We start from the raw sequence: 121,186 nt of genomic DNA, 5'->3' as shown, positions 1-121,186 counted from the left end.
ATAGCAATTTGGTCACAAAATACTGTATCTTCATGAAACAGTAAAATGTGCTAGTAAACAAAATAGTGGAACAGAACACAAGAACTTTTATATACCTTTTGATATATGACCATGTATGGCTTTTCTTATATGGAGTATCTGGATTCATTGCAGGCTAAACATTTCTGAGGGTAAGGTTTTAGTGTACTGTAGATTTGCACAAAAATACCCTGTTGTGCTGTTCATCATAGTACTGCAAGACATCACCACTGACAAAGCTTAGAGAAAACCCTATATGTAAATCTGTAAATGAATAACGCTTCTAAAGCCTAATAGTTATAGAAATGGTCTCTATCCCTTTGCCTGCTAGAATACAAAGTGAACACAAGCATAGGGGACAGACATCCTTCTGTCTGTACAATAAAACTTTGACTGTGTGGCCTTTTAACCTGATACATATGATCAAGTCCAAGATATTCCAAAGTCCAAAAATTTCACTCCATTAAACCGGCTCACACACAGAGAAAACTCTCTTGGAATATTCCGTCTGTATGTCTGTCTCTCTTCATGACATGAGTAAGGCAATAGGTCAAGGGAGAAAACATGGGGTTAAATAGGCGTGGAGCTCATTTAACCATGGTGAACTTCACTTAGAGTCAAGGTTAACATGTTACAGTATCAATCCTGTTCTAACCATGTTAACAATATTTACTGATATGATATATCAGTTATAGAGTTAAATACAAATATAATAGTATAATAGTCAATAGTATAATAGTCAATCATTGAATTAGGCTTTGGGGAGATGGAACTGTTACATACATAACAAAAAGATTTAGGGTTTCAAAGTGACTTTAGCCGTAGTGGCCTATCCACTGACGATAAACCCCATCTCCCTTGGTTACATCAGTTATTCTACGTTGTTCTAAATGTCAAAATGGTTCAGGAAATCGGCTGATGATGAACATACAAACTCAGAATTTGGAAAAGCATACATTGCGCATACAGCCTACTAACTGACTAATCTACTGGGCAATCTAATGCATGTCCCTCCTAGGCCTCCCTTTCAGCGCTGTACGAAGCCCGCCTCAGCTTGACGGTTCATGCACAAATGCTTGTCCACTCGTGTAAAATAGCCTTTCCGCCGAACCATTCAGTAAGAGATATCATATAAGGGTTTTTTTTGTCGAGCATTTGGCAAAATGAAAGCGCATCCTTGGCTAGAACCCAAAGCCGTTGGGCTGGGTTGGTCCCGCTAAGAATGACACATGGTGAATTTACTATTTACAGGTGAACCCAAGAACTGAATGAATTGCTTGCTTAGTAGGAAATACGGGCTTGAGCTGCTGTCGCGTATTGCACTGGGCACAGTCCATACATTGCGTTGCCACTTAATTGCAGCAGCCATCTATGCCAAGCTTATCGAATTCTCTGCTTCACTATTTAAGTAGCAACAAGCAGGAAATTAATTTTTATTTGACAAAGATTCGCAGTTTATGAAAAAAACGTTTATACGGTTAAAATATGTTAACGTTACACTGTTTGCAGTTTTAGGCTGTATATTAATGGGAGGCACGGAGAAATGCCTCTCAATAATTCAAATGGATATACGAATCTGTATAATGAGAACGACTGTCACGCACGCCCATTTAGTTGCAAAAACAGAAACGAATAACAGACACATAAACCTACCTGAAGAGTGCAAATGATTAGGCTGTGTGATATTTAGAAACCGGGGTTGACTCCACCCTACAAAAGGTAGTCAAATTAGGATTCAGAAGGAGGAAAACCCCGCAACTACTCAGGCTGAGCCCAGTCGCCGTGTAAACCAGATTATTGATGACACCGAGGATTCTTCCACCGCGCGCAGAGCCGAGTCTTTCCCCAATTTACGTCGTGCATTTACGCATAGTCCCCTTGATTTTGAAACAGTCGAGATGTGCCCCACGGCTCACCGTCGGTAGACCTGGAGAAAAAACGGATGCCAACTGTGGGAGACCTCACTGTGACGCGGACAATACAGTGCAAGATGGTGCACAGACATCAAGGGACAACCCCTATTCCCCCACCTGGTAATACTGTATTTACGAAAAAAGACCAAGAGCGCGCGTTTCATCGGTCTGCGCTTGAACGCCTGTCTCTGTAGTTTACTAGAAGGCGAAAATGGCATCCGCCGCATTCGCAATTTGCGTTATTGCAGTAGTGCGCTTTGGGGACGTAGAAAGGCTTCCCTGCTTAATTTTACATCACTGTTGACATCACTGGGTCTCCCAGTTGGTCCATCGTGAAGAAGCAGAAGCGGGGAGCTGGCTGGCAATAGGGCCGTCAACCTTATTGTCAGAATCTCAGCTCATTTTCTGAAGACCGTTGTTTATTTATTTAATTTAACGCGCGCCGTGGTCAGTGCTGTGTAGGCTATGTTTAGGTGTGTCCAGTACATCTCTGGATGGCTTCACGATGACTGCAGAAAGGGTTGCCTACTGTTGAGCTCATCCAGCTAATGAAACCTACAAAAGCCTCTGGTGACTAAACTGTTCTTGAAGCGCTTAGCTGCTCTTATATGAGATCATCTCACCTCAGTCTAGAACAAACAGATGACATCATACTTATTTTTAAAACGGTAGAATATTCAATATATTTAGGCCTAAGAAATGATTGTCTCATAGGAAAATGAAATAGCCGACATAGTAAAGGTAAAGGGGGTAATAATAGGCCAACATATTAATAAAACACACCAAACACAATATTTCTTAAATATTCATATTTGTATGTATTTATATATATATATATGTATATTATATACTGATCACTTTTGTCCGTTCATAGATACAAAATATAAGAAATACATGTTCCATTCAGGCTTCTCCCTCACAACAACAATCAGGGTGGGAGGAACGTGGTCCGTAGCACGTCTTTCACGGAAACTCACGGACCGCTCAGTCTCTATACAAAGGATCTTAAATTACGTAAAGCTCTATCAGTTTAACAAACATAAACAAAAAAAGAAAAAACATTGTGAGTTCTTTCGCCGTAAAACGCAAAACATTTTCACACTTGATCCTGAAAGATTCACTCAACGTCTCACCCAGTGGCATTCCACAACACGTCTCAGACAATGTAAAGAATCATACAATCATGCATCAGACACTGTACACATACGATAAAAAGTTGGACTAAGCATCAGATCAGAAGGAAAATGTGCGTTAACACTTGGAAAATAAAGCACAAGACAAATGCAAACATTGTAAACGTCAGAGGCACTATCCCTATACGTATGCTAAATGGAAGAGCCAACATGATTGATCAAATATGTTTCAGTCGATTTGGACAGCGCATTTGAAATTGGTTAAATTACCTTTACATTAACAGAAACGCAATAGGGGTAGAAGAATCAAACAAAACAAACGTAGTGAACTCTACATAAGAACGATGAAATAACTTCCCTTTCTGTAAACATGATTTGCAACAGGACTGAAATCTTACCAAAAAGAAATGTTTTTCATTTTTTTTTTTTTTTTTTTTGAAAAGGCTGTCAGTGACAAACATTCAGCAAGGCAAAGATAAAACAATTCAACACTCCTTGAACCCAGTCATGCTGGTAGAAAACAGCCAAACTGGAAGCTGAACATGGCTTATAATTTCTTAATTTTGATAGTGCTCAGTTTAATTATACTTCAAGGGAGTTAAGACCTCCAAGGCCAACTATAATTAGAACTAGAACCAGGAACTGTAGGGAGATATCTGGGGCTTTCACCCAAGGGCCATTCCATGCTGTGATTCTGATGCCCAACAACAATCTCAGTACAGGAGTAAACCTTCCTGACTTTAAGACATAACATTTCATTCTATTTAGCTATATTACAATCCAATACAATGACATCTTTGAATGGAACAAAAATACAACTAAACAAGCAAACACAAAAGGTTCAAACACTCTTGCGCTCAAATAAAAATAAAACAAGTATCTCAGATGTAAGGGTGACTGAGGCTTAGATTAAGACAGGTGGTCCACACAACAGAGTTTAACACACTCATAAAACACACACTCCGAGGATTACGCCGACTCAGTCCTCTCTTCAGTGATCGCTGGGCTTTAATCAATCAGCCACCATACTCTTGATTTCCATAGGACAGTTTGGTCCGAGTTAAAGGTTGGACTAGACTAATACATTCTGATCAGGGGGAGCAGGTGGCCCTGAAAAAATACTCTTCATAAAACAGTGCGATATGTTTTTACACAATGCATGTGTTTGTAGGTACCATGCACATATCTACCTGCTTTTAGCAACACCCAATATAGGGATGCATTAGGCAACTCTCTCCGTGTGTGTGTGAGTGTTTGTGTGTGAGCTCGTGTTTGCACTGGGGTGTGTGTGTGTGTGTGAGCTCCTGTTTGCACTGGGGTGCCCGCAACAAGGGTTTTGTGGCTGCTGAGCCCCTATACGGCGCGCATACAGCTTCGCCCGGAAGATTACCAAATCAATCCCTGGGATTAGCGTCCCTGAGCAGCCTCCCGGTGAATGGGATCTTCCCGTCGGTAGCGGCCTATAAGCCTCACACAGCAGGAGTGTGTGTGTGTGTGTGTGTGTTTGTGTGTGTGTGGGTAGAGGGCTGCTAGCGCCCAACTAAATTCATTACCCAAAGCCACACCAGCGTCCCCCCTCCCCTCCTCTTCCTCCCTGTGTTACTCTCCATTTTCCTCTCTTTTTCTTTCTCCTTATTTCTCTCTGTCTCTCCTCCCTCTCTTCATTAATGCACTAGCGAGTCCTGGGCCTCCGCTAATGTAGTTAGAGAAATGAGAGAAGAACAGAGAATGATCCTCCAAGCTGTTAAGACATAAGACTGATTCAAATGAGAGTGATGAGCTGGTGGATTCACCTCGAAGATCACTGTGCACTCCAGACAGATGGTTCTGTTTTCTCTTCCCCGTCTGTGTGTGTGTGTGCGTCTGTCTGTGTGTGCGTGTGCGTATGTATGTGCGTGCATGTGCGTGCGTGGGTGCGCGTGTTGAGGGGAAGGTATAATGGAAAAAGTCACTCTCGCTCAGAAATACAAAAGAAACATAATTAACATCAGTTAATGCATACAACATGCACATGGGTTACGGACGACTCAGTGACCCGCTCACATTCAAACATGAACAAGCTGGATCGGGAATCAATCAATGACACAGTCATATGAGCTCCACGTCTCTGCTGTTTCTCTGCTCTTCTCCTTCTCTTCTCAGTGACACAGAGTGGTGTGGGAGAGGACTGGACTGGACTGGACTGCTGGACTGGGGACTTTAGTGTTGAGCACAGGGGTAGAGGATGGAGGGGCTTGGGGGTAGAGGATGGAGGGGCTTGGGGGTAGAGGATGGAGTGGTGGGGGGTAGAGGATGGAGTAAAGCAGCTGGCTGGGGTTCTGGCAGCAGGCAGAGAAAGGTGCAGTTTCAGCAGGGGTTTAGTTTCTGAGCTTCGGCCGGGGCGGGGGGACAGTTGGTTGTGGGGTGGGGGTGTGGGTACGATTGGCAAACAAACCACGCCCGCCACGAGGGTGGCAGAGAGATGGCGCTGTTCACCCTTTTGGTCCGTCCGTCCCACCCAGCCTGGCCAGGAGCTAGCAGCTTTCACGACAGTAGTCAACAACCACCAAATCAGAAACAGTTCAAAAGACCAAACAAAAACAACAACAAAACAAAAACACTAATACTGGAAACAGATTAAAAACAACACAGCAAACAGCCAGTACAATAAGTGACAAACGAGTCACAAACCAACAAACCAACACATCAACGCTGGCAAACAAAAACCCAACTCTCCTCAAAAGAAACCAACGCAACTTGACAAAGCAGGTTGGGAAAGGCCTCCATTCATCTTGCCCTGGCGTTACCCAGCGGCCTTATTTATAAATATATATATTTACATGACAGTGTGTGAGTGTGTGTGTATATGTGTGTATATGTGTGTGTGTGTGTGTGTGTGTGTGTGTGTGTGTGTGTGTGTGTGTATGTATGTGTATGTGTATCTTATTTGTACATAACACTATTTTGTTATTGTAGCTTCCAGCACTCTATTTTCATTGATGCGTTTAGTTCAGTTCTCTGTTCGGGTCCTCCTGAAAGGCCAGTGTTGTATATTTGGTTGGAGTGTTGGGGGGAGGGTGGGGGGGTGCTGGTGCATGCTGGCACATCGCCTCTCTGGTGGTGGTGGGTGGTGGGTGCGTTGGGGGTAGGGGGTCGTGAGGTGGCGGGGTCATTCAGGGTCATCCTGAGACGAGGATGAGATGAGCTGCTCATCCGGCAGCGTAGCTGCTGAGGAAGGAGTAGAACATGGGCAGCTTCATGCGCTGCTGGTCGCGCCGGCACCAGGCAATGACCGTCCCTTCGCTGTTGGCCGTGTACAGGTGATGGCCATCGCATGAGAATGTCAGGCTGCCAGGGGATAAGAGGAAGACGGGCAGGGCCACAGGGAGGGGTACGTTTTAAATCACTTGAGGTTAAAGCATACTTTTCATCATAAACATGATATTCACTGTACAAAATAATACTAAACATTATACACACTAAACATACATACTAAACATACATACATACATACATACTAAACATTATAAACATGGTATGGTATGAGATCACTGAAGTACGGGAAATATACAATATACCAAGAAAATCTTTAATTTTAAACTGCCCTCTAGGCTCAACACTTCTGTGTTTGTTTGAGGAAAATGAAACTTGGGTCTCTGTTGCGTCTCTGCGGAGGATCAGATTACAGGATGTGAGGAATGAAAACAAACATCAATACCTGATGATGGGTTTGTTGGACTTCGGAAAAGTGATTTCTCGTACAGGCTTCAGATCCCACGTGCTCCACAGCCTAGGAATGGTGTTTGTTCGTATGTATGTGTGGATGAGTGTGTGTGTGAGTGTGTGTGTGTGTGGTTGTGTGTGTGTGGTTGTGTGTGAGAGAGTGTGTGGATGAGTGTGTGTGTGTGTGTGTGTGAGAGAGTGAGTGAGAGAAAGAGAGAAGGGGGAGGGGACAGAAGGTGAGAGAAAGACACAAAGAGACATCAGAGAGCGAAAAGAAAATCAAACAAACCACAATAAACACAAGCAAACGTTCATAAAAAAAACATTTGAGAGCATGTGATCCATTTCATATGAGTTTGCAGGATATGTGTGTTATGTCCTGACTGGAGGCACAATCATACCTGACCACGCCATTCTCCAGCCCGCCAGCGATGACGTTAACAGACACGCCCTCCGGCTGGTTGGAGAAGGCCACGGAGCAGATGATCTCTCTGCAGTGCACGTGGCCAATCAGGTCACCGTTCACCGTCCACAAGCGCAGGTCACTGCCACCACCCACTGGAGAGAAAAACAAAAACAAAAATAGTTGATTACAAAATACATAAAACATTGAAGACATGCACTATATGAATCATTGGCCCAACTATGCAAAACACGTCAACATATTTTTATGTGAATTGCATTACTGAAATTAAAGTAATTTTAACTCATTTTGCTAGTGCTAATTAAACTTCAACATTGGTGGACATGTTTTTCAGGTTTCAACAGCCGTTTCATACAAAGGGCTAATTCCAAGTGCTAAACGAGCATTTAATTCATTGGAGTGAAGTTAGAGTTGCTGACTGATGACTGTCTTTATTCCACCAATTCACATAAACCATTGGACAAAAACTGACACGGCACTAGCTCGAAAACATTTTAATGCTTTTGGATACATCTGAGAAAGTAAAATAAAGCCGAAACATACTTTAACAGTCTATGAAGCTCTTGAGAGCTCTTCTAAAGCATTGTGTGTTAAAATCAATACCAGAGAGACTTCAAGCTGTGATTAAAGCAAATGTTTTGATGTTGAGCACAGACTAACAATTTCACTTTTGTTTCTAATTTATAATCAGAACAGAACATATACAGTTATGCATATACAATTTAAAATCAGAACACACACACAGACACACAAACACACACACACACACAGGGAATAACTGCAATATGTAACTAGACATTTTAACACAAGGGACACTTACCGGAGTCACACACAGTGGCTATATCTCCTGTGGTCTCGCTGGCGGAGACCGCATTGACAGGGCTTTTGTGACCAGTGAGGCTTTGAACATAGCACAGTCTGGAGGAGAAGAGAGCACAACACCATGAATAGTTATGTTGGGGTTAACAACATTTAATATTTCATCCCTCCTTCAACAATGGGGGTTTCTAGAAGACAAAGCAGCTCTCTCACAGACCTGTTGAGGTCCCAGAGGATGCAGGTGCCGTCTCGGCTGACGCTGATGAGGATGCTGTAGGGCTTGCAGACGAACAGGCCCGTCACCTCGTCCGTGTGGCCGTACAGGTGCACTTGCGACTCCACCTCGATCTCCGACGGCTGCAGAAACACACACATACAATATATAGTGAGGCCATTGAATAATGCGGAAAGGGGCAGGGATGATGATGGTAATGATGATGATGATGGGAGAGAATAGTCTGAGGAAGCACTGTTGCTTTCACCAAGGCGAAGAGAGAGAGGAAATTCATCAGATGGTTTCCAGGCGCACATGCACACTCACACACATACACAAAAAGACCTTGAACAGGAACCCTACAGTCTCAGGAAGCCTTTGTGTATGAATCAGTGGGGACTGAGCTAGCAAAGGAAAACCAAGAAGAGAGGGAGACATGACAGAGCTAGCGAGAGAGAGGGGGAGAAATGACAGAGAGAGAGAGAGAGAAGGGACAGATGACAGAGAGAGGGAGAAGGGAGGGGGGGTGAGAGAGAATAAGCAAAGCCAATATGAGTTGAGTAAAGCCACTAGACTGGGAGAGGTAGGCTTTAGGTGAAAAAGGACAGAGAGAGACAGAAAGATACACACAGATGTGTGAGGCTCAAGTCATGTGGAGGCCAGTACAGTAGAGGGGACTGAAAGCAGTTTGTTTGTGAGAATATGTGTGTGTGTGTGTGTGTGTGTGTGTGTGTGTGTGTGTGTGTGTTTGCAGTGGTGAGTCTGTTGGGCAGACATAGGGCCACCTGTAGGTTGAGGGAGGGAAATGTGTTTCTAGGGCAACCCGGAGATATGACTAATGAGGCCACTACACACACAACCCAGAGTCCTCCTGCACAGAGAGGGGTAGAGAGAGAGAGAGTGAATGTGTGAAAGAGGAAAGGGGATTGGGAAAGGGGGAGAGAGGGAGAGAATGTGGGAAACAGAGGGAGGGGGATTGGGAAAGGGAGAGAGAGAGATGCATGGAGTCGCTACGCGCTACAGGGAGCCATCGCAGACGTGGGCGTGTGGCTGGGTGGGCAGCGGGGGAGGAGAGGAGAGGAGAGGGGAGAAAGGGAGCCGGGCGTTGCCACGGCAACCTACCGTGGTGGCGGTGAAGCGGTTGCTGTAGGCGGTAATGACTCCACACTTGCTGCCCGTGAACAGCTGGCATCCGTCCGGAACCCAGGCACAGCTGGTCACCTACAGGCAGGCGCAAGGAGTAGGGCGAGAGAAAGGAAGAGAGAGAGAGAGAGAGAGAGAGAGAGAGAGAGAGGAAAGCAAAATAATGAATAACAATAGGAAAAAGTGATTCACAAGTGCTCTGACTATATGGCAATGTAGACTCCGGTTTTCTAAATGGGTATTGGTCTTAAGAATGAAAAAGCTTCTGTGTTGCCAATGGTAACAACAATGAGTAACAGCTCTGAGAGGATAATCCATCAGGTGGAATACAGATTGGACAATATGCACTTACTCCCCACCTGAGGTCCTCTCTTTCAGAAGCAGATGCATCTGACCTCCCCCCACACTACTGGTGTGGGTGGTGTGTGGGTGTTGGTGGTAAGTGTGGCTGGATGTTCATGTGTGTGTGTGTGTGTGTGTGTGTGTGTGTGTGTGTGTGTGTGTGTGTGTGTGTGTTAGTGTGTGTGTCTCACCTGGTGCAGTGGGGAGCACTGGATGAAGTTGATGGGCGGTTCGCTCTGCTTGCTCTTCAGACGCAGCATGTTGTCAGCGTAGCCCCAACTCAAGATGGCCGACCACTGGATGTCTGTGCTGTGCATACTCCTAACGCCTAAAAGGGCGAGGTGAGGTTAGTGTGTGAGGGTGTGAGAGTGTGAGATTGTGAAACAGAGGGTATGTGAGAGAGAGAGTAAGAAAGTGTATGTGTGTGTGTATGTGTATATCTGTGTGTGTGTGTGTATCTGTGTGTGTGTGTGTGTGTGTGTGTGTGAGTGTGTGTGTGTGTGGTCTTCATCTGTAGGCATTTGCTACAGATCAAGAGTGTCTGGCAGTAATGAGGATGTCTGTGTTTATCTCTGCTGTGACGCACCAGCGAGGGGAGGCCTGTCAGCACAGTACAGAAATCAATGTGTCTGTTTGTTCGCTTGAGAGAATGCCTGCACGTATGAGTGTGTGTGTGTGTGTGTGTGTGTGTGTTCATGTTTGAATGTTTATTAGTGTTTGAGAGAACGTGCAGGTGTTTGAGCTTGAAGCGTGTGTCTGCCCCCGAGAAACAATTTACCTGTATGTGTATAACTGCATGCATAGAGTGAAGGTGAGAGTGAAGTGTGAATGCATGTGTACAAATCTGTGTGTATATGTGTGTGTGTGTGTGTGCGTGTGTGTGTGTGTGTGTGTGTAGGTGTATATGTGTAGAACTGCATGCATGGACGGAGCGTGAGAGTGAAATGTGAATGCATGTGCATAACTGTGTGTGTGTGTGTGTGTGTGTGTGTGTGTGTGTGTGTGTGTGTGTGTGTGTGTGTATATGTGTGTCTCACCCTGCTCCTTGCTGTAAATCATCATGAGGCAGAACTTGCGGGAGAGGCCGCAGATAGCGCGGGTGGGCAGGGCGAGCAGGGAGCCGAACCTCTCCCCATGGGGCTGGCTGAAGCACACCACTGGGTCTGGAGCGCTGGGGGAGCCCACGTACTCCCCCCACTTCAGACCTTTCACCCACGGCAACGGACTCTGAGCAAGGAGGGAGAGAGAGAGAGAGAGAGAGCTTATAGCTTATAGTATAGTAAGTATAGCTAACTACAAAAGCATGACCTATGTGTATATGTAGTGTGGGTGTGTGTGTGTGTGTGTGTGTGTGTGTTACGTATTTCTTTCCATAGTTTTTCCAAGCTGCTTCCGAGTTTAATTTGCACAACACTGGTTTGGCCGCAGGTAATCAACGAGTACCATCTAGTCTGTGTAGATGTGTGTGTCAGCTTGTCTGTCAGTCAGTTATAGTCTGTACACATGTGTGTGTGTGAATGTTTCAGTACCGGGTGTGTGATCTCTTTGGGCTGCTCGCGGTTCTCCCTGAAGGCTAGCTGCACCAGGAGGCCCATGGCGGCGGGCAGCTCCCCCTCCAGCAGGAGTTTGGGCGCCGCACGGCCGATGTGCGAGGCGTTGAACAGCTGCCGTGGCGTCTGGCCGTACGTCTTGATCATGGTCTCCAGTGCACGCCGCTGGACCGGGTCCTCCACTGCAGACACGTCCATGCCAAAGTACGTCTGCAGGGGAGAGAGGGAGGGGAGGCGGGCAGAGGAAGCACCAAAGGGGTTAAGTGCAATCTATGCAAAAAACCTTGGTCAATAAGCTGGATCTGGATACTCTCGAAACATCTTTATTATCTATTCTAAGCTCAGGGTCAGGCCTACTACAGTATCAGCAGGAGAGGGCGTGAGGCTCACTGACCGCGGGGTGGAAGACGTTGATGGCGTGCACAGCCGCCTTGCCCTTCTGCTTGAGGCCAAACGTCAGGTCGATCCACTGGCACAGCGTCTGGGACACCTGGTCCGACTCCAGAGCCTGCCGGTGGATCAGGACGAAGAGGCGCGGGTCGTTTCTCGCCCACGGTGGCAGGTTCACGTGATTGACCCGCTCGCTGTTCTGACGCACTCCGAAGTCAAAGCCTGGGAGTGGAGGGAGGGAGGGAGGGAGGGAGAGAGACACAGAGACAGAGAGGGAGGGAAAGAATATGTTAGAATAGCTAGAACAAGTACATTTGTGTTTTTCTGAAGCAGAGGAGTTAATACAAGGAACAGAGAAATATTAGTTGAAATTAATTAAACCAGAAACCACCTGAAGTAGAGAAAAAAAATTGAATCAACATCAACATTAATTAAGAAAAAATGGCATTTTTTCAATATCATGAAATCATGTCCAATATTTCACAAAAAAGTGCTGTGCTATCTGGTAGCCAATACACTCCCAATAAGTGTATTACAAACACATGAAGCTCCATTCTGTTCTGACCTTCCCTGTTGACCAGGAACTCTGGCAGGTAGAAGAACTCAGGGATGAGCTCCTTCACGTCAGTCATGGACTCAAAAGAGGACAGTCTCCACGTGGTGTTCATGGAGTGGAACGTGCGGTCAGGAATATCAAAGCTCTGATCTGTTTGGGCCCAAACACAGAGAAACAAAACCCTTTCATCGACTACACACAGCCTGAACATCAACAGCAGGAGAGGGAGGGAGGGAGAGAGAAATGAAGAGAGAGAGAGAGAGAGAGAGAGAGAGGAAGGGGGGGGGGGGTAGAGAAGGATTGGGAAAAAGAATCAGACTTCAAAGGAGTGGAACACCTTTTTTCATGGCTAATTTCTCGTGTTGAAGGCCTGCCGCTTTGAGATCAGACCAGACACTTCAGTTCACATTAGTGCCCCTGTTTGAAGACCAGGCCCATTCCAACAATACAGGGGTCATTACATATTATTAAATATTTACAACCTCTACCATGCGAATAGCTGCCTGTGAATAAGGACACTCTGAAATGGAACCATTTCCTATTAGTTGCCTGTGTAATTTCCTTTAATTTTATGTTGAACTTAGTGTTGCACTAACCATAGGGCAAACATCACGCACGTCCCACTGTGCTGAACAGCAGACAGTATCTGGGGCAGTAAACTAGTCCAGTGGTTACGCAAGAGTTTGAACTGGCAACAATAAGTATTTTAAGTCATGTGGGCTTTCATGTGCAAAGGTGAAAGCCGGAACCCTTGCACAGAAATAAACAGGGCAGCTGTGCTGGGCAGCCTATAAGTATATTATACAAAAACACGAACAATGGCTGTCAGACCTTACGATATACCTGCTTAAGACACGCCCCCCCCCTCACACACACACACACAATACCCTACCATAACATTTTTAAAAACAAGCAATACTTCGATTTCTTTATTTCTTTTGAACACAGCCTCCGAGGCCCATTGAGACCTGAATAAGTGGCCCAACATAAGGACAACAGGACCACCTAATGGGTGACTTTCAAATGCAGCCGTAGGCAGTGGAAATGCTTTCCCCATATACATCATGCTTAAGGTTCCTCTGGCAAATTGCTGAGCAAATACATCTTCAGTAGACAATATAAGCCACCTTTTACTAGCTACGCAACTACATAGTTTCATTTCGTTCACTTGCAACTTCGTTGTTTTATACATTTCACTTGACTTTCAATAAGACTTTGAAGTGAATTTCTGAGTACATTTTGTGATTCTAGCTGAAATGATTATTCAGATGCAAGCCAAAATCTACACTTGGTTATTAACCCACAGCCTAGTATGTCGGTATATCAGCACAGGTGCACCATTTATTTAATGCTGAAAGCCAGTGAATGCGTCTTATTCATGGTAAATAGGATGGGTGTTGTTACCTTGGTAGGCCAGGAACATCTTGGTGAAAGGGGGCATCCTGACCATGAAGTGGAGAACAGTGCCACTGTTGGAGTAGTGGGAGCCGTAGTGGTAGGGCTGCACTGGCGGCATAGGGTCGTCGTCACGGGCACCCTTCTTATACTCCTCCTCGAGGTACTGCGCACACACACACACACACAGAGACTTTAACATACATAGATACAAGTGTATGTTTGTAGACATATACATACACTCAATAGAAACACACAGGCCATTCTCCCTTCACATCATCTGTTCCCAGTTGCAGCAACATCATACATCACGCAGTTACTACATGATTACACTTCAACAGACAGACACAGACAGACAGACAGACAGACAGACAGACAGACAGACACACAGACACACACAGACAGACACACACACACACACACAAACACGCTACCTTATAGTTATCCACATAGCGATCCTCCTTCTCCTTTGACTGCACGGCTATTGGCTTGTTGAGGTTCCTATCGAACAGAACACACATGATCTCTCAATAATCCTCTGGTCATCCAACGACTTCAGATGTCTGAGGAGACTGTGTATGGTTTGAGGTCATTCAATAAAATAAATCAGGTTACAGGACTGCGTATGTGTGCGTGTGTGTGTGTGTGTGTGTTTGTGTGTGTGTAGGGCTTCATGTTTAGTTAGATGGCCTCTTGGGGCAGCACATCAATAGCCTATGTCTGATGAGATTCGCTCGTCATGTGTCTCATAATTTCAGGTCTCATACTGTTGCCGTGCAGAAAAAAATATAACCACCACTTGGAACCCCTGAGGCCCAAAGAGTCCCCACCCACCCACTTCAATCATGAATAAAAACAAGGCAAATTAAGAACATGAGCACGGAAATTTCCAAAACTGTTTGATGGTCTCTGGCAGACCCACACAAGAAGACAGTTCCTCCTCGGACAGAGTGGGGGTATTGATTATGACATCAGGAAGTGACCACGTGCTCCCCTGTGTCCATGGTCCACTTTGAGAGAGCGCTGCAACACTGGCTCCATTTAAAGCAGATCAACTGACTGACCCTGACATTAACCAGACATGCTTTGAAGAGTTGAAAATGTCAATCCCATCTTTGTTTTGAACTGACTATTTCTGTTCACCTTGCAAGGATCACTCTGAATATTCCATCCGTTAAACCCCAAAAGAACAACTTGAGCTCGAGGTGTATCGTGTCTATGCTAAACAAGTATGTGATCAGGTTAATTGGTTCGGTACCATTCACCCAGGTAACACTACAGTATGCCCTCGTTCCGAGGGTATTGGAAGCCAAGCAAGAGAGTGCTTCCAAGAGTCCATGAGAGCCTCCTTATATACACGTGTGTGTGATTGTGTGTGTGTGTGTGAGAGAGAGCGTGGCGCACCTGTAGATGTTGGGGTCATGCAGGTTGAGGGTCTCATTGGTGTGTGTGTGTGTGTGTGTGTGTGTGTGGGGCGCACCTGTACATGTTGGGGTCATGCAGGTCGAGGGTGTCATTGGTGTGTGTGTGTGTGTGTGTGTGTGTGTGTAAGGGAGCGTGGCGCACCTGTAGATATTGGGGTCATGCAGGTCGAGGGTGTCATTGGTGTGTGTGTGTGTGTGTGTGTGTGTGTAAGGGAGCGTGGCGCACCTGTAGATATTGGGGTCATGCAGGTCGAGGGTCTCATTGGTGTGTGTGTGTGTGTGTGTGTGTAAGGGAGAGTGGCGCACCTGTAGATGTTGGTGTCATGCAGGTCGAGGGTCTCATTGGTGTGTGTGTGTGTGTGTGTGTTTGTGTGTAAGGGAGCGTGGCGCACCTGTAGATGTTGGGGTCATGCAGGTCGAGGGTCTCATTGGTGTAGTCGCGAAGGATGAAGGGGAAGACGGGATACTGCATGAGGTCGTTGAAGGAGCGTCCGGAGTGCTTGTTCAGGTGCGTCAGGTACTCAAAGTTGGTTATCTGGCCCGAGCCCCACAGGTGGGTCAGTGCCGAGATGTTGCCGTACTCCAGCAGGTTGGGCAGGTCCGACGTCAGGATGTTGTGGTACACGTCGTCACGGAACTGAGGTGGGAGGGGTACATTGGTACATGATTTTCACCGTGCCACCATAACAGGTTTGCTTTTCATCTCATCCCATCCGATGAGAAGCAGGAGGATCTTTAGGTGAGTACTGGATAAACATTCAAAATATCTGAACTTTTTAACAAGCTGTATGGAACCAATTCAACTTCAACAGATCTCCTTGATTTAACCCCTTAAACTTCCAGAGGTAGAGGATGGGAGATGGAACACAATACGAAAAAAAACATCTTCTGGCAACTTCAACATTTAAAATTCACTTAAGTCTGCGAGTTATTGCGCATCCTCCAAGCATCTTTCATTAAGGCCAAAACTCTGTCATATTTTAATTTCCTGAAAGAACCATCTGCTTCGAAGGAAAAGGCATAGTATTATTACCTCCTTCTTATCTTGCGTTATTAAAATGGGCTTTGGAAATGGAGTTGAAACTACACTGAGCTTGCATACCCTTACCCACTCTAACCTGAAAGGATGGGATGGAAGGTATCATCAGTGTTTATGGAAGAAGGCTGCACTGGTCTTGCCCTGGTGTTGTCGAATGCCAGCAGTATGATCCTGTCACTGGCATTGGTCACACGTTATTAAGGTGGGGCTTGGAAATGGAGTTGAAACTACACTTAGCTCGCACCCACTTACATGTGTGAGTAAACTGAAGGGAGTGGGTGGTGTGTGTGTGTGTGTGTGTATGTGGGTGTAACTGGTGTATACTGTAGAGGGCTGTGTGGGCCTTGCCTTGGTGTTGTCGAAGGCCAGTAGTAACGTCCTGCCATTGGTGAGAAAGATCTCAGTGGCGTTGTCCCTCAGCTGCCACCAGCGCTTGTGCACCTCCTTCACCTCCTCGTACGTCCAGGAGAACGAGGCTGGCTCCGTCTCGCCATGCGGGGTCTGCCACCGTGCAGTACAGTATGGGTTAATATGCACACACAGACCAACACACAGAGATAGACAAACACACACACACACACTAATGATAATTAAGTGAAAGGGTCAACATGCCCTGGGCTCACACAGACAGATAGAGACACACACATACAAACACACACACACACACACACACACACATACACGTCTCGCCATATAGCGTCTATGTAGCGAACGGGGACAGAGCAGACACCCCACCTGGTCTCAAACCCAGGGTGTAAACATAGTGACATAGTGACTATATTTACAGAGACCAACTGGGAAACAGATAGACAGATACACACACAGATGTCATTATGTATGAAGTACAAATGGGCTTACTTGAATGTCATGGGCCTCAGCTGCGTTATCCTCTACAAAGTACATCCCAGTCTTCCCTGTGGACGTGCACACACACACACACACACACACACACACACACACACACAGAAAGAGAATTAGAGAGCAGACAGGATGTCAAGGGTCCTGTGGGAGTGATGATTATGTAGGTTTGAGGGATTGTGTGTGTGTGTGTGTGTGTGTGTGTGAGAGCGAGAGGGAGAGAAGGAAAGGCATTAAGGAAGAGTTACAGCGTTTAAGGTTGGATGTGGAAATGTATGCATGAGAAGAGTGTGTGTGTGTGTGTGTGTGTGTGAGAGAGAGTGAGAGTACACTCACCCAGTAGAAGCTCTCCTGCCGTCTCTCTGGACGGAGCAACACTGATGCACCGTCTGGTAAACCTGGAGAGTTAAACATTTTCATATCTTTCACAAATCATACCCATACTCCTCAATTTAACACACACACACACGTTATAATAGAGCTTGGTTGTTAACCAAATTATGCAAACTAATTCTATTGTGGTCATTGAATCAGGACAGCCTGCACCTCCCACTCCATTTATCTGCCCTCAGTTCCCTGGCACCACCCAGAGTGAGAGTGAGAGTGAGAGATTGAGAGTGAGAGTGAGAGCGAGAGCAGCATACCTGATGGGCTCACTGGTGGCTTTGTCCTTCACCGTAGAGGAGAATGAGGAGTGGGTCTTATCCTCCGACAGAAACGCCAGCGGCGGCCTCACTGACTCTGAGAGAGAGAGAGAGAGAGAGAGAGAGAGAGGAGAGAGAGGAGAGAGGGAGAGACACAAACACACACACACACACAGGAGAGAGAGAGAGAAAAGGGTTTTAGTGGCAAGCAGAAGCATACATATTCCACAGCAGTCTAAGAGCAAGAGCAAGCAGGGTCAAGGCCATGTGTGAGAGAGCGAGAGAGAGAGAGAGAGAGAGAAAGAGAGTGTGTGAGTGTGAGTGAGAGAGAGAGAAAGAGAGAGAGAGAGGCTGTTGTATGTGTGTGTGTGTGTGTGTGAGTGGGCCTCACCCTCCATTTTCTGGCGGTCTTTGAGCAGGTACTTGTTGGGGATGGTGAGGTAGCAACGCTGCAGCCGCCGCCGCTCACGGTTGGGGCCTTCTGTGGGGTCCAGCTGCCACGAAGTAGGATAGGACACCTGGTCGTACCACACAGCCCTGAAACACACACACACACACACACACACACACACACACACACACACACATATGCACACACACACACACACACACACACACACATGCGCACACACACATATGCATACACGAGTGTTGGTGCATGTATACACGTGCATGTATACACACACACACACACCACACACACACACACACACACACACACACACACACACACACACACACACACACACACACACACACAGAACCATAAATTCACATGTATGCAGCAACACCCCCACACAGTCTTCTCCCATTAAGTCTGTAATAGCCTTGGTACAGCATAGTTCTCCCATTAAGTCTGAAATACCCTTGTTACATGCATGGTTCAAATAGACTCTACTGTGTGTGCCTACACAGTTACAGCTGATGTCATTTATAGACATCATATGGGGTTTGAACGAGGCAATAATCACGTCTGCTGTAATTCTGTAGGCCTGAGCGTGGACTATAAGGAGGGAGAGTGTGTGTGTGTGTGTGTGTGTGTGTGTGTGTGTGTGTGTGTGTGTGTTGGCTTCCACGCACCGGTCGTGTGCGAGCTGCTGCACAAGCTCCTGCCAGTGGCGGCTGGCGCTCAGGTCCGTCTTGTAGAGGCCACGGATGTGCAGAATGACTTTCTTCCTCTCCATGCCCTGCCTAAGGGACACATTCTGCGTGATGTCCGCCGCAATCTTGGAAATGTCCTTGGATTTGCCGTCCAGCCTCTGCATAAGGCTGTGGGTTAGGGAGAAGGACACGCGGTGAATGGAGGGTGGGTAGGTGGGAGTGTGGGGGTTAGAGCAGCGGTGAAGCGAGCAGAGTCGTGTTGCCATGGAGAGCACCGAGCTGGCTGGCAGTCAGTGGGTAAGAATGGGTTTGCATCGAAAAGCTCCGTACTCTTTTTCCTCTGGTTAATTTGTGTGGTGTGATGTGGGAGCCGGCTGGGTTTAGGAGTTTAAGTGTGTCTTTCACTGAAAAGAGGAATGAGAGAAGCTAAACTAAAACTACGCTTCCCCATCAGCCCACTCTCTCTCACCTCTTCTGGGTGCTGGTCATCTTCTTCTCCCAGGCTCCTTTGCTGGTCTTCTCCTCTGATTCGTATTTAAGCTGTTCCTGTGGGTACAGGATGTGGTCATATTAAAGCATCAACTGGCTTCAGCAGTGCAGTAAACAAAAGCTTTTTTTATCCACAGGACTAAGAGGAGTAGATGAGCAACTGAGTTTGTTTGCTTGCTTCAGTACATGTTAACAAACAAATATTGCTGCGCCAAGAATGCCCTCTGGTGTACTCGAGGCATGAGGCAGTGTGTGTTTATGCTTCCACATGTTTGTGCATGTGCAAGGTGTATGTTTATGTTTACAAATGCATAACTGCATAAGGACATAAAAATCAAAACATATCTGTGTGTGTACGTGTCTTCGGTGAGTGCATACCTCCTTTTGCATAAGGACAAAACAAAACAGAACATGTGTGCATGCAGGTTTTGTGTACGTTCACTCTCATCTCTCATCATATCAAGTGTGTGGCTGCATACTTTTCTGGTGAGTGCTTACCTCCTTGATGGCCTTGAGCAAGTCCGGTTTGGGTGGGGCGTTGGGGGGGATGCAGCGATGGCCGCACAGCTTGAGGGAGGTCATGAAGGTGTTGGCGGCAGACTGCTCCTCTTTGCTCAGGCTGTCCTTGTGGTTGCGCAGCAGCTCGTACAGGTACAGGACCAGCTTGGGGCCGTGCTGCCGGGCAACAGAACCAAAGCACAGGCTGAGTACAAGAACAATAGACTGCTTAATCTGACCTTTGAGTAGTGCAATATTGACTACATAAAGGAATTTATCTATTTAATTTCTTTTTGTCTATATCTGTGTGTGCTGACTGATGCTGTGCAATGACAATAAAAACATCCTGATTCGGACACACACACACACACACACACACACACACACACACACACACACACACACACACACACACACACACACACACACACACACACACACAGGCATCCTGATCCTGGCAAACACACAGTCAAACACAGTGGCTGGGGGCAGGAGGTCACTTTTATCGATCTGATCCCCCTCAACTGCGCTGTCATCATCATCATTCTCAAAAGGTTCTTCCGCTGTTATTTTTGACCCTTTTGAACTGCTCTTATGTTTAACCATATCTTTAGCATATTCACCATTCTCACTGGCCAGTGTATTCTCACCTACAGTTACATGAACTGGTAACACAAACCGATCAGCAATCTGATGATTTATGTAACGATGTACTCATTGAATAATCAGCCTATGTGTGTAAAGATCAATCAACTAATAATCTAGTACTAATTATAGACAACACCTATGAAAAATCATCTCCAGAGAGGAACTGCCACATTTAATGCCACGAAATGCAAATTTCATGTCAAATCATAGTTCATTATTTCGTATCCTAACAGTGCAAATCAGCAAACGGCAAGTTAATGAACACCTCATGTTACTAAATAGCGTTGCTTCTTTCGTCACACTTCTCCATATGCATGTGTGCGTGTGTGCGTGTGTGTGTGTACGGGAGACGGCTGTCTGCGGGAAGCTTCTTGATGTGGAGAGGGAGGGAGATGGAGAGATGGACAGAAGCAGAGATGGAGAAAAAGAAAAGGGGAGCAAAAGACTGCTACCATGGAAACGGCAGGAATTCGTGAGAATCATGAAGATGTTCTTTTTTTCTCCTTGTTTATTTGTGTCACGCCAGAAAGATGTCAGCTGTCTACAAAACAGTATTCATGTAAAACAAACTAAAATGTCACTAGTTTGCTCCCTCTCTTTGTTTTCTCTTTTTCTTTCTTTCTTTCTTTCTTTCTTTCTTTCTTTCTTTCTTTCTCGCCCTCTTCTATCCAGTTGTTGTACGTGCACAAATGCCTTGTGATCTCTTTGTTCAAAGCCATTTCCTAGACAAGCACTCAGTTCTGATAACCTTCGCTGTCAATCAAAACAAACAAAGGCACGCAAAAGGCCAACATCCACATTGCTATGGTAACAGTGCAGCAGCAGAGCAATCTCCTATGACTACAAGGAGTGATAATAGCCACAGGCACGTTGTCGAAAAGGCAAACCGATCAGTTCTCTTCTGCAGACACTGGAGAACTCTAGTCCCCTTCCCCATCCTTAGGCCCTCACTAGAAGCAGTGGGAAACTGATCGGCACTCTGTAATACACTGAAGATTGTAGTCCACATCCCCAACTGCAGATCCCCTCCTCTTACCTCCAGAGATGGAGTAGAAAATAGAGACTTCTGTTGTTCACTGATGATGCTACTGAGGATGTTGCAGAGCCCCAGTCCCTGTCCCTATCCCCATCCTTAGGCCCTTACTAGTATTAATGGGAAACTGATCAGTACTCTGTAGCGCACTGCAGATGTTTGTGCAGACTCGTGGTTCCCATCCCCCTCCTTAGGCCTTTGCACTTACCTCCAGGCTAATACTGTTCTACAGGTTGCTGGAAATGGAAAACTGATCAGTACTTAGTCCACATCCCCAACTACAGGTCCCTTCCTCTTACCGAGGGATGAAGAAGAGAATGGAAACCGTAATAGTGTAGTACACTGAAGATGCTGCAGATGTCTGATCTCTCTGATCTGGGAAACTGATTAGTACTGTACTCTGCAGATGCTGCTGATGCTGTGACCCCCTTGTCCGTCTCTCCCCCCCCCCTCCCCCCCCCCCCCACCCCCATCCCTAGGCCTCTTCCCCTTACCTCCAGGCCAGGACTGAGGCTCTCGCGGAGGATCTCAGGGTGGCTGGGCTCGCGGACGAACTCCAGCGCGTCCTTCCTCTGGGCCAGGGGCCGCACGGGGCTGAGCGAGTGCACCAGCATTCGGCCGATCTGCACGCGGAACGTGTCCCGGCACGACCATAGCACACGCCGCCACTGCTGCCGAGGGGCACTGCCACGACCGTGACTGCCCTAAAAAACACACACAAACAAACACACTGACGTTACACACACACACGCTACATTCATAAAGGCACTATAATGTCTAACTACATGCAGTTCACCACTGTGTATTAGATTAACATACCACAGTCCTGTACACATCGACATGCTGAACACACTTGTCATAGATGGAGACATTGGGATGGGTGTGATGCTATTTCTGTCTGTGACTATCATCCCAGACTCAACACCTAACATCATATTAAAAAAATGGCTTTGTCTACAGACACAATACAGAGCCTGGGCTGAAATTTCTCTCAAGCAAAGGTCACCCTATCAGAGTGCAGACACATCCGTAGTCTCACCGCTGCCCCCTCCTGCAGTAACACCAGAGGCTGTAGCTGTTGTAAGGCAGGGTTCACACTGAACATAACAAAGAGGCAGTGGCAAAGCGTAACAGTCTTCAGACAATAGTTACGCTACGATTCAAACTAAAATCTCTCTCTCTGCTAAGTGATGGGTCTCGTCCCTATTAATGACTGCTTGGACTGGTCGGAATGCCTGAAATGTTCCAAGAACACCTAACACAGAATTAACTTAAATTGATGAGCAATTCAAGATCATCTTGAATCAGCGCTCTGTTCGCATGTCACAAGTGTGTGTGTGTGTGTGTGTGTGTGTGTGTGTGCGCATGTGTGGATGTATATGACGGACACACACCAGGCCGATTTTGATGCTCTCCATCATGAGCTTGAGGATGTCCTTCTGGAAGGTCTTCATGTTGGTTGGGGGTGAGGGCGAGGTCGGGGCGGAGCCGTTCTCCTCCGTGGAATGGTCACCAAACAAAGGGGTGGTGGGGAAGTGCTCTGGGGATTCTGGGAAATTCAGGAGCTCAAAGAAGTCCTGGTCGGCATCTGATGAGATATGATGAGTGAGTTATCGACTTCAGCTTTCTGAAGATTAAGAGTGAAGCTATACAAAGTTTGTGAGCAGAGATTTACAAGCAAAGGGGAAGACATAAAACATCATGGTCGAGTCTAATTTATTTCAGTGCGCATCAGATAGAAACATTTCCATTAAATTAAATTAAATCTGTCACTTAAACCATCCGAAAAGCAGCACGGGTCATTTTCAGTAACTGAATTTCAAGTACTTGCTGAATGCATAAAATGGAAATCACTCAAACTCTCCAAGCTAGACAATTAAATCATCTGAAAGATTTTTTGGAAGGATTCAAAAATCTGCTTCGCCTCCTAGTTCATCCACTTTTTTTTAAAAGACACTGCTTCAGGTCCTGCCTGTGCAGTCAGATGATGTTACAGAAGAAGAAGAAGAAGCTATAGAAGTGAAGCTATGAAAATCTCTGGCATTCACATTATGCGAGAGAAGAAGGACTGAATGGCATGTGCAACGGTGAGAGTATTGGTGTGTGTGTGTGTGTGTGTGTGTGTGTGTGTGTGTGTGTGTGTGTGTGTGCTCACCGTGGTAGATGAGCCTGTTGACAGCCAACACCACCAGGCGCTGCAGCCTCTGGACGAACTCGGTCTCGCTGGCCCGGATGGGGTTCTCCTGACTCATGCGCCGCTGGATCATCTGGGTCAGCTCGTCACTGGCCACCGAACGCATCCGCATCAGCAGCGAGTCCGACTGGACCAGAGAGAAACGCCGACGGCCTGATGTACATCACAGACACACACACACACACACACACACACACACACACACACACACACACCAAGACAAACAGAGACACAAATGCAATGCAAATGAGTCCCAGAAAGTGGTTTGAAATTTGAATGGTTCAAATACCAAACACTATAACCAATGCCAAGCAGAGGACAAAGCCCTGTTTGCATTGGTTGCTTCTGGAGAGTCTTCAGTGTAGTTCAAACCAGATGATTAGTCATGCTGTAGACCTGCCTGATCATCCCTGCGTCATCAATGGCAAACTCATGTGTGGTCTCAAAATAGGTTAGGTTCATCATAAAGGTGTTCGCAATGTTAAAGTTCTCTCCATACATATCACGGGTGAGTACAGCCATCCTGGGAACAACACAGTTGTTTGTCCCACCACATGACCTCAGTTGCTATGGGTGAATATGAATTGATGAAAAAGCTGGCACCGGTACGCTGTGAGTGTACTGGGCAAGTTAAAGCCAAACCAAGCCAAACCAAACCAAACCATTTCCACATGCAGCAGCTTGGTGGTTTGTCAGCTCACTGCACTGCAAGCCGGAGAGCAGGCCCACCCTGAGCAGAGGGGGTGGGGGGAGGGAGGGGGGGTTGGGGCTACCTGAATCACTGGGAAAGAAATAGGATGGAGACCCCTTGGGAGATGGACGCGGGGAGTCCAGGGTCAGGTAGCTTAAATGGAGCGGCAGGGGGATCTGCCCGTAGGAGTGCTGACGGGGAATGCGGGGGATTATGGAGTCTTTCAGCCCCATTGAACCTTGGGTAGGCGGGGATGGAGGGAGGGAGGGGTGGTAAGGTACAGAACCATGAAGTGGAGTGATCTAAATTCATGATCAGACTACAGACTAAAAGACTACAAGTAAAGTCAAATGTAAAACACAAAACCATAGAATGAACAGTATTATTATTCCTGTATTCCTGCTCCTAATGATGCTATGTTCAGGGGAGACACAGAACAGGAAGTTAATTAACTGATGGAGGAGCTGATGACGTGACAGACGTCTGACGCTAGTGACCGTTCCAAAAGGTGACCACATGCGGAGGTGTTGCACTCACCAGCGATGCTCTTGCGTTTTGGATAGATGGCATGGTGAGGGGACGTGGGCATTTGCACTGGGCTGCTCAGCTTCTGGTCCTGATTGGCTGTTGTCTTGATGAACTCGATGGCTGATTGGAGGATGCGGAACTGCAGGGCCACTGCCATTTCTGCACACACACAAGGAAAAGCAGCGAGGAACTCCAGGTTATTTATATATTCTTACGAGCGCACAAGCGTCAACAATAAACTTTGGAACCTCGCTGCCGCTATTTTTGGAAAGGTCAGACATGAAAAAGAGATTGTATCTCAAAGAAACTACTTTGTATAAATAAAGAAACAATAAAAGCTAATGCAATAAGTGGAGATGTTGGCAGTCCTCTGCGGTTCAGTAGCTTTAGTCCAAAGCCTTTTTAACCACAGGGGACCTTAGAAGCTCTCTACCCTGTAGCAGAGAGCAGAGGCTAATGCACCAAGTGTGATGGCACTGTGACTGTAATGAGTGCAGAGACTTATGCACCAAGTGTGACTGCACTGTGATGAGTGCAGAGTAACAGTTTCTCGTTTCTGTATGTGTGCTGTGGAGCCCAATGTGAATGCACTGGGTGTAACGTTTGACAGTACACTGTGTTTGAGTGCACTCAGAGTTGGCCTGATGTTTGTGTGTAAGTCTGTGTTTGGTGCAACAGTACATGGTCCCTGAGCTCAGTGTGTGTGTTGGTGCAGGGTGGCGCAGGCTGTGTGTGGGTGACGCACGATTTATATCAAGAGATATTCGTGTACCCTGCATCCTCTAACATGATGGCACACTTTCTCCTACTTTGAACAAATATATAGGTAAAGGTCAGGTATTTAGCAGAGGCTTTTATCCAAATAGACTTACAAACAGGCGCTAACCACTGCACCACCATGACACATGTAGTGCTGTGTAGTAGTTGTAGTGTGTGTGTACCCTGCTCGTCCTATAGTACGACAGCACACTGTTTAACTACTCTGGACAAACATAGCGTATTGGTTGTAGTGTTTGCCATCATACTACAGGGTGAGCAGGGAACACAGACTGTTAAACTACTCTGGACAGATATTGTGTTAGTTGTAGAGGTTGAGTACCCTGTGCGTCCTGTAAGATGAGTGCACTGTGACAGCACTCTGCACAGATATACAGTAGCACAGGTGAAGTGTTGACGTAACCCTGAGTGCACTCTGCACAGATATAGTGTAGTAGTTGTAGTGTGTGTGTGTGTGTGTGTGTGTGTGTGTGTGTTTACTCTGTGCATCCTGTAGGATGACTGCACTCTGACAGCACGCTGCACAGATATAGTGAAGTAGTTGTAGTGTGTGTGTGTGTGTGTGTGTGTGTGTGTGTGTGTGTGTGTGTGTGTGTGTGTGTGTGTGTGTGTGTGTGTGTGTGTGTTACCCTGTGCATCCTGTAGGATGACTGCACTCTGACAGCACGCTGCACATATATAGTGAAGTAGTTGTAGTGTGTGTGTGTGTGTGTGTGTGTGTGTGTGTGTGTTTACCCTGTGCATCCTGTAGGATGACTGCACTCTGACAGCACGCTGCACAGATATAGTGAAGTAGTTGTAGTGTGTGTGTGTGTGTGTGTGTGTGTGTGTGTGTGTGTGTGTGTGTGTGTGTGTGTGTGTGTGTGTGTTACCCTGTGCATCCTGAAGGATGACTGCACTCTGACAGCACGCTGCACAGATATAGTGTAGAAGCACAGGTGAAGTGTTTGCTTACCCTGAGTGCGGTGGACTTTGCTGGTCTGCATGAAGCCCAGCAGAGTGATGAGGTCTTCGATGATGCGGAAGTACTGGGCGCCAGACGAGCTGCAGGAGTGGATGGTCACGGCCACCAGCAGCTGCTGCATGTCACACATCAGCAGCCGGTAGTCACTGGGGGAAATCCTGTATAAAATCACACACACACACACACACACACACACACACACACACACACACACACACACACGCACACACACACATTATTCTCTCTCCCTTATAGCATGTTCAAATCGCTGATGGAAGTGGAACTATTGCTCCTCACCCCCACCACTCCGCATCTACGCACATGGACAGCTGAACTCTACCCACTCACTTTCTTCCTTTTCTTTCCCTACTAATAAGGACTATCTCCGCTATGGGACGCTGCTGTAGTCTCTCCACCTGGTCTACCTGGAGAAACCTTCGGCCAATCGCACCCAGCGCCACTGCAGTGCCGTACACCTACTCTACCCAATACCCTATGCTAGCATTTATATACAATATACATTATTGCCACCACTGAAATGTTTCTCTGTCTTCTCTTTCTTATGTGCCGTGGTTCTGCCTAAAGTTTTTTCCTGCCTAACAGGGAGTTTTTTCTTGCCCCTGTTGCCATTGTGCATGCACTAAGGGGGTTTAGGCTCTGGGTTCTGTTAAGCGCCTAGAGGCAATTGTATTTTTATGGCGCTATACAAATAAAATTGAATTGAATTGAATTATTACACACATACACATAGCGACAAATAGATCACTAACAAGGTAGACATAATATGAATTTGTAATGAATGTTAAAGTTCTGGAAGTTACACAATCACCAACTCGCTGAAATTGTAATGAGTTTCGAAGCATTGACCATTAAATGTTGATGTTATACATTCTTGTAGATAAAGTAGTTGTTGTTCGAAATACAAGTTTTGTTGTTTCATCACAAAATACGTCACTCAGACATTTGAAATCACATCGGCCTAATTTGCCAACCCCTAAACTTTTCTGTCATGCTGAATCACATGGCTCGACAAACAGCGACCCCTCTTTTTTGCCCATTTTGGATTAGTACCGCGTACAAATGTATGTACGAGTCTAAAAGGGCAGTTTCTACATAACACGCCCTTTAGTCTGAACAGTGCCCCTGTCCAATTGGCCGGTTCTTTTTTGTGATGGTTCTCACCCGTTCTCTAGGCCATTCAGTGTGGCCAGTGCATTGAAGAGCACGTAGAGCAGGCCGTGGTCCAGTAAGATGTCTGCCAGCTTGTGGCAGGCGTTGAGCAGCTGGAGCAGCACACACAGGGCGTTGTGCACCAGCGAGTTCTCGTATAGGGAGTTCTCGATCAAACCCAGCACGGGGATGATGCAGCGCTTCCGGAACGCAGAGATCTGCTCCATCTCCTCCAGGTCCAGACTGGGAGACGGGGAGAGGAGGAAATGGGAGAGAAAAGGGAAGAAAAGACAAGCGATAAAGAGACCAAGTTTGAAGTTGGCCTCAAATTTAAACTGAAACTATAATAGAATTGTCAAATCTAAATAACTTGTAAAGAATGCAATGATATTTGGGTTTAATGTGAGATAAATGCTGTATTATTTCAGCTCTGTGAGACATCTCTTTGATTGTCGTTGAATTCAATGATTCACGACCGCGAATTCCATGAGTCATGACTAGTGTGAAGCAGACTAAAGAAGTTGGAGAATATTTCTCCATTCAGTCTGCATGGGCCAGACAGATGAATTTTTAATGCTGCATCTCTCTCTCTCTCTCTATGACACAGGTCACCACTTCTATTATGATGTACAGGCATCCCTCCCTCTCTTATCATATCTCTTCTTATATGCATAACATTTCTGTGCTGTAGGCAGCTAGCACTCAATTAGTCGACTGGCTAGCAATTTCTCATGACTTTCTGTCTCCCTTTGTTTTATACCTCAGGTAAGGCCACGGATGAGACAGAGAGTTACAGTAAAAGCAGCTCCAACAATCTCACTGATCCGCATTGAGTCACCATGAATACAACAATCCAAGTGGAAGCGGTTTTTGTTTAGCGCAAATAGGAAAAACCTACTGGTTTTACAGAGCCTTGTGGTAAAATCATTCCAGGTTCACGCAACTACTGGGCTGAACACTCTTTTGGGGTAAAAGGGTCGCATTCTCTCATTCTTTAAAGTGCTTAAAAGTTGTATGTGGTTTGCCTGGTAAACACTTACTCCTCCTCAAGCCCCACGGGCCGACCGAACAGCATCTCCAAGAAGCACTCCAGCAAACCCTGAGTGCCCTGGTGCAGGTACAGCTGGTTGGCCAGCAGCGAGAAGCCGTGGTTCTTCAGGAACTTCTCCTTCTGCTCCTTAAAGGCTCGGCTGAAGTAGGCGTCCAACAGCTGCACGAGGAATGGGAGTGGAGAGAGTTATGTTGTGGGACAGCAGAGGTAATAAGATATTTACTTCTCTGATCTGCTTGCCAAACACATCGGTTCGAGAAGAGGGCACCTCAAGCAATCAACTAGCCAGAGTCCACTAGCAGTGGCATTCAACTTTCTACAACATCACAAGAAAGGAAACATGAAAGTACATAGATAAGAGAAGAGAAACATAAAGAGCAGAACATATTGAGTAGATCAAAAATACATGATGGAAGAAGAAAAAAAATAACCACAATAGATAAAACAGAAATCCAGCAGTAAGAAATCATTGAGAAGATGAAAGCGGAGGAGGAGAGAGGGAAGGAAGCAGGGTAGGACAAGAATGGCAATGAGAGCAATTATAAGGATAAAGAAAGCAAGAAGAGTGACAACACAGACGAAATGGGTGAGAGAAGGAGGAAAGAACAGAGAAGAGAGAGAGGAGAAGAGAGAGGGAGGAGAGGAGCGGAGAGAGAGAGAGAGGGAGGAGAGGAGAGGAGAGAAGAGGAGGCCACAGAAAAGGGGCCAGGACTCATGGACCCATGTGCAGCAGGTTATAGATTTTCTGACAGATGTCCTGGCAGACATTGTTGAGCTACCTGACGATGAGCATGGAAATAGTTGTCACTGGAAGACTACTTTAACATAAAGATATATATATATTTTGTATGTTTCTATTGTTTTATTATGCTGAGACATTGGATGTATTTACATAACTATACATGAGCCTCAACATAAAAATGAATAAACTTCCTGGTCTGAACTCAGACCACTGTCAGTTCCAGTCAAAATTATTGCAGCATTTCAACAAGAATACTAAAAGAAAGCTGAAATGCCCGTGGCTTTTCAATGTGTTCCCTGTGAATGAAGGCTTTTTCAATTATTCACACACTACTTTGAGAGCCTGGGCTTGGCCTATTTAAGCAAATCTGTTTTTCTATCTTGAGTATACAGACATGATTCAAACAAGTGCACAGGCCCAGAGCAGGTGGCAGCGTAAGATGGAGAGCGTAGAGACTGGCCTTCATGACGCCCTGCTGGATGAGTGGGGATGGATGGTTGACGAGCACGATGAGCGCCTCTGGCTGGATAAGTTTATCCATCACGTCCTCCAGCATGAGGTCAGGCAGAAGCAGCAGCACTCCCCGCAGAAGCTCATAGAGCCCACAGCACACCAGCACCAGGCAGTCCTCCGTGCTGGACCTGGAAAAACACACACACACACACACGTAAAAATATATATACATATACATGCATAAATATAGATAAACCGACAGACAAAGTCAGCAATTATTTTCTTCTAAGAAAACACAACATTTGTTCATAGTTTATTTAGATGAACTGACACCTTCAGACAAGTGCCCACAAATGCTATTTTGCATGTGTCCCTCCCAATGAGTGATTGTCTTTGATTGTCATATTTTATTGCCATTCTAATGGTACATCCTATGGGCTTCATTTCTAAATCTATTTAATTGATTTTAGTATGGAGCAGACTAAAACCCACACCATGTAAAGCATGACTTACGTGGGAGTCTAATGGGAGCATATTCAAACACTTTTGAAAACTACCAACACAGACAAGCTTAACAAATCACAGTGGTGATATTACACTTATTTTTGAAAAAGGAAGAGACTAAGATTGGCTTGTTTTTCGAGCACGCTGAAAGTTAAGCTATTTAAATGGCTGTTTCTCTGCAATGCTTTCCTGTAGCAGCCCATGTTTTAATATTTTGCTGAGCCGAAAATAGACATTTTATGTAAGCTATGAATGAAGGTGCTGATATCCAGAGATAAGTAAACAAACAGTTTGTATGAAAATTGCACAACCAACAGGCTTGCATGATTTAAAACACACAGCTGTGTTTACTTAGAGGTCCATGCTTTACTCTGGGAATAACCCGGACTCTTAGCATACCTATGTCGGCTATCGGACAGTGTCAAACATCGGCCATTCTGTTAAACAATCAAAATGCTAAGTTTAATAATGGATTAACAATCTATAACTTCAGTTTAATAAAGGATTCACATGACAACGTGAACGTTTGCCGTCCGATAATTAACACCGTTACGATAAGGGTTCTGGGGCTGCCATGGGCTTAAACTCCCCTAGTGTCAGTAGCAGAAAGAATGACCCTGAACATCATGGACAATGACAACCACCCACAGCATGACGATCGTAAAGCAGAGGAACATGTTTAGTGGCAGGCTGTGACAGTGCTGCTCGACGTCCTTTGTCGTCAGGGCCATACAGCTCTTTCACATCTCCCAATGATAGCAGTGTGCCAATGTGCTTTGAATCTTTGATATTCAGTTTGCCTGGACTGTCTGAACGATTTGAACCTTCCAGTTTTTACCCTTTTATAATTATGGTTTTGAGACACACACACACACACACACACACACACACACACACAGCTTTGCACCGTCATGTTTCTTTACTTGCACAACCTTCACGTGTTCATTGCCCTTTCTGCTTTTATGTACAGTTCTCAATAGTCGTCATGGTGATTATAATGTCACTGTCGCGTACTGTTTGTTTCCGTGTTTCGTACTAACCTTAGATTCCTTCAGTATTAATAAAGTATCTAGCTAACCTAAGTTAAGCATGACCTGTCCTTGCCCTGGCTTATGTGTATAAATTCTGTCAGACAAACTACTGATGCACAGGCCCTCATAATTATACAAAGTATATGTTATGGTCCTGCTTGACATAGATAGAGTGCTTGGTAATCTTGTATTCACTCTGAGCAAGAAACATAGGGTCCCTGTTTCCTGTTCCATTGTGGGCCTTGGCTATTTTGTGGTTGTATGTGAACAGAGTGATCCACTGCTCCTGTAAGTGGGGTCACATTAGTGCCAATTAGTGGCAGAGAGGATAATAATGACCAGAGCAATGGCCCTCAGACAGGGAGGAGAAGAGAGGAGGGGGTGTGTGAGGGACCACAATGTTTACATAGCAAAGACTATGGACTTTGTAACACACTTCCCTGTCGCTCTTTCCTGTGCTGCTGTGTTCATGCAGACCCACAGGAGACAGGGAGGTGATTGAAAGATAGACGTTTACTTAGTAAAGACTGGACAAACATTTGATAATGGCCGCTGAAAATGAAAAATGACTTCTGCCATTGACTACGGGTTTTGTGCTTCAGATTCACATCTTTCATATCATTCTGCACGTAACCCGTTCACTTATTGTAACGGAAATTCATTGTAATTCAAAGTTAGCAAGCAATATGTTGCTATGCAACACCTAAAACTTTAAACTCTATTTCTGTGAAGAACAATTTTGCTACGAAATCTTAAAACAAGAAAGAAAATCGTTTATCGTTTTGCCAAGTAACCGTATAATAACCAGCGGAATAATGTACACGCCGCTGTGCACCGGGATCTTATTCGTCCTATCAGGATTTTTTTTTCAAGAAATACCGGCGGACTACAAATAATCCCTCACAAATCATACATCTAAAAGCACCATCCCATCGAGTATGGTATGTCCAAGCATGGCCTCAGGCCGGAGGGAGCTATGCTGCTCTCTGTAGGGCTTGGCTCTCAAAGTACCTGTACAGCTCTACACACACATGCTCCAAGCCAAACATCAACTCATGCTGGGAAAAAAGGAAATTTGATTGCTGATTATGGGGAGCTGTTTTTGTATTGAACTCAGGAAGTATTTGTTTGTCTGACTAAAGTGAACAGGTCACAGTGCTTTTCCGGAGGTATTACAAAACCTTCTTGTTTCCCCTCCTTTATCTATCACTTTGTAATGTTCCCACCACCTGAACTGCAAACACTGTAAACACACAGACTGTGTGCACAGGGCAGGCTTACATAGGCAGGCTTACCTAGGCAGGCTGACGGTGAACAAAGCGTAGGTCGCACAGATAAAAGGCCCGATGGAGACAAAAATAAATGCTTGGAAGAGCCAGTGACCAAAGGCCACAATAAAAGATGGCAGAGAATGGGACAGCGGATGAAAGCCACGCTGTGTGCAGATAGCCCAGGCTCTTTTGCTTCTGGGAGACTAATGGCAGATGAGCACTTCAACTAGAAGATAAAGTCTAATTAGAGACGGCGTTCCATGGGGAAGACAGCAAAGAGACGGCAGCAGGAGAAACTTCTACAAAGAGAGGATGCAGGTCTGCCTAAATGGAGACCACTGATGTGGAAATGGACCTCCCTTAAGAAATGAAAAAAATAAATTACATTTTTTTTTTTCACAATCCATTAAGATGTGTAATCCGTGACGAGAATAGGATAAAGCCTCCCTTGATGTAAGGAGACATCAGAGAGGCATAATACAGCTCTTCAAACAAGTGGTTTGGCTGGCAGGTTGAGAAGAGCCCAAAGGACCTTGTCCTTGTTCCCAGGAGGCCAGCCAGGTGTTCTTAAGAGGGGGATTAAGATTGGCCACTCAGATATTCTGGGAGATGATGAGGCCACAAGAGATGTCAAAGGTGCAGATAAGGTGATAAGGAACAGGACCCAGTGATAAGCTAATATGTGCTCTTTCTTCTGTACCATAGAGCTTAAAAGGTGCGATAGGAAGGACTGTGGAAGGATACCATGGGTTGTGGAAGACTTAAACATTTTACAAAACCCCCTTGTGCACACTTTCACAAGTTGTCAAAGAATATAGACATAGTTTACTCAAGTACTTCCTTGCGAGAAATGGTAACTATTGTAGCTTTTCACTGCCAGCAGAGGACAAGTCTAATGTTGAATGTGCCTCTACAGGAAAACAGACAGATTTGATAATTCAACTGTTGAGTTTCAACCAGAGAGACAAATGACATACCGATCATTGCAGGAGTCAGCCTTGCTCTGTGCCCTCTCGTAGCCCGGCGAGTAGGTGTAGCTCTCCCAGTCGTCGGGGAGGGGCGTGCGGTCAGCCACGCTGGGCCAGCGGCCAATCGCCAGCGAGCCGTTCTGGGCCGGGAATGCCAGGCCCAGGCTGGCCAAGTTGCTGGCGCTGCGCTGGAAGGACTGGATGCCCTTGAGACTGTCGGGCCGGCGTGGGGCGTCCTCGCTGGCCCAGTCGAACCGGTCCTCGGACTCGGCGCTCAGGCTCCCGTCTGCAGGGCTGTGCTCCGCGTCGCCCCCTTCCTCCTGGGGGTGTTGCTGCTGTGGCTCGTCCTGCCCGTCTTCCTCCACGTTGATGACTGGGGGGCACATCACAACTGGTTCTGTGGTGGTAGCGCCCGTCCCATCACCACTGTCCACCGAGTCGCAGATGGTCTTGGCCGACTCACAGCTGCTGAGGAGCTGCTCGTCACCGCCACGCTTCAGGGTCTCCGTGCTGCCCAGCACCTGCTGAGAGGCCAGAGAAGCCCTGCCACCACCGCCGTCCTCAGCATCGGGGGCCCCGGTGGGGGTGCTGCCCTGGATGTGGACGGGGCTGCGGTAGGCCATGCGGGGGCTCAGGGTCGGCGATGAGTAGGGGGAGGGACGCAAGCTGGGCGGGCGCAGGGAGGAGGTGTCCTCAACAGCATGCTCTGGGGAGGGAGCTGGAAAGAGAGTAAAGCGTAAACAGAAAAATAAGTACGTTCAGTGACCGGGTAGTAGATTAGAGGAAAGCAGATTACAGGACACATGCTTTGGCTGTTACACTGCTGTTATTGTGTATTTAATGGGCAGCCTTACTGCAGAATGTCACTGATTCAAATAGAGGTATCCTGTTAAGGTACAAACTCTGCGTGGTTACAAACGTTTTTCTGACTGAAAACACAAAGTTGGCCGCTCATATTTATATGATATACATATTTGAAGGGGCAATCTTATTAAATAAAAAAAAAACATTGAATGCCATAAGATGGCTTTAGGGCAGCTTTGAATTATAAGGAAAAGTAACATTGGTTAAAAAAAGGAACCATAAGCAGCTTGAACACACTTAAAATACAAAAAATATTATTCATATATAAAGAACTTTTAATTATATATAATAAAGGTTGAGTGCATGAATACTCTGAGCACCTGTTTCTTTTGACTGAGCCACCCATTCCTATGATTTGCCTGAGCCCACTTATATCCTCGCCTTTCACAATGGCCTATTTTAAAATGCCTGGCATGAGCTGTAATTGGCTTGTGACTGAAAAGGTTGGATGCTTCAAAGCCCTCCGTCAGAAAGTGTGACGGGCGACACACAGGGAACACAATGTGCTTCTCAATCACATGATGCTGCAAATGCTTTTAGCCAGCGATTTGGACCGCCATTGAAGGTCTACCTCCTACACTCCTGCTAAACACAAACGACTGTGATCTCCTTAAAAGACCAGAGCAGACAGCGTGGAGTATCAGCATGGCCCTGTGCTGCTGAGGTGGGATGGACGGAACAGGCTCAGAGAGGTCACATGGTGTGGTGTGGTATGGGTCGTACCTTCGTGGTGTGGACCCTCTGTGAAGACGGTCGGGGAGAGAGAGATCACGGAGCTGCAGGCTGACTTGCCCCCACTGCTGGAGTGCCTGAGGTGCATCATTGACTGCACCTTCTCCTGGTACAGCTTGCCATCTGGACACACACACAGACACACAAACACACAGACACACAGACACACAGACAGACACACACACACACACACACGATTCATTTATTTGGAATGAGCAATACTGACACAACACCACAGCATCCAAATATTAGTAAAGAGCCTATTATGTCTCACACAACAACACAAACACTGTGCAAGTATTTACAGCCAAGTAAATCGATAGATGAATACATAGTCATATCAGGGGTAGAGATGGCAGCGCCTTCTCCATATATGCAGACTGCCTATGATTGCTGACACAGAGCAGTATTTGGCTATTTGCTTGGAGTTCTTCTTATTATGTCCAGCAATTTGCAAACCTCACAGAGTCGATGTATATGTCCAAGGCTACCATAAATTAGTACAACTAGTTTTGTATGATAACCACCTACTGTCAGAGCATGAATTAATGGCTGGTATTTTAAAAAAATTTCAGAGAAACACAGGTCCATATACATATCAAAACAACAACCCACTTCCAGAATCACCATAGTTTTTAAAAGATCATCACATCACATGACACACACACACGCTCAATGACTATGCTTGTTCAATGACTTGTGTCTTCAGGCAAGGCCAATTATTATGCTGTCAGCAGCCAATCAGGCTAGCACAAAAAAGGAAATGCTGATGGATGTCCTTGACAGAGACAAGCCCCATCACAAATCACCCCTGTACGCTAACTGAATGGCAATAACATCATTACAAGCCTGTGTGCTAAGGCACAGCTTCCAAGTTCAAAGGCTCTACGGGATTGGCATCCCCCCGATACCCCAAATGGCACAATTAGGCTCACAGCGACTGATGCCTTTAGTTCAGTGGATAGGGTTAGAGAGGTGATGAAACTAGGGGTGTGCATGCATACTCAAATATCCACATAACTGTTTGAAGCACGGCTATTCGGGAACTAATATCACTATTCGGTTATTGTGCATATAGAATCATGGGAAAATTAGATAGTTTAGCAAACTCACTTCTAAATAATGACACTGTTCACATTTGTGTAGATGGTATGTATAAAATGGAATGAGATGGCACCATATCACAATAACAGGTTTTACTGCTTTCCCAGTACATCTTTATTAAATACATCCACATTTGCTGTAGCTTCCATTTACGGCCAATGTCAAAAAAGCCAACAACACTGACGACATGATGTGGTTAATGTGCACACCCTATGAACATCTTCAGAACCACACCTATGAACATCTTCAGAACCACACCTATGAACAGCTTCAGAACCACACCTATGAACAGCTTCAGAACCACACCTATGAACAGCTTCAGAACCACACCTATGAACAGCTTCAGAACCACACCTATGAACAGCTTCAGAACCACACCTATGAACAGCTTCAGAACCACACCAATGAACAGCTTCAGAACCACACCTATGAACATCTTCAGAACCACACCTATGAACAGCTTCAGAACCACACCTATGAACAGCTTCAGAACCACACCTATGAACAGCTTCAGAACCACACCAATGAACAGCTTCAGAACCACACCTATGAACATCTTCAGAACCACACCTATGAACAGCTTCAGAACCACACCTATGAACAGCTTCAGAACCACACCTATGAACAGCTTCAGAACCACACCTACGAACATCTTCAGAACCACACCTATGAACAGCTTCAGAACCACACCTATGAACAGCTTCAGGGCCTCACCTATGTGCAATGAGAAGAAAAAGCTGGTGGGCGTGTGGCAGACGTAGGTGTTGGTGGCGGGGTGTACGGCCAGGAGGAAGTTGTAGACCAGCTTGAGCAGGTCCAGGTCGGGCGGGGAGCCCAGCACCTCCTGGATGATCTTGACGAAGGAGAGACACACCTCCTGAGGGATTGCGGTCAGGTGGCCGTCCCGTTGCTCCTGTGTGTGTGTGTGAGATAGACAGATAAGAGAAGGGAAGATGTATGCTGTTATGATAAATGACTGGTTGGGAGATGTTATCCAATCAGATTATTTGTCTTTTGGCGATAATGGATTTATATCAGATTGCATTTACATAACCAATTAAAATACATTTAGAGAAAAAAGGGTGAAAAATAACTAAGCACAGACTACCGTGAACTGGTATCATACATAAAACCAGGAAAAACCTGACTTAAAAATACAAAACACTCCTTATGGAACCTGTCACCTATATTTAGTTTGGTCGCTATCCAAAGCACTGTAGGGTTAGTCTGAGGAGGAGCAGGAGAGTGGTGGGTCCTTACTAGAGGTTGCGTTCAAATCTGGCAAACAGAACCTGTTCAGCTCAACAAACTAACCTTACCGTCTCTCACTTGCCTCACATCTAATACCCATGTCTTGGTGTGAGGAGGAGCAGGAGGAAGAGGAGCAGGAGGAAGAGGAGGAGGAGAAGAAGAATAAGGAGGAGGGTGGTGGGTCCTTACCTGCAGGACTTGGCAGGTGAGGAGGAAGCGGTGAACCACCTGCGCCTTGAGCAGCTGCCGGATGTTGAACATCTGGTGTGGGTGGTGCACCCTGATGAGGATCTCCAGCGCAGCCAACAGCGTTTCCCACACACCACACTGTAGCACGAACACACACACACACACACACACACACACACACACACACACACACACACACACACACACACACACACACACACACACACACACACACACACACACACACACACACACACACACACACACACACACACACACACACACACACACACACACACACACACACACACACACACACACACACAAATACACGTTACAGCAAAATGATTGCTGGTGTAAAATCTCACATTGTATTTCAGCCATTTCAGGGAATAATTGTGGGAATCATTTGAATCCCCCTGTGTTTCTGAATCACCAACACGCCAAGCCCAAAATAACTCATGGCATGGATGAGAAATTAGAAAACAAACCTAAGCCTGTGAAATACTCTCAAATGAAAGCATACTGTTCCTTAATGCTTATGCATGCTTGTCATCACTGATAGTTGGTGAGATCTAGTAGTACTTCAGTAGATGTATCTGTGTGGTTGTGTGTTTACCTGAGCTTTAGCCCAGATCTTCCAGTCCAACAGGATTTCCGAGAGGAGTTTGAGGTCCTGGACCACAGCAGTGGACTCCACCTCTAGGTGGAAGTGTCCATCCTCCCCCAGGGTAAGAATGGACTCGCTGCAGCAGCCGTCCAGCAGGGTCTAAGGAGAAGGATTGATCTGTTAACCCTGATGCGGAGTTAGGATACAGTAGCAGCATTGTGCTGCCCCAACTGCATTGATTTACCATTCTGGCCCACTCACAGTAATACATGTGTACAGTTCGACAGACGCAGGCCCTGTGCAAACTGCCTTTGTCAAAAGAGCAACACACAAGACTGTGAAATCCCAACAAATATCACAGGTTGAGAATTTGACTCGTTATCTATTTGGATGCAAAGACTAATGACTCCAATAAAGCAAGCACACACACACACACACACACACACACACACACACACACACACACACACACACACACACACACACACACACACACACACACACACACACACACACACACACACACACACACACACACACACACACACACACACACACGATTGAGTCACACAGACTGGGGCTGTTTTTTGAGGCTACGGTTTAAAACCCTTGTACATTTAACTAATTCTTCCCCTGAAAGGAGGAATAGTCTCACAAGATGCCATGACCTGCTTTGCCCATACTATCATAATGACCTGCTCACCTGCAGATATCCTATTTTTAATTGACCGGAGCACACGTCTTTGTAGAAACAGGAAACACTAATAAACACAGCCCGCGTAACACTTGCACCTGGAGTGGATCTAACAAATCTCTTACTCACAGATGCTACAATAATACCATTTTCTGGCAGGCTTTTCAGCCGAGCACACTGGGAGCTGTCGTTCTGGTGTGATGAAGACCAGATTTGGTTAGCTCAGCATGGGCCCAGAGTATCGGACCTCATTACTGCTCCCTTAGCGTGTGGCTAGCAGCTAGCAGGCTGACTGGCTCAGATCTCTTCTGGGATGCGTGTGATCACATAGCGCACACAGCAAAGCAGGAGACCAGCGGGCTGCACTCCCAGTGTTTTGAGGGCCCATTGATTGCCCAGTGTTAGTGTGTTGTGAGGTAGATCATTCTTCTGATTATCGGGCTTATCTTTAGTGGAACACTCATTCTAATTTAATCTAGCTGTGCATGCCACGACTCCCTTCAATCAGGAAGTTGAAGCGGGTAAAAGCCATTCACCGATATAATAATTCAATAATTCACAGATAATCACGTCTATGAGTGTGCCGTCGTGTGCATTCATAACAGTGTTGGTCTATGTACACACCAGCACAAAGATACTGTAGTGCACCAGTCCACACGGTTCCAGACCAATGCATCGATTTCAGAGTTAAGCAGTGGGAGCTCAATAATAGAAGAGGCCAGAGATAAAATATCAAGTAGACAGTTCATTCGGGGTCTGTCTGCAGTACCCTTAAGGGCCAGTTGGCCACACTGTTCAACACAAATCAATGAACACTGTACACATGAGACACAAGTGCCCAGCAGTAAGAACATCTCTGTTGGCTTAATGTTAAAGAGAGGTTTGCTGATGAGCTGGGCCTGGGCAAGGCTCACCTTGAGGATGTGGTATCCCACAATGCACTTGGACTTGATGAGGACCTGGTGAATCATGGAGTAGCCGTTGTAGCACTCCATCTCGTGTGTGCGGTGGTGGTTGAACTTCACCAGAGACAGGAGCACCTGCAGAGCCAGAGCCTGGGTCCTCTCGCAGTCACTGAGCTCCACAGCCTGAGGGGGAATATGGGAGAGAGAGAGAGAGAAAGAAAGAAAGAGAGGGGGGGGGGGGGGGTAAAGAGAGAGAGAGAGCGAGGAAGAGGGAGTGAGAGAGCGAAGCAAGGGGAAGAGGGAGTGAGAGAGAGAGAGCGAAACAGAGAAACAGAGCCAGATGGTGGGATAGATAAATAAACTACACCAACGAGAAGGAAAGAGTTGCAGGAGAGTCAGCTACATGAGTGCACAGTGGTGTTGGAGGGAAAGCTCTAGGCCGATGGGACACACAATCTGGCCTTAAGCTGGGCCACAACTCATCAACTCATCAGTGTGTTTGGGTAATGAGGCAAGTGTAGTGCATGTCAAAACATGAGAAGAGAATCTATGTCAGACCTGAAATGTTGACTTTATGGTAGCAACGTCTATCGTGATCTAATCTGTATTGAGGCAGCGATCATCACATAAATCATGTTATAATTTGGGCAAACTGTACCATGTCTACCTTAATTTCCTTAAATAATAATTCTGAAAAACATCAATGAACTGAGAGGAGTGAATTAGATGGAAAGGAAGGGGCTGGGATTTAAAAACCAGCCAACGTGCGCTTATTCTGGCACTGGCTGTCCAAATCCTCTCCTAGACCTAGATAATACAGACGGAGATTCGCTCAGCTGGGAATATCATTACAGTCCATCCCCTTTAGAAGTGCCCCTGACCAACACTAATCTTCGAGCTTGAGGAGCTTCCAGGGCACAGAGAAAGCAAAACTGGGATGTGATAACACAGGGCCAGATAAACGGTGTAAAGGTTTTAATATTCCATGAGAAAGAGGATTTATGGCAAATAAAAGGTTCATCTCAGCTGGAAGGGGAAGTGAAGGGGGGTGTGTGAGGAGGATTTGAAACCGTACCCGAGCGAAGAGGAAGACAAAGTTGCCGGTGCCGCCGATCTTGTGCAGGACGCTGTGGAGGTCCTGAGGCTGGCAGGGCTGCATGCAGCGCAGGGCGTGGGGCTCCAGCACAGAGCTCTGCACCTCCTTGGAGCTGAAGGGCCGCTGGGACACCACCGTCTTGGCCTGGCCCTTCATTCGGATCACCGGCTCGTAGATGGTGTACATGCCTGGGGTGCTGGGAACGTACACCACAGCCAGGTTCTCCTGAAAGGTGGGCGTATAGACACACACACACACACACACACACACACACACACACACACACACACACACACACACACACACACACACACACACACACACACACACACACACACACACACACACACACACACACACACACACACACACACACACACACACTTTTGGAAACTGTCCAGCCCCCAAGCTCCTAAGCAGCTTTCCTGAGGCACCATAGCATTTTGTTGTCAAAGGAACAGCAACCCTGTCTCATGACTACAGACAGCAGTAATTTCTCAAACAAGTGACAAACTAGAACTCAGCAGAGAGCCCTGCAAAATAATACAACACTACACAAAAACACAACAGGACAGGGCACATAATTAATGCTTCAGGGCTTGAAGGGATGCAAGCTGCATGCCATGTAATTACAGACCATATAATCAAAACAAGCTGACTCTATGTGTTCCTGTCCTTTGGGTGTCATGACATTTTAGTCTGGATAGTTTGATGATTTATTTCATATCATCTGACTCACAATGAGGTTTGAAGTGTCCATGTCACTGTTTCTCGTTAGCAACTCTCGGACCTGCTCACACTGCAGACCCTCCTGTGTTACATATTTGGAAAATGTCCCACTGGGCTTGCCATACTTGCAGGGCATGATGGAGGTTAGATCAGGCCCACTGGCATACAGATAGAAGGCTTCGTCTGTGTCTATTCGTGAGCCTAGAATACACAAACACAAACACATACACAAACACACATTAACAATGATTTTTTATTTTTTTACAAAGTCAAACTGTGTTATACAGTTGAATATCTGTGACAATCTAGCCTTGTCTGGGAAAATTCGGGAAATGGTTTACAAGCTGGGAGTTTGAGAAAAACCTTGTCAGAGACATTAAACAAATAAAAGCACATGAGATTGATGTTACATGGCTATGGGCCACTAAGGCTGCTCCAAACTGTTGGGCAAAGAGTAACAAGGAATGCAGGGAGGTGCTCAGACATTTAATGCTATTAGTGCATTTCACAGGTTGGGCATGAGCGCAGCGCACCAAAGCCATTCAAGGCAAATTAAGAGCAACAAGGCAGCCATTCTGTCAGCAGCATTCCCCCTGGACTCAGGAACGCAGAGAATCCTGCCACTCACGCATGAGCACACAGCAGCACAGCACAGGAGCAGAGGAAGTACAGACCGTTTGTCTTTATCCGTGTCTGCCTGTCTATCTATCTCCTTGTCTTTGTCTGTCTGTCTGTCTCCGTCTGTCTGTCTGTCCGTGTCTGCCCTGCTAGCCATCTGCCTGCCTAGCTGTCTGTCTGTTTACCTTTGGGTGTGGGTGTGTGTGTGTGTGTGTGTGTGTGTGTGTGTATGGGTCTGCCTGTCTCTCTCACAACCAGCATGCTACACCACCAAAACAAATCTTGAGTAGCACGTCCACGTGAAACACAGCACCGTGTGCAGGCCAGAGACAGCACACACACACTTTGATTTCATTATTCAGAAGCAACATTAATGTTTTAAACGGAGGGTAGGAGACTCAGGTTCTTTAACAGGACCAGAGAAACAATGCCAATGAAACTGCTTGCATAAGTGACCGTGAGGGGGAAATTTGTGTTGTTTGGAGGGACTTATAAAGTATTCATGTCGGCCATACGACCCGTTATGAAAACAGAGCAGATGATTCCACAGTCCGCAGAACTATCAAGCATTGCGTAGACAAGTCAAAAGCTGAAGGGGTCAGTGTACACGTGAGCCTACATGTGAAACTCTAGTCAGTCCCAAATTAGACTACTGATGTAACAAATCTTCAGTACAACCCAGAGCAAAGCATCATGCATCAGGTCTTTGATGTTGATTAAGCCGATCATCTCTGATGTGTGCATGCCACATAAAATCTCTTTTTGCGGATGCCAACATTTGTATTGAGCTCTCTCTCTGCAAAAATGAAAAAAGAGTGCTTTGGAAGCTTCTAATACTAATGGCAAACCTTTAATTGAACATAGCTGTGGTGCTCTGATGTGGGAAACAGATTTTTATGATGACCCTTACAAACCCCCTTCTAGTGTCAGACTTGATCCATGTTCCCCTAAATTGTGTTGGGATGCAGGAGGCGTTGTGAGAGCCAATGAAGAAAGCATGGGAGGTAAGATACAGTGGTCAGGATCATACCGTACCATTGAAAAGTAGCATGGTGCCCATATCCCAGCGTGCCCCTGGCTTGGGCAGCTCCTCCGAAGCGTGCAAGCAGTGTCCCAACATGCAGTAGGTCTTGTTGCTGTCAGACGACAGGCTGGACTTCCTGGGTAGCATGTAGTCCAGCGACAGCTCACACTTCCTGTTTGAGGCACATGGAAAGAGCTTGAAACGTCAACAGCTGCTACTGTAAGAAGATCTGTTTTGTCTTTGTTCTCTAGATTATGGCACTGCCAGTCTGGCCGGGTCATGTGTCAGAACTAAGGAGATGTTTATCTGATCAGGAGGAAACAGGGGCCATCAACAACTGAATGATCATGTCCTGGGTGCTTTCTTACTCCTGTGTATGACAATGTTTGTCTGATAATACAGTTTTCAATAAATAAAAAAAACGATAATTGGACCAATTGAGGCTCAAAATTGGGTTCATAAAACATCATCTCCGGCACTGACGAACCTGAACAACATACTTTCTCAAATCTGAAGCAGTGAACAAAACAAAAACAAAACAAAACAAAACAGTCGCCAGCATTCACTTGTTACTCGGGCGCTACGGCGTGACCTCTCACTCACCACTAACACTCACTTCTGCTTTCCCTCACCACTGAGGACACGCATCACACACACACACACACACACACACACACACACACACACACACACACACACACACACACACACACACACACACACACACACACACACACACACACACACACACACACACACACACACACACACACACACACACACACACACACACACACACACACACACACACACACACACACATTGATCCCCTGCATCACTCAGCACACACATCGATCCCCTGCTCCTCACCTGACTCCACACACCCACATGACCAGACAACCGTGGATGTTCTTCTTCCCCTCGGGCTGCTGCGTGTAGGTGAGGCTGAGGTGCTGCCATTGGCCGGGGCTCAGGAGACCCTCCCCGGACTCCGCCTGGGCCAGCAGGCCCGCCTTCATCTCGTCGTTGGGGTCGACGCAGATCCTGCCAGGGACGGAAGAGAAAGAGGTCCATAATGTGAGGGAGTGGAATTGATTGATATACAGTATATGCCTGACTGGCACAGACACAGGGTTTTTTTTTTACTATCTTGACTTGATGCCTGCACATTACATCAATGAACATCAAGGTGAAGTCAATGAAAGTGACTCCTGCAGTTACTTTGGCCAAGTCAAGGCAGAAAGAGAGTGAAGAAAGTGACAAAGAGCACCCTGAAAAGACTGAAGATGGAGTGCAGGTCAATACCAATAATGGCTGAATGTCAAGCGTGCAGGTCGCACAGCTCCGTCAAAGACACCCGATCTGGACTACATCTGATCATTCTGACCAGTGTTAGCCTCTGCGAAACGGGGACGTAGCGGATGCTGCTGAAGAGTCAGCGGTTCTCACCTGAAGGTGAAGATGCCAGTGGAGAGGTTGGCCCACACCTGCAGCATCAGGGCTTTTGAGCCCATGGAGAGGATGTGGAAGAGGCCGTCGTCTGCCACTTTCTCCCCTGATACAGGGGCAGCCTGCTGGGCCTCAGTTGCTGGCGCAGACTCCTCTGCTGGAGCACAGGTTTGGTGATTTAGATAAAGAGTATTCACATACAGTAAATAGAGGATTAAAAGCCAACATGTAATGAAGGTTAGGTTAGTGTCTTTAATGGAAGCCCATTTAATGCTGTTGCAATGAAGTAGACTGGGTCTGGCAGGATGTGTACCTATCCAGACAGATAAAAATGCATAGCTCAAAAGAGAGAGACATACACACATACATATGTGCTCCATATGGCACATAAAAACTGCCCACTGCCCTAAGACTTAGAGCATGGTACATGGACACTGGTACGACTTGTGATAAGAACAGGACAATATTGTATGCAATCCTATAAAACACAGTGCATGGCTTAAGTCACCTGACTGGTCCTGGAGCAGTGGTTGGTCAGGGCTCTCACCTCTCTCTGCAGGGCCCTCTTCCTCATCCTCTGACTTGAGTGCCTTCAACCAGAGGGCAGCGCTGAAACCGCTCGCCATGTGAGGCCAGCAGTTCTGCCCCAACAGGGGCAGGTGGAGAGGCGCAGTGTGCCAGGGGGAGGCGCGCAAGTGCCCCAGACGGCCGTCCGCCCCCGGGGAAGGCTTGCCCCTCCACAGGCTGCCCACGCCCTTCCCCCCGGCCGCCCCGTTGGGTCGGAGGCCCGGGGAGGCGCCGCCGGCTGGAGGCTGGCCCAGCACTGAGGGGAAGGAGAGGAAGTGCAGCGGCTGCAGGCGCATGTTGGCCTGCACGATCTTCAGCAGGCCCCTCAGCAGCACCTCCTGCCAGGGGAGTAAAAAAAAGAGAATGAAGAGGAGGAGGAGCAAGCTGTGAGGACAAGACAGAAAAACAGGCACAGGACAACGAGACACTTTAAAACTGGAGGCTTGAATCATACTGAGGAACAGGAAGAGTAGAGATCTGATGACTCACCACAGGAGTCCAATGCATGTGTAGTAACAATCCCCACAAAAATAATGTAAAAAAAAAAAAAGAGCCAAAAGGACTCCTTTGTCCGTGTTATACGTGCATGGATTACATACTTGGAGCTGGATTTGATTACTGACATTTTTGTATGATCCCAGTGGCTGCTGCTGTAGTTCCATGCTTCCATGATCTTAACCCTGCTTAAGAGCACGCTTGTTTAATTTAAATGGGATTAGATCACCGATCCCTGGGCATGCACTGCTTTGTACAGAAAGCACATAGCAGCCATCACACTCTGGACTGCACCATGTTTTCACAATTACAGGAGGGCATTCACAACACCAAAACAGGACTCTTTGCAAGTTAGATAAAAACTCTGACAACTGTAACAAGATATCAACTCAGTCACAATATTTAACATAAATTTCCCTGGTCTTTGCCTAGTAGTCAAAAAGGTGATCTGATTGACCGTTACCATCAACACACTTGCCGATATACCGCTATGTGCAGTACTCTGGAAGAGCTGGGTTGATACACCTCTAGTCTATTTGTGAGCTTGAAGATATTTCTGGATATGCTGATGCTCACCACACCTCAGATACCTACTAGACCTCTCATTTAAACTGAACACAAACACCGCAGATACCTACTAGTCCTTTCATTTATACTGAACACAAACACCTCAGATACCTACTAGTCCTCTCACTGAACATAAACACCTCAGATACCTACTAATCCTTTCATTCATACTGGCACACAAACACCGCAGATACCTACTAGTCCTCTCATTTATACTGGCACATAAACACCTCAGATACCTACTAGTCGTCTCACTGAACATAAACACCTCAGATACCTACTAGTCCTTTCATTTATACTGAACACAAACACCTCAGATACCTACTAGTCCTCTCATTTAAACTGAACACAAACACCGCAGATACCTACTAGTCCTCTCATTTAAACTGAACACAAACACCTCAGATACCTACTAGTCCTTTCATTTATACTGAACACAAACACCTCAGATACCTACTAGTCCTCTCATTTAAACTGAACACAAACACCGCAGATACCTACTAGTCCTCTCATTTAAACTGAACACAAACACCTCAGATACCTACTAGTCCTTTCATTTATACTGAACACAAACACCTCAGATACCTACTAGTCCTCTCATTTAAACTGAACACAAACACCGCAGATACCTACTAGTCCTCTCATTTATACTGGCACATAAACACCTCAGATACCTACTAGTCCTTTCACTGAACATAAACACCTCAGATACCTACTAGTCCTCTTATTTATACTGGCACACAAACACTTCTAGACCGTCCTCTAGACAGAAATTCAGACCTCGACAATCATTTCACCTGAGGAAACACTCTCATTATTAAAGAAAATACGGAAAGCAAATGACTTGTATCTCTTTCAAACAGCACACAGGAGGAGGCAATATTAAGGTGCGGTGACTGTGTCACAAATGGCACATCAGAGGATAATAAAATGGACTTATGGCTCCCCAGAGGTCTCCATTAACACCAGGGTGATGAAAACGCAGCGCGATGTGCCATTAGTCACACAGCGGGCGGGGACAGTGAGGCTGCCAGGTGACACCACATGGGGGGGAGGGGTCCTCTCTTGGGACAAGGACAAATGGCGCACCAACACTGCCAGGAGGGGTCAATGAGAGATCAGCAGTCTGCTTGGATATGCCTTGGAGTCACTTGCCCAAATGAACTCACAGACAAGCACAACAACACTGGACTCTATTAAATCCATCCGAGAGGAACACTCCTTTGGCATTTCGCTGTCCAAATGTCAACCGGCAAACTTCTGCCGAATGAAGTGAAGTGACAAGGCCAGTAGATGTACAAAAACCCGGCAAAATAAAAAATAGTTTCCGACAAACAAAACATGCAGGAGATTGCTGGAGGAGAGGAGGCACCAGACCACGGTGCGGATTACCACCAGACACTGGATAAGTGTGTTATTCATATCAGAGTCACGTCAAAGACACTGGAATACAGGAGTATGGGGGTCATTCGGATGGGGGTTCAGTCCACTCTATGCAAGAGGCTGAAGCCAGGATGAGGAATAACAGGGTGAAGTGTGTGTGTCAGCATTTTGAACTCCTTAGCCAATGAGCCAAATGAAACCTCTAATTAGACTCACACACACTCACACACACACACACACACACACACACACACACACACACACACACACACACACACAGAGGAGCCAGGGAGTGAGTGATGGGCTCAGTGGGTGGGTGTGATACAACCTCACTTCTCCCTTTACTTTTGGCTGTGAGATGCTGATGAAATCCTACAGATGGAACCTCTGAGAGGCACAAGAGCCTGTGTCTGAGTTTTAGCACTGGACCCTAATGACAGTGTGCACAATAAAGGCTACAGTGGGGAAGATTTGACAGTACAGGGGGATCGCAGAAATAACAAAAGCAGACAGACAGAAGAATGAGAGAGAGAGAGAGAAAGAGAGAGAGAAAAGTAAATGGAACAAGAGGCAGACATTGCAACGAAAATGAGAGACACAGAGAGACAGAGAGAGAGAGAGATGGAGTGTGCCAGTGTGGTACTCACGGTGGGCGGTGTCTTCTCCAGGAAGAGGCGCACCAGCAGTGCAAGCTCCTCTGCGGTGATCCGCTCACTCACCATGGCAACCAGGAGGTCCACCAGCACAGTTTGGCACTCTGAGGGATGGAGCCAGCCACAAGTCACACAAGTGCAGAGGGGGACACTCACACATACATGGACACTCACACAAACACACATCCACACACACACATCCACAGAGATAATACAACACACACGGACACTCACACAGATAATATAACACACACACACACACACACACACACACACACACACACACACAAAGAGATAATACAACACACACACACACACACACACACAAAGAGATAAAACAACACACACACACACACACACACACACACACACACACACACACACAAAGAGATAATACAACACACACACACACACACACAAAGAGATAATACAACACACACACACACACACACACACACACAAAGAGATAATACAACACACACACACACACACACACACACACACACACACACACACACACACACACACACACACAGATAATGCAACACACACTCACACAGAGATAATACAACACACACACACACACACACACACACACACACACACACACACACACACACACACACACACACACACACACACACACACACACACACATTCACATTCACTCTCACATGATCATCTGCAGCCACACACACATACTGCACCAGCATAGGTCTCCATCAGAGCACCACTGCCTCAGGGTTAAAGGCACTCTGTGGCACGGGACCGAAGCTGGAATCAGCCAGCCGTTAGACTACAGAGAGCAAGAAGACTAGAGCCACACACACACACACAAACACACACACAAACATGCCTGCACGCATGCCAGACAGACGTGAAAAGGAAAGAGAAGAAACAGACCTTTATAGCAGGGGTCCAACTGGCTCAATATGTTCTGGAAGCCTCTGAGAATGGTTTTCACAGCACCCTGTGGAGGTGACGGGACACTTAAACTCACGCGTTCCAAACTCGCACCAATTTGAGCCGTGATCCCAACATGGCACATGCCTGCTACAAGCTTTACAGTGATTCACAGATTTTGATGAGGCCAAGTCCAATTAATGGTCATCACGGATAAGCCCATTTTCCCTTCACCAAATCACTGTTATGTCAGTACTGTTTGTTAGACCATGCTCAGTGCAATCACACGGTCAAAGAATAGCCAAGATGACAACCAGACCAAACTAGGTAAGGTGGCTCAGCTGTCTGTTTTAAAGCTGCAGTATATAACATTACAATGTATATTTGCATCCTGTTTCTTTCTGATTTATTTCCTCCTGACATTCTGCAGTAGGCTTTGATCGTAACACGTCAGCAGCTGAGAGGAGCTCAAAGTGAGGGCTTGGGTCTTTAACATGCAGGTGAGTGTCTCTGGCAGAACAAGAGGGGACTGGAAGAACAGACAGGTTTGTTTGTGTACCATTACTTTACTCCCCACATGCTGTGCGGGATCTAGGAGTGCCTGTTTATGAGTGTGTAGGTGTGCACACATGTATTTCTACATACAACGTCTTTATATAAGCCTATCTATTATATATCTTCCCAAATGTGTGTATAGGAGTGTTGTGACTGTCTGTGCCTAGGTCGATGTACATGCACACATGCATGTAAGTGAGTGCACTGACCTGTTTGTAAAGAAGCATGGCGTTCCGGTGGTTGCTGCGCACGGCTCCCAGAAGGCTTTGCAGCACATGGCCCAGCACGTCGAGGTCCGGCGAGCCGGCAGCCAGCAGCTGCAGCTCCATGGTGCAGATCTCTGGGAAGAGCAGCAAGCCCCGGCCAGGCCCCTCGGCCATTACCACCGGCCCAAACGCACATTCCCCCAATGGGGTCGACTCCACCTTCACCCCTGGAGAAGACAATACCAAACACAAAGGATTAGCCAAGGATGGAGCTATTACAGCTGTGAAACACTATTTATCACTACAATTTATTGGGGATATGTTGGCACCACCCTACTCGTGTTCGATATACTTTAACCGCTGTGAACGTCAACCTTCCAGGAACTCAAAGTGAGAGAGCAGAACGACTGGCAGTGATTTTTGATAGTTTTTTAGTGAGGAAAGGAAGCAAATTGAAGCAGTGTGAATATATGATGAACACACAAAGTAGAAACAGGTGAGTGTACAAATTAGCGTGTACATGCGGCCTCTTTGATGCAACTTGGCTGCAGTGACAATATTAGTTGCTTGGCAACATGCTGAGCACTCCGGTTGGAACTATTTTTTGGGGGCAGAGAATGAGCAATCAAAACCCGCCCCAACACAAACACAAACGACCAACTGTGGAAGCATGTCTTGGGACTGGTCTCTTCAATCACACACACAGACAGCATACAGCAGTGGATTTTACCCTGTGTGTGTGTGTGTGTGTGTGTGTGTGTGTGTGTGTGTGTGTGTGTGTTTGTTTGTGTGTGTGTTTGTGTGTGTGTTTGTGTGTGTGTTTGTGTGTGTGTTTGTGTGTGTGTTTGTGTGTGTGTGTGTTAGCCACCTAATAAGTACAAACCCCTAGCTGATGGGTCTCCTACTCTGCTGGTGGTGCAGAACAGAAGCTCCAGTCCTACTACCTCCCTCACACTGCTGGCCCCTAGGCTAAAGGGCCGTGAGGCCTGCTGAGCTTCAGAGCTCCAGGGCTGGGAGTGGCAGACATGGGAGTCCCCCCACATGATTGATCAGCGACCAAACCCAGCAGGAGTCTTTCTCCCTCTCCATCTCTCCTCCCACCTCTCAGTCTCCCCCACACTCTATGGCCACCTCTCCATCTCCCCCTCTCTATGGCCATCCCTCTTTTTCTTTACACACACACACACACACACACACACACACACACACACACACACACACACACACACACACACACACACACACACACACACACACACACACACACACACACACACACACACACACACACACACACACACACACACACAAATGACCATGGCTGCAACTAGACTGGGCCCTGGAGCTGCTGCCATTTTATTTACTATTGAAAGATTGATTTGCGTGTGTGTGTGTGTATGTATGTGTTTGTGTGTACACACATAAACACATTTGCCTTACATTTGATACATGACACAGGAAAAGGATTCCAATAAATTACCTTTAGGTGATCTTAGTTCAATTCAATCTTAACTCATTATCTATTTATTTATTGATGTAGGGCCATTAACAATTTATTTATTCATTTTCTCAAAGCTTCTCACAAATCCAGAGGCCAGAGCTCCTGAAGCACTGCCATTGCATCCCTATGGGTTATGGCTGGACCTCAGGAGGCCGTATGGTATGCAGATGGCGTACAACTTGTGTTGCTGCTAACTCACTAATGGAGTTCTGTAACATAATCAGATTCGCTGCTTACTGGAAGCCTCATCATATGACATGTTTACGAGGTGGACGAGATCTATTAAATTCCAGTGGCCTGAAATTTAAGTCATGCACAAGAGAGTTACAGTTGCCAGCACAGAGTAGAGTTGTATACTGTATTGATAGAAGTTCACACTGCTGCTCAATAAAACCTGTCTTACGATTTCTTCATCAAGCCTGAGGTCTCGGATCAATGAACAATCCATCAAGTGCATATATACAGTAGTTTGACTTATGGCACACATATGTTACCAACTGGCAGCGAAATCAAACAAGTTCCGTAATTCCAAACACGCGGTGGACAATGAAGAAGACTACCAATCCTGCAGACATTCTATCATCAGTAACCAGAAAATCCGTCCACTTTCACACACTGTATACTCTGGAGAAATCTAGGCCAAAGCATCATGACTACAAGGAACCAAAACAAAATGATCTGTGTGCAGGGCAGAGTATGAGTGTGGTGTGTGTGTTTGTGTGAGTGTGTGCGTGTGAGTGTGTGTTGTGTGCTTGAGCCAGTGTGCAACTGAACTGTCAAAACTTCCAAGTCACAAGATTGTGCTCATAAGGCGGCGGTCTGCAGCAGCCTTACCTCATGGCCAGGGAACAATGCGTGCATTCTGGGAGACTGGAGGGAGGTGGAATGTGGCCCATGTGACCACAGCGAGGGGATCAGAGCTGGAGAACATTCTCATTTTCTCTCTCTCTCGCTCTCTCTCTCTCTCTCTATCTAAATGTTTCATTCCCTCTCTCGCATTCCCTCTTTTTCTCTCTACCTCTCTCTACCTCTCTCTCTACCTCTCTCTCTACCTCTCTCTCTACCTCTCTCTCTACCTCTCTCTCTCTCTACCTCTCTCTCTACCTCTCTCTCTACCTCTCTCTACCTCTCTCTACCTCTCTCTCTACCTCTCTCTCCCTCCCTCTCTCCCTCCCTCTCTCCCTCCCTCTCTCCCTCCCTCTCTCCCTCCCTCTCTCCCTCCCTCTCTCCCTGCTTTGTCTTGCTGGCTTTGCACAGGGAAACAGCCAGTGGTCTCACTGATGTGGTCACTAATGTGATATCACAGTTATGATCTCACCGACATGATCCCACCGACATGATCCCACCGTCATGATCTCACCGACATGGTCTCACCGACATGGTCTCACCGACATGTTCTCACCATCATGATCTCACCGTCATGGTCTCGCCACCAGCTCTATTCAACAGCCCATCATGGGGTGGACAGATGGCACCAATCAATGACAAAACAAGGCCGAAGACTGCAACATGTAGCCAAACACAAGACATTTCAAAAGGTCTGTTTCCTTCAGGAGACGCTGACACTGGTCCTGAGCCTTGACAGATGATTAGAACTCTTATAGCGTATGAGAGGACGGACTTCAGCTTACTAACGTTGATGAGCACCCACTAGTCATAATCAGCTCCAAAAGTCTTAATTAAATCCAGGGAATATGAACAGAATAATATACTTATAAGATAATGTGGCAACTGTCTGACCAAACCGCCAGTGACAAAATCCAGGTTATTTAAGACTTGCATGTTTGTATGTATTCCATTGGAATCACAATGATCACTTAATTTTGCCATATTAACAATCTCCTTTTGTGGCAGATGGTGAAATGTATAGTGTCTAGTTTGGCAGATCTCTCATTTTGCCTGGCTCTTGACCAATAGTAACTCCCATTCTGATTAAGGCAGTCGTTTCCCAAAAAGCTTTGTTCTCAAGTCATGTTTGTCATTTCACGGACGTTCCCTGAAAACGTAACGGAAATGGAAAGGGAGAGAGAGAAAGAGAGATGCATTCAGCCGCCACGCTCTCTACAGCACTCCTGTGCGGCGATATTACAACAGAAGCCTGTGAGTCATCAGTCAGAGCACATTTTCTGTCACCCAGCTTAGCTGTGTGTTCTCTGTGACAAAAAAATAAGACAAACACCACTAATCTAGCCATCAATTCCACCCACCAGCACTTCTTTTATTTGTTTTAATTGTGTCAGTTTTATAGCGTACTATAACTGCATTTGCCAACAGTTTTAACGGGCCTCTTGGTCCCCTACCTACGTCAGTGGATAAACAAAGAGAATAGGCCCTATGAATACAAATCTCACACACACACACACACACACACACACACACACACACACACACACACACACAGAATGCGGTGCACAACAGAATACAGCTATACCTCAGTCTGTTAACCATCTCTGGAGTAACACACACACACCAGTCTGAAACTAAAGCACTAGCCACCATGACTCATCATCAAGCACAGAAAGACAGCCTTTCAGCGAGCTTACAACGCCCCCGGGCATGGAGGACAGGATGTTGAGCCCAGCAGACGGGTCAGCTGAACCTGGAAGGAGTTTAGAGCAGTGTGTGTAACATCAGCGTGACTAACTCCCTGGCCGAAACAAGACATCAGCCATGACTACAACGCCATGACTGCAGTGATTACAACGCCACCCTCCCCTACCCCATGTCTGAAATGCCAAGATGGTGAGCACCTCAGGCACAGAAGACTGATAGACAAATATATCTTTTATTGATCCCAAAGGAAACTTGGGCATCCAGTAAATAGATGACAACTGAGATACCAAAGCTTGTCTGATACTGCAACCCATGACTAGGGACTAAAGCAGGGATTAATCCCTATGCCATTGGAATCACAATGATCACTTAATACTGCCATATTTACTGTCTCCTGTTGTGACAGATGTTGAAATGTATAGTTTTTCTACTGTATGTGTCTAGTTTGGCAGATCTCTCATTTTGCCAGGCTCTGATCCAATAGTTACTCCCATTTTGTTAAGGCAGTCGTTTTCACAAAAGCTTTGTTCTCAAGTCATGTTTGTCATTTCACGGACGTTCCCTGAAAACTTGCTGAGGTGTGACAAAAACGAAAAGAAAAGACATGACAGTTAAACCTCCCAGAAGACCATCTTGTCAATGATGCTGAACCATCCAGGGGCTTATAAATACGCAATAAAATACAATAGAATGTAGCAATACGCACATATATATCCTGGCAGTCTCACTGGCACAGCACTGGGTAAGACTCAGCCTTACGCCTCACTCTTCGTCTGAGTGTGTGTGCGTGCCTGCGTGCGCGTGCGCATGTGCGTGTGTGCCTGTGCGCGCGCGTATGTGTATGCATGTGCGCGTGTGTGTGCGCGCGCTGTGTGTGTGTGTGTGTGTGTGTGTGTGTGTGTGTGTGCATGTGTATGCGTGTGTGTGTGTGTGTGTGTGTGCATAGTTGTGTGTGTGTGTGTGTGTGTGTGTGTGTGTGTGTGTGTGTGCGTGTGCACGTGCGTGCGCAGTGCTGGGGTGTTTCCTCCTACCTTCGTCCTGCTGGGCTGAGTCCTCTGGGTTGCTCTCGCTGTCGGCCTCGTAGCCCTCCTCCTCTCCTGGCAGACACCCTCCACACACCTGTGACTCGTCCGCGTCCTCCGACAGTTCGCCTCCCAGGGCAGGCACCTCCACAGTAGCCTGGACCTTCTGGAGGAGAGTGATGAGAGAAGGGGGGGCAGAAGGAAAGAAAGACAAAAAAGAAGTGAGATTGGAGTCATGGCATCTGAACACTGAAACTCATTTCCCTATAGAGGAGGAAAACACGTAGCACCCAATCACATTTCTCATCTATTTGCCCCTCACTAAAGCCTCTCCGCTAATGTGCAGCACACCCCCATAGAGCTCGCATCACAGACAGAACCAGAGCCATCCAGTGGACACGGATAGGGGGATTACACCTTCTTACCCTGCTCCACTTCACACCAAGCCTAGCAGGAATTTGTATCCAGGGAGTGAAAAGCCTTGTCCAGTCTGAGTTGGTAGCAAATCCATCTTGAGAACGGCAGTGATACGAGTGTTTTCAAAAAGTGGACCATTTGTCAAAAGGCAATGCAAAAGTGATAGCCAGAGCGTAATAGTAACAAAGAAAAGAGATGATGTTTGGTCATAAGATTTCATCAGCTGACCAATGGGACATAAACACACCACCATGTTCCCTAGGAGTTCAATCACTCGTGTTCCCTCCTACCATCCGTCTCCTCCCCCCTCTCACTCCCTCCAACTCTCCTCCCCTTCCTCCCCTTCCTCCCCTTCCTTCCTTCCTTCCTTCCGTACTTCCCTCTCCCTCCACTACCTCTCCTTCCCCTCCTCCACTCCCCTCTATCACTCACTACCACCCTCCCTCCCGACATCCCTTGCTGGCACTCCTTCTCTTTTTTGCTCACGCTCTCCCTCTCTCTCCCCCTCACGCGCTCTTTCTCTCTCGTTCTCACACCGTACACACAGACCGTACACACACACCACAAACACAACACACACACACAACACAGTTTATCCGTTTATCTTTAGCTAGAGTTAATAGATCTCTTGAACTCCAAAGGCCGCAGGTCTGTAACAAATCACAGCGGGCCAGGGAGGCAGGTTTTTTAGGAAGAGAGCCCTGTGAGTCATCCAGACCAGACCATACCAGTCCACACGAACGAGCTCTCTACTCTGCCAGGGACCTCCAGAGTTTGGTCACGCCATTTCACCACGGGCCTAAAATAAGCTCCGACCTCCAGCATCTGCCCTCTCTGTCCCGTCCCTTTGAAGCCAGGATTACCGTAAATGCTACCTTCTTTATTCTGATTTCCCCACTACAAAGAGAGAGGCTCTTTCATCTGGGGTTAGGCCGCAGACCTCGCCATGCCATGTTCCGGTCCTTTCTACCATTGCTCCTTAAGGCGACTCTGAGAGATGACGGTGGGGCTAATGCTTTTCATGCTGGTCACAAACCAGCAAATCGCTTCAAAAATCTACAGTACGGTGAATAATAATTTTCTCTCCTTTTAAGGCCGTAACTTTGGTAACGGCTACAGAGAGCTGACAACCATCCTTAATTTAGCCAAACACCCCCACTGGCAGTGTTATGAAAGTCCTATCTAGATTTCTCCTAAAACCTCACAAAGCAGACCCAGATTAATTGAGAACAGAGCAGCTGTTACATAAATATTCAAAGCCATGGCTATAGAACAAGCTTAAGCAGACTGAGATGTTAATACAAAGTGAGAACAAACACACGTTCTTTTGCTATTTCACAGTCCCTGTTTTTCACGCACGCACGCACGCACGCACGCACGCACGCACGCACGCAGTATTGTACTACCTATCCAACACTTCCACAAGGGTCACAAATCACATGTGCCCCACACCCTTTTATAGCCCCCTTCATCTAATACAATAATTTCGCAGCAAACTTATCCAGAATTGAGAATCACCTTCTCACCTCATAATATGACTGAATTATTTCAAAAGAGGAAACAGGACTCATATCAACAAACAAGGTCTGTAGACACTTTCAGATGTGCTACCCAGTTCACAGGCTATGCGGAAACTGATCTAGAACTAGGTGGTAAAAAGGCCATTTGATACTTCATGTTAAGACAGCTATTACAAGCTGTTAATTTAACACGTTCACATCTGATTTCTGCCGTTCTTGGTAGATGTGCTGTGTTAGTTTGGGAGGAGGTCAGAGAGAGGTTAAACACTCCTTTAATAAGTAAGACATTACAACCTCCAACCTCCAAGACAAGAGAGAGCGAGAAAGGCAGGAAGAGGATGAGAGAGAGAGAGAGAGAGAGAGAGAGAGAGAGAGAATAGAAAATGCTGTGTTAGTTTGATTGTTTTTGTTTAATCACAGACAAACAAACAAATAAATAAACAAATCTGTTTACATTTGTTTTGCTCCACTCAGGACTCACTCTCTCTGGTTTCTCCTCAGAGGTGTCGGGGCTGGAGTGGACCTGGGCCAGAGACACGCGGAGCAGCGCGTCAAACAGCGGCACGGCCAAATCAGAGTTCACCACGCCGGAGCGGGAGAGATGGTCCCGCACCTCACACAGGGTCTTATCTACTGACTGCAGCTGCAGGGGGGGAGAGGGAGGGAGAGAGAGAGAGGGAGAAAGAGAGATAGAGAGAGCACGAGTGAGGGTGGGGAGAGAGGGGAGAGAGAAGGAGAGAGAGAAAGAGAGAGAGAGAGGGAGGGTGAGGAGAGGAGAGAGGAGAGAGGGAGAAGGCAAAAAAAAGAAATCACAACCCAGCCTGACATACCTAATTTATCACGATGAATGAATTCCAGTTGGTAAAAGGTTAGAGATGACAGGCTTGGCTGGTGTTGTGCTGTCTTACCTGCAGAGAGAGGTCGGGCTCAATCTTCTGCAGGGCTGATGTGGCGCTGTGGAGGCAGATGGCCAACAGGGCCTCCAGGAGCCTGATGCTCTGCAGGGGCCACTCATCCTCAAGACTGTGGGCCGAATCCCTAGTCCCGAGCCCCGATGGCTCCTGTGGCACGGTCTCTTCCGTGGACCCTGGGTCGGACTGACCTGGGGTAGGGGTGGAAGCCGGAGTTGGGGATCCAGGGTGGGACGGGCTGGCCTTGCCCTTGGTGTCCCGCTTCTTTTTGGGCTTGCCGTCTTTGGTCTTGCAGGTGAGCCTCTGGATGACCATGGTCATGAGGCGTGAGCACACCTCCAGGCCGCCCAGCCGGAAGAATTGCCTCTGGAAGGCGGGGCTGGCCAGGTACACCCACCGGCAGACAGACCACACGTCGGCGGCCCGGCGCACCTGCTCCTTGGAGGGCAGCGCCACGCTGTCCGGGGACAGGCAAGGCAACCGGTTACCCAGGGGCTCGCTGGCCGTGCTGTCGTAGCCCGAGGTGTCCTCTGAGTCGTTGGCCGAGTCGCGGTCCGAGTCCGCCTCTTTGCTCACGCACAGGAAAGCAACACACAGGAAGAGGTTGATGGCGTTGAGCTGCACTTCGCCTTTCTGCCGCCCGGTTCCCGTCGTACCGCCTCCGCTCCGGCTCTTGCGTCCAGGATACGCCTCTCTTAGCCCCTCGTAGAACTTGCTGAGGCTTTGGGGACCCTCCCCGGTTCCGCTCCCGGTGTTTTGGGATCTCAACTCGTCAACCAGGCCCAGCACGGCGTCTCGCTCCAGGGCCTCGGCCCTCTCCAGCTCCTGCAGGGACGTCTCGACTGGCTGCTCCCAGCCGCACAGGATGAGCGTCTCAAACACCTTGAGGGCCCAGGAGCGTGTGGCATCCAGGTACATCAGCTCCGTCACCTGGTTGAGCCCGTTGCAGCTCAGGAAGAGGTCTCGCACCACCCGGCTGTGAAGGCACACATTTGGACACCAGTTGAAAACCAAGCTGAAAGCAACATCACAGTAATAGGCCGCACCTTGCAAATGTTACGACAAGCCTGGGGAAATGAAATGGGTTTTCCCTGACACAGCCTAGTGCAGATTTGAATATTAAAAGCCTCATCTCTTTTTCTACCACCAACACATCGCCTGAATAAACAAATAAATAAACCATAAACAAATATATGCAAATATAAATCATGGAACTGTATGTGTAAAGGAGAAGGGGGAGTAAATCACAACATGACTATGCAAGCCAGCACCCTCCTCGGTCTGGAGTGTATGAAACAAGATCCCATCCACTACCCCTCTGAAGAAAGGCTGCCCACATCTAATTGCAGCCCAACCATAAATGCACCGATGCCCTTAAATCAAGCACATAAACAATTTTGCAGGCTTTCAAGAGCCAACCAAGTGGCAATATGCTGTTTAAGAGGCATGGAATAAAAAGTGACTGATGCCTCTGGAGAGAACAGAGTGATCCCCCCCCCCCCCCCCCCCCCAATGAGTACATCGTTCCTTTCAGCGCTGTGGGAACGCCATTAGCCAAATAATGAATCCGAACACCGCTGGGATCAGGGATGTGTACACTCAAAATGCAATAACAACACCGCAAGGAGGAATGCTAATAGGATTCCGAAGGCATTGCCGATTTATTTAGCTAACAACACTGAAATAATGGGAGAGCCTTGGGTAAGGTGAAGGCAAAGGTCATGGTGAATCTAAGGTGGGCTTTAAAGGGAGCTACAAATGAATTAGAGAGAAGATCTGAGAGGAAGTGAGATAAATGGGCAAAACATATTTTTGTATGACTTGAACCGTAAGACTGACATACTTGTCATGACAACTGATGTCCAATGATTTGACATTATCTGTAATTGTTACAACAGCTCACCAAATGTCATCACATCTTAAAGGGCAAAAGTTACTAAGCCGTCAGAGCATTATGCAGTCGTGACAATTACAGAATATGGTGAAATAACACTGCTAAATCACTGGACATCTGCCATGGCAAAATTATTATCCGGTCATGTTAGTCTTTGTCAAATCAAGTGTTGCCGAGAGGTTCAGGAGGAACTGCGTTTTGTATGTATATATGTATATACACATTTGGACACCATATATAAAAAAAATAGTACAGGAAAAAAAAGAGACCATTTCTCACCTTGACTTGAGAAGTGCAGGAAGTGTCTGCAGGTAGACCAGCAGGACCTCGATGGGCAGGCAGTGGGTATGGTAAGTGCAGGCCTGGGTACAGGTGGTGGAGACTCCCAGCTGTTGGGAATGGTGTGCCAGTTCCACACCTCGCTGCAGTACGGGGCTGAAAATGTGGGTGTAGAGCTGCCACTGTACCACTGCGTTACCTCTTAACGTGAGCTGGCACAAATGCCCGGCAATCTGCTGGCTCAGCTGCCAGTCTTCACCAAACACCAGGTCCTGGTAGGCCTTCAAGGCATCCCATTTCCACAGCATGTCCTCGGCGGCACCGCTGGGCAAGATGCCCTTGGAGCGGTACGAGAGGTTTGGGGAGGTGGTGGAGGACACGGCCTCTCCGCTCGGGGGGCATCCATGCAGGGTCTCCTCCAGGCTGGGCAGCTGGCTGCTGTCGAGGGTGCAGATGTTGCAGGACGCCAGCTTGGCCTTCTCCGAGGGCTGGCTGCCGCCCAGCTGCTCCAGGACGAGCCGGCTCAGGACGCTCAGCACGTGGGACTGGTAGCTGCGCAGCCCGGGAGCTTGGAAGGCCTGCAGCAGCGGCTCCACTACGGAGCGAGGGTCCATGCAGCAGCAGATGCCCACCGCCTGCACCCCGGCCAGCACCTGCAGGATGGTGGAGCCGGTGGGCGCTAGCCTCTGGAGCAGCCGCAGACACTGGTGGGCGCAGGCCGCCAGACAGCAGCAGCGCTCCGGGTACCGCACCTCGCCCTCTGCCTCCTCTTCGAAGGGGTTGCGTCGGGCGGCCTGCTTGAAGGCAGAGACAGGCAGGCCGGTGAGGTCTCTGTGGTGGTGGAGGAAGTGGGAGTACTCGCAGCGGCGATGCCGACGCCGGGAGCACACCGTCTGATGCAGCTGCTCCGACTTGGCCTTCTTGATTGCGCTGAGGATCTTGAGCATGCTGGCCACCAACCCTCGCAGGCGCTCGGACGCCTCCCCGCCGACTTCCGTGTCCCTCGTCATGCCCAAACTTTCCAGCCGCAGGGCTGTGGCCTCAAAGAGGTCCAGCCCACGGTGTTGCACGAACTCGTGGACCAGCTCCAGGGCCTGGCTGAAGAAGAAGGGGTTGGGTGCCGAGGCCTGGAGGCAGCTTAGTAGCACCTGCAGCACTCCCTCCAACAGCTCGGGCAAGAGCAGCGCCCGGTGACGGTATCGCGAGAAGGAAAAGTCCTCTCGGACCTCCTCCAAGGTCTTCTTGGGACGCGGAGCAAAGGGGTCCGCCTGCCGCTCCAGGCAGTGGCGGATCTTGAGCGTGGCTCGCAGGAGGTCCGTCAGGCTGCGGCGCAGGTTGTCTGGCAGCGCCTCGCTCTGGCCCACGTCCACGAACATCAGATGCAGAATGGTGCGCAGGAGCATTCGCTGGACCAGGGCGATGGGTTCCTCCGTCCAGCCTCCTGCAAGTTCATCAATGCCGCAACCACCACCACCACCACTACTACTACTGCTTCCACCTCCTGGCCCACAGCAGTCCCCAAACTCAGTGAGGATCTCTGTGAGCGTTGGAACCACCACCACAGCCAGACCTGGATTGTGGTTTATGGTCATGTCAAATTTGCACACTTTCTCCAACAAGGACAGCAGGACGTGACAGAGGTCAAAGGGGGAGTTCTCCATGCGATTGAAGATGGAGAGGGCTGTAGGGTCTGTTAGTACGTCATTGTCCAGCCCCTGTGGGCCAAAGAGCCTGGGATGGGGCTGGGAGCACTCTAGCGTGTTCATTGTGTCGGCGCTCGGATTTCGCTGGGGTGTGGCTGGCTGCTGAGGCTGTGGAAGGGCGTTTGATTGGTGGTGTTGCCAGCTCACACGGAGGGTAGAGCCGTGAGACCTGCGGTGCTTGGACCCTGGAGCTGGGATCTTGTCGTCCGAGTTTCCGGCTTCTGAGTCCGAGGTGGAGAGCTGGGACTTTCGCGCATCCCTCACCGAGTAGCGCTGGGCGGTCCGCCGTGACCGACGGGACTTCCAACTACCAGACAGGCGCTTGCCGGAATTCTGAGCATCGGAGCCAGCCTTTTCCTGCCCTGCCTTCAGAGGGACGGTCCTTCCCTCCCGGCTAAGGAACACTTCCAGCAGAGAAGGCAGTGTGAAATCTATCAACATACACAAATTTATATTTATACATATTCATTCTGTCTTACATTTTAAGTGCTTTTTGAACTGCTTTGTGATGAGACATCAGTGGTGGTGTAAACAAATAAAAAATGCATTTATTTAAGGTAAGGTAAAAGAAGAGGTGAAGGGGTCTATTAATGGACTGTTTGAACTAATTAAATATACACCATCCGAGTGTCGCATTCTCACAATAACAATAATCTAACTCCGCAAAAGCAGCCCCTGCTTTGACATGTTTAGGTTAGGCACAGAGAGAAGAGCATCAAATGAGGATCCAATCAAGCAGTAATGTAGAGAGCCCATGCAAGAACAGATTAGCAAGTCCCTACTAAATACTCATGGCCCTAAGGTCAGCCGGTCCATGCATCCTCCCCTGCTTTGAATGCATGGTTTTTTTCCTTCCCTCATTACCCTTCTTCACTATTCATCACATGCAATGGACCACAGTTGTTTGAGGAATTATAAAAGGATCAAGTTACACCAGTGAATTAAACACCATTAGCTTGGCCAGTACACATCTTTTATTGAACAGCTACATTAGTAAGCAGTATCCTCACTGAGGTTGGGAATACACAATGTATATCAGCTTCTCATTTACTCCTGGTCAGCTAATCAAGCAGCACAGCACAGCATAACACAGCATAGCGCTCGAGTCATTATTCACTGGCCTAATTTTAGAAACTGGCTGTGAGGTCTTGTTTATGTAGTCCAGTCAACTAGCATGTAAAAGTTTTTCATCGCACATCACACCACAAGTATCACATTTAAGTGTTTAGTGTTCCTAAGGTCTATAAAGTAAAAAAAAAAATGGAATAGGACTAAGGATAAAACTAAGACAAGGGGAAATACAGGAGAATAAGATAAGAACAAGAAGAGGTTAAAACCGTAGTTTTAAAATCCATGTTTTCCCATAAGCACAGCAGTGATGAGAACTGACCTGGGGCCTTCTCCTCTTGCACTGGGATCTTCCAGACGAGCGGCAACAGTGACAGCAGCAGGGTCAGTAGCTCCTCCCGACAGGTCAGCTCCTGAGCAGAGGAGAAAAAAAAACCCACACGGTCGGTTTTTCTGAACTATACAACGTTTCTCAGGGAGAAAAAGTCACCTTCCGTCTTGTTTAACTCAACTCTGCTCACCCCCTTTAGAATCGCTTTACCTGCAGATAGAGGATGCTACGTGACAGTGGTTAATAACAGAAACTCTTCGAAAACGTTTTCCACGGACCAATCTCTGCTTGAGAAATCGTTCAAGTGGACATGTTGTGTGGAAGCACGTCCCCTAAATACTGGCCCCTCCCTGAGGCGTCGGAGCACACCAGCATTCCTCGGTCAGGAGAGAAAGCACTCCTGGATGTGTGAAATTAAAAGCAAATACAAGAGCCTTGCCAGCCACCTCACGTGACCCCAGGTAAACAAGTCCTGGAAACATCCACGCTAGCAACATAATTGCTGATATTCTTCTTCAGCATGACATCTTAAATGTACTGACGGCTCCCATCCTTCTCGCCGTTGTGTTTAACATTGCTGTTGCGTGGTCATAAAAAAACCTAAGTAATGCGGCAGAGAAAAAGCTCAGCCGATTTGGCAATCAGGGTGCACATATAAGATAAACACGAGAAGGCACTTCAGAGACCATGAGCAAGTGCTGATTCAACAGCTTCTCACGGCAAACACACACAAGGAGAGAAACAGGGGCAGAAGGGAGGAAGGCGTCAAAAACTGGAGTCATCTCACCATGGCATGAAAAGAGCAAGGCTGTAGTCACTCACAGAATCACACTTCATCTCATTCGTGGATTTACAATGACCATTTTTGATCACCACCAAACCAAACAAAATAACACCTACACAGACTCACATTTCTCATGCATCTACGATGACCACTTTAGAGCACCACCAAAGCAGTAAGATAACATACAGTGGTCAAAACATCATATCGGTGTCATTAAAGCAGGCCGTGATGTAACTGCTTCTAGGAAGCATAGCGCAAACAAGTGCCTGGGGTGTCAACATGTGGCTCATTGCTGACACACAATATAACAGTCGAGAGAAAACAGTAGCAGGAACAGATGCAAGGGGTTGAACTTCTGAGTAGCCAGTAGTGCCATTGACGGCGCCTGCTTTTGAGTGACAGACGCGCACAGCCAGATAACTTTTTTTAAAAGGCTTGACTTGTGTGGACTCATCACTTAAAAGGGAAATACTGGGGACAAACAAGGGGGCAGGGGAACAGTGGATCCTCTCTTCTGCATCATTACAGCCGAGTAACATGCTTTGATCCATTAAATTGGAATTTCCATCTAACAAATCCCTGCCAAAACACAATTTACTTAATTTCCCTCATGAAAGATGGAATTATTTTTTGGAGTATAACTAAGAACACAGCTGCACTGTGAAATGAGTTTGCTTTAGGCATATTTATCAGTGAATAAAAACATTGTCAGGCAATTTCTCTCTCCCCATTCATAGGATAGATAGGAGCCTGATCTTCTTCACCCAAAATAGCTGCCCAGAGGCGTTGCCAAGATGGCTGCCGAGTGGCGAGACTTGCCTATAAGGACTTTGGTAAAAATCTAAAGTCCAACTGTAAATGACAACAATTGAATAAACAAGTTGGATGCCAGTTAGACCAAATATACTTAAATGATCAAATTAACCTGATAAATCTGAATGCATGGCAGAGTGATAGAGTAGAAGAGCAGGGGAAGAGAGGATCCACAAGCTTAAAGATGGAGGAGAGGAGAGGAGAGGAGAGGAGAGGAAGACACCAAACACTCTGAAGTGTTGGGTTTTATCCCTCAAAACCCATTGCTATGCATTTGCCAGAAGCCAATCCCGTAATGCAATATTCTACCCCTGATGCCTTGATATAATATTCTCTCCCCACCAACCATTTGATTGGTCGTCTGTAAACGCTGAGGCAGAGGTCATGGGGCTAGTCAATTTATATGACTATGGCTGGTACTCCAGACTGCAATGACACCATGATCAGACTGCTGCCTACACATCACAGGGAACAGTTCCAGACCAAACATGAATACTCTACATTCATATTCAGTTGTACATAACCCTCTGTCAGAGAGACATCCCCTGGATGGTTATGCTTGTGCCCTTGAGCAAGGCTCCTAACCCCGATCACTGCTCCCCGGGCGCTGCTGAAGGCAGCTCACTGCTCCGGGTTAGTGTGCTTCACTGTGTGCCTCACTGTGTGCTTCACTACCCTGGATGGGTAAAATGCAGATACTAAATTCAGAGTGTGTGTGTGTCACTATCCCTGCCGTTAAAACAGTCACTAGTCACTAGGGCTCCATTTCCATTAAGGCTGAAGCAAGCAACCAAGAGCTTAAGCAGGGTTCCCACTCGAAGTCAAATATAAAATTCCATGATTTTCCATGACTTTCCAGACCCAAAAAACAGAATTTCCATGACCACTTCCGTAAAAAGTTTTTAAAAGTGTGAAAACTGAAGATTATATTCACCCCTAGAGCTGTTCTTTGTAAAACTTAACTTTAAATGTCAAAAACAACCACCCTTCTTGGCTGAAATTTGAGATTTGCCAAACAAAACCAATGCCAATATTTGTGACTGACACCAACAACGTCACCACTGAAGCACTGTCGAAGCGTTCATGAACACACCAGACCGTATAGCTGGCTAAACACCAGACTGTATAGCTGGCTAAAAAAGACAACAGTCCATGATTGGTGGTTTGCTAACATCAACTTTTAAATTGATGTTCATCAGACCACTAACATTAATAATAAATAATAATAATAATTCATTTTATTTTTAACGCACTTTTCATTCAAAGGAATCTCAGAGTGCCTACATTACTGTGCATATTCCGTCAGATTTGCAAAGCGTATGAAAACAAAGTTGTACACAAAACTAAAAAGTAAAGCAACAAAATGCACATGATATTCCAGGACTCGTGGGAACCCTGTTAAGGAATGCAGAATGTGGTAATTAGTTAAACTGTGACCAGGCGATAGAGGGGCTGATAGCATCCAATGCATGGGGGTTGCTGTGAATACAACAAGTCCAGGTTGGGAAGCTGAGGTGTGACTGCTGACCTTTGACCCCCCCCCCATGCATTTGCATTTCTAACGCAGGCAGCATAAAGGCGCTCACATGCTTATCCGATCGTGCTCTCCGATCTCACGAGGCACGCCTTTAAACGCCCTCCTTGAAGTGGGACCACACCTTTGAGCACCTCGGAGAGCCATCCGAGGGTGTCGGATGGCCTCTGGAGCACCGCTTGAATTTTCTCACTATTCGATCCGACTATCCGATCCGAGCTGTCCGACACCCCTGGCTAAAATGACGTTTCCTGTTTCGTTCCCTATGACAGCACCTCCGTTTTTAAAAAATCTCTGAGAGATCGCTGGGAACCTGGGGCTGGAGGTCCAGGAGTGCATTGGAGTTGGAGGAAGATCAGGGACAAGTTTGTAAAAATGAAAAAAACTACCAGCGGCGATGCAGGAGGAAAACCGACATCTCCCTTCTTCCTTGCTCTATCGTGGCTCTCGCCGCATATAAAGCATAGGGAGACGTCGTCTAATTACAGCAATAATAAAAACATTTCTTGGTTTTCGAACAGCCTCTTTGTGTTTGAGTTAGCAGAGCATGCAGTGTAAATGATTAAATTGTAAAATAACCTGAATTGTAGACGTAAAAAAGCAGAACTGTTTGTGTGGTATAATAATAGAAAATATTCGGCAATAACCGCGAGCTTGGTCATTGTCGTTAGTAATTCATTTCACAACAACAGCCTCTGATCATTAACTGAAAATACACGGATAAAAACAAACGATTTCTTATTTTATAGTTTGTTGTTGATGATGTAATGGCCTTGTAACATCATAATAAACCGTTGGTAATCTCCACAGCCCCTCGTAGAACCATGCAGGTAGAGGTGAGTCGTACAATCATCAGATTAGAAAGGGCGTGTCTCTCCTGAAGTCGTACGAGGTGAATTGGATAACCATGCAAATGCCTTAATAAAGGGCTATGCGATGGACCTGCTGTGGATTCTTCAAAGGTCTTACTCTGACATCACCCCCTGGAGAGGAGCCAAAAGTCATTTATAGGTAAAGGTAAATTCTAAGCAGGAGAACTTTAAGCTGAACTGATCAGCTGCCTCACTCCCCCCTGCCCCGCCCCGCCACCCCAAACACCACACACTCACACTTCCAAAACAGTTTTCTCTATGTCTTCCTGACAAGTGAAATGTGAGTCATTTCCCCAAATCCAATCCCTCATCTTGAACATTAATGACAGCAAATGCATAGGGACTGTGTTCAGGGACCTGAAATAGAGTTATTTTGTTTTGCATTTTTTTTCTTCCCAGCAGCCTTATCTATGACATGATGACATGTCCCCGTGTGCACCCAGCATATCCGTTGCCTTGATCGACCGCTTCTGTGGTTGAGCATGCAGCGGCAAGGCCATTTGCAAATTGTGTGGCGAAGGCATGTCCCATGGCTCAGTTGGGCTGCTATGGAAACATGATCAGCCTCTGAGGTTCCAGGGGCTCCTGACAGAATGACAGCAGCGTGGAGGATCTATCCAACAAAGACGACAGTCCTGGCGGTCATGCAGCACACTTGATTCGTGACAGAGACCTGGGAGTTGGAGTGTTCAGCTTCTCATTGTGGTTAAGGTCAGCGCGGAGACAAGAACAAGGCTGCTGAAACATCTGCGGGGAATGCAATGCAATCTAAATGCAAAATAATTGCATGGCCACTTCTCTCCCCGCTCTATTGAGAGGGAAGTCATTCTGAATCAAAACCTATTAGCATTACACTGTGAATCAATTTGTGGGTTTAGGAGTTTCTGAGCAAAACAGGAGGGAATGTAACTAAGTTGACAGAGAGTCAGACTGAAAGGTGAAACAGAACAAATCACCAGTCTACAGGATGAGAACAGAATTTGTGCACATGCGTGTATGTGTGTGTGGTTGCGTGTGTGTATGCGTGCCTGTGTGTGTGTGTGTGTGTGTGTGTGCTTCCTTGTACTGGTGGTTGGGTATATTCTGTCTGTTTCCATTTCTGTGCTGTAACATTTTATTTTATTTTTTCAAAGCCAATAATGTTCTGCTAATGGAGCAGCACTGTTGTACACTCTCCTTATTTGCTCTGTAATCACCAAGAACCAAGAACAAGAATGTAAGCAACAATTTATCAGCAACTAAGCTGTAGTTGTAGGGCTCCTAAGTGACACCATAAAGCATGGAAATGTAACATGTGGTGTATAAAGGTTTGGTGCTGCAAGACAGCAGACCTCATCACTTTTGGTGGCATATGGCCAGGTGAAGGACAAATAAACACACCGATCATTCCCACTAGCCGCCCAGGCTATGCATTATGCAGTTCTGTGGACTACAACGCACCACCCCTTGAAAATCTAAGAAAATCTTTCACAGCACATGATGACAGCCATATCGCCAAAAAATACCTGTTAACTTGCTAGTTTAAGACCAAAATGTCTTACTGCTGCTTTGAAGCAAAAAACGTGACAGTTCTGCTACCTCATTACATTTTGTTTAGTTAACAGTAAAGGTCTTCGCTGTAAGTATACTCATACCTGGGTCAAATTCGTATATAGTTAACAGTAAAACGCTTTCTCTGTGAGCGTAAGCTCCAACCTCGTCACTTTCGTATAGAGTTAACAGTAAAGGTCTTCTCTGTGAGTTCCTACCTTGTCACTTTCGTATATAGTTAACAGTAAAGGTCTTCTCTGTGAGCGTGAGTTCCTACCTCGTCACTTTCGTATATAGTTAACAGTAAAGGTCTTCTCTGTGAGCGTGAGTTCCTACCTTGTCACTTTCGTATATAGTTAACAGTAAAGGTCTTCTCTGTGAGCGTGAGTTCCTACCTCGTCACTTTCGTATATATTTAACAGTAAAGGTCTTCTCTGTGAGCGTGAGCTCCTACCTCGTCACTTTCGTATATACAGTAGTTAACAGAAAAGGTCTTCTCTGTGAGCTCCTACCTGGTCTATGATGGAGTCCAGGGTGCTGAGCAGGAGAAAGCCGCGTCCTCGCACCAGGTACTCCCCCAGCGCCACCATGTGGCTCTCCTCTTCCTCATCCTCCCGCGTCTCCGACCGCTGGGCCACCGTACTGCACAGCTGCAGCACATCCGTCAGGAACTCCCGCGCCAGCGTGTTACTGGCCCCGCTCATATCCGAGCTGAAAGATAGGAAGGAAGGATGATTAACACACAGGAAAAGGGATTGGGGGTAGCTATGACTTGTGAAAGCAACAATAGAAAAAAAATCCCCTCACTATCAGATTACTCACAGAGCGCAGCAGAGACTTGTTCTTGCTAAATGTTTCCTACTTTTAAGGTCCTGTTTTAAGCTACCATGCACATCTCTTTTCTTATGTGCAACAGCACTGCCTAGTTACACCAAGAGTTCCTTATCGGCACTGGCAACCTGCAGCCACGGCTGCTCTCTCCGTGTCAGAGGTAGCAGCCTTAAGAGGAAGTCAACACCAACTAGAACCAGTAGTGGTGAACAAAAGTGAGAATACCTACTGAAACTCTGACATTTTCTAGAAGAAGTGGAAGCGGAAGTGTATTGCTTTGTAAACATTCTCTTGTTTACATGTCATTAGGAATGATCTGCACACAGTTCATCTGAGCACAACAGCTAAATTAACTAGACATGCATTTCCTGAAGGAAATACCAGTGTATACAAAGCAAAATAAATAATTTAAAAATAAAATGTATTAAAAAATAAATCTAAAGTTAGAGATAAGAACATTTAACACAACGCAAAAAGGGAGAGGCAATGTACAAGCCCTACTGAAGCAAAGGACCTACAAGAGATCAACAGAGGAAGACGACATTGCTGTGAACCAGGAACCTCCTGACTGCTTCTGTAACCAACGTAATGCATTTTAAGTAGCGCCACACACATCTCTAGTCTTGGTTACGCAGTAATGCAATCAAAGCGCAAAAGATACTGCGAGGATCCTGTGCCCCGGGATCTTGGACGTGCAACCGAAAGTTATGTAATGAGATTACGCTCACAGACTCTCGAAAAGGTGGTTACTATTCCAGCCCAATCAAACAGATCACTGTCTCCATCCCCTTCATACAACAAATTTCTAATTATTAAGCCTTCAAAAATGTTTAAAAAAAAAAGTGCTGTGACAGAGTGATGGCTGGATGCAGAGCAAGTGCAATCTGGTTGCCTGGTGGTTAGAGCCCCAATCCCTCAGTGCATCAGAGGAAACACTGAAATCTCAGACAGCTTTTGCAATTACGCCACAGAGGGAGCAGAGCGGCTGCTTTGCCTAGAAAATCCTGACAGTTCTTCCATTCAAAGAAGCCGAGAAGATGCATTAGCATGGATTATAAAATCTCTGGGTCATGCAACAGTTACACAGGGGGAGAATGTGTCTCGCAAGCCCTGGGGCTCAGAATCATGGTTTCTGTTGCATTTTCATCTTTCTTTTCTCTTTTACTGCATTATATCAGAAGCATAACAAATACTTTCCATATCTGATCCTGAAGTGAAAGTATGTCGGTGAACAAAGTACAGATTTTGTGTGGCTAGTATCAGTTTTCACTACTGTTTGAGAGCAGCTATAGCATAAACAAATACATCTTAAAATGAGCTTTCCTTACCTTAAGACTACCTTAATACTAACTACACTGCAAAAAATGCTTTTCTAACCTAGTGTTATTACTCTTATATTGAGATGAAAAATCTAGTTGGTCTTGTTTCTAGCTAAATTGTACTTACCTAGTGCTTTCTTGGTAAGGTTATTTTTACCTATTTCAAGCAAATATTACTTATTTTAAGAAATCATAACAAGCCAAATTTGCTTAACACACTGGCAGCCAAATTTGCTTGTTTTAAGCAAAATCCTGCTTAAATATGTAATTATTTGTCTTAAATCTAGAGGGGCATTTTTTGCAGTGTAAGAAGGAATAAAGAAATGAGACACTACTCTACCCATTAGAAGAAGTGCTTTTGGTCTTCTCTGACAAGTTGTCACTCTGACACAAAAGCTACTGTACTCCTGTAATCCGAATGAAATCTTCTGTTCCGAGAAGAAAACTCCTTGATAGATAAATACTTTTCTTCAGCACATCCTCATGTTCATCCTCTGAGTGCAGACAACAGACATAAACACATACTGAAATTTCTCCAACTTTAAAAACACACACACACACAGAGAGCAATGCTCCAAAGCACTTTCACGTTCACGTTCACACACACACACACACAGAACACCCCTACCCACAGAGACACGCCTCTCACCCTCACAGTTTTACACACCAACGAAAATACTGGTTCAAAACTGAAACAGCCCACTAGTCCGCCTACCTCCTACTACAGCCCTGAGGCCAAAACTACAGACTGGCATCATTGTAATGCTTCACCAAAGCTGCCGGGGATCGGTTCCATTCATCCCAAAAGAATATCCCTCTTCCATCTGAATTTTTCCGGCTTCAGTCCGAGCTCCTAAGTCGTTCGTCCGCAGGGCCCCGGCACAGTCGCCCAGAGTTTGACTGGAGCTTTCTGTCCTGCCGCGCAAATTCCATTAAATTGGAATTTCAAATGGAAGCTTTCCAGATTCTGAGTTGATCAGTGCATCACATGAAAGCATGTGATTTCACATGGTACTGGGAATGGCCCCCTAGGAGCCAATCAGCACGCAGCCTGTGACTCAGGGGACACTTTAGAGTTGCTCAGGGCCATGCCCTTAGGCTCACTGATACCCCCAACCCCCTTCCCGGGCAGAATTACCATCTCAAGGGGCTCTTGATGCAACAACAGCACCCAAAGATCACAAACACATGTGGTCACTGCTGTAGGGTGTCTGTTTGTGGTTATTGTATTGCTTTTGTCCAAAGGACAATTGTAAAAAGGACAATAAAAAACAGATTAAAAAAAACACAAGTTTTTTTTTTTTTTTTTTTAAACTTGCCATTCTCATGCTTCCTGCCCCACCCCCCTACCCCCTACTAAAATGCCTACTGTTTCACTTGCTATAAAATAATGGCCTTTTGTGAACCTTTGGCCATAAAGCTGCCCTGCTTGAGAGGGGATGGACCACGTGAGTGCTGTTAGTAACATCACGGCTCCTCAGCAGGCGAGTACTGTGAGGGACTTCAGATCTTTAGTACATCCTTACAATTGACCTTATTATTGTGCAACCCACTGACCAGGATGAGTCACAAAGCAGGTTAAACTGTTACCAGCATCGTAATTATCTCTTTGTCCTTATGTGATCTCCACAACTGCCCTGCATCTTCATGATCAAAGGCCAACCATTCAGAAGAAAGTCTGTCTATTTCAGGTCCCTACAGAGACAGACCTGTGTCATTCTACATCAATAACAGTAATGAGTCATGAGTAACATAATGTTATCATCGTTGAGTATGACCTCAATGGTTATATGGTGAATCATTTTATTGGGACAAATCCTTGAAATGATAAGCTCTTTTCTTTTAAAAGTGCAGACAGGTGTGATTCAGAGACCTGCAAGGTCCAGGACGAAAGATCTCAAGTCAGTTCAGTATAACTGCTTAGTATGTGCCCTACTTCAAACAAAGTGAAAGTAAGATCTGACGAGGTTATGAGAGGCCAAGGGAGGAAAACCGTCTCAGTCCATCACTGTAGTAAAAGCAAGTAAACAATGTGTTGTCTACGTTGAGTGAACTGTATTTCCTTTTTTCTTATCATAATAAATGTAACCTTTGGTCACATGGGCCAACTGAGTTTTCTTAATAAAAGAGAGACAATCCCACTATATGGAATGAAGAGATGACTATAATGTCTTGTAAAGATGGCTTATGTCTCCATCAACTTTATCAACATATATGCTCCATGTATACTCCATCAAGGTTTACATATGCTATCTGCAAAGACAACTTAATAACAGTGATTTGTTGGAAACAACAATCATGGCATAAAACGGCAAATGAATGAGTCACTCAGCAATTTGTGGTTTTAGCGATTACGTACATCCATATGCTTCCACACACGCCGGCCCAGATAAACCAGTTTAGATTGTTATGTTGTGATATACAATAAGGGATATAGTAGTCACTGTTGCCGTTTAAAATTACCGCAAAAGTCTGTCGTGTCCTCCATAAGGACGCGGTGGAACCGCATATGAAACGTGGCATCACAGCTGTCCTAATTTTCAGGCCAATATGTATCAGCCCCTTAAAATCAAGTACAACTGTGCAACCTCAAAAAGGATTCACTTTCACAATGTGTGTGGGGGCTCGCACGAGTGCAAGAGAGAAAATGCTTATGACTGTGAGGAAAAAGGTAGGTGGGTAGGTGTGTAGGTGTGTAGGTGTGTGAAGGTTTGTGTGTGTGTGTGTGTGTGTGTGTGTGTGTGTGTGTGGGTAAACAAATTAGGGAAGTGAAAAAAGGGTGAAAGAAAGGGATGGTAAACTCACATGTACGCAAGAAAAAAACGTTCACTTGTACAAGGTGTTTCTGTGTGTGTATTTGTGTCTGTTTCTGTATGTGAGGTTTTTGTGTGTGTGTGTGTGTGTGTGTGTGTGTGTGTGTGAGTGAGTGAGTGAGAGAGAGAGAGCGAAAGAGAGCGTGAGAGTGAGAGAGTTAAAGAGACAGACAGGCAGACAGAAAGAAAGCTCCTATTTTAGTAAGCACTCTGTTACAAGAAAGAGGCCCATGTGTAAACGTGGGTGTGCATGTATCTAAATAGGACTGTTTGTGGCTGTTTATGGATAAGTAATAGTATCACAAAAAAGTGTGTTCTGGAGGTAAACCTACTGGATGTTTAACTTAAGTTTAACAGAGATTATTCCTGAAAATGCATGTAAAACAATTGAATCTAGTGGAAGATATTTCCTTGACCCTGTCAGTTTAATGTATTCTATCCCTAACATTAGTTCAGAGGATCTTCAGTGGATATAAATATCAACTTATATAAACACCACACCAGAAATCACAAATATCTTGTCATTTTAACTTTAGTTTTTAGGAGTTTAAGTTTCTTGTATCTGTTTAGAATTGGACCTCACTGTGTTATGGTAGCAGTGATCACTCGCTTTTTAAACAAACCCAATGAATGACCAGAGAGAAGAGAAAGTAGCGCTGGCTACCCCTTACAGTTGACTTCCTAGCGCTTAAGTTGACTTGTGAGACACCAAATGCTCTCTGGGATCAGATTGGAGCATTCTTGTTTTCTGAGATCATCTTCTAATCACAGGACAGTGATTAGGACCGGCGAAAACAAAGCTAATGAGAGAGTGCATGGAGCCGTGCTGCGCCACAAAGGGGGTCTTTCTAGCTCTGACTTCTCAGAAATGGCATGTTCCTTCTGCTCCCTGCTAATTAATGCTGCGCTGGCATGTTGCCTGGTTCCTGATCCATGCCCATGAACCCTATGGCAGCGAGCAGACGATAGGGGAGGGGAGAACCCACCATGTTCTGTTCCATCAGAGATGCGCTAGATGGTTTTCTCAGTTTTCAGAACCATTCTAGTAATAATACCCTTTTTTGAAAAACAAACAATTCTTTGTGAATATATGGCCTATAGAAATACATGCATAGCGCTTGTACTCTGAGCATTTATCTTCATGAAAACATTTAGGTTATAATGTAAAATATAACTTGTAAACAACAAGCAGAGAGTGTGTGGAGTCAGAGACGCACTACTGTAAACAAAGGGAGAAGCTTTTTTCCTCCCTAACGGAAGTGGCTTAAGGAGGAAGTTCATGCATTTCAGGTGCAGCCGTAGAGAGAAAGCGGAGTGCATCTACAACTCCCTGAGCGAGACACTGAACATTTGACCAGTGGCACTGTTAACCAGTGTTTCATGAAGACATGTAGAAAAAAACTTGGAAAAATGAAATAAAGAAAGGAAATCAAACTTACCAGAACTTCAGTGCATCTTTGGAGGCGGTGGCGTGGACATGGACGTGTCGCACACAGTGGAACAGGCACAGAAAGCCCTCCAGGCACTGCAAACTGACCTGAGGAAAGCAGACGAGAGATGGTTAAGGAAGGAGGCACTGCCAACCACACACACACACACACACACACACACACACACACACAAACAAGACCAGCAGGCAGTCACTGTCACCAACAACACTATAACCTCTTTATTTCTTGTACTGTACTGTGCATTTCACACTACTGAAACGTATACAACGCAAGAACATAAACAACATCAAGAAATCAATGACAGCACATACCAAGAACATGATAACCCATCCAGCTCTAGTATAGTGTATGTCAGACATGCTGAATCGGATGCAACTAGCCTAATTAGGTCTAGGTGGGTATTGACTTTTTAAGGTAGATTAACACATTTTCACTGTAAGGCTAGCATGTTTCTATGAATGTAAAGAGTGTGAACACTCTTCAAGACTTATGTTTATACACATAAGGACCACTATGTAAGTAGAAAGTAAATATATATTAAATGTGTTTATAAATAGACATGTGTGTGTGTGTCACGATTTAACACATTATCTGTGTTACCTCTGCCAGCCAACATATGATAAAAGTGGAAGTTCCATCTAGTATTGAAGAGTACAAGTTTAGCTATACAGCTAACAGAATACCAAGTTCAGCCAAGTCTGTGAACCATTTGCCTACAATTTGTATCTTATGCTAGTTATTTCACGCTGCACAACAGCCCAGAAGAAAGACAACAAAGACTATGGCACTTCTTGGATGTCCTCTTATTCGGTGGAGGTTAAACACCACCACCTCCCATCCCTCATTCAAACAGTGAAACCTAGACTACATTCCCAATTTAATTAATATTGTTAAATGCTGACCATCAAAATGTGTCAATATGTTAAATTTGGCAACACTCCTGACTAAAATCAATCCGTGACAGTGTCCATTCCAAGGCAGCATGCACCTGACCTCTTTAACCAGATAAGGGGAGTAGTGTTGGCGAGATATTGCGTGCCAGTAACCTCCTGACACTCGCCATCCTCTTAGTCCACACACACACACACACACACACACACACACACACACACACACACACACACACACACACACACACACACACACACACACACACACACACACACACAGGGTGATCCTGATTGGTGAGGGAAGAGACCAGGCCTCCCCACTCTGTGTGCATGTATGAAGGCAGAGCTGAGAGGATTACAGTCACCAGCTCAACACTGATCTGTCTGTGTGGTGTCTGCCGTCTGAGCCAAGACAAAACTGCTTCCGACTGGAGTACAGTGACCGATGAATCATGCTTTAACTTAAAGAAGCTCTCTTACATGCACTGCTACAGATATTTAAAGTAAGTGTCTATGGCCCATTTTAAAGGCTTGTGTCTGGTAGTGAGCAGTGATAAAGGTAAAGGTATTTAGCAGACCCTTTTCTCCAAAGCGACGTACAGACAACCTTAAGCCATTAAGAATCGAACTCGGGTCAACCAGGGTCAATCGGCAAAGCAGAGACGCTCCACTGCGCCCAATATTGACCGTGTGGTGTCTGGAATCACAGACGTGCAGCCATCAGAACTACACCATGTTAGAACAAATTAGGGGACAGGACAACATCACACAGGCTGAAACCTGACAGCGTTACAGAGTTCTGGGTGATGAAGCATGAATGTTATGGCTGACGGCAATTCATTTTCAATACAAAAATCAGCAGCCAGCCTATTATTGTTTGATTTTTGTATTGGCTTTTTTTCACCACAACTAAAAACCCTTTATTGGCTAGTCTATTATTATTAAAGTATATTGTTTGACTTATCATCATGGTTTAGACTAAAAACTTCCTAAAAAACACTCTAAACAAATTGGCCACTTTGAACCAGCAGGCGCATGCCCCCTACACTGCCCATGTTAAAGGCTTGTGTCTGCGCATTCCCCCTACAGCGCCCAGGTTAAAGGCTTGTGTCTGCGCATGCCCCCTACACTGCCCATGTTAAAGGCTTGTGTCTGCGCATTCCCCCTACAGCGCCCAGGTTAAAGGCTTGTGTCTGCGCATGCCCCCTACACTGCCCATGTTAAAGGCTTGTGTCTGCGCATGCCCCCTACACTGCCCATGTTAAAGGCATGTGTCTGGCAGCCTGGCTGGCTCAATGTGACTATGCCACTGTCAGCATGGCTGCAGGCCACACAGAGTAGAGTAGAGTAGAGTAGAGTAGAGTAGAGTAGATTAGAGTAGAGTTGAGTAGAATAGAGCACAGTAGAGTAGGTGGGAAAAGTAGAGTAGAGTAGAGTAGAATAGAGTACAGTAGAGTAGGTGGGAAGAGTAGAGTAGAGTAGAGTAGAGTAGAGTAGAGTGGAGTAGGTGGGAAGAGTAGAGTAGAGTAGAATAGAATAGAGTACGGTAGAGTAGAGTAGAGTAGAGTAGAGTACAATAGAGTACGGTAGAGTAGAGTAGAGTAGATGGGAAGAGTACAGTAGAGTATAGTAGAGTAGAGTAGAGTAGAGTATGTGGGAAGAGTAGAGTAGAATAGAGTACGGTAGAGTAGACCAGCGCGGTCTTGTGCAGTCATGAGCAAACCGTCGCTTTCGCTACACATTTAAAAAAAAAAAAGGTCTGAGGACAGGAAGTTCATGCTGGGTAACTGAACTTCCTTTGATGATTGCACCAGTGATCAAGGGAGACCTCCACAGAAGGTTCCTCTTTTCTCTGACGTCCAACGGAACGGAAAAAAAATGGAAAGCACCTAATCATCTTGTCTGGGTATTAGGCTACACTCAGAAAAGCAAAGGGGGAAAGATACGATAAAAGGAATGCATTAGGCTCATGTGAAGGCATGATTGTCTTTTTTCAGTCTGGCATCTATCTGAGAGCTCTGATGGGTCAGCAGAGCAGTCACACATGGCGGTAAAAACGCAGAAGGACCATCAGACTCCAGAGAGAAGGCTATTACTGTGCTGTATAAGTGTTTTTTTCTGAGCTCTGTCACTCTTTTGCTGCAAGTTCTGGAGACTGGGCATCCCCCTGGGTGAACACAAACACCAGAAACACACACACTGACTCACTCACCAGCTCCTGCAGAGACACAGTGACTGAGGGTTCCACCTAATAATCTCAAAACCCAATCCACCAGGAGAATCACAGCGCACCAAGGAGCTAGACAGGAAAAAGGCAAGACAGCACACAGAGAGAGAGAGAGAAAGAAAGAGAGAGACAGAGTGAGCAAGAGAGAGAAGGGAAAAAAATGCAGTGATGAGAAAGACAGGAAATTAAAATGGAAGTGAACAGAGAAGTTATGAGTTGCAATGATCAGGGAGCTGACAGAAGATGATAAGGAGAAGAGAGGGGAGAGTGGTCTCAATCAGTCATAACAGACCAAAGAGGCCATAAGAGGCTAGCAGCATGAGTCTAGAAAAGGACTTAAAAATGTGCAGTCTGTGATTCTAATCCAATACACTTTTAAACAAATTCAGTTAATTGCTCCTCACAGTCCTCTAGTCTATACCATTCAGTGTGTGCGCTCAAAAAAACTCATGTAGAACAACTTGTCTTAGTGCACAATCCCAGCTCTATACATAGGGAAACAAAGTGGCTCAGACCAGATTCCAGACGATCAACACATTACTTCAGAAGCACGGAAGGAAAGAGTGCAATTTGATTGGATGTTAAGCTATAATTTCAACAACCACCAGAATCACAGACTGTATCTGGACCTGGATTTACAGATGTGCCTTATTATCCTTGTTGCGTAGCCTAATCTGTGTGTCTATGGGAGGTCGTCGTCCTTCACTGTAGCCTATAGGTGAGCAGCAGTCATAGCCAACACAGGCTTGCTTCCGTGGCTCAGTGAAGGCGCCACGTTTTTTATCCATCACATGACTGACTGCAGTCATGCAGGAAGCACTGGACCTCTGACAAGAACCCGCCTGTTTCCCGTCAGTGGCCTGTTTATCCTTAGCAACCTCTAATGTGATCCAATCCAGAACATCAATAAAATAGTGGCCAAAACCTCTCTCTCTCTCTCTTCCAGTGTGTGTGTGTTTGTGTGTGTGTGTGTGTGTGTGCTTGTGTGTGTGTGTCTCAAGAGAGGACATCCCGTCGTGGACAACAGAGTAACGGGACTGATTAGCTGCTCAGCTGCAACATTTAATGACATTAGCGATGAGTAAACGTTAAGACGGAGGCAAAAAAAAGAAACAAAAACCCACTTTGATTTCCACGGCTGGATTAGAGAGAAGGCACACCAGTGAAAAACACACTGAACAGATCAGGTGTGCCCCTTGCTAGTACTACCGTGACACTGGCATGTGCATTCACAGGACAGCAGTGCTGCAAGTACTGCACAGAGCACCGCAGCAGTGTACAGCGCAGTCTAATTTCATTAAGCAGATAGGTGAAAGGGATCAAAACACCAGCCCTTGATTTGAGTGATTAGAATGGACTGCCTGAGAGCTGCATAGGCTTGTGACTGTTCGTCTGTCTCTCTGTGTGTCCGTGCGTCCGTGTGTCCGTGCGTCCGTGTGTCCGTGTGTCCGTGTGTCCGTGTGTCCGTGTGTCCGTGTGTCCGTGTGTCCGTGTCCGAATCCTTCTCCACTTAACCTTCCTGAGCGCCTGACTGGTCTGATCGGTCCTCATCATGACAAATCAAAGGTGACGATGGTGGTGAAATCACATCCCTGATCACACCTGAAGTTTCTTTCTGAAACTTCCTGCAATCACGATTAAGAAAAATGCTTACTGGTGTCTGGAGTTGTATTCTCAATCCCAATAGCATTCCAAAAATGTGCCCACTAAATGCTGGCATGAGAGTTGTTATCTCATTATTGTTTCAATTATGTGTCACAGATATTTCTCCTAAAATTCCATAAGAGAAAAAGTTTGAGACATACTTGAGATGAGGCACTATATATTCAAAAGATCCATAACTGACAAAAAGATCTCCTAACTATCCCTCTCCACAACAGTTTTCTTTTAATAGACTAGTTAAATAAATGCACTTGCACTGTGAACATTTAAAACTGAAAACTGAGCAGGATTTGTGAGCTTAATGAAACTCCTTCTGTCACACCATAGGGGAGAGCTGGTCCATATACAAATCTGAGAAGCAGGAGATTACACTTTTAATCTCACTGTTATCTAGGAAAAAGTAGGGAGAGAATAAGCCAATCTCTTTTCAGATTTGTATTCTCATGGGCGAGGGAGGGCCCTTCAGTTTGGTGTTGCACATCAAGAGTGTCATTCCACAAAAGGTGTGAAGCAAACAGGACGCCGTTTCATTAACACTTTGTCACCTCCAATCTTACAGCAGCGTTAGGGGTATAAAGCCTGCAGCTCTCTACTGCAGGAAATCACAACAGGCAGTACACATATTTAACCACACACCTGAGAAAAAGGTAGTCAGTTTGACTTCATAAACAACCTCGCTTAAGAGATGTACAAAGCAGAATGGTTCCGACCATTATGGAATCAAATAATACCCAATCAATCCCAAAAACAAGAAAGTGAAATAAATAAGAAACCAAATAAATAAATGTATCGCAAAACAGCCTGTGCATAGAATAAGAAAAGAAATGTGCCTGAATTCTGACTGCATAGTGCAGTGAGCTATCTGTGTCCGAGAGAGAGGGGTCCCTGAGCTTATGATCCCCTCTCTTCTTCCTTTCAGGCTTGTAGCGGGAAAACGTGACTAGTCATCTACACACAACCTAACCTTCACAGCTTTTACTCTCAGGAGTGAGTGTGTGTGTGTGTGTGTGTGTGTGTGTGTGTGTGTGTGTGTGGTGTGTGTTATAGGAATGAGGAGGGGGGGGGGGGGGGGGGGGGGTGTTAGGGATGAGGGTCTCTGGGATAATGTACAGACACGAGTCATGCCCTTCTGATCAGCCCTGCATGACAGGATTACTCACAGTCCTCATGGCTCTGACTGCTCCACCAGGTCTGCCTGTGAACGTCTCGAGAAGACCAGAGAGTGTGTGTGTATCATAAGTGTGTGTCTGTCTGTGTCTGTGTGTGTGTGACTATGGTCTCGTGGTGGGCATGATGAGTTGCATAAGGCTGGAGGACTTTTTTATTTTTTTGTGCTTCCTTCCGGTTTATGTTGCTGATTGAATTTGGCGTGTGTGCTGAGCATCATGTTACAGCCTTGTCAGCGTGGACACATTTGATCAGTATGTAGACTATATGCACCATGTACAGAGATAGGCCAACTTTTCATCCTGCTTAGTGTTTCAGCCTTTCAAAGACATGGAGGTTGACTGGTCACTTAGGTTCAAGTATGAATCTGAATTCAACCTGTCGCAGTTATGCACTCGTCATGAGTACGTTATATCTCTAAGAAACTTCAATGAGGGGACGTGAAATGTAATTGTTTTATCTGTACGGGAGTCACATAAACAGGAGCAGTTTAAGCTGACTTTATTACACAGAAGCATTAAGAGGCAGGAAACAGCTGGCCCAGTCACACAGAGAGAAAAACATTTGACATCTCGACTTCCGTTACCTTTGCCTGAGCAAACCATTACTTCAGTGTTTCAAGCCTGATCCCACATCCCGCCTGTATGACCTACTGTAAAGACCCACAGCTGGACTACACTAGCACTCAACTTACCGACTCCACTGATAAGTAGGGACCTATGACTTCCACATTGCAGAAAAACGTGAACAGATTTGCAAACTTCAGTAAGGAAAATTGGCATTTCCGAAAAAATGCCCAAAAAAAAAGAGACATTTGATAGCGATATAGGCAACATTTCTATCTGTATTCATGATACAAGAACGTCAAAGATGGTGTCAGAGACAGCTAGCCAAAGTGTATTTGCCTTATAAATAAATATTCTTATGTCTGGTAATACTGTGAGAGGACCCAAGGCCAACACTGAAAACCTATAGAGAGGTTTAAAAAATTATCACAGACCACAGTTTTTCCAATTTTCACCAAATTTGCAACACATGACCTTCAGACCAAGCCTCACAAAGTTATCGGATGGATTTTTTTAAAAACACTTTGTTTATTACAGGGTAATTACACTGAAACTAAGACAAAAAAATAATGATTGAGACATTTTTGTAAATAGAGAAAACTAGTATAACCTTGGTCCGTTACAACCCATCCAGATCGGCAGCGAATCCACCAGACAGGACAGGGCAAGACATATCTCGACCAATCTTTGGTCTATTCACATGAAACTTGCTGTGAGTGTGTAATGCAATGCCCTAGACATAATCACTTCATGTTTCCATGTCAACTGGGCCCTGTTGGGCTATTTGGCCCCCTAACAGCTATATATACAGTATATATATTTTTTTAAATATATTTCAGTGTCTTACTCCGGGCAGGTGAAAAGGAACAGGTCTCTCACAAAGTGGGTCAGTGGCTAACCAGCACAGTAGGAGGAATGGTATAAGTAGGACAGGGTGTGGAAATGTGAGTCACCATACTAACCGTAGAGAAATTAATTATTCACCCTCTCTGAGTCAATTAGACCGTCGACATCAGGAGCTCAGCACCAGGAGGGCACAAGAAGCAGGCAAAACTTAATGCAAGCCTCTTAAAATGTTCAGTCTGCAATTCTTATCCAACACACTTTGCTTCAGTTTCAGCAGGTTAATCCTTACAGTCCTCATGTTGATGTGTGTGCTGGAAAAAACACTCTGGTCTGGTGTAAATACATTTTTTTTTTTTTTTTTTTAAACACCAAACAAACAAACAAAGTGTCTCAGACTAAGCCATACATTATTGCAGCCAATCAGTGTATTGCTTCAGGTGCAAGGAAGGATGGGGTGTATTTTGTAATCACACCTTTGATGCAGACGAGTAGATGTGGGCGGTTGGGGAGGAAGTGTGAAGGAAGCACATCCTCCACAACAAAAAACACTAATGTCATAATAGTCACTGAGATCATCAGGCTATTGGTGGACAATGGAAAAAATTGACTCGAGGTGACCAAAAACAGATTGTGAATCCTTTAAACACAAGGTGTTCATGATATACATTCTTTGTATCTGGATAAAACAAGCATTACTTTCATTGCCATTGTCCTTTAAGACTGCCCTTCTACTGCCCTGGTTAAACACTCTGGGGTTAGAGGCCCCAAACACACCTACAAGTGACAGCAAATGACATCATGGTCGTGGTAACAAGAATCTATCTGAGCTATAGAAAAATAGCAACGAAATATGAAATAAATGATTCCAATTGCAACCAAATAATAGTCAAACATAATGGCCACATGCAACCGAATTCTATTTGAAATCAATGATGGAGATTCCACTCACAGTTCAGTTGCATGAGGAAGACACAGTAACTTTGTGCTTTGTGCTTTGTACTTTAGTGTGGGCTAGTAGGTAATGGGGGATAGTGTTCCTGTGATCCCCTGTAATTCCCCCCATCTGAATTTAGCAACATTGGGCCTCATTCTCGAAAGCAGTAAAGAATAATTTACGAAGGAATTTCTTCTGTACTCCACTTCAGGTGGATTAAGGAACAAATTTGGCATTCATGAAAGTTCATGCATCGGTGATTTGTTCTAAACTTCAGAAGAATTTTAGAACGCAAAATAGCAGTCCTAAATCGGCCACAGTTTCTTTAAATGCGATTCCTCCAAAAACCACAAGATCTCTGCTCTGTGTTAAGGGCTGAATTTGTGAGAAATCGTTTATATTATTATAATTATAATAATAATAATACATATGAGAATATTTGTATCATTAACAATTACATTTCACATTTATAGTCATGATTCTACGAGATATCGTGATCGGACAACACGAACACTGCAAATGCAATATGACTATATAAATAAGCACTAAACTCAATCGTGTTGATTTAGCCATATTGGAATAGAATGGACACAACTACATCCGGCGGCAGTACCTCCACCTCTGCACCGGTCAAGTTAGATCTGTGTTTACTCGACCGGTGCTCACTTTCTGCTTTGGCATGACTGGCTTTCGAAGTTGCTTCCGCGTGGATTCGGTCGATTCAGTTGCGTGCCCTTATAAGGAGCTGGCGGGCCGTGTATGTATGTAAATTCAGGTGCACGAGAACGCACGCTCAATTTAAGCAACCTCTTTCGAGGGAGCACAGCTGAGAAAACTTTGGCTACGTAAGAACACATTTTCAGGCGAATTTTGCAGAGATCTTTTTCTTACGTTGGTTTTCCGAAGTCTGTAAACATTTCAGAAGAAACATCAGAGAATGAGGCCCAATGGCCACTGCATCGCTGTCACTACTGAACATAATCTAGGCCAGATTTTAAGCACCACAACCCACAGAATAATTGAAACACCCCCCCCCGCCACACACACACACACACACACACACACACACACACACACACACACACACACACACACACACACACACACACACACACACACACACACACACACACACACACACACACACACACACACACACACACACACACACACACACACACACACACTTTCCTGCACATAATCAGTGAGCATGTGGAGAGATCAGTGATGATAAAACTGACTTATTTTCTATTCATTCAGTTTTTTTTTCCTGAAAATTCCATGACAGAATAAGCTGGTCTAGTCAGAAGCACTGACTGGTACCTGTCCGGTAGTCCAACCTCTTTTTGTAAGCAGCTTATGTTACATAAACATCTGTGCGTTTATGCTCGGCTTAAAGCAGCGGAATTCACTATGATTTCGAAAGACACATGAAATAATGTCATAGCTGAATAGGAATGAAGGAATTTGTGCTGGTTATGGATGGATTTGACACCTTTACTTCAACCTCATTAGTTTACTTCAATTCTTCACAAAAAAGCAGAGAAGTTCAACTCTAACCACAGGAAAAACCTTCGCAAGAGGATCTGAGAAGTCAGTTAGTTAGTTAGTTGTAACACAAACCTTTTTCGAGTCTAAATGAAACTACATATGCAAATGATATTCAAGTTTGATTTTTAGTGAATTACACGATTGAAATTATGTACATCTGTCCCTCTATTCAAAGTGGTCCAGCCTTGCTACATTTTCTGGAAAAAACACATCCTTAACATCCCTGCCATCATAAATTCATGTCACATTCATTAAAATTTCATAAAGGAAACATTCCACTGTTGTGACAACAGGACAGGTAACCAAGCAACCAGTTCTGAATGTGGCTAAATAGTGGTCTAACTAGGAGGTAGTATGACAGATGGAATTGGTACAATCACATCTAACAATACCCACCACCTTCTAAAGGGAACATCACCAGACCTGTCTGTTAAAGGTATGCACACCTGCACAGATAGTACTAGGAATATTTCTTGAATATCTCAACTCTGAGGTTTAAACTACACACTAGCCTGAAGTTTGACTAAGCTTCAGTATACTACACAATTCCCGGAATTTTCGGGATGGAGTTTGCTATATGAAGCTTCACAGGGGAAGTGGAAAATAAACACAAGCTGGCTCAGAGATAAGGTGTTCATGATAAAGTCTATCACCCGCCTATTGCTAAACAAAGACTAATGGTGGCACCAGTACAAGAAGCAAAAATGCAAGGAGTTTGGATCTTTTAGCAAGTTTGGTGATCACATAAGAAAGAAACAACTAGGCAAATATCATGTTCTGCATCATAACTGAACTGTGCATCCTTTACCTCAACTTTGATGGCATCAACTTTGTGATATTCAGGCCCATTTCAGACCAGAGACCTGAAAACCACCTCCTTTCAAACCTGTTCCAACACCAAATATTTTTCCGTTTCATTCATCCAGCAGTTATTAAAGAAGATAATTTCTGTCTCTCAGAAGACAAATGCACGTTAAAATGCTATTCTTTTACAATTAAGTCCTTTTAGGGGTCTTGAGGAATAGCAGAAATTAAGCCAATACAAGACAAAGAACCCACCACCCAGTGCAGTACACTAGCCAAAGCTCCAACAGCCTAAATGGTCTGATGTTGAGGTTAGGCCAGCATAATGGTCTCTATAGGCAGTAGCACATTCCAATTAAGCCAGAGTGCTGCTTGACGTCATCCACAGCGGCCTATGATGCATCAGACCGCCTTATGGGGGGAAATCAGATTAAACTGTCAAAGAGCCCCCAAGCACAGGTTTACACAGACCAGAGCCTTCACAGCAGGCAGGCCCTCTGACTCATTCTCCACACAAAGACAATGCACACACACACACACACACACACACACAATCGTCAGCCATTCAGTTTTTACTCTCTGTAATCTATCAACATAAATAACAGGTGTCTCTAAATGAGAATATCGGAGATGAGCAATACAGAGAAATCACTGTGCTGCAACGTGGTGTGGTTTTCATTCAAATGCACCTACTAGAATTAACAGACAAATCCTCTTGGTTGCAATGTTCCAGAGTTGAGAAAAGCAAGGGAAAAGCCGGAATTTGAAGCCTTGAAATTGTCAACAATCCACTCGTGCTGCAGTCTGCAAGGTAAGAAGATCAGAAGATCTCTGATGGCAGTTGAAAGTACTCTGCTTCTTGAGAGAATCGTGTTACAACATCCTTCCCCCAAACTCACACTGCAATCATCACATGGGTAAACACTCGCAAACCGAAAGCTCTTCGGTTGATGTGCACAGAGTGGGTGGTGGGCTGTGTCATTAAAGGTCAGCGGTACAGGGAAACCTAAATCAGAGAATCCACTCGACAAGCTCGACAAGGGCTAAGCCACGGTTCAGTTTGTTAGATGACAAAAGGGCAGAAAATCAATTTGAAATTAGTTATACCTCATTCCCACTCACGCTGAAAGCCATTTATTTGGCTTTATTTGGATATCGCTGTTTTACGGTTATGGTGTGGTGTGGGAATGGGATCAAAATGGTAAAGTTGAACTGTCCCTGGGTGACATAGTGACATTAACGGTTACTCTGAGGAGGCAAAATTACAATCAACTCAGATCAAATGAACACAACCCAAAAAAATCCCGGTTCATGTATTGTTGATGTCTAAATGCCTCCACATGGCTGCACTGGCCTCTACTGCAGCCCGTAGGCAAACTTTCTCATGATGGAGTTTAGAGTTTTTCCTGTCTTGTGAGGACCTTAACTGGGGAATGGAGACGATTAAAACAAAGTCTACAAGCTAGTGAATAAAAACATGTCTGTGATTTGGAATTCTTTTCTTGACACCTCTTGCATCTCAGCAACTCAATTTTGGCCTGGCATCCTGAAAAATGCTATAATGTTATACACAGCCAGTGACACTCACTGCAACCACTTCATGTCCCATTCGTTTGGTATCTGGTGTGTGACTAAATGGATTGACTACTGTTGATGAAGCTTGTATAGGACACTTGCTTGACAATGACATTCACGACTTAGCTAGATCTATAACTTATCTCAATGAAAGTTAAATTAAGTAATTGCACATGATGTTATTCTGCATTGTATTCAGTTGCGAAATTGTAAATTGAACATAACATATTGTTCACTCAACTGTTTATTCCGCTGTTGGTCTTGCAGAGTTCAAAATAAAAGTCCCTTCTTATGTTCAAATATATTAAAAAGGTTATTTGTGCAAGAAGAATATCAGTGAAGTAAGGCAAAAAATGGTAAACAATGTTTAATTCAAAACAAAATGCTACAAATAAATAACAAAGCGCTGTGTGAATTATTACAGCCTCATTTAACCTTATAGGCCTACATAAAACCACCACCATAATGATAATAACATTCAAGAAAAAGAGAGCTGTGGTATGAGTAGATATCCAAATTCAGGTATCTGAATCGGATCAGAACTGAAAAAAAGTGGATTGGATCTCTTGAGGTCGCGTTTACACACTGCCTGCTGAAAGTGCTCCCATGTGGCACATACTCGTTAATATGTATTATGAAGATGTAAACAGGTAAAGTGGAGCACATGGAATCAGATGTGTATTATATAGATGTAAACAGGTGAAGACGTCATGGAATCAGGTATTACATAGATGTAAACAGGTAAAGAGCACATGGACTTGAATATTCTCAGATCCCCTTTCGAACCTCATTTATACATGTGGAAATAAATCCGATATTAACTGGATTTCTGCCAGCAACTGACATTCCCTGACATTGTGATTGGCACGTCATTGAAAATGCAACAATCTTATACTTTTCCTAATAACGTTACTTTCAAAAGCACAACTGGCAAAACAAAAGATGCTCTGAAAATGCTTCGGAAAGCAAATGCTTGTATAGCAATAACTTGAATTAGTTGAGATGCGTCCATTGCCGTGTCGGCTTATTGTTTTAGTTTTGTTTGAGTAACCAAACTGTCTGGTCCACATGTGGTGTAAACACAGGTATTGATATGGGTCACTATTAAGTGTAACAAGTAAAAAGATACAGGCAAAAACTGGGCATCTAAACCTGCAATCTAAAACACACACACACACACACACACACACACCCCCCAATTAATCATAGCTCTGTAGTTAGACCTGATCCAACAGGTAAACTGAACTGCTACGATAGTGCGGACCAGACAAATAAAGAGAAGTGGTTTGCTTTGGGGAGCAAAAGAGGGCACACGGATGATGTAACGTGATGTGTGGACAAGGCTATATGGAGGTCTTTCGCTTACACAATGAACTGTAAGTTGAGAACAGTGACTTTATGTCCCACGATCACCTACACATAAAATCAACTACAAATACCGGAAGGAATCCAGCAATCCACAAACATGTTGACAAGACTTTGTGATAAGCGCCTATCTGGCTTTTAACATCCCGATAAGAATCCAAATCCTCACACTAAACAGGCCAGGCTGCATTCTTGGCTAATTTCATATCCTAACACTTTGGCGCAATTTGCTTTGACCCTCCACGTGCAGAGCTACAGTACATACACGACTTGGTGAGAATTACAGGACAACAGCAAACTCAAAAGACAAAAACTCAAACGAGAAAACAAAACAAGTTCCACAACAACTGCGATTGGTCTATGCTACATGACATTGTTCTATTTCTGAGGAATCTGTGCCGTGATAGGACATCTCTTTAAGCGTCAGTCACACTGGGGGTGAACCCCAGTGACAGGGATGCTTTGTTTCGGTGGCAGGAGTCGGAGGATCCATGTCAATGCAAACACTCAACACTCAAGGAATGCATCTGTGTCTGAGGGGTCAACAACCCTCCTTGTCATGTTTTTTTTTCTCCACCACATAGAACAACAGATAATCTGTGCATTCTGCTGCAGAACAAGCTAGGCACAATGCAGCCAGGCCACAGACACAACAGATTAAAGGGGGCAAAAGGGTATGACAACTAGTATGCCTTTGCCCAGGCCACACCAACACTCAAGACAACGAAATGATGCCTAGCCTAATATCTACAAGCCACTTCTTAAATGTGAGACCTTGATAATGATCATAAGAACTTGTTGAAAATGATACATTAGATTTTACTAACTGTGACTGTTCCTACAGTCCTAGCCACCCAAAGGCATCAGAGATTGCTGCATCAGATCGAGGTGAAAACAAAGGAGAAAACAAGATAAGCAAGTGAGACAAAGACAGGAAAAAATGCTTCATTTCTACTGAGTGCAAAACCGCAGATCCAGTCTCCCGCACTAAAAGTGAACACTAATCAGAGTCTCGTGATGGGGTGGGGGTAGGGGTGTGAGCTGGAGCACACGACAGCAGAAGGGAGAGAGAGAGAGAGAGAGAGAGAGAGAGAGAGAGAGAGAGGATAGGGAGAGAGAGGGAGGAGGCAAGGAAGAGAGAGAGCGGAGGAAAGAGAATGAGAGTGAGAGAGAGAGGAGGAGAGGGAGAAAGAGAGAGAGAGAGAAAGAGAGAGGAAGAGAGGGAGAGGAGGAGAGGGAGAAAGAGAGAGAGAGAGTGAAGAGGGGGGGAGAGAGACAAACTCATTACTTACAGCACCATCACTGCCAATAAAGTGTGAAGCAGAAAAGAGAAAGAGAGAAAAAAGAACCTCAGCAGTTTTGCTGTTATGTATCTTATCGACTGACAGGCAGTTAAGAGGCCGGTTTCCACTTACCACTTCCATCAAAAGCCTCACTGCGGGTGGCTGTGAAGCCCCTTCAGACTAACTGTCCATTCACAACTGCGTACCACCCTTAAAGCAACACTATGCAACATCAGGTCACTTATGAGGAATGCGGTCATAACCAGTAGCAAGCTTTTATCTGTACCAATTGTGTTTTCACATACATTTAAGGTTGTCATCTTGCTAATTCTAGACCAAAACTCCATACTGCTACTCCCTGGCTGTTGGTCTTGGCCGATACTCTCTGTACAACCACAGTGGTCCTGTCTAAAAACTACAAGTGATTCAATTAATTTGAACTCGGAATGATGGTACAACAATCCATATACTGCTAAAAGAACACTGTCAGAAAATGATCATTTCTATGGTTAACATCACAAATTATGTTTTGTTCATGCTTATTGACGTCGGTGTGGCAGGCATTAAGATATCAACTTTAATCTAACATAACAAGTGAAACAGTCAAGTGTGAAGAGTATCAAGACATACAGTAAGTGTCAAGACATTTGGTTTCCATAGTTTGGTCTCAAAACAGAGGTCTTAAGTTCATGGTTTTAACAGGCATTATGCTGCTCTGAAAACATGCTGGATACAGGCTAGTCTGCATGTCGAGTCTAAATACAGTATGACATGGGAGAAAAAGAAAATGTCCAGCCCTTTACTCTATCCAAACATTTCTCCATAGACTGTATTTGATGGATGTTAAGAGTGGGTCATTTGTGCCATATTTTAAGATCCACAGTGGGAAACGAGCAGCGGTTTCTCCTGTTCTCATCATTCTATCATGCTAGGTTGAATCCAGGTTGAACACAACATGAATACATTCTTGCCATCAATACACATCGCCTACATATTAGTCACTGCATAAAATTAGTGAAATAGTTGCTGGATCATTGTGACTTGTAGCCTAAGCGAATATCTTCATCTGTAGACTACTACCGTCTTCCACCGCCTAGACAATGTATTTCTGCGCTAGTCCAGCCAAGTAGCCTATTTTATGCTTTTAATAGGCTATTTAAACTAAACAAAAGGTGCGTTAGACAAAAGCAAGCGTGTATTATTTTCATCAAGGTGTTTCTGTATTTTGGGAGAACAGGAAGGTGAAAAGGTCAGCGACAGAGCCACAAATATCTCTGGGAAGCAGAGGAGCAGACTACCAGGGTTATTATTCATCATATCATAACTCACCATAGCCCTGAAAACCAAGAGAAACTACTTTAGCAGGGCCAAGTGTCTAATCATAAATAAGCAGAATAGATGCTTCAAATTAGGTCAGTGTTGTTTTGGCCATTGAGTGTATGGATACCACAGATCACTGCAAAGAAGGATATTGCACTTTAAGAAGTTAAAACCACTGTAATGTGGGCAATTTCATTAACGCAACTCCAAATTCCATATGTAGTCTTTCTCTCTTTTAGTTGTGACACATTTCTGACAGTGGCTCCGAAGTAACAGTCCTGCTGGGTAACACAAGCCAAAACTTCCGAGGGCCATTGGTCCTACAAAGGTCGCTTTGCAAAACTAACAGGGGCAGAGCGGACCTGGTGACCGAGCATATTTTATCCCTCTGACAAGTCTGAGAATGGATTTATGGCTCAACCAGGCTAAGAGTATATTCATGAGACCAGTGGAAATTAATGAAGCCAATGAGGAGGAGTCCTAAACTGTCTCAAGCCAAAAGAGAACTGAAAAAGCCACAGCCATCTCTAAAATGCCAAGTCAACAAAACGTTTCAGTGGCTTTCACAGGGGAAGTCTCAATTATGTGGTAAACTAACATACATCAACAAACTACTTCAGTAACGACAATTTTAGGTTTCTGGTGTATGTGTGTTACAAGTATTCAGAAACAAAGCAAAACCTCCCCCATACATTAAAACTGCAGAGAATCAAGTTAGCATCACCAATAGGGAGTTCAGCACCATAACATGCCCACGTTTGATTGGGCCAGGCGGAGATACTAAACCGTCACCTCAAACTCTGCGTATGAAAATATCTGTGCTTCCACATCTTACCTGTAGATCAGCTCCTTGTGAGCGGCAGTCCATATACTTTTCCCACGCAAGGGCGAGATTAGCCAGGTGTGGGCTGGCCATTGCGGACAAAACTCCAGACACCAGGGGAGGAAACCGAAGGCAACAGTTCACTCCTCATCTACGGTCAGGATTGTTCAGGATGTACTAGTGCAGCTGCCAAAAATTATGCAGAATATAGATGCAATCCTCCAAATCATATCCCAGTGGTCACACAGCCCATTGCTGATGCTGGAGGAATGCACCAGGGGCATTAGACTTAACGTTAGTCCAAATTCCAAGTGTCCGGTATCTGTCGGGGGAATAGAAACCAGTCAGACGTATCCATTAACTTTAGTTCCAAAGTAAGAGAGGGGGAAGCGTCTTGAACATGTTCATGTTGCTTGCAAGCTGACGTGATGCCTGTATACGTTTTTTTGTACAGTCAACTCAGATAGCTTTTAAGCTAAAGGTAATGTTGGATGGGTAGTTAGCTGGCTAGCCGAAAGCCAATGCAAAGTTCACGACTTGTTACATATGACATATAAAATGCTGAAAAATAACAGCAACATGCATTTTTTGTGATTTTATGGATGCGTTACTCAAAAATGAACAGGTAGCATGTATGCTAACGCGAGCTCTATTGCTAGCTAGCTTTGCCTGTGTTGGCTCACCGTAACTCGGATGTTCAGGTTTTTGACGTTAGCAAACTGAGTTGCCTGTCAAGCTAGCTGGCTAGCGCCTTCTTTGCTATGATAACAAGACAACCCGGTGGTACTGCAGCAGCAAACAGTCTCAGTTTTAGGAGCCTCAGTTTAAGGAGCAAGTCATTAGAGGAGGTTTTATGAGTCTGCATAGGGTGTTTCTTCATCTCATACGACCAAAATACACAAAAGAAAATGTTTGATCGTTAGTGCAAGAATATTAATCGTATTGGCTCACGCCTCTCGCTCAGCTGCAATATTTGCGGTGTCCCGCATCGCAGTATAACCAAACCAGCTTGATTATCATAACAACAGAGACACTTCAAATTTCCCAGTCCTAAATTACAATTATCTTAGCTGAGCCTTACTTTCAGTCGTCCTTTCAATTCATTCAGAGTTTAGATAGAACATACCTTCTGTTGTATCGGTCAAATACATGCAAGCCATCTACTCGTGAAAATGACAAGCGAAATACACAAATTGCTGTAGGGATCGCCCACAAAGATGTCTAGCGTTTCCATTGGTTAAAAATAGACACTCTCCCAGTCAATCAATGCAATTTCATGAAAGAACGGTCACGGTCACCAATCACTCAGATGACGTCAATCGTGTCCCCCTTTGTAGGTGGAGTTTTGTCTGGTTAACAACAGACGCCCATTTCACCGAATGGTTTTGGCTAGTGTATTTACAGCCCAGGGTCCTTTACTGCTACATTTCATTCATCATCGATCTCAGAATTGCAAATAGTTTAAAGATGAAGGAAAATTATTTACATCTCCGAATTTTGCTGTCGCGAACTCCAATCTTGAGAAATGTATTATCAAGGCTGTTCTCGGTAAAGGACACATTATTCGGATGCTTTTGCGCATCGTAGCATGCATACCTGTTGTTTTAATCTGGTAAAAAGATAAAGCCTGCTATATTTGAACTCAAACAAATATTTGTCAGAAATTCAATGTATCACTTTTAGACGAGGCCAGCTGTGTGAGCCATTGTTTGGCGTCTCGCACCTAGTTTGTTTAAGGGAAGTCTAGACAAACTGTTCCATTTCGTCATTGCTTTTTGATGAAATCCATGCATTATTAAAAGCTGTCAGTCAAGCACCACTTTCATGTCATCCAGTCGTGCTTTGTCAGACCAACCGAGAAGGGCATGCCAAGGTAATTTCTTTAACTAAAGCTGCCAATTTGGACCATAATCTATATCAATCATATGCTTGTTATCTTTGTGGTCTGGACTGCATAGGGATAAACATGTTGATGTGCATGTACGTTTCATAGAATTAGTCTGCAATAGAGTTAAGAACTTGACATTGGGGGAAAAAAAACTGTTCACACGTTAATCCATTTTATATGCAGGTTTGTGATCTAACCTACACATTTATCCAGACCTTAATGTCAAATGAGAACACGCTTCTTGCCTCTGCTCAGCCGACACGAGACGTCTCATGCAATACACATGTAAACAGCGACATCAAGTGGTTCAAATATAAATTGCAGTTGAAATATGACCGCGGAACAGGCCATTGCTTCATACAAGCTGTGTTATTCTGCTGGACGCATCATTTAAAAAGTTAATTTATCTGTTTCAGGGCAGCACTTGTTTACCTTTTCCTGGCCCTGACTAATGTAAAACAATTGCAGTGAACACAACATGTCAGATCTTCACGCACTTTTATCCCAGTTCGATCTTCTTTTTTAGGTCACCATTTAATGAGCCCTATTGTCCAAATAACTGAGTACGTGGTAGCAGAGCAGTAATCCTGACACTTACTAACTGAAGAGGCTGAGCTTCTTTTTAAGCATTTCAGCGTTGTTAACCATCCACTGGTGAAGCCAGTGTATACCACATGTCAGCACAGGATACTTTAGACTTTATGCCCTTCTACTGCGTAGATGTTGCCTGCCAGGTCACAAGAATTTCACTGCTCTGATGATGCTAAGGTATTTGGTGCATGTGACAAATAAAACACTTTGACTTTGACTTTAACTTTAACTAGAGTGAGTTCAGACGTTATGCATCTATCTGGTCAAAACACAAACAAACAATGAATCCTTTCTAGAAAATAGCCAAAAACCTTTATTGCACAGCTGTACAAGGTGAACATCTCTCTAAATGCAGCTGTTTAAAAAGATTATTGCTTCAATGAACATCAGTACAAAATGGTTCTTTATTTCAGTGTTGCCCCATAGGATGATATGGGTCTGTGTGTAAAGGGTCACAGAGCCAATGAAATAGGCTAACCTTCACAGTTGTCATTTCTCTTATTCCTCTAAACTTCCATGTAACAGCACCATATAACAATAATATATTTAGGATATGGGCTTATGTACAAATATTATCAGTGAAATATTCATATGATTTAGAAATAAACATAACCACTGTTTGAAAACAGGAAAGATTGTGACAGGCTACGTATATAAAATAAATTTGAACACACAGCAGTTTGAGCGCATGATTCAGTGGCTTGTTGAGAAATGAGACACCATGTACAGTGGTAACTTTCTGAGCTTCAGATGATGGATGGTAATAGGTGTGCTGCTGAGTGTATTTCCACTGGTCTTTTCTCTACCTTCTTTTCGACTTCAGTAGGCCTACCTCCCTTCACTTTCTACACAGCTCACTCCTACGGCATTGTCCGGACACTTGCATGAGCGGCCACCAGGTGTCGCCAAACACAAGTGTGTGCAGCCTCCATTGTTGACTGAGCAGTAATTTTGTCCTGGTGAAAGAGCAACAGTATGCATTAACTTGACAGCTATGCCAACAAGACAAAGAAAAAAGTATATCCTTTTTAACTTAATACCCAGACCATATATGCTTTTTTTCAACAGCATGGTGTTCCACAAAATTGCTTTTAAAACTTGGAAGTCAATTTCAGAAATCATGTGATGTCATGTGATCATCTGAGTCATTCACTTAGGCAAAGCATTTCACTTGGCTGATTTTAAAAGTGAGTCCCAAACACAAATGGCCAGGAAAGGTCTCATCCTTGCTACTCTCTGACAATGTCCTGCCACTAGACCAGATTCTGTGAGGACAGGGTCTGTAACCACTGTCCCTTCAACACTTAAGTAAGTCAAAACTATCCCGGGCACAAAAAAAAACATGGGCCAGAAATGGACTCCTGTGTGGCTACACTAATGTTAGAGTGCTAAAGGGTTTGTTTGACTGACTGCTGGAAGTCACTTGGGATACGACGTACACCAGACTTGCTTTCCCCAACAGCAGCCCCTCACAGTGAGGCTTGAAAGAATTCTAAGAACTGGGTCCTCAGAGTAAAGCCACGGCGTGAGAGGAAAGGGGTTTCCATTACCATCAGTCTTGTGGGCATTTTACACAAACATGTGCTGTTTTTGCATACCGTGTCAGGATTGCATCAACTGTGGGAATGTTACCCGCCACAGAGCCAGTGCGCTGTAGGACGAAGGCCATCTCATGTAAGATAAATAGGGTCAGGAAACACAGGTATTTTACCAGAGGGGCACTGGGCAAGGGCAGCTGTGATCCCGTATAGTCGAGACTTTTTCTGGGGATGGAACTCCTCGACTTCCCTTCCTGTTTGGCGATCCACTGCGATTACAGCATTCCTGTCACAAACACACAAACAGAATGTAAACCTTGGTTTCGCAATTTTTATACAGTTTCAGACATAAACACACCACATCAATCACATTCAAGATGTTGAACGGAAGAAGCAAGACATAGACATTTGTGATGAACACAAGAGGATCAAGGAGGTTGCAGGGTATGTCTAGATTCATTCCAAACACATTTGCTTTGGCTCCAGACCTACTGAGCACGACAACCCAACACCTTCCAAAAAACACAGGCAGATCCCGGGGGAGAGAGAGAGAGAAAGAGAAAGGGAAAAAGAGAGAGGGAGGCCCAGTACCTGCCTTTCACAGACAACCAAACAGCTGAGAAATTGCAAGCAGCTGCCACCATTTATCGCTTGAGCAGGCTCCTTGACCTCCCCCTCTCTGTTCTGGATGGCAAACAAGCCCAGCGCTGAACTACTCTTGAGAAAGCACACGGGAGTCCTCGCACGCCTGCCCCCGCACTCAAAAACATCAAGGCTCCAGGCGAACAGAGGGCCGTTGATGTCTGACACAGAGTCATTTGAACTTTGACCCCTCTCTTTTCCGCCCAAAAACTGACACCTCAACAGATCCCGACTCTGCATGTTGCATGCTGGGCGCAGCAGATCAAGCTGTAACACTTTGGAAAGCGGCCTCTGTAAATCAGGAGAGAGGAACGCCTTTTTTTTGTTTTTTCTTGTCTTGCTCTTGCCCAAAGTCGTTGAAGTTCGAGAAACCTCTGGCAGCTCACCTTGTCCAGTCGGTGTAGTAGAGGTTCTTCCCATACGCTGTGAGGCCAAACGGGTACTGAATGGCCTCTGTCACGCTTCTGCGATCATTCTGTGACGGGTCCATGCACTCCACCTTGTGGGTCCCTGTGCCCAAAAACACACAAAGACACGTCATTACTCTGCTTGCATACTTCAATCTGTTCATGGTTAAACTCTATTTAATGAAGCGCTTTACCCTTTGTGAGATTTTTACGAGCCCAAGAGTATTTATGAGGAGCACACCCTGAGTTCATGATGGGAAGGCTTCTGGTCCGAAAGCGGTGACCTTAGCTTGGTTTGTGTTTGTCTTTCCTAAGAGGCCTAACAGCTGTGATTTTGACATGGTGTTTCACTGTCTCCCGGGGGTGCCCTTTATGTAGTGCCCCACAGAGAGAAAGAAAGAGAGAGAGAGAGAGAGGATCTCACCGGCATCGGCCCAGCAGAGGAGAGAGGTCTGCGGGTCATAGGTCAAGCCGTTGGGCAGGCTCAGGCCTTCCTTGGCCAGCAGCCTTCGGTTGGTGCCATCCATGTGAGCGGCCTCGATCTTAGGGGCCTCCCTGTTCCAGTCACACCAGTAGAGGAATCTGAAAGACACGAGACAAAATATTAGTACTTGGCTTCACAATGAGCCACATTTATCTTCAGAATAGTAATTTGACAGACGTTAATCATATGTATCTATGAAGAGGGACTTGTTAGGTAAGAGTATGGGTATGTTTTAACCCAAAGCTGTAGTTGTCACCAAACCAAGAGACCGATATGTGTATTTTTAACGATTATACGATTGCGCAAAGAGTTTAGCTTACCACTGTGTAAGTCGGACTTTAAACAGCATCCAGGCATTTTATACCCTTTGGAGTGCTGTCCAACATTGTTTCAAATTTCCCAACATCAACATTTTTCCATGCAATATCTTGAGTCATCTGCAGTACAACTTTGGCTTGAGCTCACAAGTGTGCAGAGCAGTGTTTACACTATGATCTGCGGGATGATATGTGTTGTGAAAGCACTTGCTGACCGTTCCACCCTTCTCTGAACAACTCATTTTTTATTATAGGCCTACAACCCCCCGTGTACGGTTAATCCTCCAACATGGCCTGAAACAGAGAGAAGCTGGACGACACACGTACCCCTTCAAAGGATCAACGATGATGGCTCGGGGGTTAACCAGGTCCGTGTCAATGAGCACGCGACGTTGGGTTCCGTCCAGCGAGGCTACCTCGATGCGGTCTTTCATAGAGTCCGTCCAGAACATGGTCCGAGACATGTGGTCTATGGCAATGCCCTCAGGGCTTCCCAGATCTAGTCAGTAAACAACAGACAAACATTTGTTAACAACAACAAAACAAAACAACAAAACATTTTTGCCTCTTGTTTTTCCCAGTGGCACATTTTGTCCTTGCTTTACAGCAACAGCAAGTGAGAATAAATAAGAAGAGGGTTTTCTGTATGAAACGATGGTATTTGTCACCGTTGCTGCGCTGGCACGTTTTGATTCATCACCAACCTGTTGTTATAACGGGGATGGCGTCACCCCCCTGCACGCTGGCCTTGCTGATGGTGGGGGTGGTGATATCCGTCCAGTACACCATCTTCTCCATACAGTCATATGCCACCCCGACCACCACCTTCTCCTATAAGTGGTAGCGGAAAAAAAACTGAAGTTTGCTCAGGTTTCTGTGGTAACCATTGAGCCATCCCCTGGATATTTGGAATTTGGTAGTATGCCACCCCAACCACCACTTTCTCCTACACGTGAAAAACAAACTGTGAAGTTTCTTTACATTTCTGGGATAACAATTTAGCCAACCCCCTGGAGATTTGGAGGTTTCACATGCTGATCACTGCTCTGTTCACGTCTTGAACCCTAGGTAAACAAACGCCAAACCACAAACACAGCACCAAGCGTGAAACTCTCAGATCCTCCTCAGGCATCAATAACACAGAGCGCTCTGTTGAAAAGACTGAGCTTGTTTTCTCATCTCAGTCAGGTCAAACTTATGTTAACTATTAGTGTAAATGTCGACATGTGGCCGTAATGAGGACCAGGCCAACGGAGGATATGAGAAACAATAAGCTGGATGACTGAGTCGCTCTCTCCTGTGCTTGGGAAAGGGAAGCCATGGCCTTACACTGGTGAAACAATCAGATGAGGAACATGCTTGAAAATCCAGTTTTCTTTCTGAATCAAGGCTGAGGCATGAAAGCGAAAAAACTCTTCCATATAAATTAAATGCCTTCAATGTAATAACAGTCGGCCCACGGTTATATGTTCAGAATCAAATGTTTTTGTAAGTATATACCTCAGTAAAATTAAACGGGATCTAAAAACTGAAGACAGGTTTTGCAGTTTAACATTTTTAACATAGAAGAGACAACACTGCCAAGCACTGCCTATTCCCCAGCTTACATTCACAATGTGACTCCAGATGTTGAGATCCCCCCCCCAGCCAGCATGGAAAGCTCAACGTGTATGAAGATATTACTATCCACTCCAATCAGCCCTTCTGTACATTCCAGCAGTGTTATCCCGACCAATTGACTCCCACACTACAGTGCAATAACCTCATTCCTGTCACAACTATCCTGTTCAAACAGTTCAGTCGAGGACATCTTCTCAGAGATCATTCGTGGTCAAATATTTCTCTTTTCCAAAGGTCAGCACAGCAGCCAAGTCATGAGGCCCTCCTAAAACAATGCTGGTCTATGGTAAGGGTTCCGAGTACGAGCCTCCCCAGCTACAATGCAACGGCTCGGACAGCGGGAGTAAACAACGTCTAGAAAAGCACTCGTTTCCAAGTATTTCCTCCAGATGAAATACTGTTTGAGAAAACACATTGTTGAGCAACGTACAAACCCGACATCCCTGGTTGTGTCTCATTCATTCCCAGCAGAACGCCACAGCATCAGTGCACACACTGGATGAAGAAACAGCTTGAGGCCCTCACGAAAAGCCACAAGAGGATGTCATGACTAAATGTCCCTATGTGGTTGAGACAATCTGTGATCTTTTGTTGGTTAGTTTACATGCTTTACATATTTTCTGTCTGAGGAGACAAACACAGGCAAAAGCGCTATGGCATTAGGGCCTCTTAACACGGACATCAGTGTTTTGTTTAAAAGACCTCAGACGGCCTGAGCTGTGGTGACCTGCGCAAGCTCAGGAGCATTGAACTGGGATGTGAGGGTACTAGTCTGATAATGCCCAGCTAGTAGACAGGAGAAACAGCAAGAGGTTGGCGCTTGCAAGACCATCTCTATTCCCAGACTGCAAAATGAAAAGGTTACTTCAGAAGAATTCAGACGTCTCTGTGCTTGAATGGCAATGTACAAACTGGATCAAGTTAATAGCCAATCCCAAACTACTGCCACAAACCAATCTACTAGCATATGAGAAGTGTCTATGCCAGTTGACAGAGGGCCAGTTCTTTTTGGTTTACCCAAGATTCACCAGCCCGGGGCCCTATGTGCTTACTGGGAGGTGTAGCGCTGTCTTCGCCTCGCTCTTCTTCATGCTGTAGCCCTCCAGGGGGACGTACTCGATCCTTCCGCTCTGGGTGAACAGCAGGTTGGTGCCGGCAGGGAGAGGATAGACGTCCGGCCTGGGGGTGGGCCTCACCGGGGGTCCAGTCCCTCCATCACCTGCACAAGTCAGGAGACAACTATAAGCATGTGATGGTAAATCAAGCACAATATTCAGTATAACTTCAAGGCACAGTCTGCGATTGTGACAAAAAGCTGCTAATATTTGAGCTCAACAGCAAATCGGATTACAGCCTTCCCATCTGTGCTCCTGAAGCAACATCTTGATGGGCTGAAACAATGTCTGGCTCAGTGCAAGCCACTTTATTTCCCATTTACAGAGCCAGGACTGTGTACAAACCCCAGAGTTGTTTTGAGCGCACACACACAGAACGGACAGCTAGAGGCCCATGAGGAGTAATTCACTGAATCTGACAAGAAGTGTTTTTGTCTAGAACACCGGACTACACCTTTAATGAATAATCAAAATTATCATCAGCAGTTTAGCCTGCAGGCCACAAAAGAGAAACAGAGCAGTGTAGTGTGAGTGTAGTTATTCCCTTACAGGTTGGAGCATTTCCAGGACCGGTGCGGGTGCCAGAGATTTCAAGGCCGTTGGAGTCCACGCACCAACACTGGCCGATGCTGCCGTGGCACTGCATGGACTCGTAGTTGCCCTCCACATCGCAGGAGGGCACGTACTGCCCCGGAAGGGGGCGAGGGCCTCTCGGGCCTTGCCCAGTGGCGCCGAGGGCACTTTCTCTGTGAGTCTCGCAGCGGGTCTTCTCTCGCTCTGAGGGACACACACACACACACACACACACACACAAAAACACACACACACACAAAACAGGCATAAAAATGAAAACACAAACACTAGCACAAAAACACATGACAAACTTCACATGGTATGGAGAACAGATGAATGCACACACACAAACACAAACACACACACACACACACACGAGTCACACATAAGAATGCAAATACAAACACACATACATGACAAACTTCACATGGCATGGAGAACAGATAAGGGGCATTTCACAGGAAGAGGGGTGGGGGGGTGGGGGTAAGCCAAAAAAACTCCCCATGATCTGGAAAGTTCTTCAGCATTCTGTGAAAATCTGCATAGTTTTTAATCTGAAACAAAGTGCTGTGAGTTCTCCACATCACCTCAGCCGAGATAATCATCTGCTGGTGGCGTGTTCTGTGAGTAAGACAGACCCACAGGGAATACATCTGGAGAGTGTGCTAACCAAAGTCCCCCCTCCTCCTCCTCTCCCTCCTCCACCCCATCCCATTGCACTGCCTCCTCGGGGAGAGACTCTGCAGCCAAATCATTAGAGCACAACAAAAGCCTGAACACACACACACACACACACACACACACACACACACACACACACACACACAAACACACACACACACAGACAGACACACACACACTTCAGCCTTCCCACTCTGGAACATCACAACCACAAGCCAAACCAATGCCACCCTGGCCAGGTTTGTGCCAGCAGACTGTGTAAGGGCTACAGGAGGGGCTGAGATGTTATGGTGTCAGCCAAAACGCGCGGGACAAGAAGACAACAGTGACCTTTAAAGCCACACTGGAAAGATTCCTACATGGCTAGTTATCTCTTGCGTGCACGGCAAGAATGAAGCTGAAGGAAGCCACTTCAAACACTGTAAGAGAGACATCAAATTGTAAGTCTCAACCTGGAGTGTAAGACAAATATGCATTTGGTCATGAATTACTTGAGTGAACTCACTTCGTGCAAAGATAATTAGTTCCAGCAGTGCACGGTGATTCTAATGTTTGAATGCAAGTGACTGGCACGTATAAACTAGCAAGCAACAACCACTAATTCAGAAATATTTCAACATACACAGGTGGTATTGTTGATGCCGATGGCTTTAAAATAAAGAGCATTGGGGATTCATATTGCTTAAAAACCTCCAGTTACTGACTTGTTGTAAGATGATGATGAAAACAGCCTTTAAAGGAATGTCTGTCCTGGCACAGTGTCAGATTGGTTAGAGTGCAGTTACCTCCACTAGTTGCCAAACACTCGTACACAATCGGGGGTCAGATTAACAGGGATTACTTTACAAAGCAGCACAACCTATAGACTGCTGCACCAGTAAGACATCCAAAAATCGATCCTAATCCACCCCATTCACTTAATTGGGGTCGTGGAACAAGGACGCAGGGGAGTGGTAATAGGCTCATGTTGCCCCAGTGATAAATATGTTGTTGAGTTGATGTTATATAATACTGCGAGTCCTGCTTGGGGTCAGGGCGGGAGACCACCTGCGACTGTTGACAAAGCAGCGCTGCAATAAGACAATATTTGTAATGGAAGAGGCATGCAAACCACACTGTCACCTAGGACGTATAAATTCCCTCCTTGTGATCCAACATTCCTGGACACAAAGACATGTTCCAGCTGGCACCGAGCAGCGTTTAGCTAAGAACTGCAATCCAGAAAGGGCCGGAATGATTTTTTTTGGCTCAAATTAATCTAACAGGAAAATAAACAAAGGCACACTGAAAATAAACGGTACCAGCACATTACCAATACGTGACACATGGTAGCTTGCTTCCCCACTAGCGGATAATTTCATAGTACTGTTTTGACCCATTATCTTACCTATTCAAATAGAATGATACAGAAACAAAATATTAGAAATGGGTACATATATTCTTGATCTAAGGAATGGAGGCAGAGTTTAACATGATGGTGATGTGCGCTGGTAAGATATTCAGACTACTGTACCGGAGGAACAGTAGAAGCCGTCACCGTAGAAACCCGGTCTACATTGGCAGGAGAAGGATCCATCAGTATTGAAACACTGGGCATCTGGGTGGCACCTGCCTGGCTGGCATTCATCAATATCTATGATAAAGAAAGAAAGAGAGAGGGGGGAGGGGAGAGAACGAGAAAGAAAGACAGAGAGAGGGAGAAAAAAAGAGAGATAAAACGTTAGAGTAGTCAGCCATCAGCTTGACAACATAATGTCTTCATGTAGCCTATATGTTGCCAGGAGCTTCTGTAGGCCTGTTCTAATGTGTAGGTCTTGTGCAGGCCATATGTGGATGAGTGAACGGAGCTCCTGGGGCTCCTTACTGTTCCTCCTGCAGCTGGTGTATGACCACGAGCTGGAGGCCATACAAGGCCAGAGAGAGAGTGAAAGAGAGAGAGAGAGAGAGAAAGGGGTGTGTGTGTGAGTGGGTGACAGGGAGAGAAAGAAGGAGATAGTGTGTGTGGGTGAGGGAGAGAGACAGTGTGTGTGTGTGTGTGTTTGTAAAAGAGAGAGAGAGAGAAAGAGTGAGAGAGAGAGAGAGTGTGTGTGTGTATGTGCGTGAGAGAGACAGTGTGTGTGAGAGAGAGAGAGAGAGTGTGTGTGTGTGTGTGTGAGAGAGACAGTGTGTGTGTGTGTGAGCGAGAGAGAGAGAGAGAGAGATAGTGAGAGAGCAGGAAAATCACATCTGTGAATCATCTCTGCTTTCTCCGAGCTCAACCATCTACACACATTCCTGTCTGGGGGCTACACTGTTTCATGATCCGACTCACATATTTCAATGCTGTATTCCTGACAGCCAGACGCTGTCATGGCTGAGCATGAGAGTGAGAAGTAGAGGCCAGACAGAGCTTTTTTAAAGTACATAAATGGCACAATACTAATTATTATCTTCAAGGAAAACATGTGAAAAACAACATTTGTTTTTTTGTGTTTGTTTGTGCATTCTTATGATGTGTGTGTGTGTGTGTGTGTGTGTGTGTGTGTGTGTGTGTGTGTGTGTGTGTGTGTGTCTGTGTGTGTGTGTGTGTGTCTGTGTGTGTGTGTGTGTGTGTGTTTGAGTGCATTCATCTGTTCTTCATGCCATGTGAAGTTTGTCATGTGTGTTTGTGTTTCCAACTGTCTACCTCTTGTGTGGAAATGAAAGACACTTTCACTGTGCCTGAAAATTTAAGAGAATATCTGGAAAGAATAAACCTGTCTACTATATTTTTCCTTGAAGGTAATGCTGCCTATTGCATCTTAAAAGTTGAAAACACCATATAGCTTATCTCTCCAACCTAAGTGGTACTGAAACTAACACACACGTTAGAGACTATTTTATACCAAAAAAACTAGGGCTCTCTGGGGGGTGAAGTCTGAAGAAGGGCGCTAGCAAAAATGTTATGTTTCTCATGAATCACGCTTTATTTGGATGGTCCCCTATAAACTATCCACAGATGCTCGGATAATAAACAAACTGTCTGTTGAAACTCTGTTAACTACAATTCATGTAGTTACAGTATATTAGGGTTTGCAATTGGGTTTGTTCAGTGAACAATTACAAAGAATTTTCACCAAACCATCTGTAAAGTCTCTAGGCAGACTATCCAAATAAAGAGTTCCTATACTTTATCATTTATAAGTGCACAACAGTGTGCGGACTGACTCCAGTACAAACTTCACATCACTTTCTCCAGCACTTGTGTGTGTGTGTGGGGGAGGGGGGGTTTGGGATGTTTGGGATGTGTGCGCTCTCTTTGCCACCCTACCCTGACAGGAGCGGCCGTCACCCACGTAGCCTGGCAGACAGGAGCAGACGTAGGCCGAGCCCCCGGTGTAACTGCAGCGTGCCCTCTCCGGGATGTCACAGTCATGGCTGCCGGCCTGGCAGTGGTCCACTGGGCGGTCCCCCTCTGGCACAATCAAGCAAACACGATCAGCTCATCGTACTATGTGGCCTTACTGGTGGGACGTTTTGGGCAAAGAGCTCAAATAGGCTGAAATGGGCTACATCCTGAGGCTAATTAAGGCAGGAACTTACGGTGCTTTTGTCTGATGTGGAACAGAAGCATAGTCTGGTGAGCTTTTTGCAAAGATGATATTTTACATCCAAATATGTCACATGAAATCATTTACGACTAATTTGCATTTTGTAAACATGTATGTGGTCTATCTCACTCTCTCTCTCTCCTTCACTCTCTCACTTTCACACACACACACTCACACACACACACACACACACACACACACACACACACACACACACACACACACACACACACACACACACACACACACTCTAACTAGCATAATATGAGACACATACCGACACAGGTCTGCCCATCACTGGCAAACTGGTAGCCATCAACACATTCACAGCGGAAAGTTCCGGGCTGGTTGTTACAGACGGCATGAGTGCTGCAGACCTGTTGGGTTTCTCTGCATTCATCAATGTCTGAAGGAAAGAATAGAGTTGTGTAAACAACCTCTCAAATCTCACTTCCTCTGACAGTGATCATTCAGGAGCATCCCTCGGTATCTGCTCTTTCAAAGTAAAGTGCACTGTGGCGGTTATCTGTTAAAATCCAACTTCCTACACAAGCCCATTCCCAGGAATCACAAGAGGGGATAGCATCAGGTTTAGTAATCACAGATGTTTTTGAGATAAAATCTGCCCCATGTCCAACATCCTATTTTTTTCTTCTTTCCTCTCACTTGGGAACAGTTGGAAAAACCCTGGAGCTAACTAGCACAGGCTTTAAGTGTGCAGGACACACAGGAGGAAATGGCAGGCGCATTTAATACTTAAATGTTTGGTCCACAGTTGCCTATTAAATGAAGGGTCTTGAACAGTACCCTGTTTACAATGAGTGTAACCGAAGCATAATGTTTGATGTGAGTGAAGTTCCCCAGGAAGGAAGGAAAGAAGGCGATAACTAGGAATCTTCCCTGAGAAAACTACATGTGGGTCACCAAAGGAGAGAGATTTCATCAATTAAAGGGGTGAGGGAAACTGAGGCAGATTATAATCTTCAAAGTTCTACAACACACTGGCCTTGTGGTGACATTAGACACCAAAAACACAGCCTACTTTCGGCCCATAAAAAGCCATAATGTTATTAATCCAAAACATGATCACCCAGAAGTTGAAAATAGTTTAGATACGGTACCATAACAGATGCGCCCATCCCCGGTGAAGCCTGTAGAGCACTCGCATGTGAACTGGGTTCCTTCTCCAGCGTGGCACATGGCGTTCGTGTCACATCCATGTCTTCCGGTGAAGCAGGCATTCTCTTCACCGCCCCCACCTTACAGTGTATAAAAAAAAGCCACAGCCTCGTCACTAAAAAGTCGTCAGCGAAACAGCAGATGTAGACACATTATGATCGTAAAATCATTCGTGGAGCTCACCGTTCATGTCCCCGATCTTGTTGCTCATGGCGTACCGCATCAACTGCTGTTGGGGGTCGTACAAGACAAACACCTGTTCCACTCGCAGCATCTGGGTTTGGGGCACCTTCCTGGAGGCCTCGGCATGGGCGCAGCTCTGGTAGGTGATGGTCTCCCTCCACTGGTATTTCCTGGTCTGCGTGGTACCATCCTCCAAGCTGACCACGTACTCACGCGTGGAGGAGGACGTTACAACTGATATCCCATTAAACAGAGGACGATTAGGAATTCACCTCAGGCTAAATATGAATTGACTTATTTTCAACAAAACTGCAGTCAGCTTGATATTCATGTATAGCACAACAAGCTAAAAAGGTGTTCTACTGTATAGAGGTTTGAATGGGAACAGAATCATATAAGCAAGGGATATCTTTTCTGGGCAGGTTTCCTCAGCAGTTCTGCTTCTTGTAAAAACGCTACTTTGGCAAATTTGCCTCAGCATTTGACAAACCAGAGTGTCCCTTACTGTTGTTGGAGTACTGGTAGATCTCTGAGTAAGGGTCGATTTGCACGGTTGCCCCCTGTGGCAACTCTGGAACTCTGCCCTCAAGCTGGGTGTCAACCACCAGATGGTCATGCTGGTCAATGCCTTTGAACTCCTGAGTGATGGTCAACTTCTCGCCGCCCTCCAGGAACGTGACCTCGGCCTTACGTGTGAACTCTCCACCTGGGTGCAAACGGGAAAGCTCAGAAACAAACGTCTAGATTTGCTCTGATCTAAACCCTCACCAGAAGCTCAATTTCTCTCCTCGTGTCCACACAAATGTGTCATAAAACACGAAAAAAAAAATCATTTTTTTGGGAGAAAATTGTTTATTCAATAAGTGTTTGGTTGTTCATATTAGGTTCTTTGGTTGATTTGAGCAAGAACAAAGGTATGAGCACAGCAACAGACACCATTTACAAAGGCTTGCTCTTTTTACCACTGGGCTGCTTATGATGTTTTCGACCGACATGTATTTCACATCTCCTTCGCTCATTTTTCAGATGCCTCCTACTAACTGATCTCTGCGAATGGGACATTCTAAACTCATAATGCACATGCATTGCATCCAAATGATGTCTTGTCTATGTGGAATAACTACTGCTATCCATATATCCCCTACAGGAAGTATTCCCTGGCTTACCAAGAATGCTGAAGTAATTGTCGGAGCCATTGTCCCTGTCGGCAGACGTTTGTATTGTCTAGGGTGGCACCAAACATCTACCGACAGTTCCATTTGGGCAGTGCCTTTAGTGCCCTCCACAAAGCCCTACACTAAGTATTTCCTGTCTTACCGACAATGTTGAAGCCGTTGATGTAGCCAGGCTGTTCCAGGGCAAAGGCCCAGCCAATCACGCCTCCGATGCCTGCAAGAGGCTGTAGGGAGATGCCCACACTCAGGGGGATGGCACTGACTGCCACGTAGGCCCGTCCGTCATTGGACACCACGTACGAGTGCAGGTCGTTGCTGGCAAATTCCACAGGATGGGGCGTGCTGCCCACGTACACCCTGCCGTGCAGTTTCCCATTCATCCGCTGAGGTTTTCCTGTGGGATAAGACAAAGATAACAAAGCATAACATAACAAACAATTCATGTACTGAACATCACAAACCTCGAAAGCTTACTTTGAGCGCTTTGCAGTATTACGTGACTGGTCGAATTGAGGTCAGATGGACGTTTATGTTTGACCAACCTTCAGACACACACTGCTTGCCGTTGCCGTAGTAGCCGGGCCTGCAATGGCAGCAGTAGCCGCTGGCGTAGTCCTTGCAGTCACCGAAGGGCGAGCACTTCTGTCTGTTGCTGTCACACGTGTCCGAGTTGTAGGGAAACACTACCAGACATTCACAAGACACAGGGATTCTTAGGTCACAACAAAGCCCTCAGATTTGAACTCAGTTGGTCCCTTTGTGTGTCATGTCATGTTTCATGTCATTCATTGTCAAGAGACTAAATCAATCAGTTCAATATGAATCAATAAAAGTGTGTGTATGTGTATCAGAGCTCTGGGTCCCTTAAATATGGTGTTCTGTTTTTCGAGCCTGCGTCTCCATTCCTTCCTGTTTAACACTCATCGCTGGAGAGTCTACACACCACTTTAGAAAAGCCTGCCAAAGCATTGAGAGTAATTAACAGTGATGAGTTGTTCATCAGGACTCACCATTGACCTGAATATCACTTTCCAGATCGGAGAGGTCATCTGTCTGCTGCTGGGGTTGGTACTGGACAGGGTGGATGGGCAGGGGCCGGCCAGGGCTGTGGTAGAGATCGACCTGCTCCTCCTCCACCGCGACGGGGTTGTACGTGGGATACTCCACCGCCTGCTGCTGGTGCCTGGTGTAGATGGAGACGGCATCTGCCGTGTCTTCTGGTGGCAGGTCGGTCACTTCCCCTGGGGCCACGTGTGTGAAGTAGGGGTGCGTTCCGATCTCGTACACCCAGACGCCGCGCTTCCCGGAGTTTGTCTTCCTGGTGGATGCAAAGAACAACTTCCAAAGTTTGGACAAAAAAGCAGCCAAGAGCAGTTAAGGGAAGTGACTTAGTTTGGTTAACTGAGATCAGTGCTGGTGGTTTTTCTACAGTTCAGTGTCAATTGACTATTAACAATATAATTGTATATTTATATATATATATATATTATATAATGTATTATATGTCATTTGTTATTATTATTATAAAGAAAACTGTTATACATTTTTATTTTGCTGATGAAAGTCTTGAAATAAGCTGAAGCTCCATAGAAATCCCCCAGCACTCTCTAAAAAGGTGTCATGGCCCATAATCTTCCTGTGTATACTGTCTGGCTTTGAGTGCTAAAAATATCATCTCCATTCTTGGCAATAACAATGTCTTCCACACTCACTCTGGAAGTGCCTGTACAGAGGCCTCGTCGTCCTCAGTGGCACGATAATATGGCCCTTGTCTCGGCCAGAATGAAGATCCAGTCTTCCCCTTACTGAAGCCGGCATGCATCACTGAGCTCCTGCCCTCTGAGAGGGTGGAGACGTACTGCAGGCCATCTCTTGGGTACAGCAAGATGGCGTAGGAGGCGGACTCCACCGATGCAATCACAAGCTGGAAAGTGTTCCTCTACATATTGGGGAGGGGAGAAATCATGATGCATTAATGAGGCTTTCATCGTTAGGCATCATCATCATCATGCATTCATAAGGCTTTCATCGTTCGGCATCATCATCATCATGCATTCATAAGGCTTTCATCGTTAGGCATCATCATCATCATCATGCATCAATAAGGCTTTCATCGTTAAGCATCATCATCATCATCATGCATTCATAAGGCTTTCATCGTTCGGCATCATCATCATCATCATGCATTCATAAGACTTTCAACGTTAGGCATCATCATGCGTTCATAAGACTTTCATCGTTCGGCATCATCATGCACTCATAAGCCGATTATGAAATACACCTCACCCTGCTCTGTGGACCATCTCCTCGGGTCTCGGGAACCCGTGCTGCCACATCCACCCATGTGACGATGAGCGAGTGCGTGGGGGTCACCTCGTCGTCCTCTGGGAAAGCCCTGCTCACGTGGTCTCCCGCTTGCTGCAGTGTGGACGGGCTCAAGTCCTGGCGGAAGAACACCTTGCCCACCCCGTCGCTGGTGTCCAGGTCTCCCTGCAGGGCTAAGATCATGCCAAAACTGGCTGGCATCTTGCCCAGGTACTCAGCCTCTTTTGCTGGCTTGCTTGTGGCGATGAATCCATTGGTGTTCACCTGAAAGGGGTCATGTAATGCAATCTGTCAGAGTTGTTTAGGAAAATATCAGGCTAAGACTAGGTATACATCACTAAGGGTGCAGTTGTCACAAGTTGAGTTGATGGCTTCTTTTTCAAAGTATATTTGCATAATACGATGTGTGGAACTGCACAGTATTAACTGATTCTGACATTTCTGAACTTCTCAGGCCCTGGGCTCTGTAAAGTGCCTTGAGACAATGTAATTGTTTTTTGCGCTCTATAAATAAAATTGAATTGAATTTAATTGAACAAACTCGTAAATAGGAGAACAATCCTAGACATCACGCAATGCTAGACAGGTTAAGAGGCAAGGCCATGTCTACATGTAAGATGGACAGAGACAATCAAACGAGATGTATGAGGTAATGCCCCTCCCCGACAGTTTTTTCCTGGCAAAAGCAAAAACAGTTCTATTCCTGGCCGGAGCTTCCTGTTTCTCCTGTAGATTGGTGAAATATAGACACATCATCCGGGCCACTTCCTGTGAATAGCTGAATGAAAGAAGAATCCTCTGTCTTGTATTCTCCCTTCAAAGGGTTGTCCATGAGAGGGACATGACATTCAGCAGACGCAGAGAACAGCTTTAAACAAAATACTCATAGGGGTATCTTAATGGACTTGGGGAATAAACTCTTCCTTTAGAATCCAACTGTTTTACTTTGTTCTTGCTTCTCCATCTTTCATGTCTCGTCCAAAAAGCATTAATTTTGCCCCGCAGGCCACAGACAGTCTGACAGGTGTTGATTTTACAGGTTCAGGCGCATTCCCCCTAGCACAATTCAGTGACAAAATATGTTTGATGAATCAGCTCAGCTGGGCTTTGCCTGTGGACCAGAGTCTCTCTGGCTACATACAGTTTGTTAGAAACACGAACAAGAATTACATTTTCTGATTGAAAACTGTGATTGAATGTTGCTGTTTGTGGCAGTCTGACAGTTACGCGCCCCAAGGTGGTGCCCTCATCTCCAACATGCCAAGCGTGTGCATAATTGGTAGTGTAATAGTGCCCCTTTCTCACACTTCAAATATGTTGCAGGGTGTTCTAGGGGTAACATTAAATGGCTCAAATTCAATTTTTGAGTTGTCTGCTCGAAGACACTGAAAACATTATGAAAATGTAGCAAGTATATCAGTACTAGATGTATTACAGCTAGTACTAAATAGGTCCTTACATTGCAAATGTTCACACTAGCGTAATACCGTGCACAAATGCAATTAAGCAATGATTTTTCATTACTGGCATAAATTGGGTTAGAAGAACAAAAAATGTTGAAATGCTGAAATGTTCATGTATGCATTCATTCATTAATGAATTAAACAACCACAGACACACACACACACACAAACCACTTTACTCATTACATAGTTGAATTCACACAGCTGGTGCGCGTGATGTCATATGAATAATGTGTTGATACGCTTCTGACCGCAAAGAATAACAGCCAAGTTCTTCTTATTGGAAATACAGGAAAACATAGGAAATACAGAAACCACAGTTAGTCTTTCTCTGTATGTTATCAGGAACACAATAAGATGAAGGATAAAGCATTTCTTTTTTGGAAAAAAATCATTGTAAAGCCATTTGTTTGTTTAGCACAATGACTAGTAAACACACTAAATAAACTGTCAAGGCCACTTCTCCCATGTTAAATCCATTAAGCAAACTGCAATGTCTGGAGCTGACATGCACAAGGTCATAAAACAAAAAAAAGATTTAACATATGCAACAATAAGATGTTTAGAAGTCACTGCACAGACAAAAACACATTTGCCTGGAGATGAAGGGAGCGAGGAGTGTTTAGTTTTAGTGATAACACCAAAGGCAGCTCATGATATTCTTTAGCTGTATCAGTTAAAAGACTGAACTCTGTGGAGGCGAGGGGCCGTCCGCATTCAGAAACATTTCACATAATTGCACTGGGGCCCCTGAAACCTCTGGACGGGCCCCACCATCCCGTACGCCACATTGATTACATCACAATATAAACCAGGTGGAAAAGAAAAGCGAGTGTGAATGTGTGTGTGTGTGTGTGTGTGTGTGTGTGTGTGTGTGTGTGTGTGTGTGTGTGAGAGAGAGAGACATTGAGGTAAATAAGACATTGAAGAGGATCATGCAAGAACCAAATTCCTCTGCAGCATGTTAAACCAGCCATCTGGGTTTCTGATTAGGGGAACAGACAAAGTGCCATGCTGTAAAAGTCATTCCACAGGTGGTTCAGGTGCTGTGAAGTGTGAATGTGTGTGTGAGAGTGCGTGGGTGCTGGCGTGCGTGTGTGTGTGTGTGTGTATGTGTGTGTGTGTGTAAGGGGGTGGCTGCACATCCTCTGTAGCTGTGCAGACCCATAGACCGGCAAACTGAATTTTGTTAAATGTAGAGACTCTTAAACTGTAGTGAACCTTAAGTGAAACCATTGGTCCAGTAAGACATCTTTGTTAGGACTTTGACCACTAGGTCAGTACAAATGTGATAACCTAAAGATTAAAATGCAAAGGCCCTCTAATTCATGAAGACATCCCGACATGCATATTCCATAGGAAACAATACTGTAGAGCAGGGGTCTTCAACGTTTTTCAGGCCAGGGACCCCCAAACTGATGGCGAGATGAGCAGGGACCCCCTACTATATAAATTGCATAACATTTTGTTTGTAATACTGGGCCTAGTGCCAAATAAACATGGCTACCCTGTTATTGTTTATTCAATACTAAGCTATTCAAATAATACAAAGGTTAACATATTCATTAACATTTTTATTTTTTAACATTGAATTTAACCTAACATTTTTTAACATTGAATTTAATTTAACATTTTTTAACATTTAATTTAATTTAACATTTAACCACATGAAAGGTACAGGGTGGCCATGCCACTGCCATTTATAAACATACATCTTGCAAACAACTCTGAGCTATCAATTAATAACAACTTATTAAAATAATTCACAGATATATGTTTTTATTTCATCATACATAAAAAAGGGACAGTGAATCCTCAAGCATCTGTCAATGGCACACATCCTCCCACATTAGTGAGATGTATCTTCTTTTCAATAACTCCTGACTGACACGATCCAACGGATGAACGAGGAGGAGTCTGGCGCATGGAGTTGTGTTGACAACATAGATGTTATAGTGAGATTGGTTTGTTGACCTGTCAATCACACCGCTAGCAAGTTGTTAAGATTGTAGGTAGTAGCATCCTAACATTAGGTAGGGGGCTCATACACCTCGCAAATCCTCTCAGACTTATTTTTCAGTTACAATTAACGTTTTTTGACCTTGTACAGTGTCTATTTCTCTTTATTTATTTTTTAAAAATCTAAGCAAAAAAATGTCAAACTAACAATTTATAGGTACAAACAAGACCAGCTATGGCGTTTGGTCCGCCATCTTTTATTTTTGATCTTCAAGCTCTTTAGACTTGGGCAGAAACGCGATCTGATTGGCTAGTGCCTGTGCTGTCGTATTTGCATGAAAGGTGTTGTGAGTGAACCGGTGCCCAGCTTGAGAGAGCTCCTGTGGGTAGCTGAATGTGTCGATTTGACTGAAAGATAACGTCTTCTCGATCAATTTATACGTTCACTACAATATGTTGGATTCATGTTAATGTAAACTTAAAGGGCATAAATACAATTCTGATTCGGAAGACATTTAAATTTGTGGGGGAAAAAAATGGTTGAATTTTTTTTTTTTTTTTTTTTTTTTTTTTTAAATATTAAAAATAATTTGTCTTATCAACCAAAGATTTCGCGACCCCCCTGCAGTACCTCCGCGGACCCCCTGGGGGTCGCGGACCCCCTGTTGAAGACCCCTGCTGTAGAGGGAAAAGACACCCACTGAAGACACAAGAAAGGAGACAAGACAAGAAAGGAGACAAGGATGGATGATGATAAGAAGGAGCGGGGAATAGCACGTTTGAAACAGGTAACTGTTGCGCAATGATTACAAATGTAATGCAACACGAGCGTGATGGCAGCGAGCAATTAAGCGCAGCGAAATCTCTAGTTTGCGCACCCAAAATGCACCCTAAAGCATTCTGGTCTTCCGCATATAAGTGGGAAAGTGTTGACATGCTGTAAAGAACTATAAACTACAATTAATAAAACAATCTTGGAAAACACCAACTTACGTAGATCTTGTTGAACTTTCCATCGTAGAACATCAATGGTTGATCCAGTGCAAATTCGCGCGTTTGATCATTCCCTGAATCTAGCAATTCATCTCCTGCGCTGGGGCCGTAAGGGAACATCTCTAGTCGGCTAATACTTAGAGCAGATATTAAGAAATCCAGCAGCGTAAGCCAAGTTAGCCAGCTATGCCCATGACAACCCATCTTCAGACCAACGCAAGTGTTCTCCAATACCAGATAATGTTAATTAATATCAGGTAATGTAACTTATTGGGAGCCCGTTTCACGACTTGAGTCGCCCCGGTGCAGGGCTATGGTAAAGCGCAGACACAACTTTGACGAAGTTGTCAGGGGTGTAGAACTGCGAGGGCGGAGTTGGACTGGGCGGAGAAATGCGAACACAAACTACAATCCTCTCTTGCATTGATCACCGTGTAGTAATTCCAACCCAAAATATTTGTTTTATAGAAACAATAAATATCTTAACGAAGGACAGGTCTGCATCGTCGTCAGATATATATTGAATATGGTATGAAAGAACCTCAGCAGGGCGAAATATGGTAGATAGGCTGCCTTCAGTATTCCTGCCGGAATGAGTCAAGTCAAAGCAAGCCATCGCTTAAGACTGTGTAGGTATATCTAAGACATATACCTGCTATTTTGTTTGTGACAGGAAACAGGAGTTCCACCTTGGCTTCCCCTGTGCAACTTCACAATGCTCCAATGGATATACCAGATGTGCCAGATGTGTCTCGCGCACTCAACGGCATTCGCTCTGCGTAGTGTTCTTCACAATAAACTAATAGAGCGATTTAAAGGACGAGCAGATTACGCACGTTCTCACGGTCACCCATTCACACGATAACCTATGCATTCTTGCTTGCGTGTCAGTACTGGATTTTGAAAGGAAACGCTTAGCCTCCTGACCCACGGCTTGGTTGTCTCCCCCTACCATGGCTCAGTGCACCGAAATGGGCCAAAGTGAGCCGCTATCATGCCCGTTACCCTGTCCGGGTCTGACGTGGATATTTTGCTTTATGCATCTATTTGGACCTATTCAAGCATTAGAACATGTAATGCATAATTCGGGTCAATCCAAGCAGCATAAAGCCGACAGGCTCCACCAAGTCTTTCAAAGAGCCACTATTAAACAAACACTGGTGTTGTCCTTGTGTCTGGGGACCTGGATGCGCTCCAAAAAGTCATCAGAGCATGACCTGAATTTCTGGCACACTCAGTACCATATTTCATAAACTGAGGACAATATCGGGCCATTGCACACCTAATTGGAAAGCGGTTTCTAGAAAGACAGTCATTTTGAGGGTAGTAGATAAAGTCTATTTTTAAATAGTTTCAGCTGCTTCATATTTTCTGCGTGTAGGCTACATATCGGTCTGTAGCCTACTGATTATTGTAGGTCATTTAGTCAAAAGGTTTTAAGATTGCGCCATCTTGTGGCAGGAAATCCTAACAAACACTAACAAGCCAAAAGTGTAACATGCAATGTTAGAAGATTTTTTTTTTGTATTAGTTCTTCTAAGTAAAATCCGCCGTTCCTCAAAGAAAACGTTGTTATAATTGGGTTTATTAGAATGGCTGTTATATCTTTTTTCTTAATATCTGATCAAAATCAAATCTCAATGCGGACACACATTCCCACAGGCTTCTGTGATTAGGATCATTTAACAGCCAGGACCGCATTACAGTGGCTAGATCACTCCAGACAGCAGTGGTTTCATTGAACAGCCTGGAAAACATCTCCATGTCCATGATAGCCTGAGGCAAATAGAAACTCAAATTCTGTTAGTGACCTTCCAGGATATTAGTCAAATTTAGGCAAAAGTGATAGGACAGAAATGGGAATGGGTGGAGCAGAGATTTATTTGAAGAAATCTGGCTAATGCTAGCTTTGCACATACATTAGCATTTTAAAGTGTAGGCACCCCGGTCAGAATTGATGTTACTGTGAAGAGCTAAGCGAGTAAAAGATGACTTTTCCTTGAAAAAAGGCTTCTGTGAGCTCCTTGGGCCGTCTTGCGTCTACTGCTCTTATGGGGTATATATCCTTAGATTTTCGAGGACGTTTAGGTCGGGGGAATGTGAGGGCCACAGCAAAATCTTTAGGTCGTCCATTGTGGATTTTGAAATGTGTTGAGGAACACAGTTATGTTGTTAAAGCCATCCTCTTTTCATATATATATATATTTTTTTAAACAGACAGTGTGATGTTTGCTACCAGAAATAGCTGTCCTTTAATGGAATTGATTCTTCTCGCTACCAGTGTGTTCCTCATACCATATGCTGCGAAACAAGGCCCAAGCACAATCGATCCACCCATGTGCTAAACAGTTGTTCTTTTCATTAAATTCTGAACCCTATTTTCTCTAAACATGTACCATTGCTCATTGTAGCTAGAAAGTTTTATCTGAAATTCCATCAGTCCACAGAACTTGTTTCCAAAAGGTACCAGGCTTGTGTAGATTTTCCTTTGTAACCTTCTGATGATGAATTTTGTGGGGTGGGTTTGGGAAAGGTTCTCTTCTGTGAAGGTCGTATTTGTGCTTGTGTTGCTGCACAGTAGAACAGTGCATCAATACTCCTCTACTAGTCTGCTAAATCTTCCTTAAGGTCTTTTGCAATCAAATGGGGCTCTGATTTGCCTTTCTAACAATCCTACGAGTTGTCCTCTCTAAAACTTTTCCTGGACTTCCTGACCTCAACTTGACTTCCACCGTTCTAATACGAACTGAACAAACCACTCCCTCAAAAATGCTTTGCGATCGTTTCACAACCTTCTCCTGCTTTGAGGACACGAATGATTTTAATTTTTTTAAGAATGCTAGGCAGCTCCTTAGATGAGACCATGGCTGCTGGGCCAGGGGTGCCGCAGCTTTTTTATTCCCTGATTAGTACATTTAATGTAATTCAATATGGAATTTACCAGCTGCAGTTCACTTATACTGCCAACAAATAAATTGAGCGAATATGCATGGTTTCCAACGACAACTATTCCTAAATGCATGGATTATAGGAATGAGTCAACAGTAATCCCACCAAGAACTTTAATGAAGGGCCTATGTGCAGTGGGGCTTGATGTAAACTGCCTTTGGCTAGTGATGTATTTAGAGAGGATAACTGTGAGAGTGGTCCTTAGGTAATCAGCTTTCTTGTCAACATCTGACCTTGAGGGCGTGGTTGATCGATTAGACCTCCGGGAAACCCCTTTGGCGAACATCTCAGAGATCTGTGATGTCACTGAGACCTGACTTATGCCCCTGGTGCTCCGGCCATGGGGCTATACTTCAGCCCACTGGCCTGAGAACAGTCCGTTTGTCGTCAAACATGTCCATATTTAGGCAAACCCCTCAGCACAGGGCAAACCGCCAGGATAGAGAATGAAAATAAAAGTTCTGAATTTGGTAGTATGTCTTTGCCTGTATAATGTTGTGACTATGTCGTCAGTGATAGCATACCTCACAGAAAGCACGGACAACCTATTTACAAAGCAAAATGACATGCAGTAAACAAATTAGCTAAATAGCGTGGCAATGCTTCAGCTAATGAAATGGATTTTTGCCAAAGAGTATTTCATTAAAAACTAAACACAGCTGATAACTGGGGGAAATTATGGCATGTACACATTAGAGGCATTAAGCATCACTGAGAGGCTGACTATAATTTGAGTATAATAAATATAAATACTAAGGGCCACCTCAGTTATCTATGGCTGCTCTATGGATCAGACACACTGGGGCAATGAAGAGATTAACATGACGATGATGACCACAGCAGAGGGCCAGAGGTGCTGTTTGATAAAACAGTTCACAGGCCGTCACCAGGGACCTGCCACATGCATGAGAAAGAAAACACACTCTGGGGTCAAAGGTCCTGTGCAGAGACCTCCATTCCATGCATTTTTAGGCATTCACATGCCCTCTGGACCCACTACGCTGAAACCACCGCCCTGCTCTACCACAGTGCCTGCTGGTGAATTGTGTGTATGTATGTGTATGTGTGTGTATGTATGTGTATGTGTGTGTGTGTGTGTGTGTGTGTGTGTGTGTGTGTGTGTGTGTGTGTGTGTGTGTGTGTGTGTGTGTGTGTGTGTGTGTGTGTGTGTGTGTGTGTGTGTGTGTGTGTGACGTTGTGTGACAGCACAGTCCTGCACTGGAATCGAACTCGTGACGTCAGACTAGCACATCTCTAAAAGTGACGGGTAGTGAGGTTTACTCTCTACACAGCCCTGTACCTGCTGACTACTAATGTATGTCGTCACCGTCAGCCTGTTGGGTAGATGGTTATTTGAGAGGCCCTGCCGTTACAGGGTTTTCAGGATTATATACACATCCCACAAAATACAGGTTGGCAACCCCTCGGACCTGGAACAGCCATGGCATCTCATGCTTTCTGTCCATCTGGGCCTCAAGTTCAGACAGGGAACAGCAATAAGGATCAGTGTCCAACTTGTAGATTTAGAGGTACTCAAGTAAGTTTTTGAAGTACACCTGGTATTTTGAAAAAGAAATCAAGAGATATTGTATTCACGGTAACTTACAATACCATATTATATATGATTTAGTTTCCCTGTTCTGAGTATTAAAAAGACAAAAAGCTACTTAAAGTAGTTGTACCTATTTACTATATGCTTGTGTCATAGGTTTAAATTTCACATATGGCTCAGATGTGAATTTTCTTAATCTAAAACATTTTGTACCACACTGGTAGCATTAGTCTTAAACTAGCTTAGTTTAGCTCTGGGTTTTAATATACAGAAAATGTTCTGTATGTTCTGCTGTTCAACAAGAGACAAATTAACATACATAATAAAGCAAAGACTGAATGTGATCCCTAGAGCAATGTAACATTCCAACATAAATTGCGTATTTCCTGAATGTATGTGTACTAAAGTCGGTTTCCTAATAAAACTGTAAATTTAAATTGGACTGTAATATCCTGGATAGAGGTTTCACCTGGAAGGAAAGTCTAAAGTACTTAAGGATAGGTTTCTGCTTGTCACTAGGCAACAACACAAGTGTCTAACAAAAAAAAATGACAACTGATTAACTTTTCCTTGCTTAATATGTTTAGTACGCCTTTATTGCCAGTGAATTTGCTTTAACATTTAATAAAATAAGTCCAAACACCATTTTGTGTCCACACCAAATGTGAAAATGGCTTCCACTCACAATTAATGGAGCATGCATTGAGCAGGAACAGTACTCCTACACATAAATAAAAAAACACGAGAGCCTGGGGGCGAGCAGCTAGAAGAATTAAATAGCAAGATGAACATGAAGGGTAGAAAAAAAGGACACACTCTGCTACAACACAGGGTTAAAGGTAGGGAGGAGTGCGTCAGCATGGTGTAAAGGATATGTGGGCAGGCTTCTCTCTCTCTCTCTCTCTCTCTCCTCCGTCGCCCTCAGCTCCCATCACAATGCTGCTTTACTTCCTGCCAGCTGAATAGAGATCATGTGGCCTCAGTCACGGGCACACACAAAGCTGTAGCAGGAAGTGTGTGTCTGTTTTCTTTGCTCACTCCTCCCATCTCCTCGTTTCTCCTCTCCTCTGCTCTGCTCTCCTTTCCTCCCACTCCCAAGCTCGCGTTCACTCTCTTCTCTTTCGCCGTCCTCTCCTCTGCATCCATCCCTCTCTCTCGTTCTGTCTCTCTTCTACCCTCTCTTTGTCAGCTGCGCTGTGGCGCTGCATCACCAGTCACTATCCCGTCTGTGGAGTCGGAGAAAAAGGGGGAACCGGGGAGAAAGAGGAACAACAGAGGCAGCTTAAGCCGGACAGAGAGGCCCCTTTTTCTCAGCTTCCTTTCCTTGGCAGGAGCTGGGAGAGGGGGTTGGGGGGGTAGCGGCTGCAGCTCCAAGCCATGGAGGCTCCGGTGCGGGAGAGGGGGGTGGCACTGTCGCTGGCAGCAGCGGCGTCCAACGAGTCCCTGCCTCTACCCACCCTGAGCCCGGCCGTGCCACCCTACGTGAAGCTGGGCCTGACGGTGGCCTACACCGTCTTCTACTCGCTGCTCTTCGTCTTCGTGTACGTGCAGCT

General features: G+C 45.3%; 3 protein-coding genes across 3 annotated transcripts in view; 1 reads left to right on the top strand and 2 right to left on the bottom strand.

Moving 5' to 3' along the window:
- Positions 1-6,252: 6,252 nt before the first annotated feature.
- Positions 6,253-93,595, bottom strand: lyst (lysosomal trafficking regulator; the record flags this gene model as incomplete). Its single annotated transcript, XM_080849072.1, has 55 exons — positions 93,557-93,595; positions 92,443-92,752; positions 75,406-75,503; positions 69,516-69,714; positions 63,462-63,552; positions 60,369-62,502; positions 58,193-59,171; positions 57,766-57,927; positions 55,357-55,513; positions 50,275-50,498; positions 49,511-49,577; positions 48,602-48,711; positions 45,490-45,847; positions 44,943-45,099; positions 44,364-44,537; positions 43,505-43,665; positions 41,862-42,052; positions 41,102-41,347; positions 40,036-40,209; positions 38,437-38,586; positions 37,818-37,955; positions 37,092-37,290; positions 35,265-35,396; positions 33,687-34,395; positions 29,911-30,091; positions 28,698-28,867; positions 27,670-27,900; positions 26,479-26,645; positions 24,756-24,905; positions 24,301-24,456; positions 23,489-23,680; positions 22,728-22,921; positions 21,828-22,037; positions 19,653-19,829; positions 19,135-19,211; positions 18,645-18,833; positions 17,956-18,101; positions 17,565-17,661; positions 17,257-17,318; positions 16,921-16,976; positions 16,411-16,563; positions 15,416-15,660; positions 14,034-14,100; positions 13,609-13,765; positions 12,214-12,354; positions 11,653-11,870; positions 11,238-11,468; positions 10,746-10,935; positions 9,900-10,036; positions 9,346-9,444; positions 8,227-8,366; positions 8,011-8,108; positions 7,168-7,324; positions 6,762-6,833; positions 6,253-6,391 (listed from the first exon to the last, which is right to left on the bottom strand). Exons 2-55 carry the CDS (start codon positions 92,521-92,523, stop codon positions 6,253-6,255), a joined length of 11,790 nt encoding a protein of 3,929 aa, XP_080705198.1. The 5' UTR covers positions 92,524-92,752; positions 93,557-93,595.
- Positions 93,596-95,247: 1,652 nt separating this feature from the next.
- Positions 95,248-115,436, bottom strand: nid1a (nidogen 1a). Its single transcript, XM_080848785.1, has 20 exons — positions 115,133-115,436; positions 110,679-110,981; positions 110,105-110,331; positions 109,403-109,710; positions 108,935-109,075; positions 108,535-108,786; positions 107,723-107,923; positions 107,218-107,451; positions 106,977-107,114; positions 106,133-106,261; positions 105,576-105,719; positions 103,800-103,919; positions 101,582-101,809; positions 100,970-101,136; positions 99,002-99,128; positions 98,625-98,796; positions 97,921-98,078; positions 97,476-97,599; positions 96,621-96,733; positions 95,248-95,865 (listed from the first exon to the last, which is right to left on the bottom strand). Exons 1-20 carry the CDS (start codon positions 115,334-115,336, stop codon positions 95,738-95,740), a joined length of 3,618 nt encoding a protein of 1,205 aa, XP_080704911.1. The 5' UTR covers positions 115,337-115,436; the 3' UTR covers positions 95,248-95,737.
- Positions 115,437-121,010: 5,574 nt separating this feature from the next.
- The window catches only part of gpr137ba (G protein-coupled receptor 137Ba), a gene marked incomplete at both ends in the record, with an annotated part of 4,521 nt that continues 4,345 nt past the window's right edge, over positions 121,011-121,186 (top strand). The window contains one exon of the mRNA XM_080848284.1: positions 121,011-121,186. This exon is cut by the window's right edge and continues 223 nt beyond it. Within this exon, the coding sequence (XP_080704410.1) occupies positions 121,011-121,186 (176 nt within the window).

The sequence above is a fragment of the Sprattus sprattus genome (genome assembly GCF_963457725.1).
Source record: "Sprattus sprattus genome assembly, chromosome: 12".
Taxonomy (NCBI): Eukaryota; Metazoa; Chordata; class Actinopteri; order Clupeiformes; family Clupeidae; genus Sprattus; species Sprattus sprattus.
This window is presented reverse-complemented; position numbering and strand designations above follow the sequence as displayed.

Coding starts and splice junctions, on each gene's coding strand:
- nid1a (XM_080848785.1), bottom strand. CDS start 115,336: ATGGGTTGTCATGGGCATAGCTGGCTAACTTGGCTTACGCTGCTGGAT. Junction 110,332..110,678: donor GAGATGGTCCACAGAGCAGG/GTGAGGTGTATT, acceptor CCCAATATGTAG/AGGAACACTTTCCAGCTTGT. Junction 101,810..103,799: donor CGGCTTCTACTGTTCCTCCG/GTACAGTAGTCT, acceptor TGTGTCCCTCAG/AGCGAGAGAAGACCCGCTGC.